This window comes from Oryx dammah, unplaced genomic scaffold (genome assembly GCF_014754425.2).
Source record: "Oryx dammah isolate SB20612 unplaced genomic scaffold, SCBI_Odam_1.1 HiC_scaffold_14, whole genome shotgun sequence".
Taxonomy (NCBI): Eukaryota; Metazoa; Chordata; class Mammalia; order Artiodactyla; family Bovidae; genus Oryx; species Oryx dammah.
Window position 1 is genome coordinate 13211659 of NW_024070198.1, and position 144179 is coordinate 13355837.

Below are 144179 nucleotides of genomic sequence, written 5' to 3' on the forward strand. Positions count from 1 at the left end.
CTGGTGATAGTCTGAGTCTAAGGTGGATGGTGATCCCTAATTCACAAGAAATGTATAAGGATTAAATAAGATATTTTATGTGAAAAGGGTAAGGCAAGTGCTTGACATGCAGGGTCCCCTGTATTTGTTAGCTGAATCTGTTTGGAGACGACATCAAAAATAATACAACACCCACAAGCTGGAGTACATGGATTATGACTGTGAACAAAGATGCCAAAAGAAACTTAATACAAATCCCATCCCTTTGATCAGGAAATTCTGTAATAGATATGTGATTAACAAAAATACTGCATAGGCTGTTTATCGGAACACAGGATTCTACCATTGATTACAATCACTTTAAATAACAATGTGGCAAAGAGTTGAATAGTTTACCCATAAAATCAAATGCAAACACATAAATAATGGATTCATGATCCAAAAATTGTCTCTCGGCCTTTCCCCACAATCTTTATTCATAAATCTCACTGGTCTTCACTATTTTTAATCCCCTGCATATCTAGTTTATATGTCTCTAGTCCAAAAGAGGAAAGGAAAATTTCCACAACAGATTGCAAAAGAGAGGTGCTTCTGAGCACATTCACTTCTTGTCCTTTTTAACTGCTGGCTATCTGAAACCTAAGAACTAGGTCTCCTGGACTTAGGGGGTTAGAATGTCAGATCACTAAAATGTTTCCTCTGAAGTATTTAAATCCTTAGCTAGTCCCAAAACTCTATCATATACCTAAGACAGAATGTCTTTTGCCCCTTACATCTCTGCTTTCTAATCTCACAATCTTCAAATGAATGACTAGATGAACAGGCCAACTATAATCTACTTCTCTGTCAACCTCTTAGACCAAAGAATTGTCACCTTAATATGTATTCTGATGCTCATTCTGGTCACTTCAAATATTTATAACTTGATTTGGGAAGACAGGAATAAAACAGATCACCATGACAGGGTCAGTTAACTCCAAAAGAACAAGCTGATTAATAGTGAAGAAGTAAAGAAAAATTTAGCTCACAGGATACAAGTTAATGTTACCCTCTATTGGTTGTCAAAATTTCTTACGTCGAAGCAAGACCCCTGCTTACTTCTTAGCATGCCAAGCTTACAAACAGAGTCACAGCCTAGAAACTATGTGAAGATATCCTTTATGACATTCTGTACATTTGCCTATGTTTTCATATTCTATGAACACCTTGTAGAGAAATGCTATAGTGGAGAAGTTGTCTTGAAAATGTTAAACATGCGGTCTTGTAGAAAGGACAGAACTGTAGCAACTTGTATTTAAATGTTTGTTCATTCATTTAGTGAGCACCTACTGTCAGATGCTCATGAACTTTTAGATGCTGGTTCAGTTGGTCACACTGGCCATTTAATTCACTGCACGGAATTTCTAAAGATAGGAGTTAAGTTTTTTGTCCTGTACCTGACCTTGCCTTTGAAATAAGTTTGAACACTTGAGGAATGAAGATATTTGGCTGTACAAGTCTTATCCAAACAATATCAGTACACAACATTTCTTTCCCTCTGTGTACATGTATTCTATGATCACTTCAAATGATATAAAGGCTCTTTGGTGCCCATTGCTGTTTCTCTAACTCTGAAGACTGCTAACAACGTTTCATATCATATAATCATTATTTCTGAGGATTATGTAATAGTGTTTCTGGAAAGAAAAGTGGTCTTGATTCTAATAATGCTAATTTATTGTATTATTGTAATTCACTAGTACTTCCCTACATCAAATTAGATCAAAACATTACAGTGGTTTCACATTAAGAAGAAGTTTACCTGCCCAGCACTTGTAATGAACACCGAAGCATATGAAAACTAAATGTAACAGGACTGAAGCATAACAGATGCCCGCAGAACAAGCCACCTATAAGGTATAAGAACCAACTGGGGAAAATTCCCTATGAAGCCGGCTACTACTGCAAGCACAGTGATCTCTCCAGGAAAGCACCTTTGAAGCTGTAGCTAGAATATAATCCTCAACTGTCAAGATCCAAACATGGGTATCTATACTGAATTCCCTTTCTCATAACTATCCTGTTCTCTACAGAGTCTGGCGTGGTCTTCAGAGTAGTGGTGGTAAGGAGCTTCAGATCAGAGCCTTTGGGGCTCTAGAACAACCAAAATCTCACATTTGCATTGGTGACTTAGCCACAGAAGAAGCAGGTAGTTATAAATACACACCATCCTTGTGACATAAGTCAGAGCACCTTCAGAGCACCATGACTGGCTTCTAGGAGAGGCAGTCAGCATAACACACACACAGCCTTTCGTTGCTCTTCTGTCACTGCTGGACACATCTTTCTAGGCCCTTTCTGCTTCCAGATGCCCACTAGCATTTCACCCTGGACTACTGGCTATCAACAAGCATGTCTTCTATTAAACTCGAACTGTCTTTAGTTACCAGTGGTTAGGCAGACATTTAAGAGCCATCAGTTCAGTTCAGTAGCTCAGTCATGTCCGACTCTTTGCGACCCCATGAATTGCAGCACGCCAGGCCTCCCTGTCCATCACCAACTCCTGGAGTTCACTCAAACTCATGTCCATCGAGTCGGTGATGCCATTCAGCCATCTCATCCTCGGTCGTCCCCTTCTCCTCCTGCCCCCAATCCCTCCCAGCATCAGAGTCTTTTCCAGTAAGCCAACTCTTCTCATGAGATGGCCAAAGTACTGGAGCTTCAGCTTTAGCATCATTCCCTCCAAAGAACACCCAGGGCTGATCTCCTTCAGAATGGACTGGTTCGATCTCCTTGCAGTCCAAGGGACTCTCAGGAGCCTTTTCCAACACCACAGTTCAAAAGCATCAATTCTTAGGCGCTCAGCTTTCTTCACAGTCCAACTCTCACATCCATACATGACCACTGGAAAAACCATAGCCTCGACTAGATGGACCTTTGTTGGCAAAGTAATATCTCTGCCATACCAGTATCTAATTTTCTGGACACCTGTATACATTCTCTCATAAAAGAAACCCAAAAGACAGGCTCTCTTTCCATTTTTGCAGACTTTTGGAAAAAGAAATCACTGGATAAATGACTTGATTCTAATCACCAGTGACAGAGCTGGGGCTTCAACCAGAGTTTTCCTCATTCCAAACTTCAAAGGCTGTCCACTACTCTATATTCCCCTCCATTCCCTTCCTCAGTAAAATCCACAAGGCTTCATCAAATTTTTTATATTGTAGTAAGCACATTCTTTTGACACTTGCAGATCAAAACACTACAAAAACTATCTAAGCAATGACATCCTCCAAGTGGATAAGCATTACCCCTTACGCAGCCTTTGGAAGACAGCAAAATAGGCCAACCAATGAAGAAGCTATTTAAGCAGAAAATTATGTCTTAGAGGATATCTAAACTCATTACAATTCTGAGAGCATATTTTTATATCAACTTGCTACAGGGTCATGAAGAGTTTAAAGCTAAGTCCTTTTCTACATGCAATTTTAAAGTATACAGTTTATATATTAATGTTTTCAGTAGTATAGAAAATCTTCCAATATTTTCTAACCAATGCCTCTTTTACATAGAATATAGATACTGCGGCTTTTCTGGCATACATATTAACCATACCATAATAAGTTCTGAAACAATTTGTGGAATTGGGTGGACTTTAAGTGGTTTTGCATTAGAGCAGTAGTTAAGAAACCAACTATAGAAAGGTCTCTAGCTTTAAACCTAGGCCATACATACTATCCTTTCTCAAAAGCAAGAATAAACTAGACAGTTTACCTCCTGAAAAGAGAGTTTCAAAAATAAAAGGAGAATAGGTAGGTTGAAAATATTGATGTTTCTTCAAAATTCATTATTCATAGGCATTTTTTTTTAATAATTTATATTCCCATGAATTCATGTAAGGAATTTCTTTCTCTGTTATAGACAACCCACCAGCACAATTAACACTAGTACTCCACAGGCTCTGGAGGCAGATCTCCTGGGTTCAAATCCCAACTGGCTATGTGACTGTGAGGAAATAATGTAAACGCACTAACCCTCAATTTCTTTGTCAGGATAATGAGGCTAATAATAATCCTCTACTTTAAAGGAGTTCCAAAAAGAAACTACATATGAAGTGCTTAGCAAAGGACCTCGCTCATAGGTAAGTGGGCGATCACCTCATTGTTACAGTAACCAGAGAGTACCTTCAGACAGATGAAAAAAAGACTAAATAACATTACACAGTAGTTTGGAGTTTTTCAGATTGCACAGAATGAAAAAGCAGTAATCCCCACTATGATAAGATCATACAAAGCCTCTGGTCACCATTAGAATTAGCAATAATCATAATTCAACATTTATAAGGTTGAGCCTTATATATGAGCCAAAAATTGTGCTAAGCACTTTATATGTAGCTTCTCACTGAATTCCTATGAAGCAAGTAATTATCATTATTCCCATTTTACAGATGATAAACTTGAGGATCAACATGTATACACAATTTTCTCAAGGTTACAAGGCTAGGAACTGGCAGAGTTAAGATGTGAACCTAGCAATCTGTCTCCAAAATCTGCTTCTGATAGAAACTACCCACCTGAACTTGAGGAAGCCATTTGAACTTTCATTTCCTCTTCTGGAAAATGAGCCGAGTAGTGGAACAGGTGCTCTCAAAAGTCCTTTCTAAATGTCTCTGGACAACAACGGTATCTAAGCCCAACTTCATTACATAGAGAAAATACCTCTGGTTCTAGTCCTTTTACAAACCTAGGCTTCTCTTTCTTACATAAATAAGAGAATGAAGCATAGTATAATACCCCATGGGGGGTAACTCACTGCTCTTGAGCTCGGATGGTGGGTAGTACAGCACTAAGAGCCAGATGGAGAATCTCATGAGATAGTTCCATAAGTAAGTCCCTTTGAATGGAGCCCAAAGAGAGCCTGATATTAAAATGAATTGTACCTGACAGGACTAGTGCTACAGGGAAGTTAAGAACACACATCAACAAAATTAGCCAAAGCGCTAGTACCTCAGTTATGCCACACTACCTCTCGGGACCTCAGTTTCCTTATTTATAGAAACAAGGTGGCTTCTAGATACAAGTAATCCCTAAGGAAGGAGCCACCCTAACACAGAGAAACCAGTCAACTTTGTTAGAATTAAGGGAAGGGCAGAGAAAGCATGTGTAGTTTGAAAAATCACATTCAAATACAGTGACTGCTTTCACAATATAAACCACAGAAGAAAAGTTCCAAAAACTATTTTATTAGTTGGCTAAAGAATGAACCAGCACTGTTGGGAATGGGCAGGAGATATGGATTTTTTTTTTAATATTAAGATACATTAGTGTAGATCACTATTGAAAGCCCCTTTTAGCTCAAACAGTCTGTGGAATAAAAACAAATTAAGTTGGTATTCTATGAAATAAACTCCTAGATTTAAAGAAAAAAGTCCTATTTATCAAAATAATTTTTTTAATGTCATTAAGAACTACTTAAGGCATGATCTTTTTGTAGAAAAATGATTCAAATACACACACAAACATGTAAATTTCTGCCCTCAAGACTCAAGGTATTTTTGTCTTTTTAAACTTGATATATTTATCAATAGAAACCTAGTATGATAATATTCCAAGCCAAAACACAGCCAGGTTACTCCTACTCTGGTTCTAATATTGCTTCAAAACCCTAAAGCTCCATTTTAAATAGTTTTTAAAAAGAGAGAGAGAGACATAAATTCCATGTAATTCTTCCTAAGGCCAAATTTATAAAGCTCAATTTTCAATCAAATCTCTCCTACAAATCTTTTGGCCATCTTTCCCTACTCAATACCACTACCAGGGATGAAAAAACAAGAATCCAAACTCAATCCAGTCCATCTGGCTCTTATTAGCATGGCTGGTAAACGCTTTGCTGAGAAACAACTGGCAATCCCCACATCACTTGTCAATATCAGTTTGGGGGAAATTTTATGGATTTAATCTCTCCCTAGTCCCCATTTCTGGAAATAATTAATCAAAACCTAGTTGTATTCAGATTCTACTCTAAGAAATAGCTAATGTCTACACTATCAGCTTCCAGGCCCGAAATCTCTGTTAGATTTTAGGTTATCTTCTAAAACTAGATTTGGGTAGACCGCATCAGAATAAAAAGAGAGACTGTTAGAAAAAGATGGGCTCTCCTATCAAAGGCAGCATGCCTGTCTAGCCCTCCAACACACACACACACAACACACACACAAATAAGCACATAGAGAAATTGGACTCTTCCATCCCTGAAGCGATCCTATAAAAATCTGGTAAGACTGGCTCATTAAAAATTCTCATACACATAATATATGGGTGTCAGGGACCCCCTTGAACTGACGAGGTTAAAAATTCTTGCTCTAGCTTACAGCATCATGTGCTTCTTAATATCCCTACCTCCTCCTTCATGGATGGGAGCCACACTAAACATCACATCTGAAAGGTAAAGAGCAATAAAATAAGGCTCCAACTGCACCTGATGCTTTAAACTAACTCTGTCGAATGTTGATTCTGCCATTTTTCAGCAATGCTCAAAGGATTTCTGTTTCATTTCCTTGGATCCAAAGATCTAAGCTGGGTCTTATCCAGAGCCGCCCTCACTCCTTCTTTCTTTTTTAACCGAGCCAGGAAGCCTATGGACAAATCAGTTTGTAAGTGAAGGATGAATGTTTTCCTGAGAACAAAGGCCTCCAGTGAGCCCTCACCCTCACCACCCTTTTCCAACTCAAGATGTCCAGCACACTACCAACTGATGTGGCCATGCACTGGATCAGAAAGCAAGTACAGAATAAGGACACTCCATTCAACCTTTTTGTCTGGGGCACTTCCTGAGTTTTTCACTGGCATTTAACACCAAGACACAAGGCTCATTTTTCATTAAAGTTGCAAGACTTTCACTTTGCCCAGTTTCAAATAGTGTAATTGATCTGCACTGTCTTCTTAAATAACCCAACTGAAGGACACTGCAGCTTTAAATATTTCAGTGCTAGCTAGCAAATAGACTCCATTGCAATATGGCTCTGAAGGTCGCGTCCTATTGTCTCTATCCTCTGGATTAAAAACAAAACAAAAAAATTTCTAAGTCCTAGATAACATGGGAAGGGTTACCCCTAGAATTTCCACTCTTCCATCTTGGTTCCTGATACAGTTCCAGTGTTTATTGGAATCTCACACTCTAATTTTCCCGGCAGGGGCAATATGCTGATTGCTATTAATGATGCCAGCACCTTAGCGAGACATAAACACATGTGTTCACATTAGTTTAATTGAGCATATGCAACTGTCTGAAATAGCACCACTCCAGGGCTGTTAACCCCTTGAAGAGTAGGGCCAGGGTGGTTTGGGAGTGGACGGCTTTCCGGAGACACCCTGAGCCCGGGATTGCATAACGTGAAACGTGCAGCCACTGAAAACGACAGGAATCTCACTCAGCCTACTCAGCCTGGAACTATGCCGGCACCTTGCCATACACTTGCAGCTTTTCCTGTCAAAGAAGGTTAAAAGAAGAGGCACAAGCACGACGAAGAGAAAAAATAGGCTAAAAGAAAAAGTCCCCTTTCTCTCTCGTCAGGGTGCATAAATAAGATTCCTCGAGCAGTCACAACGTTTTCCCCACCCTTGTCCCCGTAGTGGAACACCGGAAAAGGACAGGGGAGTTGGCAAACGCTGCCTTTTTTAAAGAACCACAATCAATGGCTGATTAAATGGCAGGGAAGACAAGGAAAAGGGAGAGGAGTGGAAGGAAAGCATATACAGGTGCACCGGAGCATTACCTGAAATGGCAACAGATTGTTACCATTATCGGTCCGGAAAGCGTTATCCTCCATCCAGGACTTGGAGGTGAGCGGGGCCGCGCGGGGGAACTTGGGCGGCGCGATCACGTTGCTGGAGAAGGGCTTTTTGAGAGGCGAGATGGGGTTGAGGGGCGAGGGCACCCCCACGCCCACGCCCACGCCCACGCCGACCGCCCGGCGAGGGTCCCTGCCCGCCTGCAGGCCGCCCCACGGGTTGGACGGCGCGCTCCAGGCGGCGTTCACGCTCTGGTGCGTGTTCCAGCTGGACGACGCGGACGAGGCGGCGGCGGCGGCGGCTGCAGCCGCGGCGGCCGAGGACGAGGACGGCTTGCTAGTCATGATGGGCTGGTGACCGTACGCCGCCGTGGCGCCCCTCTGCGCGTAGGGAGCCTGGCTGGGGCTGGCAGGCGAGCGGCGCTGCTGCGAGGGCTGCGCCTGCGGGGGCTGCGCGGGCTGCGCTGGCTGCGGCGCGGGCGGCGGCGGCTGCTGGTGGTGCTGGGTCTGCGCCAGGCCGATCTGCGGGGAGAAGGTGCCTCCGAAGACTGGGTTGACGTGGTGCGGGAAGTTCTGGAAGAGCATGGTCCCGTTGACTGGGGTGATCCCCTGGAAGAAGCTGTCCTCTACCGCGTTCGTGGTGCCCGTGGACCAGGTGCTGCCGAAGGACGGCGACAGAGACGCGCCCGGCGCCGCGGGCTCCTGCGGTGGCGGCGGCGGCTGCTGAGGGGGCTGGTGGAAACCCAAGCCCGGCAGGAGCGGCGATTCCATCTGCATCTTGTCGGGGCCGTTAGGGGCCGGCGGGGCCGCGGCGGGGCTGAGGGCCGGCACTGCGCTGCTGTCCTCCGGCTTGGGGGTCTCTGAGGACAGGGGCGTGGACGGGGCTTCGGCGGTGCTGGGCTCGGGCTGGGGCTGCTGCTGCTGCTGCTGCTGCTGCCGCTGCTGCTGGGGCTGGGGCTGGGTTTTGCTTTTGTCCATCAGTAAATCATCCTGCATGGTTTGCGCAGCTGAAATGGGAAAAAAAGAGAAATGCGTTATTGTCAGTGTGTTCGTTAATGCCGCTTGCTGGAGCGGGCGGGTGTTTTAGTTGCGAAAATCCAGTGCCACCGCTACTAGCCAATTGCAATGCAAATCCATAATCTCCCATTTAGAAGAACAGGTCGGGCTGGGGTGGGGGAGCTCGTGCAAGGTCTCTAAAAATACTGTGAGAGCGTCTTCACCCTTTCTGATGTCTAGGTTCCTTTTCTGTATTAGTAAGAGAGGTGCTTATAAGACAGAAAGACAGCAATTTCGCCACGTCTCTTTCCCCTTCACCGGAACTCAGAGCGTTCACCCTGCAATGAGAAACTGATTCTGGTTCCTGTTTTTTCCCAAGCACCACCCTCCCCCAGCTATTTGCATACGTCAATAAATACAGCTGCGTCCTTCAGCAAGGTTAAAAAGACACCACACACGACCCTTTCTTCCCCCTTCCCAGCTCGGGCACTTTAAAGAAACAGTAGTCTTATCCCCCTTGATTAGCAAACTGCCTTGCCTAGATAATTGTTTCATTTAGCCGCAGCGAACCACGAGGGAGGAAATCCTTGGCATTTGTTAGGAGGACTCAACTGCACAACCATTCTCTGGCCTCCCAGTAGCTGCAGCTACTCCATTTTGTTAGGAGACATTAAAAAAAAAAAAAAAAACCAACATCCTTTTAAAAGAGGTAAAAATCTACTGAAACATTTGCAAGTGCTTGCTTCTTGTTATTCTAAGGATTAGATGGGTGGGTTTTTTTGTTTTTTTTTTTGCTTATTCTCCAATGTTCTCGTTTCCAATTCTGCCTCTCAAGAGATTTCTTGGCATCTCAGTAGTTCAGGTCTCAACAGGAGCCTGAGAATTTCTCTGCAGAGTGAAGAAATGTTCTCGTTGGATTTGAGGTCAGAGAGAGGGAGGGAGAGAGACACGCCGAGGGAGGGAGGGAGGGAGGGAGGGAGGAAGAAGGAGAGAGAAAGGAGGGAGGGGGACGGGGGACTGTCTGAGATGAGGTGGGGGTGGGGCTTTAAAAAAAACCCTCAGATTTAAGTATGAAGTCAAGATAATACTGGGGTTGCCAGATTTTTCATTTTTTGAATCCTCCTGCTGCTGCCTTGGTCACAAGACTTTGGCAAATTTAGAACCTATTCTCTTATCACTAGTATTAACAGTGGAAGATTATGGTTTGAAAACCCTGAATTACCATATGCTAGCTAACGTGTTAAAAATAGCACAGTACAAAGTCGCAAATTCTCATACATTGTAATTATAGTGCATTGCCATCACTGCTTCATTTAGCCATATAAGGAGTGTATGGTATTTTCCATTTCGCATAGAAGGGCTATATTCACCTCTGCCATACAGCCTGTTTTATCATTCAAGGATGAAAATAGTAATCGCTCAAAACCAGGAGATTTCCATACCCATAGTTACCACTGAGTTCGCTTGTCCTTTAGAACACGTTAATTGCTTTAAATATATGAATATTACAGTGCCGAGACCCTGAAAACAAGTATTTTGAAATGTTCAAGGTGCACATGACCAAATACATAATTATTTTTAGACGGTGATTCAGTATACTTGCAACAAAGTTATTAATATATTTAATACAGTTAATTAACTCAGATACTCGGAGAAGCATCTTTCTCAGGACACTCCTAAAATGGCATTCAGATACACACAGAAGTTGTGCCTTTGGATATTCTCACGATAATAACTGCTGTAAAATAAATGTGCTGGGAAATGGATTTGCTACTGCTCTTAACTATTAAGCAAAATATGTCAGACTAAGAAATGGGATTAAAAGTAGGTCTACTATTTTGTTGAAGAATATCTTCAAAATGGTTAATATCTCATTCTAAAGTTTCATACATAGACAAAATAGTGGGCTCAAGGAAAAGCTTCACAGCCACCTTAACTCCTCCCTCCCCACCCCTCCAAAAGAACCCACCCAGTATAATACAAATCACAAATGGCCAACTACTACCAATAAAACCTATTTAAGATTGGTTTTGTGTTCCTTAATTCCCTTGGTCTAAAATAATGACTTTGATCAGTACTGTAAATATGACAGAGGCAAGGAGAGCTTGGATTCAAAGCAACACAAAGTTCTATTGTTGCCAAAGAAAATGGACATAGAAAGAGACATTTTTATACTTGGTTTAAGCAGTGCTGCAGTAAACCATTATAATCTGGAATTTGAGTCTCTCCCAGTGGGCTAGAATTGTCTTTACAATAGCCATATCATCATGGCTGAAATATGCATTTGATTATAATTTTAATATCACTCAGCTTTTCTGATGCTAGCACCAATGCCTTCTGTTAATCCCTTAAGTTTAAACTATATGTTTATAGTGGAAAAATTAATGTCCTATGGCAAAAAAAAGCCATAAAGTAAGCTAGACTCAGACTATTTTAAGGATATAAGTAATATTAATATATTAAATTCAAAAATTTTTATCATACTAGGAACACTCATTTCTCTTCTTAACATTTCTTAAAGACATTAATTTCACTTTCTGCATAAATTCACTCTGTCAAGGTCAAGACCCATCTTTAATAAATAAGACCCTTTTAAACAAAAGATAAGCAATAGATTAAAATAACATTTACAAAATTAATATGCAGTGTCAGTAATTGTTTGTACAGTCTATTCGTTTGGGTGGGTTTTTGTTAGTCTTTTTTTCTTTTTTCTTATTTACAGCAAAGTCCGGGAAATAGATACCTCCTGCCCCTCCCCCCACCCCACACACAATAGATCTTCCTTTACATGCAATCACCCAATCTCAAGTAACAAATTCTTAGCAGCAGTTACCTTTGAGGGTCCAGTTTTTAAGGATCGATAAAATTAAAAAGTGTACAGTATTTATTTTCTTCTTTCAGGTTGATTATGTGACCGCTCTGGCAAAAGCACTTTGACAACTGTAGAAAGAGAGGGCATGCGCACACAAGGAACTGTGGGGGCTGAAGTCCTTCACTGGGTACTCTGCCCGACTTAAGCACGCTCAGCCACGACAGGAGGAAGCCTTTCAAATACTGATTCCAGGGGAAAGAGGTTGTGCCGGATTATATTTTATCTTCCTAACCAATCTAAATCACGAGTTGTTAAGAGAAAAATAAACCGGTTTGGCAACTGATTTAGGAAGCCAGGTTAAAAGAGAAACTGGATTACAGGACTCAAATAAATAAACCCAGCGGAGCTACCTTAAATGGTATTAGAATGGTAATGACTGGGTAGCCAGCAGTAGGAACCCAACCACACCAAAAGAGGTGGGGTGGGGAAGAATAAAGAAGGGCGGAGGTGGACTACTAGGGAAAGATACTTAAAATCTGACCATACTTAAATACATGTAATATTATAAAATGAAAAGTACCTTAATATTAAATACGATATTAACCTTGGAGGTCAGGTTAAAGATAGGTTTCAGTCATAAATTTTGGACATGATCTATCCACCAAGATTTCTATTTGATTTTCAATGAAGGTACAAATCACTTATTTCAAGATTCTACTTGATATGCTCTAAATCATACACCTCCTTATTTTACTTGTCAAAATGAAAGTTTACTCTGCATTATTCATACAATGATCAATCAAATAAAATTCAACTCTTTAAAACTAAAAGTGTTTTAGTTAAATATTAAAAAATAATTTGACATGTTTATTGTTTCACTGCATAGGACAGTGACATCTTTATTCAAAGCAGAAAGTAGATACAGTTTCTTTTAAAACTTTTTTTCCCCTGATGTACAGTTTTCTTATCTTAACCTCATTACCCCAAGGCTGGAATCTCACAACATCTTAACATCAACTGGTGTTATCTATAGCTTCTGAAAGCAATACTTCAACTACCAGTTTGCTCACATAGGCAGAAGGTATTATCTCTTGTGGGATTTGGTTCAATGCTATTCATGCAAGGGGTTCAGAATAAAGTCACTTGATGACTGTGCTGATTGAACCAAGAATTAAAAATGTCAAACATCATTTAAAACTATCTAAATTCTCTATTTCCCCTCTTCACCAATTAGAACTAAAGTAGTATTATCAGAGACTACCAATTTGCAGTAGTCAGCAGTCTTTATTTCTACTTATTTCCAAGGGAAAAAACAAAACAATTTAAGAAGAAAAAATCATTTTGAATCAATCTACTACAAGCTCTTTTTAAAAGAACTAAATAAGTGGTCCTCTTATTCCTACTATGAACTTACTGTATATTCCCCATTTTTTTTCCTTCCTCTGTCTTTCTAAAGAAAAATTTTCTTCTGCCAATGTGTTATACTTACCATATTCATTCCAGAGTCTGTAAGGATGAACTCAGTTAATCTTATTTCTGAAGACTTCCCTATCTACCAAACTGCTACATTTTCAAGTACTTCAATAAAATTTAAAAAAACAAAAGTTCCCTCATAAAATCCATATAAAGACTTGTTCTAAGAAATAGATTTTTCAAGATTATTTAAAATTAATATGCTGAGATTTTATTGGTAAGGTAGAAAATCTTATTATTCAGGTGTACTTGAAAATGGTTTAATTGGGCATTTAGCAATCCACCTGACCCCAAGTACAGGTCTACTAATAATATACACAGTGAAGAAAAATAAACTTTGGTCTCTGACCCTTTGATAAATGACAAAAATAAATTAGCACTGCCTATACTTAACATAATTGTATTGTATTTGAAAATGAACTACCTCTGCTCTTCCGTTCCTAAAATGAACACTCAAATTTAAAAAGAAAATGACTCATATATCTATAAGCTGCTGCTGCTACTGCTAAGTTGCTTCAGTCGTGTCCGACTCTACGCGACCCCAGAGACAGAAGCCCACAGGGCTCCCTGGTCCCTGAGATTCTCCAAGCAAGAACACTGGAGTGGGTTGCCATTTCCTTCTCCAATGCATGAAAGTGAAAAGTGAAAGTGAAGTCGCTCAGTCGTGTCCGACTCTTTGCAATCCCATGGACTGCAGCCCACCAGGCTCCTCCATCCACGGGATTCTCCAGGCAAGAGTACTGGAGTGGGGTGCCACTGCCTTCTAGAGTTACACTATTACAATCATTGATCATGTATCAAACTATACATTTGATCAACTGCTTCAAGTCTAGTCATCATTTCCATTGAAGGCTCAGTCATATACTTGGTAATACAAGAAATAATAATCTTGTGAAACAAGCAAAATACAAATGGTATACTTAATAACATTAGTAGAATTAAAAGTAAATATTTTAGCCATGAGCCTCCCACACCAGGTTTTTTTTTTTAAAGATTGTCAAGACTAGGGAATGGGTCACTTAGAGCAGAAATCTGATTTTTCATGTGGTTCAAATGTGTTACATTAAAAGATTTATCAGGTACAAAAACACAGCATTCAGTTTGAATTATAATACAGATATCTCCCTGAGATCCTGTAAGGTGTCAAGGGTCTTGCAGTTGTGTAGTACTGCCTTTCTCATCATAGAGATCTCAGAATTCAATAGACTAATAGCCCGGTTACTATCATTTAAAGATTATTAAAGTTGTCGAGGCTTCAGTTCAGTTCAGTTCAATCGCTCAGTCATGTCTAACTCTTTGTGACCCCATGAATCGCAGCACGCCAGGCCTCCCTGTCCATCACCAACTCCCGGAGTTCACTCAGACTCATGTCCATCGAGTCGGTGATGCCATCCACCCATCTCATCCTTGGTCATCCCCTTCTCCTCCTGCCCCCAATCCCTCCCAGCATCAGAGTCTTTTCCAATGAGTCAACTCTTCACATGAGGTGGCCAAAGTACTCAAGTTTCAGCTTTAGCATCATTCCTTCCAAAGAAATCCCAGGGCTGATCTCCTTCAGAATGGACTGGTTGGATCTCCTTGCAGTCCAAGGGACTCTCAAGAGTCTTCTCCAACACCACAGTTCAAAAGCATCAATTCTTGGGCGCTCAGCTTTCTTCACAGTCCAACTCTCACATCCATACATGACCACAGGAAAAACCATAGCCTTGACTAGATGGACCTTTGTTGGCAAATTAATGTCTCTGCTTTTCAATATGCTATCTAGGTTGGTCATAGCTTTCCTTCCAAGGAGTAAGCGTCTTTTAATTTCATGGCTGCAGTCACCATCTGCAGTGATTTTGGAGCCCAAAAAAATAAAGTCTGACACTGTTTCCACTGTTTCCCCATCTATTTGCCATGAAGTGATGGGACCAGATGCCATGATCTTCATTTTCTGAATGTTGAGCTTTAAGCCAACTTTTTCACTCTCCTCTTTCACTTTCATCAAGAGGCTTTTGAGTTCCTCTTCACTTTCTGCCATAAGGGTGGTGTCATCTGCATATCTGAGGTTATTGAGATTTCTCCTGGCAATCTTGATTCCAGCTTGTGCTTCTTCCAGTCCAGCGTTTCTCATGATGTACTCTGCATAGAAGTTAAAGAAGCAGGGTGACAATATACAGCCTTGACGTACTCCTTTTCCTATTTGGAACGAGTCTGTTGTTCCATGTCCAGTTCTAACTGTTGCTTCCTGACCTGCATACATCCTCCAACCCCATTGAAGACACACACACACTGCTAAATGGTTATACCAGTAGAATACAGATCTTTGACCCATTGGGATCATACCAGTGGAGGACTGGCTGGGGTTACCTGTAATTTGTTAAAATGTATGACCTTAAATTCATGGGAATCCCAGGCTACACCTTCATATCATCCCTGTAGACGTCAAGGCCATAAATTAGTGCCACAAATCCACTGAGTTCTATACCAATCACTCTAAGGGTAATAACAGGCATAGTTCATAAAGCACCCAGCCTTGTCTCATAATTACCAGGTTGACCATTTTTAGTATGATTTAACCGTTCCCAACATAGAGGAGCCTTTAAACTTAAATGACCATAGCCTGGTGTTAACCATGTAGATCCTCCCCATAATTGTAGGAGTTTTCCTTTTAATAGATGAGAAGTTAATTTTTTATGAGACTTAGCTCATCACTCTGATTGAGTTTAAATGACCCTACTAGAAAACTTAAATCTATGGCCAGCCTCAGAGCAGGTATTTTTAATTGGCCAGGTGAGAGGATCCCATCTAGAATTATTATGAATAGATAGAACAGGACTGAACACTCATCTAAAACAAATTTCCTTGGGGGTATTCAATCAGAGCCCTAAAGAACAGAGCTGCTTTTTGGGGGATGGGGGTGGTGGCAAGAATACTGGAGTGGGTTGCAATTCCCTTCTCCAGGAGATCTTCCCAATCCAGGGATTGAACCCGGGTCTCCTGCATTGTAGGCAGATGCTTTACCGTCTGAGCCACAAGGGAAGTCCATATATTTATATACCAAGGTATAAATACATACCAAGCAAACAATAAATTATAGGAGGACTCACAAAAAATACCTTCCCTCCTGAACCCTTGTTTTTTATTTAACCAAAAAGGAAGCACTTTCTAAAATTTTGCCTTTAAGTCACAAAGCTTAACCACAGACTCCTTTTGAATAATCATGGAAAGCTCTAAAAAATAGAGATTTTTGCAATTACTGCAAAGTTAATTCATTGAGATATACCTGGGTCAATACATCTTTCCAGGCTTCCTTTTTTCCTTCCTTTCCCTACTTACATCTCCAATACAATTCTCATGAGTCCTGGGTAGTTGGTGGTTGCTCCATGTATACTTGCTGGATAAATGAATAAATGGATGAATGAATGGATGGATGAAGTATGGTTTTGGATTATCTAAAATAGCCAAGGTTTGAGTTAAGTATTAAATTATTCTCCATTTACAATAAAGAGCAATTAGTTTTTCATCAGCAGCAAGAATGGGAAGTGGTATAAAATAGATAACCATTTTGGCCCTTAGGATGCTCAGTAGTATATAGATCATTAGATGATCATCATGCAATAATATTTATTAAGCACTAATTAAATAAGGAACTTTGTTCCTACCAAAGAGTTTACAATCTAATAAAGATACACACCCTGCCCCCTACAGAAACTGCTTCATTATAGCAATGGACAATCAGAGCTAAGTCCAAAGGATGTTTTGTTAGTCTTATCTTGCTTGACCTTGCAGCAACATTAACCACACTTTCTAGATATACCTTCTTCCCTTGGCTTTCTTCAGGTTGTTCTTTGTTGGTTTTCTTACCTTTGGGGTATTATTCGCTTGCCCCCATATGCACACTCATGCTCTCTCTCAGTCTTCTTTGCTGACTTTAAGTATTGTGTTCCTCAGTACTCTATCCTAGGCCCTCTTCTCATCTCTATGTGAGTGGCTTCTCCAACTAAAGGAAGGACCACGCCTATCTTATTAACAGCTATATTCCCAACATATATCACTGTGCCTAGGACATAATAAATAGGTATTCAGTAAATACTTGTTGAATTAAATTTACAATTGTGTGCAAAGGGCAACAATGCCAACAATATCTAGGTGAAAAAAAAAAAAAACTTAGAGGGACTTATACTACTAGACATCAAGATTTATTATGAAGCAACAGTAATTAGATTGTATGGTTACTGGCACAAGGATAAGCAAATAGACAAATGGACCAAAAAGTCCAGAAACAGATCCACAAATGTATAGTTTTTAGGAAACTGTTGACCTAACCACTTGTCTTGGCCAGACACGATGATAACTGCTTGCCTGAGTTGTCCACAACAAGAGGTCCCAATAAGGAACATGGTCCTGCCTCCAAAACCTAACCAGAATTCAGGAGGAGCCAAAAGAGTGAGGAGACAACCAATATCCCAGAATCCTTTATGCTGGAACCCATCCTGGCTGAATGATCAATGTGCCACCAGGAAGGACCCTGAGTCTGACTATGGACAAGAGATGACTCGTCATAGACAACCCAGAAACTAATCATAAAACGTAAGACTACAAGCCACATGACAGAGTGAATTCTCCAGGGTTCCCTTATCCTCTTGCTCTCGACTCAGGCACCCTTTACCAATAAAGGCTCTTGTTTTGTCAGCACACATATTTCCTCGGGCAATTCATTTCCGAGTGTTACACAAGAGCCCACTCTAAGGCCCGGAAAGGGGTCCCCCTTCCTGTAACATGGTGACCAGATTTCTGAACACAGGAACTGCAGTGGTGAAAGGATGGTCTTTTCAATAACGAATATTGGAGTCAACTGAATGTCCATATGGCAAAAAAAAGACCTTCATCCTTACCACACCATACACAAAAATCAATTCCAGATGGATTGTAGGTCTAAATGTAAAAGGTAAACAAGAAAGTCTTTAAAAGAACATATGAGAATATTTTCATGACATTAGAGTAGGCAAAAATTTTTTCAACAGGTCACAAAAGCAATAAATATAAAGGAAAAATTTAATAAACTAAACTAATTAAGAACATCTGTTTACCAAAAGTCAGAGTGAAAAATCAAAGAAAGGGAGAAATATAGGCAATATTCAAAATAATTATAATTCAAATACATGAAGAACTCTTACAAATTAATAACAGTGAACATCCCAAAGAAAAATGGGCAAGAGACTTCAACAAAAGATACTCAAATGTTCAAAAAGCATATGAAAATGTTCTCTACGTCACTTATCACCAAAGAAATACAAAATACAACTGAAACGGCAAAAACTGGAAAAGACACAAATACCATATATTTGCAAGGATGTAAGGCAACTCCTTCTCAAACACTGCTGATGGAAGTATGACTGAATTCAACTATACAACTGCACTGCAAAACTATTTACTAGGATCCATTAAAGCAAATGTCCACACAACTTTCTTGTTCTTGTTCAGTCAACTCAGTCGTGTCCGACTCTGCGAGCCCATGGACTGCAGCACGCCAGGCTTCCCTGTCCTTCACCATCTCCTGGAGTTTGCTCAAACTCAAGTCCATTGAGTCAGTGACGCCATCCAACCACCTCATGCTCTGTCATCCCTTCTCCTCCTGCCCTCAGTCTTTCCCAGCATGAGGGTCTTTTCCAATGAATCGGCTCTTCCCATCAGGGGGCCAAAGTATTGGAGCTTCGGCTTCAGCATCAGTCCTTCCAGTGAATATTCAAGGTTTATTTCTTTTAGGACTGACTGATTTGGTTTCCTTGCAGTCTAAGGGACTCTTAAGAGTCTTCTCCAACACCACAGTTCGAAAGCATCAATTCTTCAGTCTTCGGCTTTTTTATTGTCCAGTTCTCACATCCATATATGATTACTGGAAAAACCATAGCTTTCACCATACGGCCCACTGCCAGCAAAGTAATGTCTCTGCTTTTTAATAATGTAACCTAACGTCTAGGTCTGTCATAGCTTTTCTTCCAAGGAGTAAGCATCTTTTAATTTCATGGCCGAAGTCACAGTCCGCAGTGATTTTGGAGCCCAAGAAAATACACTCTGTTACTATTTCCATTGTTTCCCCATCTATTTACAATGAAGTGAAGGGACCAGAAGCCATGATCTTCGTTTTTTGAAAGTTGAGATTTAAGCCACCTTTTTCACTTTCTTCTTTTACCTTCATCAAGAGGTTCTTTAGGTCCTCTTTGCTTTCTGCCGTAAGGGTGGTGTCATCTGCATACCTGAAGTTATTGATATTTCTCCTGGCAATCTTGATTCTAGCTTGTGCTTCATCCAGTCTGGCGTTTCTCATGATGTACTCTGTATACAAGTTAAATAAGCAGGGTGATAGTATACAGCCTTGACGTACTCCTTTTCCAATTTTGAACCAGTCCATTGTTCCATGTCTGGTTTTAACTGTTGCTTCTTGACCTGCATACAGTTTCTCAGGAGGCAAATAAGGTCGTCTGATATTCCCATCTGTTTAAGAATTTTCCAGTTTGTTGTGATCCACACAGTCAAAGGCTTTAGCATAGTCAATGAAGCAGAAATAGATGTTTTTCTGGAATTCTCTTGCTAGTCTATGATTCAACGGATGTTGGCAATTTGATCTCTGGTTTCTCTGCCTTTTCTAAATCCAGCTTCTATATCTAGAAGTTCTCGGTTCACATACTGTTGAAGTGCTTATAGCTTGAAAGATTTTGAGCATTACTTTGCTAGTATGTGAAATAAGTGTAATTGTGTGGCAGTTTGAACATTCTTTGGCATTGCCCTTCTTAGACAATGGAATGAAAACTGACCTTTTCCAGTCCTGTGGCCATTACTGAGTCTTCTAAATTTGCTGGCATATTGAACGCAGCACTTTGACAGCATCAACTTTTAGGATTTGAAATAGCTCACCTGGAATTCCATCACCTCCACTAGCTTTGTTCATAGTGATGCTTCCTACGGCCTCCTTGACTTCACACTCCAGGATGTCTGGCTCTAAGTGAGTGATCACACCATCATGGTTCTGTGTATTCTTGCCACCTCTTCTTAATATCTTCAGCTTCTGTTACATCCATACCATTTCTGTCCTTTATTATGCCCATCTCTGCATGAAATGTTCCCTTGGTATCTCTAATTTTCTTGAAGAGATCTCTAGTCTTTCCCATTCTGTTGTTTTCCTCTATTTCTTTTCATTGTTCACTTAAAAAGGCTTTCTTATCTCCTTGCTATTCTTTGGAACACTGAATTCAGATGGGTATATCTTTCCTTTTCTCCTTTGCCTTTGCTATTCTTTTCTCAGCTATTTGTAAGGCCTCCTCAGACAACCATTTTTCCATTTTGCATTTTTTTTGTTGGGGATGGTTTTGATCATCACCTCCTATACAATGTTACGAACCTCCATCCACAGTTCTTCAGGTACTCTATCACATCTAATCCCTTGAATCTGTTTGTCACATCCACTGTATAATCATAAAGGATTTGATTGAGGTCATATCTGAATGGCTGAGTGGTTTTCCCTACTTTCTTCAATTTCAGTCTGAATTTGGCAATAAGGAGTTCATGATCTGAGCCACAGTCAGCTCCCTGTCTTGTTTTTGCTGACTATACAGCTTCTCCATTTTTGGCTACAAAGAATAAAATCAGTCTGATTTCGGTATTGACCATCTGGTGATGTCCATGTGTAGAATTGTCTCCTGTGTTAGAAGATGGTGCTTTGCTATGACCAGTGCATTCTCTTGGCAAAACTGTTAGCCTTTGTCCTGTTTCTTTTTGTATTCTAAGGCCAAACTTCTGTTACTCCAGGTATCTCTTGACTTCCTACTTCTGCATTCCAGTCTCCTATGATGAAAAGGGCATCCTTCTTTGGTGTTAGTTCTAGAAATCTTGTATGTCTTCATAGAACTGTTCAGCTTCTTCAGCATTAGTGGTTGGGGCATAGACTTAGATTACTGTGATACTAAATGACTTGCCTTGGAAACGAACCAAGATCATTCTGTCGTTTTTGAGACTGCACCCAAGTACTACATTTCAGACTCATTTGCTGACTCAGAGAGCTACTCCATTTCTTCTAAGGGATTCTTGTCCACAGTAGTAGATATAATGGTCATCTGAATTAAATTTGCCCACTTCACACACCTTATGATCCAGCAATTCTGCATCTAGATATATACACAATAAACATGGCAACAGATGGTCACCAAAAGACATGCTCAAAACAACATTATTCATAACAGCCCAAACCTGGAAACAACCCAAATATCCATTTACAGCAGACTGAATAAGTAAATCATGATAGAGTCATATAATGGAATATCATAAGGCAAAGATAATGAATAGACTCCAACTTTATAGAACAACCTAGATGAACTGCATGAATGCAATGTGGAGTGAAAGAAGTCTACCATGTAAGAATATATATGATTCCACTTACATAAAGTTCTAATAAAACTAATTTATGGGTCCAAAAGATAGTATGCTGATAACTTTTGCAGGGATACTGGTGACACATCCTGTTACACATGTGTATTTACTTTAAAAATTCAGAAAACAGGACACATGATTTTTGTACTTTTCTGTCTTTCTGTTATGAAAGTGAAAGTGTTAGTTGTTTAATTATGTCCCATTCTTTGCAACCCTATGGACTGTAGCCCATCAGGCTCCTCTGTCCATAGGATTCTCTAGGCAAAAATACTGGAGTGGATAGCCATTCCCTTCTCCAAGGGATCGAACTGGCGATCGAACCTGGGTCTCCTGCATTGCAGGCACATTCTTTACTGTCTGAGCCACCAGGGAAGCCCATTTTTTGTTCTACTTTCTTTAAATGTATAAAACATATACATGTATTTGCAAAGGTTAACTATCTTCTCTAAGGTAGAGGCAAAAAGAGCAAAATCTGGCCAAGTAGGAAGGAGAGCCTTAAATCTGGGTCATTGAAGCTAGAGAAATAAACTGGGGGGCCAGTGGAGGGAGGCAGGATTCCTATGTGCCAGACCAGTATTAGAGGCACACACACACACACACACACACACACACACACACACACACACACAAGCACAAATCCCTTGACTTCAAAGGCCTCACAGTCTAAGGAAGGAAAAATCATTCTGGTCAACTATGATAAATAAGATATCCCCTAATTTAGTTCAGTTCAGTTCAGTTCAGTCTCTCAGTCGTGTCCAACTCTTTGCGACCCCATGAATTGCAGCACGCCAGGCCTCCCTGTCCATCACCAACTGCTGGAGTTCACTCAGACTCACGTCCATCGAGTCAGTGATGCTACTCCTTGGAAGAAAAGATATCCCCTAAGTCATCTAGAAAACTTCTAAGATTGTTACAGCCTAAGGCAATTTACATGGAGGACGTCCAAAGCAACTGAGGAAGGACTTGTTAAGCAATTCTAGATCAGAGTAAGTTTGAGAATGGAACAAGAGAAAGGGAGCAAAACGAAGCCAGGTGACTCAGGTGTGGTTTGGTGGGCACTCTGAAGAGCACCTGGGGTTCTTTATACTTCTTGCTTCTCTGTCCATTAGGTTTAAGTTTGTTCACTCATTCATTCAACAATTTTATGAAAAACCTAGCTGCAAAGTAGCAATTCCAAAACTTCACCTGCTTTTTATTGACCCTGTCTCTAACCTCTACGGAAAAACTGAGGATATTACACAGTAATTTCCTCAATTTCTCAGCTGCCTCCCTCCCTCTTTACAAACTTACCCATGTCCCCACTCATACTTGCTTTCCTCCTACCTCAAAAGAAACTGAGTTCCCCTACAAGTCTACATTAATCCCTCCAGCTGTAGTCTAGAGTTCATTCTATCTTGTTTCCTTGAGATCCATTTCATAAGTTAATTATGTCCAGGCTTCTCCTTCCCATTCCAGAGAAGCTACTTAAAAGAAACCTCTAAATCCCAGCTTTACTTCCTTTGACTTCCAGTTGACTCCCTAAATTTACTGCATCTAGCTTCTGCCCTACCATCCTACAAAAATTGCTCTGGCTACTGATCTTACTCATCAATGACCAACTGACAACTTTTCCATTTTTATTTTATTTTCCATTTATCCTTCATAACACTCTTGTAGTAGGCAGAATTCTAAGGTGGCCCCCCAAAGATTCCAAGCTAGAAGGAAAATAGGAACCCTAGTCCTGCAAAGGCAATTCAGCCAAAAAGAATGAACCTTAAAGTGATCTGACACCCAGACAGAGAACCCCAGTCATAAAGAACTATAAATTAATAAATGAATGGAGTTTCTTTAAGCTTACCACCATTAAGCTTGTGGTAATTTGTTACAGAGAAGTAGCCAACTAATACAATATTCCATTGTCTTTGAAGATACTGCTCTCCTGGTTCTTCACTTCTGAAGCTTATTCTCAGTTCTCTTGGCCTCTAAATACAGTTTCCCCCAGAGTTCTCCTAATTCTGCTCTCTCCAAAAGAAAGTGTTACATTCATGAACTGGAAAACTGAGTTCACCAGTATCTAGGTTTCCAGAATAAATCTTTTTACTAAGCTCCAAACCACTACTTAAACAACAACTTCTCTTAGGATCCTATAGCACTTCTCTTATCTAAATGCTGTTAAATGGTACCACCATCCATGTAGTCAATCAAGTTAAAAATCTGGACATGATTTCGTCCTTTCTCTTCCACCTCACTGATGGACAAGTCCAACTGGTCACTAGTGAAAGTCGCTCAGTTCAGTTCAGTTGAATCGCTCAGTCATGTCTGACTCTTTGCGACCCCATGAATCGCAGCACGCCAGGCCTCTCTGTCCATCACCAACTCCCGGAGTTTACTCAAATTCATGTCCATCGAGTCAGTGATGCCATCCAGCCATCTCATCCTCTGTCGTCCCCTTCTCCTCCTGCCCCCAATCCCTCCCAGCATCAGGGTCTTTTCCAATGAGTCAACTCTTCATCAGGTGGCCAAAGTACTGGAGTTTAGGCTTCAGCATCAGTCCTTCCAATGAATACCCAGGACTGATCTCCTTTAGGATGGACTGGTTGGACCTCCTTGCAGTCCAAGGGACCCTCAAGAGTCTTCTCCAACACCACAGTTCAAAAGCATCAATTCTTCGGCGCTCAGCATTCTTCACAGTCCAACTCTCACATCCATACATGACCAATGGAAAAACCACAGCCTTGACTAGACAGACCTTTGTTGGCAAAGTAATGTCTCTGCTTTTTAATATGCTATCTATGTTGGTCATAACTTTCCTTCCAAGGAGTAAGCGTCTTTTAATTTCATGGCTGCAATTGTGTCCAACTCTTTGAGACCCCATGGACTGTGTAGTGAATGAAATTTTCCCAGGCCAGAATACTGGAGTAGGTAGCCTTTCCCTTCTTCAGGGGATCTTTCCAACCCAGGGATCGAACCCAGGTCTCCCGCCTTGCAGGTAGATTCTATAGCAGCTGAGTGAGCCACAAGGGAAGCCCAAGAATACTGGACTGGATTCAGTTCAGTTCAGTTCAGTCACTCAGTCATGTCCAACTCTTTGGGACCTCATGGACTTCAGCACGCCAGGCTTCCCTGTCCATCACCAACTCCCAGAGCTTGCTTAAACTCATGTCCATAGAGTTAGTGATGTCATCCAACCATCTCATCCTCTGTCATCCCTTTCTCCTCCTGCCTTCAATCTTTCCCAGCATCAAGGTCTCTTCCAATGAGTCAGTTCTTAGTATCAGGTGGCCAAAGTATTGGAGTTTCAGCTTTAGCATCAGGTCCTTCCAATGAATATTCAGGACTAATTCCACAAGGGAAGCCCAAGAATACTGGAATGGGTAGCCTATCTCTTCTCCAGGCGATCTTCCCGACCCAGGAATCAAACCAGGGTCTCCTGCATTGCAGGCAGATTCTTTACCAACTGAGCTATCAGGGATTGGTCACTAAAACTTGTTAATTTTGCCTTCTAAATTTCTGCTTCCCTTGTGGCTCAGGTAGTAAAGAATCCGCCTGCAATGCAGGAGACCTGGGTTCAATCCCTGGGTTGGGAAGATCTCTTGAAGGTGGAAAAGGCTACCCACTCCAGTATTGTGGCCTGGAGAATTCCATGGACTGTATAGTCCACGGGGTTGCAAAGAGTCAGACACGACTGAGCAACTTTCACTTTCACTTTCAAATTTCTGCTTAACATTTCCCCCTCTGCATTCACAGGCAGCACTTTGTTTCACCTAAACTATGGCAGTAACGTCCTAATGTCTCTCATTGCTGTGCTCAGCCGCTCAGTCCTGTCCGACTCTGTGACCCCACAGACTGTAGCCTGCCAGGCTCCTCTGTCCGTGGGATTTTCCAGGCAAGAATACTGGAGTGGGTTGCCATTTCCTTCTCTAGGGAATGTCTCTCATAAGTACTCTTCCAAATGTGGCCTCCACACTAAAGCCTGAGTAATCATTCACAGTTTTACCATTTTATGCCCCTTTCTAAAACTCTAATTATTTTTCCCTTGCCAAGAGGATACAATACAACCTGAACCTTCTACTCTTCTTCCCAGCCATACCAAACTACTGCTACAGGTCCCTGGATGGATTGTGCCATGTAGTATAATGCCTATGCACATATTCCTTCTGCCTGAAATACCTTTGTACCTCTTGATAACCTGCTCCTACTCACCTAAGAGAGCTGACCCTCACCATGTAAGCAAAACTGCCTATTCCTTTCTTTATATACACCTCTGTCCCACACACATATCTCTATTATAATATTCTTCATATTTGTGTACTATCTGTTTACACATCTGTCTTTCCTCCAAAAGCTCCAGGATCAGGACCATATTCATCTTTGGAATTCAGGCTCCAGGCCTGTAATGTAAAGATAAATCAAAGGAGAAAATATATTGTATTTACAATTTAGAAACTGAAAGTACTTCCTTAACTTTAGATGAAGCCAAATTCTCTTGCCATTAAAGGTATTTCAAAAACACTAGTTTAAAGATATGCTATTTAATGTTTAATGAAGATATTCCATACTAAAATTTGGTGGAATTAATTTACCCTTTCTCCTGTTGTAGGACATTTGTTTCTAAATTTTCATTATTTTCCAAACTTTTGTTTCCTTAAAGCTATATTTCTAAAGAAAACAGGAACTCATGTACACCCATGGCGGATTCATGTCAATGTATGGCAAAACCAATATAGTATTGTAAAGTAAAATAAAGTAAAAATAAAAATTTAATTAAAAACAAAATAAAATAAAAAAAATAAAGAAAACAGGACTTGATGAAAGGCATAACATTAAAGCATCTGATACATATTAGCAAAATTTTTAAGCTTCAGCAGTTTGTATTTCCTGAAGAATTAAGCTTCTATTATGAAAACAGTGTATGAATAGTGTAGGCAGTCCATGGGGTCTCAAAGAGTCCGACACATGACTGAGCTGAGAGACTGAACTGAACTGAACTGATAGATAAAAGAACAATATAGTTACTGTTCTGATAAAACCTAATGTAGAAAGATGTCTCTACTCTTTTGATTTACCAAATAAGATTAAGTCTCTTTCAGCATCCTAATACATTTACGACTTTGTCATTCTTCTTTATCATAATTTCATGTGATGATAAAACAGTAAAGATATGGTTATGTACTTACATCCTATGTTTGTTGGAGATTTCACTTCAAAGAGATATGTAAATGTGTACGTGTGTGTGTTTCCAGATGGCTCAGTGGTAAAGAATCCGCCTGCCAATGCAAGAGAAGCAGGAGGTGTGGGTTTGATCCCTGGGTCATCAAGATCCCCTGGAGGAGGAAACGGCAACCCACTCCAGCATTCTTGCCTGGAAAATCCCATAGACAGAGGAGCCTGGTGGGCTACAGTCCACGGGGTCACCAAGAATCAGAGACGACTTAGAAACTGAGCATGTGTATTCTGTTAGAGAAAAAAAGATGAGCAGACTTCATCTATGTTCCCTATGTTTCTAGACTTCAACCGTACTAAATCTAAAACCTAATATTCATGGAGGTTGCCAAAAGGTACAAACCTCTAGTTATAAAATAAATCAGTCACACAAATGTAATATACAGCACAGGGATTATAGTTAATAAACACTGTATTGTATATTTGAAAGTAGCTAAGAGAATAGATCTTTAAAGTTCCCATCACAAGAAAAAAAAAATTGTAACTATTAGTGATGATGAATGTTAACTAGATTTTTTGTAGTGATAATTTTGCAATGATCAAATATCAAACCATTATGTTATACACATTAAAGTAATATAATGTTATATGTAATTATATTTCAATTAAAAAAAAACCTACGATTCACAAATATTTCAAGTACCCATGTTCACCTTGGGTCTGAATAATGTTCAGTAGACCAAGATATTTTACATAAAAAGTTTTATGCATCAAAAATTTGTAAACATAAATAGGAACTAAATTTGTTTTCTTAAAAATACCAACCCAAACTATTTTTAGATTTTATCCAATGGCAAATTGAGCCTCCTAACCACAAGGTATTCTCCTCTACAAACTGTTTTTGATACAGCATACCTTCCTTCATCCCATGGATAGAGGAGCCTGGCCAGCTATAGTCCATAGGGCAAAGAGATGGACACGAGCGACGGAGCATGCACACACCTTCCTTCAATCAACTACAGCCTGATCATTTTCCTCCTTTTGTCATGGTAACTCACTTACAAGAACCTTCTGGAGACTGCAAAAATTGCAGAATGATTTCAGAAAATATAATTAATCTTTATATGAGTTATTTCTTCTCCCCCTAAAATAACTGCCATTTTATTTTAAAATTTTTCATTTTAAAATATTATTGTGAAAGGCCATGAGCTCTTTCAGAAGACTTCAAAAAAGCAAACACTACCTAATCTTTTAAGTTGTTCTTCAAATCTCCTGACAGCTTCACCATTTCATTTTAAATGCTGTTCACAAGTTGCCCGCATTAGACTGGAGTCAACAGACACTTCTCAAGGAGCTGCTGCAGAAGTATCACCAGATTCCACAATTTCAACCTCCATCCCCAAAGGTTTAGCTACAGCTTTAAGCATTTTCCCAAGAGCATTCCAACTGCCTGCTGGACAATTTCATGTTCAAGTTTCACCACATCACTCGTAGTTATCTATTGGGCAAGAGCAAACATCTACCTTAGTATTTAGAACTCTCCCCTTCTAATCCCAACCTATGTTATTAGATACCATTGGCCCTGCTTCTCCAGGTAATATGTCTACTGAACCCTACTGATGCTACTGGTCCCATATGGTGTACCCTTCTCATCCTCTCTACTTTGCCTTTCTTTGGGGCTGAGTTCAAACACCAGTTCCTAAAAAGAGCATTTATCTGTACCACACATTTATAGCTATGCATTTCTATTTACCTTTTCTGGTATAATTATGTTAACTCCTCAACCGGATATCTTAAGTTTTTTAAGGGAAGGCATTAGAACTCATGCCTCTGTTCTCCCTCAAAGACAGGTAGAGTCTATCGCAGACAGCCTTGGAATAAGAGGTAACATTTATGGCACATACATAGTGTGCCAAATGCTTTCTACTTATTAGTTCATTTAACCCATGTAATAAATCTATGCAGTAAGTACTGTTTTTATCCCTAATTTGAGACAAGAAAATGGAAACTTAGAAAGGTAATTTACCTGTCTGAGGTAACAAAATTAGTTTGAACTAGCACTTAATTTCAGGTTTGTCTGACTCTAAATTGTCTTCTGATTAGTGACTCATACAAGCAGAGTTTCTTGTCCTCAATTCAGTTCAGTCGAGTTGCTCAGTCGAGTCCAACTCTTGGCGACCCCGTGGACTGCAGGACGCAGGGCCTCCCTGTCCATCACCAACTCCCGGAGTCCACCCAAACCCATGTCCATTGAGTCTGTGATGCCATCCAACCATCTCATCCTCTGTCATCCCCTTCTCCTCCTGCCTTCAATCTTTCCCAGCAGCAGGGTCTTTTCAAATGAGTTAGTTCTTAGCATCAGGTGACCAAATTATTGGAGTTTCAGCTTCAACATCAGTTTTCCCAATGAATATTCAGGACTGAATTCCTTTAGGATGGGCTGGTTGGATCTCCTTGCAGTCCAAGGGACTCTCAAGAGTCTTCTCCAACACCACAGTTCAAAAGCATCAATTCTTCAGCGCTCAGCTTTCTTTATAGTCCGTCTCCATACACCCACACATGACCACTGGAAAAACCATAGCCTTGACTAGACGGACCTTTGTTGGCAAAGTAATGTCTCTGCTTTTCAATATGCTATCTAGGTTGGTCATCACTTTTCTTCCAAGGAGCAAGCGTCTTTTAATTTCATGGCTGCAGTCACCATCTGCAGTGATTTTGAAGGCCCCCAAAATAAAGTCTCTCACTGTTTCCATTGCTTCCCCATCTATTTGTCATGAAGTGATGGGACCAGATACCATGATCTTCATTTTTTGAATGTTGAGTTTTAAGCCAGCTTTTTCACTCTCCTTTCACTTTCATCAGGAGGCTCTTCAGTTCCTCTTCGCTTTCTGCCATAAGGGTGGTGTTATCTGCATATCTGAGGTTATTGACATTTCTCCTAGAAATCTTGATTCCAGCTTGTGCTTATCCAGCCCAGCATTTCTCATGATATACTCTACATATAAGTTAAATAAGCAGGGTGACAATATACAGCCTTGACATACTCCTTTCCCTACTTGGAACCAGTCTGTTGTTCCATGTCCAGTTCTAACTGCTGCTTCCTGACCTGCATACATATTTCTCAGGAGGCAGGCCAGATAGTCTGGTATTCCCATCTCTTTAAGAATTTTCCAGTTTGTTGTGACCCACACAGTCAATGGCTTTGGCATAGTCACTAAAGCAGAAGTAGATTTCTTCTGGAACTCTCTTGCTTTTTTGATAATCCAATGGATGTTGGCAATTTGATCCCTGGTTCCTCTGCCTTTTCTAAATCCAGCTTCAACATTTGGAAGTTCATGGTTCATGTACTGGTGAAGCCTGGCTTGGAGAATTTTGAGCATTATTTGCTGGCATGTAAGATGAGTGCAATTGTGCAGTAGTTTGAGCATTCTTTGGCATTGCCTTTCCTTGGTATTGGAGTAAAAACGGAACTTTTCCAGTCCTGTGGCTATTACTGAGTTTTCCAAATTTGTTGGTATATTGAGTGCAGCACTTTCACAGCATCCATCTTTTAGGATTTGAACTGGAATTCCATCGTCTCCACTAGCTTTGTTCACAGTGATGCTTCCTAAGGCCCATTTGACTTTCAGGATGTCTGGTTCTAGGTGAGTGATCACACTGTCATGATTATCTGGGTCGTGAAGATCTTTTTTGTACAGTTCTTCTGTGTATTCTTGCCACCTCTTAATATTTTCTGTTTCTGTTATGTCCATACCATTTCCGTCCTTTATTGTGCCCATCTCAGCATGAAATATTCCCCTGGTATCTCTAATTTTCTTGAATGATCTCTAGTCTTTCCCATTCTATCGTTTTTCTTTATTTCTTTGCATTAATCGCGGAGGAAGGCTTTCTAATCTCTCCTTGCTATTCTTTGGAACTCTGCATTCAAATGGGTATATCTTTCCTTTTCTCCTTTGCCTTTCACTTCTTTTCTTTTCACAGCTATTTGTAAGGCCTCTTCAGACAACCAATTTGCCTTTTTGCATTTATTTTTCCTGGGAATGGTCTTGATCCCTGCCTCCGTACGATGTCAGGAACCTCCGTCCATAGTTCTTCAGGCACTCTGTCTGTTAGATCTAATCCCTTGAATCTGTTTGTCACTTCGACTATGTAATCATAAGGGATTTGATTTAGGTCATACCTGAATGGTCTAGTGGTTTTTCCTACTTTCTTCAATTTAAGTCTGAACTTGTCAATAAGGAGTTCATAATCTGAGCCACAGTCAGCTCCCGGTCTTATTTGTGCTGACTTTACAGAGGTTCTCCATTTTTGGCTGCAAAGAATATGATCAATTTGATTTTGGTATTGACCATCTGGTGATGTCCATGTGTAAAGTCTTCTCTCGTATTGTTGCAAAAGGGTGTTTGCTATAACCAGTGCGTTCTCTTGACAAAACTCTACTAACCTTCGCCCTGCTTCATTCTGTACCCCAAGGGCAAATTTGCCTGTTACTCCAGGTATTTCTTGACTTCTTACTTTTGCATTCCAGTCCCCTATAATAAAAAGGACATCTTTTTTGGGTGTTAGTTCTAGAAGGTCTTGTAGGTCTTCATAGAACTGTTCAGCTCTTCAGCATTACTGGTAGGGGCATAGAAGTGGATTACTGTGATACTGAATAGTTTGCCTTGGAAACGATCAGCGATTATTCTGTCGGTTTTGAGACTGCATCCAAGTACTGCATTTTGGACTCTTTTGTTGACTATGATGGCTACTCCATTTCTTCTTCGGGATTCTTGCCCACAGTAGTAGATATAATGGTTACCTGTGTTAAATTCATCCATTCCAGTCCATTTTCGTTTGCTGATTCCTAAAATGTCGATGTTCATGCTTGCCATCTCCTGTTTGACCACTTCCAAGTTGCCTTGATTCATGGACCTGACATTCCAGGTTCCTATGCAATATTGCTCTTTACAGCATTGGACCTTGCTTCCATCACCAGTCACATCCACAGCTGGGTGGTATTGTTACTTTGGCTCCATCTCTTCATTCTTTCTGTAGTTATTTCTCCAGTAGCATACTGGGCATCTACTGACCTGGGGAGTTTATCTTTCAGTGTCCTATCTTTTTGCCTTTTCATACTGTTCATGGGGTTCTCAAGGCAAGAATACTGAAGTGGTTTGCCATTCCCTTCAGCAGACCACTTTTTGTCTCTGTCCTACTTGATATAAACAGCCAAGCAGATAGTTTGGGCTTCAGAGGTGTGAAGAGAAAGTAAATTATGATTCAGCAACTTTCCTTTCTCCCTTTAACACAAAGTTTTTATTCAATGACCCTCTTCCAACAACACAAGAGACGAATCTACACGTGGACATCACCAGATGAACAATACTGAAATCAGATTGAGTATATTTCTTACAGCCGAAGATGGAGAAGCTCTAGATAGTCCAGCAAAAACAAGACAGGGAGTTGACTGTGGGTCAGATCATGAACTCATTGCAAAATTCAGCCTTAAACTGAAACAAGTAGGGAAAACCACTTGGCCATTCAGATATGACCTAAATCAAATTTCTTAAGATTATACAGTGGAAGCGACAAATAGATTCAAGGGATTAGCTCTAATAGACAAAGTACCTGAAGAACTATGGACAGAGGTTCATGACATTGTACAGGAGGCAGTGATCAAAACCATCCCCAAGAAAAAAAAATGTAAAAAGGCAAAATGGTTGTCTGAGGAGACCTTCCAAATAACTGAGAAAGAGAAGCAAAACGCAAAGGAAAAACAGGAAGGATATACCCATCTAAATGCAGAGTTCCAAAGAATAACAAGGAGAGATAAGAAACCCTTCATAAGTGAACAATGCAAAAAAAATAGAGGAAAACAACAGAATGGGAAAGACTAGACACTTTCTCAAGAAAGCTAGAGCTACCAAGGGAACATTTCATGCAAAGATGGCACAATAAAGGACAGCAACGGTACAGACCTAACAGAAGCAGAAGATATTAAGAACTGGCAAGAATACACAGGAAAAGCTGTACAAAAAAGATCTTAATGACCCAGATAACCACGATGGTGTGATCACTCACCTAGAGTCAAGCATCCTATCATGTGAAGTCAAGCGGGCCTTAGGAAGCATCACTATAAACAAAGCTAGTGGAGGTGATGGAATTCCAGCTGAGTTGTTTAAAATCCTAAAAGATGATGCTGTGAAAGTGCTGCACTCAACATGCCAGCAAATCTGGAAAACTCAGCAGTGGCCACCGGACTGGAAAAGATCAATTTTCATTCCAATCCCAAAGAAAGGCAATGCCAAAGAATGTTCGAACTACCACATAATTGCATTCATTTCATATGCGAACAAGGTAATGCTCAAAATGTTTCAAGCCAGTATGTGAACTAAGAACTTCTAGACATAGAAGCTGGATTTAGAAAAGGTAGAAGAACCAGAGATCAAATTGCCAACATCCGTTGGATCATGGAAAAAGCAAGGGAGTTCCAGAAAAACATCTACTCCTGCTTCATTGAGTGTGATAAAAACCTTTGACTGTGTGGATCACAATAACTGTGGAAAATTCTTAAACAGATGGGAATACCAGATGAAATTCCTTGCCTCCTAAGCAACCTGTATGCAGGTCAAGAAGCAATAGTTAGAACCGGACATGGAACAATGGACTGGTTCAAAATTGGAAAAAGAGTATGTCAAGGCTGTATATAGTCACCCTGTTTATTTAACTTGTATGCAGAGTACATCATGTGAAATGCCAGGCAAGATGAAGCTCAAGCTGTAATCAAGACTGCTGGGAGAAATATCAATAACCTCAGATATACAGATGACTCCACCCTTTTGGCAGAAAGCAAAGAGGAACTGAAGAGCCTCTTGATGAAGTTGAAAGAGGACAATGAAAAAGCTGTCTTAAAACTCAACATTCAAAAAACTAAGATCATGGCATCCAGTCCCATCACTTCATGGCAAACAGATGGGGAAACAATGAAAACAATAACAGAGTGTATTTTCTTGGGCTCCAAAATCACTGCAGATGGTGTCTGCATCCATGAAATCTAAAAATGCTTGCTCCTTGGAAGAAAAGCTACAACAAACCTAGACAGCGTATTAAAACACAGAGACACCCCCTTAATGATAAAGGTCCATATAGTCAAAGCTATGGTTTTTCCAGTAGTCATGTGAGATTTGCACTGACTATAAAGAGGCCTGCGTGTTGAAAAATTGATGCTTTTGAACTGTGGTATTGGAGAAGACTCTTGAGAGTCCCTTGGACTGCAATGAAGTCAATCCTAAACGAAACCAATCCTTAGTATTCATTGGAAGGACTGAAGCTGAAGGTGAACCTCCCATACTTGGGCCACTTAATGCGAAGAGCTGACTTATTAGAAAAGATCCTGATGCTAGGAAAGATTGAGGGAAGGAGAAGCAGGAGAAAGAGAATGAGAATGCTTGGATGGCATTATTGACTCAATGCGCATGAGTTCAAGCAAGCTCTGGGAGATGGTGAAGGACAGGGAAGCCTGGCATCCCGCAGTCAATGGGTTCACAAAGAGTTACACACAACTGAGCGACTGAACAACTTTCCTTTCTCCCCTTGAGACAAAGCTTTTATTCAGTGACCTTTGCCTGAAGACCAAAGATAAATTCTAACCAAAAGATTGCAGGTTCCATTTATGGGCAGGACCCAGTCCCACTCCAGAATGTTCTAAAAACAACATGATTGCTTCCAAGAGGATGAATCATCAAAAGAACTGATTTCAGTCTTAGATCTAGAGAACAAGGCTAGTCCAGGCCTGAAAAACATGGACAAAATCTTTCTTGGCCATAGTCTCTATACAGGTATGCAGTAGGTGTTGTACAAGTTAATGAGTCACCAGGATCACCAGAACCAAAGGGAAGGGCAATGGTCAATGTTTCTACCCACGTCACCCCTAGATCCTGGTATCTGAAACTGTGATATTAGTGCCTTACATTCACAGAGGGTATTAGACTTTACCAGACTCCAACTTATTATCTCACTTGCTGTGGAGAAATAGCATTAACAGGGCCCTCATGTTTGCTTTTGCATGCACCGGAAAGCTGGCCAAGGAGGCTAGTGGAGACTGAAATCTCCCACAGGCTCTGCTCACCAGGCTCATGACTCATAGTGGCAGACCTTTATCTGCCTAGAGGAAAAGGCACCTTTTCTTCATGTCCACAAAGAAACTGTATGAACAGGTGACAGCACCAAAGGCGACTACTGGGATCCCTATGTTAAATATGTGGGTGTCAATTATACCTCAATAAAACTAGAAAAATAAAAAATAAAGAAAGAAGTGGAAACCCAGGCTCAAAGATGTTACAAGATACAGTTATAAGTGATGGATCCAAGATTGGAATTCGAGTCTTCCAACTCACTAGTTACCATGCTTTTTCAACTATCCTACAAATCTCCCATTGTTTCAGTTTAATGTAGGCTGTCTCTGACTTCTCCTGTGGCAGACTGGTATCCTTAGCACTTTGCTCCAACAAAGTCCCAAGCTTTTTGGTGTATCTCTGTCCTGAAGCCACAGCTGTCCTGTTATTGAGGAGGCTGAGAAACAGATATGTGTGCCAACTGTACCAAAAGGGATACTTTAAATGGATCTCCTACCACTTTTGGAAAAACAAATTAGACCACCTGTCCTAATGTTATGCATCATACATCATCACAGTGGCAGAGAGTCAACGTTATTAATATTATGGGAGGTGGTGTGTAGAAAAGTCATGCAGTATGAAATCCAATTATCTAAATTTAGAGACTAGCATTGCCATTTATTAGCTGCCTGGCCCTGGGAGATAACAATTACAAATATTCACTGAGCGCTTAGTATTTCCCTGTACTTTGTTTACATAATGACTAACTTCATACAATCCTAAGAGGTATATATCTTCATTACTTCCATTTCACAGGCAAAGATACTGAGGCTCTGGGAAATTCAGGTAACTCACCCTAGGTTACACTGTTGGGAAGTGGAAGAACCAGGAATAAAACCCTAGCAATATGACTCTAAAATCCATGTTCTTAATTTCTCAGTCTTTGATTCCTCTAGAATAAAACAGAGATAATAACAGCTGCCCTACCTAACTAATCAGAATTATATTAGCAAGTACAAGGGCATTTTTAATAAACTGTAAAGTAGCAGAGGTCAATGTATGAAATCCAAAGCTAACACTGACAAGCAGATGGGTTTATCTGGAAGGTCTACACACATACAGATTTCCTTGTCTCCTTTCCACTTAATACTGAGAGTCAAACAAGTTGTGTTAAGCCCATGCTTCTTCTAACAACAATGATCTTGCTATCCAAACATTTCTTACGTTACCTCTTTCCTTATCTTGAGTTCCTATTTATGGAAGCAGAAATCAATGTTATATATCCTTAAACTGCCAGAGAGTACAGATTTTTTATTATTATTAGTTTCAACACCTATAGTTTCACAGAATTTCTTCACCGTCTGGTGATGATGATGTTTATACTATCTGATCACTTATTTACATGATGTGCTTAGTCACTCAGTCATGTCCGACTCTTTGCGACCCCACAAACTGTAGCCAGCCAGGTTCCTCTGTCCATGGGATTCTCCAGGCAAGAATACTGGAGTGGATTGCCTTTTCCTTCTCCAGGAGATCTTCCCAACCCACGGATCAAACCCACATCTCCTCTGTCTCCTGCATTGGCAGGCAGATTCTTTACCACTAAGCCAACTGGGAAGCCTAGTGGATAAATAAGCTCAGGTCTATTTTGACTCTAGACCTAAAGTTCTAAAGCTTAACTTTTATCCCTCCCATCTTGACATGCCCAGAGGACAATGCCCACATTTTCTTTACAATTACCGCCTCCCATTGCTTTAGTGACCATATTTTTTCAACCAAAAGTCAAAACAGGTGGCCTGATCATCTGAAATAATTAAACTCCAGAAAAATGCAGGACCTGTGCTTATTGGGCCTTTATCTTCCTGCATTGTATCTGATCACTTAGAACGAGCCCTATTCATGTTGTTCTCAGCTTCTCTTGAGCGCAGGCCTGGCTCCTCTTTGTGTTAAATCCATTTCTCAAGCAGGGGCCCTATCTAAACCCTTCACCCAAAGGCCTCAGAGATTCCTAGAGAATGTGACCTTGACTAGTCTTACCATTCTAAAAAATTCTTCTCAAAATTTAAAACATTGAAAGAAGAAACTTTTTCCCTCTTTTTTTTTTCTTCTTAAAATAAGATATCCTTGAGACACCCCTTTGGGGAGAATCTCCCACTCTTCTATCAATGGGCTCTCCTAGGGAAAGCAAGGAAAAGGAAAACAGAAGTTTATCTGTTCTGTTAAGGGAGAGACATTGTTTGGCCTCTCCTGTCTAAAGTGGCTGTTCATTGCAGTTTGACTTGTAGGTCCTCCCAGAGAGGACAAAAAAGAAAGCATAAGCTCTAAACTTCATATTCAGAAATAATCTGGAAGTTCATTCATTCAACACATTTTCTGAGCACCAACTATGCAATAGGCTCCCAGTATTACTATCCCTCTCTTTCATCTAAAATACAAGGTCAGGAATACACAAAAGTAGTAAACAAGATAGAAAAGATATTTCTACATGGGAGAAATGGTTATTGAGAAAATAAAAATTAATAAGAAATACCAGATAAGTGCTTAAAGAACAAAAAAGGTGATGTGATTAAGGGACTCTGGTAAGGTATTTATGTTAGGTAGTCAACAAAAGCCTCAAATTGGAAAATTTGATTCCAAATTGGGAAAGAAGTATGTCAAGACTGTATATTGTCACCCTGATTATTTAACTTGTATGCAGAGTATACCATGTGAAATGCTGGGCTGGATGAAGCTCAAGCTGGAATCAAAATTTCCCAGAGAAATATCAATAACCTTAGATATGCAGATGACTGCACCCTTTTGGGAGAAAGCAAAGAGGAACTAAAGAGCCTCTTGATGAAGTGGGAAGAGGAGAGTGAAAAAGCTGTCTTAAAACTCAACTTTCAAAAAACTGAGATCATGGCATCCAGTCCATGATCACTTCATGGCAAATAGATGGGGAAACAGTGAAAACAGAAACAGAGTGTATTTTCTTGGGCTCCAAAATCACTGCAGATGGTGACTCCATCCATGAAATTTAAAAATGCTTGCTCCTTGGAAGAAAAGCTACAACAAACCTAGACAGCATATTAAAGAGCAGAGATTATCACTTTACTGAAAAAGGTCCGTCTAGTCAAAGCTATGGTTTTTCCAGTAGTCATGTATGGATGTAAGAGTTGGACCATAAAGAAAGCTGAGTGATGAAGAATTACTGCTTTCGAACTGTGGTGTTGGAGAAGACTCTTGAGTGTCCCTTGGACTGCAAGGAGATCCAACCAGTCCATCCTAAAGGAAATCACTCCTGAATATTCATTGGAAGGACTGATGCTGAAGCTGAAACTCCAATACTTTGGCCACCTGATGCGAAGAGCTGACTCATCGAAAAAGACCCTGATGCTGGGAAAGGCTGAAGGCAGGAGGAGAAGGGGACAACAGAGGATGAGATGGTTGGATGGCATCACGGACTCGATGGACATGAGTTTGAGCAAGCTCTGGGAGTTGGTGATGGATAAGGAAGCCTGGCGTCCTGCAGTCCATGCAGTCGCAAAGAGTCAGACACAACTGAGCGACTGAACTGACCGAAAACCCTCAAATGTCAGGTGCCACCTGAATTAAGTTCACATCTGAATTAAAACGACTTCTTGGTAGCTCAGTCAAGAATCTGCCTGCAATGTGGAAGATCTGGATTTGATCCCTAGGTCAGGAAGATCCCCTGGAGGAGAGAATGGCTACCCATTTCAATATTACCTGCAGAATCCCATGGACAAAAGACCCTGGCAGGCTACAGTCCATGGGGTTGCAAAGAGTTGGATACAACTGAGCAATACTTTCTCTTTCAGGCACGTGAAGACTGGTAGTGGAGGACACAAAGAAACCAGCTAATGTGAAGATCTTAATGCAGGAGGAATAAGCCTTTAAAGCAGAAGTTGGCAAACCTTTTCTGTGGGCCACATAGCAAATATTTTAGGCTTTGCAAGTCACATAAGGTCTCATGTTACATATTCTTCTTTGTTTTTGTTCCTGTTGTTGTAAGTTGTTTTACAATCCTTTAAAAATGTAAAACTCCTTCTTAGTTCCTTCCCAGTATAAAAATAGGCTTCCAACAAAATTTGGCCCCTCTTAAGTTTTCTGACCCCTACTTTAGAGGAACATCTAATCTATTGTCACTAGAGAACAAGTAAACAAGGAGCAAGTGGTACAAAATGAGGTCTGAGAGGCAGTCAGGAGCCATATGGTGCAGTGCCTTTTAGGCTAAATTAAGATTTTGGGATTTTTTTTTTCCCCAAGTGTGATGAGAATCCTCTGGAGAGTTTTAAGCAGGGCAGTGGCATAATCTGATTTATACTTTTAAAAGGCCATCGTCGTTGTGTGTGAAAACAGACTCTGGTGGGACTAAGAGTCGAAACAGAGAGAGTTGATTAGGAGGCCAGCTATTGTATCACTCAGGCAGGAGAGAACAAGGGTGGTGATGTGAAGAGACAGAAACAACTGAACAGAAGGGGAACTGAACACTCTCGATGAAAGCTCTATTTATTATGGATAAACAAAAACATGGAAGAATTCTTGAAATTTTACTTTAAAATCAAAACTATTATAAACAGCTTGATTAACAGAAAAATCTTGGTTACTCAAAGTTTTAGCAATATTTTGCCATGTTTGATTTATAGATATTTGACTTTCAGGAAGATTATCATTTCCCCTCTCTCTCTGAATCATTTCCTCTGGTGAAATGATTCCATTTCTCCTCTGGTCCCTGATACTCATTATTTTCCTCGTTTCACTTAAATGAAGCATACTGAGAACGTTCCTCTCATTTCAGAGTGCACTGCAGTCAACCAAAACAGCAAAATTGTTTGCTTTTTTAAAATCCAAGAAACTTCCAACTTCCCATTACCATGAAGAAGCTGTAAATGTAGGTGGTTCTCACTTTATCCAAACTCATTTTCTTATTCTTTCTCTGATAAAAATGAAGCTGAGTTCTTGAAAATTTGAGGGAGAAGACTAATTAGATAGGGTCATAGGTTAGGTTCCTTGGAGATAGATTCTGAGACCAAGTTTTTCAAGGAAGTGATTTATTGAGGCAGGATGCAACTGGCAAATACATCTGCATTGAAATGAGGATGATCAGGAGAGTCAGAGAGAGTCACTGACTGCAAAGTGGTTGTAACTCAGCCAATACCTGTGGTAGCTGGGACGGGTCCCTCAGACTTGTCCTCAAACGAGGCAAGGAGGCTGGGTCTTTGCATCTTAAATCAGCCAATCACTGGCCGTGGGCCTCTAAGAGGATAACCTAAAGAGAGGCAGTTCTCTGCAACCTAAGGCAACATCCAGCAAAAACAAAGCTTTTCACCATCAGGAGCTAAAATTCCCAGCAGCTGAGGGATGAAGAGAGGCTCTGGGTTGGAACACCACAGTACCTACTGCAAAGGGACACTCCAGTATTCTCATATGGTCATTTCTATCATTTAATATTTATCAAGGCATATAGTATTTTACCATGACTATGTATGGATGTGAGAGTTGGACTATAAAGAAAGCTGAGCGCCGAAGAATTGATGCTTTTGAACTGTGGTGTTGGAGAGACTCTTGAGAGCCCCTTGGACTGCAAGGAGATCTAATCAGTCCATCCTAAAAGAGATCAGTCCTGGGTGTTCACTGGAAGGACTGATGTGGAAGCTGAAACTCCAATGCTTTGGCCACCTGATGTGAAGAGCTGACTCATTTGAGAAGACCCTGATGCTGGGAAAGATTGAGGGCAGGAAGAGAAGGGGACGATAGAAGATGATATGGTTGGATAGCATCACCGACTCAATGGACATGGGTTTGGGTGGACTCCAGCAGTTGGTGGTGGACAGGGAGGCCTGGCGTGCTGTGGTTCATGGGGTCACAAAGAGTCAGACATGACTGAGCGACTGAACTGAACTGATATAGTACTTTTATTAGCACTTTTAATATACTAAATACACTAATTAGCATGCCAATTGGTATTTATCACATAAAACAACATTTTACCACATAAAGTATTTTTATTAAATAAGAGACTTCATGTTCAAGTGTTTAGGAATACATTTTCAAAAAATACTGCTGGAAAAGTGACTCTTGTCATTTCAACTGTGTACCTTTATGAGCTTATGATTAAACCAGTCATTTTTGACTCTTGCTCCTCCCTTATCAAGTTCTATGGCACCTCCCATGGTAAGACACCTCCATCTCTACTTTTTTGTCACTGCCAACAATTCTGGTCCCCACCTTCATTTCCTCAAACTTAAAACATCTCCTCTGCCCAATTTCATCCAAGATGTGTTTTTTAGGGGTGGGGGAGGGGTGATGTTCCATTGCATGACTTGCATTAATTACTCAAATAGCCACTGTGTAAGGCACCAGGAAAATAACATTGAGTAAAAAGACAATTCTGCCATCTCTCATGAATGTGAATTTCTAGTGAATGAGAAGGACTTTAAATATTAAATTCCATGATAAACAATTTCATGGCACCTGTGATAAAAATGCAATGAAAAAGTAACTGATGTTATGAAACCACATAATGTTGGGACCTGAACTAGGGGGTCAGAGATGGGTTTTCTAGAGTAAATAAGATGAACCTTAAAGGACAACGTTCACAAGAAGCATGCTTCATGCAAAGAGAATACTATGCTTCTTACCTTTAGGATCTGAAGAGGAGGAAGCATGGTGTGTTCAAGGAACTAAAGAAGAAAGCCAGTAGCCAGTATGCTAGAGCTCAGGGTTCATTTGTGAAGCAGAGGAAGGTGTTGGGAAGCAGAGTTAAGCAAGAGAAAGTAAGCAAGGGCAATATGAAACCATTAGAAACAGGGTTTTCTTTTACTTTTAAAGTTTCATTTTAATTTCAGAATCACAAAAATGTTACCAAAAAAAAAATTCCCTACACTTTTCACCCACATTCTCCAAATGCTCACATCTTAAATTATCTCAGTATAATTATCAAAATCAGAAAATTAACACTGATTCAGTACTATTATCTAATTTACAGTCTGGGCAGGGGGGTTGAGGATGGGGGGGCCATGGGACATATTTATACCTGTGGCCAATTCATGTTGATATGTGCCAACCGTCATAATATTGTAATTATTCTCCAATTAAAATTAATTAATTTTAAAAAAGTCACTGTGTCTGACATTAACCAATAATAATTGTTTAAATTTCATGTATGTTTTTCCAGAACTATTCATTTTTTTTGCTTAATTGATATAAACTACTGGATTTCCTTTTAGTATAATTCCTAAACTTCCCCTATTTATTTACTTTTGGAAAAATATCTTTCAGACATCAAACCAATGACAAGAAATAATATATAATATCACTAGCTTCTATTGGTTTTACAAGAAAACAACCTGTGTTTACTAAAAAATAAAGTCTAAAAATAATAATAATATTATTATTATTTCCAGTCTGTATTTTACCAGCTAACCAACTAATGCTAATCACATACTGCATTTAGTTATGTCTCCTTAAATATGGAACAGTTCCTCAGTCTTTCTTTCATAACCCTGACACTTGTTTTGTTTTTTTTTTACTACAAGGCACAGCATGTGGGGTCTTAGCTTCCCAACCAGGGATCGAACCTGTGCCCCCTGCAGTGGAAGCATGGAGTCTTAACCACTGGTATGCCAGGAAACTCCTGACCTTGACACTTTTGAAAAGCACTAGCCAGTTACTCGGAGAAGGCAATGGCACCCCACTCCAGTACTCTTGCCTGGAAAATCCCATGGGCGGAGGAGCCTGGTAGGCTGCAGTCCATGAGGTCGCTAAGAGTCGGACACGACTAAGCGACTTCACTTTCACTTTTCACTTTCATGCATTGGAGAAGGAAATGGCAACCCACTCCAGTGTTCTTGCCTGGGGAATCCCAGGGATGGGGGAGCCTGGTGGGCTGCTGTCTATGGGGTCGCACAGAGTTGGACACAACTGAAGCGACTTAGCAGCAGCAGCAGCCAGTTACTTGGTAGAATGATCCTCAACTTTGGTATATCTGATGTTACCTCATGAACAAATTCATATCATGGATTTTGGGCAATAATATCACAGAAATCACATGCATCCTTTCAAAAGAAAGGTTATGTGGACATGACCCATGGTGGTGATGATAACTTCGATCACTTGGTTAAGGTACTGTCTGCCAGATTTCTCCACTATAAACCTACTGTTTTTTCCTTTTTCTTAAATATCTTTGGGAAGACTTTCTGACTATGTGAACATCCTGTTTATCAACATATTTTTACCCACTGATTTTAGCATCCATCAATGATTCTTGCCTGTATCCATTATTCCTGTAGTGTTTGCAAGTGGTGAGTTGCTATTTTCATCAACCCTTTTAATTAGCCGGAATGCCACTAGAAGGAATAATTTTTCCTTCTCCCCTGATTTATTCATTTATTTTTATCAGCATAGACTCATAGATTTGTATTGTAGTCTATAGGTCCTAATTCATTATCATTATGTATAAGGTTATTCAAAATGTCCCTGACTTGGCCATTGGGGCCCCATCAAGCTGACCCCTAGGCCCCTGTTGACATGGCCCCATCATCTTCTGAACACATCCCTCCTTTCTGGCACTGTAGATGTTCCCAGGTGATGTACTTTTCCTGCCACTCTAGAATTAGCCATTTCCCCAAAGAACACTTGTTGCCTGTATGAGAGACAGTACTAGATATATTCATTGGTTTGGGGAGGTAAATGCCTTAGGCCCTACCAGCAGATACAGCCAAAAGAGTATGTATGCACACATCTGTGTGTGTTTATCTATGTATCTGTATCTATAAAATCAAGAGTTTGTACTGATACTTCGGCATCCAAACATCTCGGTGTTCATTCTAGCCTTAGAAGTGTCTCTCCCTTTTAAAAATTCACTAAATATTTACTGAACATCTGCCAAGGGCCAGGCTCTGTGCAAGGAACTGGGGGTACAAGAGTGAACAAAACAGGTAGGGTCCTGTCCTGCCCTCATGAAGCTTAAAAGGCATAATTTATGGATTACTCCCCTTTTCTCCAAATCGCTAAATTTATGCTTTCTACTGGCTCCTTCCCTCCAGGATTTAAACAGGCCAGGGAAGGATTTCAAGCAGGTAACACGATCAGTTCTACATTTCTAAACAAGTCATTCTGCTCGGAAATCAAAGGAAGAAAAAGTAAACTGGAGAGGTCAATTTTCAAATCAATTGAAGTGGGATGAAAGCATAGGTGGGGAGATCGATAATGAGACTAGTAAATAGTCCAAGGTAAGAGATGACAGGCAACTGGACTGGGGTGAAGGGAGGGACAATGGAAACAAATAAATGGATTCGAGAAGTATTTAGGAGATAAACGGAGCATACCTGATGACTGACTGAAGGGTAGGGGGATGAGGTGAGGGAGAAGGATGACTGAAAGAGATTTCCATGTATTGTAAACAGATGACCATATGTCTCTTCATTAAATCGTGACAACCTGATGACACGAATACACAAGTATCTTTCACATCTTTGTATCGCCAACATTTTCTACAGTGCCTGGTACACAGTTGGAGCTCAAGAAATGATGCTGAATAAAACGAATAGGTGAACTTTCTCAAACTTATCAAGTTGAGATTTCAGATGTAGGCTATCCAATTAGTTATAATACATTCATAAAAGCTTTAACAGAAGAAAACTACTTATGCTGAATATCTATTCTCCCCAAAGAGTATATCCTGGTCTTTTAGTATATTATGTACACTTTCTCTTCCATCATTAGTTCATCTTACTCAAGAGGTAAAACCCAGAAGCTATCAAATAGAAGTAAACACTTGACTATAACAATGAAATTTCACTTCACACCCATCAAACTGCCAAAAATTAATGCCTATTAATTGCCTATTGCTTGCAGGGGAGTGAGGCTAAGGGGAGGCCTCTGTTTCCTCACCTCGCAAATGGAACCATGGGGATTAGGTGAAATGTTTCTAGACTCAAGCAGGCATTTAGTAAGAACTCACACACTGCCTTTTTACACATCCATATACTCCTCCTTCAAGACCCAGTTCAAACCACTCCTCCACTAGGAAGCTTGCCCAGACCACTCCAACATGCAGCTACTTCTTTTCCCTTCTCTGAGCTTCTGGGATACCTATCTGTGAATTTTTTCAAAGATTAATCATAGGTGGATCTGTGATTGCTCTTGAAAATCAGTCACTTTCTTCTTTACTGTTATTTCACTATTTGTATACTCATACTCTGTTCTCCAGTGGAGTCAGATGTCTCTGGATTCAAAAGTCACCTATTTGAACTGTGGTGTTGGAGAAGACTATTGAGAGTCTCTTGGACTGCAAGGAGATCTAACCAGTCCATCCTAAAGGAGATCAGTCCTGGTTGTTCATTGGAAGGACTGATGTTGAGGCTGAAACTCCAATACTTTGGCCACCTGATGCGAAGAGCAGACTAATTGGAAAAGACCCTGATGCTGGGAAAGACTGAGGGCAGGAGGAGAAGGGGACGACAGAGGATGAGATGGCTGGATGGCATCATCAACTCGATGGACATCGGTTTGAGTGAACTCCGGGAGTTGGTGATGGACAGGGAGGCCTGGCGTGCCGCAGTTCATGGGGTCCCAAAGAGTCGGACACAACTGAGCGACTGAACTGAACTGAACTGATACTCATACACTGTTCTCCAGTGAAGTCAGATGTCTCTGGATTCAAAAGTCAGCTATGCCACTTATTTGCTATGAGTTCATCTTCCCAATGTTCACGCTCTTCTGTGTGATACAGGAGAGACAGCCATCTATCTGTTAAGGTCATTGTTAGGATTTGGGATAGCGTGTGTAAAGGGTCCACATATTAGGTGTTCCATAAGTAAATGCCAACAAGCACTCACTGAGAGCATCTCTCAGATCTTTTTCAAATCCAATACCCTCCTAGATGCAGCACCTCACAGAGTGCCTCACACGTGGCTGCTGTTTGATGGTTTATTTACTTACACTATACCTTATCCAAAAAGGACCTAAAGCAGGTAGGTGTTTGACAAATATTTGCTGAGTGATTACAGGCTACACTTTCTTGTCAGATTTTCTCTTTCTTTCTGTTTTTCCATAATAAACAGAACCATCGGAATATTGTGACATTTTTTGACCACACAGCTTGAGGCATCTCAGCTCTTGACCGGGGACTGAACCCAGGCCATGACAGTGAAAGCCCAGAATCCTAACCACTAGATCACCAGGGAACCCCCCATATTATGACTTTTTAAAAGTCTTTACTCATCTTTCACCTGTACCAAGTATTTTTTTAATTTAATTTCAAAAAATTTAACTATAAAATACAGGCTCCTGGCAAAAATGAAAACATCAAAAGGGAATAAAATGAAAAGTAGGTTCCTCTCCCAATATTCAGTTTCACTATCCAGAGGTAATACTTAAAAAAAAAGTCCTATGTGTCTTTTTATTGGCCTTAGTGTTTGGCAAATACTCAACCTTCTTTACGCTATTACTTAAAGATTTTCCCTGATTTAGAATCCTAAGAACATAAGCTCCATAAGAGCATTTTTGTCTCTTTTGTTCTCCTGTTCCCAGCACCTAGACAGTACATGAATCATAACCATATGTTCAATAAGTGCTTGCTAATGCATGGACTTCCTTTTGAGGAATTGCCGCCACTCAAGGTACACTGCCTTCCTTTAGCCAAATGGCAAGGAAGACTGATTAGATGTTCCCTCCTCAGATTTTGATCTGTGAGCAGAATACAAACAGTTGGAGGGAGCTGAACCCATATGAGAGCATGGAATGTTCCTGCAAGAAGGTGGTCGGTGCTGGCTGCTACCTGACTGCTTCCAGCCTGGTTCTCCTGCCTTACTTTCAATCCTGTGAGCTCACCCAATTCCTTCCAATAGATTGCCTTTTGCTTAAGTTAGCTCAGCACTTCTTACCCTCAGCACTGTTGACATCTTGAGCTACATTATCTTTGCTCTGAGGGGTTGTTCTGTGCCTTACAATATGTTCAGCAGAATCCCTGGTCTCAACTTGTTGGATGCCAAGAGCATCCTTAGTGTAACTATCAAAGAAGTCTCCGGACATTAACAAATGTCCCCAAGGGGGACTGAGTTAGCTAGAGGTGATTTCTGTGGAACAAAAAAGTCCTAACTGCTGAATACTATATCTCTGCCAACTTTTCATTATGGCCTATATAGAAATAGCTCAGCTATATAATATTATGTTCTATTGATAGGTCCTAAGTTATTAAATCAGTCAACTAACAATGGATTTTAGAGTGTTCACCTGTTGCTATGTTAAACAGCCTGGTGGCTGCACACTGAGCACTGTGGCCCATCATAATTCATCTGGGCAGCAGATCAGGCCCAGGGCAGCCAGGTGAGACCAGGGAGCTCTCCACTCCTGGGCATCCTCCAACATCGACTGGCTCCAGCCTTCCCCAGACCCCCCTTGTCAGCAACTCCAACAGGGCCTTTGTCCAGGCCGCTGGGCAGTACATTAATCAACACCCAGCATCCAGTGAAGGTTTACACACTCAAGAGGACCAGCAGTGAGACAAACAAGGTGCCAGGCATGTCCTCCAGCTACGTGGAGCAACAAAAGGATGCCCCTGTGAAGTTAAGTGGGCCTTAGGAAGCATCACTATGAACAAAACTAGTGGAGGTGGTGGAATTCAGGTGAACTATTTCAAATGCTAAAAGATAATGCTGTTAAAGTGCTGCACTCAATATGCCAGCAAATCTGGAAAACAACCATGGCCACAGGACTGGAAAAGGTTTGTTTTCATTCCAATCCCAAAGAACGGCAATGCCAAAAAATGTTCAAATTACCACACAATTGCACTCATTTCACATGCCAGTAAGATTATTCTCAAGATGCTTCAAACTAGGCTTCAGTGGTACATGAACCAAGAACTTCCACATGTACAAGCTGGATTTAGAAAAGGCTGAGGAACCAGAGACCAAATGGCTAACATCCACTGGACCATAGAAAAAGCAAGGAAATTAAAAAAAAAAAAATCTGCTTCTGCTTCATTGACTACACTAAAGTCTTTGACTATGTGGATCACAACAGAATGTAGCAAAGTCTTAAAGACATTCTTAAAGAATCTTAAAATTCTTAAAAATTCTTAAGGAAAATTCTTAAATTCGACCACTTTACCTGCCTCCTGAGAAAGCTGTATGTAGGTCAGGAAGCAACAGTTAGAATGTTGAAACAATGTTCCAAATGAACATGGAACAACAGACTGGTTCCAAATTGGGAAAGGAGTACATCAAGGCTGCACACTGTCACCCTGATTATTTAACTTCAATGTAAAGTGCATCATGTGAAATGCCAGGCTGGATGGAGCACAAGCTGGAATCAAGATTGCTGGGAGAAATATCAGTAACCTCAGATATGCAGATGACACCACCCTTATGGCAGAAAGTGAAGAGGAACTGAAGAGCCTCTTGATGAAAGTGAAAGAGGAGAAGGATAAAACTGGCTTAAAACTCAACATTCAAAAAATGAAGATCATGGCATCTGGTCCCATCACTTCATGGCAAATACATGAGGAAAAAGTGGAAACAGTGACAGATTTTATTTCTTGGGCTCCAAAATCACTGCAGATGGTGACTGAAGTTAAAGCCATGAAATTAAAGATGTTTGCTCCTGGAAGAAAAGCTATGACAAATCTAGGTAGTGCATTAAAAAGCAGAGACATCACCTTACCAACAAAGGTCCATATGGTTAAAGCTGTGGTTTTTCTAGTAGTCATGTATGGATATGAGAGTTGGACCACAAAGAAGGCTAGCACCAAAGAATTAATGCTTTCAAACTGTGGTGTTGGAGAAGACTCTTGAGAGTCTGCTGGACTGCAAGGAAATCAAGCCAGTCAATCCTAAAGGATAACAAGCCTGAATATTCATTGGAAGGACTGATGTTGAAGCTGAAGCTCCAATACTTTGGCCACCTGATGCGAAGAGCTGACTCATTTGAAAAGACCCTGATGCTGGGAAAGAATGAGGGCAAGAGAAGGAGGTGACAGAGGATGAGGTGGTTGGATGACATCATTGACTCAACGGACATGAATCTGAGCAACCTCAACGGAGACAGTGAAGGACAGGGAAGCCTGGCATGCTGCAGCCCATGGGGTCACAAAGAGTCAGATACGACTTGGTAACTGAACAACAACATTAAGCAACAGCTTTAGGGAGATACAAGTCAAACACCAAATAATTCACTCAGTTAAAGTGTATATTCACAGAGTTGTGCAATCATCATTACAATCAATTTTAGAATATCTTCACCTCAAAAATAGGTGTAAATCCCTGCACACTTTAGTTGTCACTCCTCAAAACTCCAGCTCCCTCGACTGTCAGCAACCATTTAATCTACTTTCTGCCACTACAGACTTACCTATTCTGAACACTTCATATAAATGGGATCATAGAATATGTTTTCTTTTGGACTGGCTTATTTCACTTAGCACAGTATTTTCCAGGTTTGTCCATGCTATAGCATGTAACAGTAATTCATCCCTTACTGTTGAATAATATTTCACTGTATGGACACATTTTCCCTATCCATAAATGATAAGCATTGAGGTTGCTACACTTTGTGGCTAGGATGAATAAGGCTGCTATGAGCATTTGTGTGCAAGTCTTAGTGTTGACATAGGTTTTCATTTCTCTTAGGCATATACCTGGGGGTTAAATGGAAACATTATGTTTAACTTTTTGAGGAAATCCCAGACTGTTTTCCAAAATGGCTACACCATTTTACCTTCCAATCAGCAGTGTACGAGAGCTTCTTTCCTTACTTCTCAGCGACACTTACCACTAATCATTTATCATTCATCTTTTTTTTATAGTCATCCTGGGGAGAGTGATGTAGTATTTCATTGTGGTTTTGATTTCCATTTCCCTAATGACCAATGTCTGTGAGCATCTCCTTCACGTGCTTACTGGTCATTTGTATATCTTGAAGAAATATCTACTCAGATCCTTTGTCCATTTTCTAATTGAGTTATTTGCCTTTCTATTGTTGAGTTACAAGAAATCTTTATACGTTCTAGATATAAGTCATTTTTCAGATATATGATTTCCAAAATTTTTTTCCCATTCTTAAATGAATGAAAGTCTTCTCTTTTTCTTAATAGCACAAAAGTTTAAAATGTTTATTGTTAGTCTTTCAGGTAAAAAATGAATGGCTGGTTCACCTTGCAGCTCAATCATGTAACGTATTTTTCTCTAAGACAACTATCAGCAGAACTGCTGCTCTATGACATCCATGTTTATTTTAAAAAAGAATATAATTCTTTATATATATATTTGCTCATAAAATTGATTCTCCTGGAACAAGATACAAGAAGGAAGATGTGGTGTGTCATCCTGTGACTTTTACCTATTCTTGACACACCCCTGACTTATCCAAGGGACACGTGACCCGGAGAGAGGAGTATAAGCAAGGACAATGAAGAGTAATGGTTCTTCCACAGTATTTACGAGGAGGAAGAAAAGACTAATTAATGGATGATGATTTTTTTGTAAAATCAATCACCTTTTGTAAATATCTTTTTCACTAGAGTTGATATAAGATGTTAAAATTCTATTCTATGCATAGCAAATGAAGATAGACAGGTTTTAGATTGTCCTAAGTGGCCAGTGAAGCCTCTGTCCAGAATTAAGAAAAGGTCAATTCAAACAAATCCTATAGATGCTCAGTAAAATATATTCTAGAGATCAAGGTGTCCCTATACAAGTCCTTTAAGAGGCCCAGGAACATTATCTATTTGAAAACTACTTAGCCTATATAAGGCTCTTCAAGAACTTATAGCTGTGTTAAAGCAAACTTCTGAAATAGTTACAGACCATGGCTAAGTTACTGAAATCTAGGCCAGTCCTAACTTGCCTTTGTTCCCAAACCACTCTGCATACCACTGCAAAATTAATCCCCCTAAATCACTGTTACCTTGACTTGAGAATTTTTAGTAATAATTAAAAGCTAATATCAAGGGAGTTCTTAACTATGTGCCCAGCATTGTCCTGAACAATTTAAATGGATTTTCTCACTTAATCCTCCCCGTAACCCAGTGAGGTAGTTACTGTAATTCTCCCGAAGATGAGGAAACTGTGGCTTATTCAGAAACCCACCCAAAACTGAGCCCCTGAGTGGCAATGCTAAGATTCAAATGTAGGTTTGAGCTGAGGCTCTCAACCACTGTGGTATTTCTGCAGAGACACCACTGGTCTAGTAATCACTTAGGGGGACAACTACAAGGCACATGCGTCAGAATTTCCAGGGTAAATTCACTGATTCACAGCAGGTTTGGGAACCACTACAAATTAACTCTCCATTTCCTACAGAATGTCTAAACTCCTCTTCCCAGAGGCTTCTAGGATAAAGGCAAAATTCCTTAAATTGGCTTATAAAGCTCTTCAGAGTCTGTCACTTGACTGACCTTTCTGGTCCCATTTTGCCCCAAGCCCCCTTTTTGTTTCCATTTCTATTCTTTATCACAAGACTCTTCCTTCTTAGGGTATTTGCACAAGCTGTTCTTTGGTTTGGGATGCTCTTCCCTCCTCCCTTTGTCCGATTAACTCTTGCTCTTCCTCAGGCTTTAGCATGATGAGCACTTTGAGAAAATATTTTCTGATTGCCCTGTTTAGGTCAAAATCCTAGCTATTATCTCTAATAACATCATGTACTACATTTGCAAACTAAAAACTGTCTTTACATGATTCTCTCTCTTGCCCTCGATAAGGAGTAAACTCTACAAAGGTAGGAACTGTGCTTGTTTTTCTCAGGATTGTACCTCCAGTGCCTGGCTTAGTTGTTGTTTAGTTGCTAAGTCGTGTCTGACTCTTTGTGACCCCGTTGACTATAGTCCGCCAGGCTCCTCTGTCCAGGGGATCAGGCAAGAATACTGGAGTGGGTTGCTATGTCTTTGTCCAGTAGTATCTTCAGTGCCTGGCTTAGTGCCTGTCACATAAATATTGCTTGTTCAATAAATACTTGTCAAAAGAATTAATGGCTTCGAGGCCTTTTAACTATTCCGTACTTAACCAACCAACCATATTTTTCACTCTTGCTCAAAAGAGAGGTACTGTGCCATTTACACAGGTTAATTCCTCTCCACATGTTTTCATCTTTAGCTAAAACCCAAAATCCTTTCCCACCTCTTTACCTACCTAATTCCTTCTATTGCTACAAGGTAGAGCCTAAATTTCCCTTGTTTCACAAAGCTCTCTAACTCACCAACCCACAACAGTCTCTTCTAAACTGCTGCCTCACTTTGTATTTCTAGGCCACTCACTTGGCACTTCACCATACACTGCCATGTATCCTCATGCAGTATTTCGCATGTAAGCGGTCTGGTTACTTTTTTAAATCTAAGTATCGTTAGGTAGTTTGTACGTTCTCTGTTGTTGTTCAGTCACCTAGTTGTGTTCAACTCTTTGTGACCCCATGGACTGAAGCACACCAGGCCTCCCTGTCCCTCACCATCTCCTGAAGTTTGCCCAAATTCATGTCCATTGCATCAATGATGACATCAGGCCATCTCATTCTCTGATGCCCTCTTTTCCTTCTGCCCTCAATCTTTCCCAGCACCAGGGTCTTTCCCAATGAGTGGGCTCTTTGCATCAGGTAGCCAAAATCCTGGAGCCTCAGCCTCAGCGTCAGTCCTTCCAATGAGTATTCAGGGTTGACTTTCCATAAGATTGACTGGTTTGGTCTCCTTGTTGTCCAAGGGACTCTCAGAAGTCTTCTCTAGCACCACAGTGTGAAGGCATCAATTCTTTGGTGCTTTGCCTTCTTTACAGTCCAGCTCTCACAACTGCACATGACCACTTGGAAGACCACAGCCTTGACTATATGGACCTCTGTCAGCAAAGTAATGTCTCTGATTTTCAACACGCTGTCTAGGTTTGTCATAGCTTTCCTTTGTTCTTAAAGGGTAGTCATTGGTTAATTTGTGACTAGAGTACCCAAGCACATCATAAATACTCTGTAAATGTCTACTAAATAAATTAATGAAGAATATTCTGTAACCTGCAATGTGGACTCAACCAGCAGTTTATCAGCAAATTTAGCAATTGACAATTCTCCTTGGAGGACACCTGGATGTTTTATATTATTTCTTTGGAATATCTCTAGGATCCCTTGGCAGACAGTTCAAAACAAGTGTCAGGGGAGAACATTAAAGTAATATACTACTTCAAATTTCCTATAGTTCTATACTCAGGTATTTCTAAATCTATTATAAAATTATTAATACATTTCATAACTCTTTAGGATAACTCTACATTATCGATCCTAATCCTCCAAGGTTGGGAGAATCTTTAAATATCTTCAGTAGATTAATTTATATTTCAAAACATAACATTGAGGAAAATATTTTTGTGGTCATGCTGTTTTTGTGGTCATGCTATTAATCTCTTGGTTAAATATCATTTACCATAAATCTTTAACTCTATGTAAAATAGGTAGGTGCATTTCAACTTTTTATTTGGAGGGGGTCAAACTGAGATCTAAGCAATTAAGAACTTTTTACTTCAAAATCAGACTAAATTATGATTCCAGTTATTCTAATTTGAAAATCCTAAAGCCAAGGAAAATCAAGTTGACAAACAGTGGGGCTAGTGGTAAAGAATCTGCCTGCCAGCGCAGGAGATGCACAAGACCCAAGAGACGGAGGTTCGATCCCTGTGATGGGAAGATACCCTGGAGTAGGAAATGGCAACCCACCCCAGTATTCTTGCCTGGAAAATTCCAAGGACCGAAGAGCCTGGTGGGCCATAGTCCATGGGATCGTAAAAGAGTTGGACATAACTTAGCAACCAAACAACAACAATTTACATACTATAAAATTAACTCATATTAAATTTTTTAAGTCTGTTTACAGATTTGTGTCACCATCACCAGAATCTAAATCTGTTTTATATTATTTTTGCAATATAATTTACAAAGCTGTGTAGTCATCACCACTCTAACCCTGGAACATTTTCATCAGCCCCAAAAGAAACATCATGCCCTTTAGCAATCTCTCTCCGTTTCTCTCCAGCCCCTCCAGCTTTTGGCAACCACTAATCTACTTTGTCTCTATGAACTTATTCTTAACATTTAATATAAATGGAATCATACAATATGTGTTTTGTGACTAGCTCCTTTCACTTAACATGTTTTCAAGATTTATCCATATTGTCACATGTATTAGAACTTCACTCCTTGTTGTCAGCTAATAACATTTTGGGTGTGCACGTGTACATGCTCAGTCACTTCAGTCACGTCCGACTGTTTGCAACCCTTCAGATTGTAGCTCCCCCCAGGTTCCTCTGTCCATGGGATTCTCCTGGCAAGAATAATGAAATAGGTTGCCATTTCTCCTTCTCCAGGGAATCGTCTGGACTCAGGTATCAAAACTGTGTCTCCTGCACTGCAGGCAGATTTACTGGTTTATCCATTCATCAGTTGATGGATACTTGGGTTGTTTCCACTTTTTGGCTACTAGGAATAATGCTGCTTTGAATGTTGGCATACAAGTCTTGGTGTAGATATCTATCTTTATTCCTCTTGGGTAGATACCGAGGAGTGGGATTACTAGGTCAGGTGCTAATTGCTTCATTTTCCCCTAATCAGTCTTAAGGTGAGTAACAAAGTTTTTTCCCTATTTCAAAGGATTTTTGACACAGCCAGGAAGCAGAATTTTCATGAAAATGCTAATATAATTTTTTTTAAAAAAAGGATAATCTGCATACCACTTTGCTAGCAATAGAACTGTACCACATTACTTTCCAGTTTGAAGTTCAAACAGAAATTCTAAGATGAGGTGAAAATTCCTTTTAAGGTAAGTCATAAAATTAAATGGAGTCTGCTCTAACCTATGCAATCAATATGCTAGAATAAAATTCTGTTTTTTGAGCAGAATGTGTGTATCCATCTCCTTCTGGCTGACAATTGCTTTAACAGATAAACACACAGTAAGAGAAGACTTACCCAGTAGGAGTAGTAATAAATAGGAATTTAAAATCTCAAATGCCTTAATAAATTACTTATTTCCCTCCCCTGTCATGGGCCTGCTTCTCATTTCATGAGAAAAGGGTAAAGCATTAATTATAATTAGTCATGTAAATTCCCAAAGTCTTTCATAAAAGCATCTTTCAGAAATCAGAGGCCAAATAACTTCTGGTCACATGTTATTTTTATTTTTCTTCCTGGCGATGTACACTCTAGTTCAAATATATTCAGGAAGCAGACTGTAAGCAAGAAATTAAGAGCTGATTGCAAAATTCTGGGTAAAAATTAAAAGAACTTTAAAAACACATTTTAATGTAAAGAAAAACCAAACATCTTGCGGCAGAAATTAGGCATAATCAGGGGAAAACTACTAAACGTTCTATCAATCACAGCACTAGAGAACGCCACAGGTCGTCCAAAAGACTCCTTCCTTTTAGCCAACAGTTCTTTTCCTCCCGCCAAAGCTGTCCCTAGAGCGTCAGAGAATAACTTCAACGAGCGATTTATGATTTTTTCCTTTTGATCTCTCCTCCACACACATCCACCTGCTTGGAGGTGTCAAGGCGACTAGAAATGGTTAACACTGACCAGCAGCAGCCAGAGAAACAAACACCCCTGACAACCCACAGCTGAGTAAGCAAGAGCTGTTTATTCACGACCATGTTCCATTTGGAGACTATCGGCAAGCCCTTGAAAGCCCAGGCACATTTTAGAAGGTTCCTAGAGAGGGAGGGAATAATCTCCCCCCGACACACACACACACGCACACGTACACACACACGCACACGTACACACACACACACACACACACACCCCACCCCTCTCCCCCCGCCCCGAGAAACATACACTGAGAGGTTCGGGTGGGAACCATCTGGTCAAGGCAGCCCCTGCCCTTCCGACCCCTCAGGAATAACCTCACGCACTAGAGCATCCGACCCCTTGCGGGGGTTGTGTAACTCCCCAAAACGGGCTCAGACGCCGCAGAGGCTGGCCCCAGCGCTGAGGGCTTCCGAAGACGCTTTCTGCCATCCCCACCCCCGCCACGGCCCACCCCGACGCCGCGGCCGGGGCTGGAGACCCTGCCGAGAAATGGCCCTTTAGATCCCACCCCTCACCTGGCTCGGTCCCACCTGAGCACCAGAGCTGAGAGAAAACAGGCAGGGAGAGCTGACCTTGATGCTACTGACAGTGGAGCGGCACATCCTGCTGCTTCCTGGAAAGCGGCCCGCAGGACATTTTTCCCCCTGGAGGAAGGAAACGGGAGGGCGCCGGCCGAGCGGCGGCGGGCGCGGCGGCGGTGGTCCGGGCGGGCTGTGCAGCCTCTAGCGGGGACGGTCCGAGGACTACATCTCCCAGGCTGCTCTGGGCCGCCTTGCGTCGTGACCCCAGCGCGCACGGAGGCGGTGACTCTTACCTCACAGAGGTAGCTCCTCCGCCGGCAGCAACTCGGCGCCCGCGGTCCATGGACCGGAACCCCGGGCCGACGGGCAGGAACCCCGGCCGCGATTGCCGTCTCCCCGCCCTAGGCTCCTCCTCCTCGCTCCCCACTGCCTCCTCCGGACGCCCGCGGGCCGCGCACCGCCACCGCCGGGCTCGCGGAGCCGCCCCGGGAGGCTGGGTGGCGGGTTCGCGGCTGCCGCAGGACTGAGGCCTACTCCGCCGCCTCTCAGTGCTATTGTCCTGGGCCCGGCCCTGACCGGGCTCACCGGAGAGGCGAGTGCGCCGGCTCCGCCGAAGATGCCGGACCAAGCCCTACAGCAGATGCTGGACAGGTACGGGCAGCCTTTGGGGAGGACGCGAGCGGACCCTCTTTCCGGCCCTGCCGCGCCCGGCCTCGGGGCTCTTCGGAGCGGAGCCCAGCGTGCCGGGAGGAGTTCTACGGCCTGGGGGCCGGGCGAGGGGCCGAAAGTTCGGAGTCCCTACTTGCGGGAGGACGGAGCGGGCGGCCTGGATGCGTAGACTTAAAGCGAAACTTAGTTAAGGAGTGGCGTCTAGCTTCGTCGGAACGCCTTTGCGAAGTGAGACGGCCTTCTATGAACCCAGAGAATTAGTTTCTTTTTCTCACTCTTCTCCTCCCCTCCCCCCCAAACTGTGTTGTAACGTGTTTGTCCGAGATGTCACTGGCAAGAAGAGCCAAACTAATTTTATGAGGAATGATCCTCCTCCAATTTTAACTCTTTCCAAAAGCCGAGGAAAAATAAGCATTCGTTTGGAAAGCTTCATAGGCAAACTTCATTCTTCCTTCCTCCGCATCCCCAACCCCAAACTATAAGGTCAAGAGTATCCGCAAGGGACTTGAACGGTCAGACCAGAGTAGAGGTTATGGGAAACACATAAATCCAACCCTGAACATTTCGCGTATTTTACCATGCGTTGAGTTCCCTGAGAAAGTTTCATCTTGTCATGGGGCAAGTTCCTGTGGGGGGCTCCGGTCGGTAAAATTTTATGTGAAATCGGCTGCAGAGCCCTCTGCTGTTGAAATTCTAGTCTCTGGGTTCTACCACGAGTTTCTGTAGACCCTTACTCCACATTTTCCACTAAAGACATAACTTCCTGGCAACGCCAATGCTATTGGGTAATGTATGTTTTCGTTGCCTACAACTCTCAGTAGACCACTCGCTACCCACTTCAGCATGTGATATAGCTCTATACTGAGAACAAATCCAACTGGAGAGTGTTAAATGAAGAGGCTCCCTTAAATGAAATTATACCCAATGAAATTATGCTTGGAACACACCCAGAACACAAATCACTCAAGAGTACCTCTTCTTCCAGAGTGACAGACATTTCCTTTGGAGCTTAGAATTTTGGGACGGCTGCTGCTGCTGCTGCTGCTAAGTCGCTTCAGTCGTGTATGACTCTGTGCGACCCCATAGACGGCAGCCCACCAGGCTCCCCCGTCCCTGGGATTCTCCAGGCAAGAATACTGGAGTGGGTTGCCATTTCCTTCTCCAGTGCATGAAAGTGAAAAGTGAAAGTGAAGTCGCTCAGTCGTGTCCGACTTTGCGACCCCCTGGACTGTAGCCTACCAGGCTCCCCCGTCTAGAAATCATGGTACTGACTTTTTTCAGTTGGGGTGACCCAGTGATTAATCCAACCCTTGTTCTAGGAGAGCATTCAGATCAAGTTGTATTGACTACTCCCTTTTTATATAAGTAGTTTACAAGCTCCTGGAAGGCAGAAGTCATTATTTCAAATTCTACAACCCCCTGTACAAAGCAAGTCATCAGTAAATACTTTTATGAACAAATGGATGAACTTTTTGTTATTCTCTCCAGTTCTGTAGTGTTCTAATAATTTACTATACTGGCAAGTTACATAGGACAACTGAAATATGCCCAGAGGATACCATTTTCTGCCACTGCCAATTCTAATCAAAGACCCTATTTTGGTGCTGGGTATTTTGTAATTAATTTTTACCCCCTCAGAGGGCCTGCTGCTTTCCACTTATATGTAGTTGACTTTTGTGTCCAAAAGCTGATCTGGCTTTGGAGATTTCCATAAAAGTAAAAAACCCAGGGAGTGCCAGCAAGACATTTACAATTGTCTCGACAGAAACTTGGAAATTCTGGCTGCATATACTGAAACAGGTGACTATAATACTGGCCTCCCTCATCTTCTCTACCTTTTTGACATATCTCTTAAGATGATATTCAAAAATCATTTTGCAACCTGGCCCCCTGTTGGAATCACCTGAGGAGTATTTTAACATATGGATAGATGCCTGATTCTGCCCACGACCAATTAGTTCACAGATTTCTGGAGAATAGGGCCTGAGCATGGGTATTTTCAAAAGCTTTTCAGATGTCTGTTGTGGTTGAAAATCACTTTTAAAGGGTTTTTTTTTTTTTTTGGTAGTGCCACACGGCTTGAGGGATCTTAGTTCCCCAACTAGGGATTGAATCTGGGCCTCCTGCAGTGGAAGCAGAGTTCTAACCACTGGACCACCAGGGAATTCCCACTACCCTAAACCCTAAGTGATTATTTCATGATAAGGGATAGTACTTGTTAGTGAGGTAAGCTTGGACAGAAATCTTGAAATTCTCTTTTTGCCACTTACTGGCTATATGACTTTGGATTTAAATTCTGAGGTTCTACATCATCTTTAAAAAATGGTAATGTCCTACTTCACGGACTATATAAATGAGAACAAGTATAAGTACTTTGTTGTTGTTCTTGTACAGGCTCTCTGTTGTATTTTATACAACAATAAAATGCCATTCGTATGTTAGGCACACAGAAGGTACTTAAGATCCTGGTATAACCGGGATTTCCCTGGTGGTGCAGTGATTGGGAGTTTGCCTTCCAGCGCAGGGGACGTGTGTTTGATCTCTGTTGGGGAAACTTAAGATCCCACATGCCACAGGGCAAGGAAGCCTGAGTGCCGGAACTAGAGAGAAGCCTGTGTGCATTGGGCTAAGACCCAATCCAGCCAAATAAATTAATATTTTTTAAAAAAAATTCTAATAAAAAAAAAAATTCTAATGTAACCAATCAATTAGCAATTTACACACACACACACACACCCCTCCCCCATCTCCTTTCTATTTACTATCATCTTAATCTGGGCTAGCCCCCTGCAAGTTGAACACAAAGATACTTGATGGGTTCATTTGAGGAATACTGACAAGTTCAAGAGACTAAAATATGTCAACCTGTTAGGACCCAGAATTCTTGCTTGAATTTGGCTTCCCCCTAGCTTGGTCTTTGGGTGGCAATTTTTGAGCTACAGAATTTACTTCAGAAACTTGCCTTTATGTTTATTTCTTCAGTACAAGTTCTATCCTTGAGAAGATTAAGGAAATGTATATAACATATATTGTTTCTCTTCTGGGTTAAGATTAGGTATATTTTAATAGTTTATTAAATTTGTATTCATTGAATTGATTTGATAAGTATTGATCTATTTGCCCAGTACCATTCTAAGCCCTCAGTATATGGTGGTAGCGAACATAAGCAGAAATACTTTTGTGAAGCTTTAATTCTAGTGAGGTTTGTGTTCCACAAATGTCAAATAAAATAAAGATAATATTTACAAATATGATGGTATGTTCAGTTTATACATTGTCTTCCATGATTTTTTAATTAATAGCAGCTTACTAAGACCTGAAGTTCAATTGCTTGTCCTTTGTGAATAAGTCTAGTTTAGCAATTGTTTACTTAATAAATTTTATTCTTGCCATATTTGCAGCTGGAAAGAGTATATATAGATACATATTTTGATTGCCTTTCATTTTTATAAACAGTAAGCAGCTGTTTTATGTAAATTTATCATTTGAACCTTTTAAATTGAGAGTGGTGGAAAGGGGGTGGTTTTCTAAAATCATGAATGATTGGGGGTCACAAATCATTGCCCTGAAATTATAACCATTCATAAATTCAAACCCTTTACATCAGGCTCTCTGAATCTTATTTTCTCTTCTTTCTTTCATTGCCATACTTTTTTAAGAAGTCTGTTATGTCTACTCTGTCACCATTATACTTCTCATTTTCTCTTTTACTTCTCAAAATGAGGGTTAAATGTATAGAGAATACAAAGAATACTATAAACAAACCTCAGGAATGGACCTCAGGTTTAAAGCCTGGTGAGAGATGCTTCTGGAAACTTGAATTTTGTATACCCCTTTCATATTGAACACTTAGGAATTTGTTGAGGTTGTTTTGCATCACTTAATAGCACATGGTGAGTAGGCAAGGAACGGAGTCATTCTCCCCAGAACAGTCAGATGGGAAGAACAATGGAAGAATAATCTGCTCCCCAGAGTCCTCCTGCAGTAGCAAGTGAGTTAGAACCCCATCTCACAGGATGTTACCGACCACACGGACATCTCTTTAGAGGTTGTAGATGTCCTCATAGGACTGAGCTGTATTACCTTCTGAGTTATAAACCGTCTCTAGCTTCCACTAAAGCAGCTTTTCACTCTCTTTGGCATCTTTCCTCAATCATATTACAATCCCATTTTGACATTTACAGAACAATATCTGGAGTTAAGAACCATTAGCAATTAGTTGTATTTGCTTCCCTCTCTATATAAAAAGCAGAAACAGTACAGATAAAGTCCCCTTTGGCCATTATCCCCCAGTCCCATATCTTCTCCCATACCCAGTTCACTATCCTATAAGTGGGTTTATGTTCTTCCAGTCTCTGTTTAATGCTTTTATATATACTATATGTAATTCACAGTTCTGTTTTTGTTTCCAAAATTTAAATATATCAGTCTAGAGTTTACTTTTTAAAATACTGAGTTCTGTGATATTCAGCAATTAAAAAGTATACATATATAATCTATTGTATTAACATACTACTTGTACTATGAGTATGGATACTCGTAGTATGGATCATCGAAAAAGCAAGAGAGTTCCAGGAAAGCATCTATTTCTGCTTTATTGACTATGCCAAAGCCTTTGACAGTGTGGATCACAATAAACTGTGTAAAATTCTGATAGAAATGGGAATACCAGACCACCTGACCTGGCTCTTGAGAAACCTATATGCAGGTCAGGAAGCAACAGTTAGAACTGGACATGGAACAACAGACTCGTTCCAAATAGCAAAAGGAGTACATCAAGGCTATATATTGTTACCCTGCTTATTTAATTTCTGTGCAGAGTACATCATGAGAAACGCTGGGCTGGATGAAGCACAAGCTGGAATCAAGATTGCCGGGAGAAATAACAATAACCTCAGATATGCAGATGACACCACCCTTATGGCAGAAAGTGAAGAGGAACTAAAGAGCCTCTTGATGAAAGTGAAAGAGGAGAGTGAAAAAGTTGACTTAAAGCTCAGCATTCAGAAAACTAAGATCATGGCATAGGGTCCCATCACTTCATGGCAAATAGATGAGGAAACAGTGAGAGACTTTATTTTTTGGGGTTCCAAAATCACTGCAAATGGTGACTGCAGCCATGAGATAAAAAGACGCTTACTCCTTGAAAGAAAAGTTATGACCAACCTAGACAGCATATTGAAAAGCAGAGCTATTGCTTTGTCAGCAAAGGTCCGTCAGTTCACGGCTATGGTTTTTCCAGTGGTCATGTATGGATGTACATGAGTTGGACTGTGAAGAAAGCTGAGCACCGAAGAATTGATGCTTTTGAACTGTGGTGTTGGAGAATACTCTTAAGAGTCCCTTGGACTGCAAGGAGATCCAACCAGTCCAACCTAAAGGAGATCAGTCCTGAATGTTCATTGGAAGGACTGATGTTGAAGCTGAAATTCCAATACTTTGGCCACCTGATGCAAGGAACTGACTCCTTTGAAAAGACCCTGATGCTGGGAAAGATTGAAGGTGGGAGGGAAAGGGGACGACAGGATGAGATGGTTGGATGGCATCACCGACTCAGTGGACATGAGTTTGAGTAAACTCCAGGAGTTGAGGATGGACAGGGAGGTCTGGCATGCTGCAGTCCATTGGGTTTCAAAGTGTCAGACATGACTGAGCAACTGAACTGAACTACTCTAGTGATATTTAGATTCTTATTACCTTGTTACAATTTGATTTTCATCCACCTTTCTTATCCGTAGCTCTACTAAAAGTATATTAAATGCTACTAATAATTTCTTAATCGGTAAACCTAATGACTTTTTTCTTTGTCCTCATGTCCTTGACATGTATGTAATGAAGCTGAAACTGGTGACCTCCACTCCCTAACTTGAAACTGTGTTCTAGTCTACTACATTATTTGTCTGTCTTACTTTTTACCCCTCTTACATATCACCTTATCCTTACTCTCTTCAATCACCTAAGTATGGTTCAATTCTCAGCACTTATTCTTCAAAAAGTAGACACTTTCATCACTTACCATCTCACTTTCACCTTTGAATGACTCCCAAATGTCTGTTTTTATTCTTGGCCTCTTTCCTGCATTTTAGTGCCTGCTCTCCGGCTGCCCAGTAGACAGTTCCATTTGTGTATACACGGTATTACTAGTGTCTTCACCTGTCTAAAGCTAAACAACTGCCATTTCCCTGGCTTTTACTTATCTTGGCTTCCCAATTTCTGGCCCATTCTTCTAATCCACCAGCCATAAAACCTACATCTTTTTTTTTTTTTGCTTTTTGCTTTTTTCCCCCTCTAAATCCACCTGCTTATCAAATACTATGGATTCTTCTTTATCTGACTCCAGTTTTTCTCTTCCAGTTTGACTTACAGAGTGGTACCAGAATTGACTAGAGCACAATTATAATCATGTCATTCCCATGCTTTAAAACATGCCAGTCTCTACATTGCCAATAGGATAAATTCTATCAAGACTTTGTGAAGAGACTTAGCTCTATTAATCCAGCCCTAACCTACTTTAACCATACTCTTCTGTACTGCACTTCATTGTCCTCTGAATATATCCTGCTCTGCATCTTATTTTTTGCTTTAGAGTCCTTCCTCCCTTTTGACACCTGGCTGACTCTGAACCATCTTTAGAATTCAGTTCAAACATCACTTTAAAGCTTTGTACATCTCCTTCAGGCAGTGAGTTACTTCTTCCAAAATTTCCAAAGAATCTCTATTTCAATAGAACTCATTATAGTACATCGCTCTTAATTGTAATTTTTTTTCAATGCATCAATCCCGTGTCTCAGAGCCTTTACCACCACCACCATGCACATTCAAGTGGGAGTTCACTGAGAGCAGAAACTGTTCCATTTCTTGAGAAGGGGAATGTACATTGGCAACGCTGTTGAACCACGCCGTCTTTTCACTATTTATGACATAGCAGTGCTTACAATAATCTTGCTGAAGCACCATTTTACAAATATCTCATTTGTTCAAAACCTGTATTTTTTTATTGCTTACTAAGCTTAAGTTCAAAATTTTTTAACTTGGCCTTCAAGACCCTCCATCAGTTCAGTTCAGTTCAGTCGCTCAGTCGTGTCCAACTCTTTGCGACCCCATGAATTGCAGCACGCCAGGCCTCCCTGTCCATCACCAACTCCCGGAGTTCACTCAGACTCACGTCCATCGAGTCCGTGATGCCATCCAGCCATCTCATCCTCTGTCGTCCCCTTCTCCTCCTGCCCACAATCTCTCCCAGCATCAGGGTCTTTTCCAATGAGTCAACTCTTTGCATGAGGTGGCCAGAGTACTGGAGTTTCAGCTTTAGCATCATTCCTTCCAAAGAACACCCAGGATCAATCTCCTTTAGAATGGACTGGTTGGATCTCCTTGCAGTCCAAGGGACTCTCAAGAGTCTTCTCCAACACCACAGTTCAAAAGCATCAATTCTTCGGCACTCAGCTTTCTTTACAGTCCAAGTCTTACGTCCATACATGCATGACCACTGGAAAAACCATAGCCTTGACTAGACGGACCTTTGTTGGCAAAGTAATGTCTCCGCTTTTCAATATGCTATCTAGGTTGGTCATAACCTTTCTTCCAAGGAGTAAGCGTCTTTTAATTTCATGGCTGCAATCACCATCTGCAGTGATTTTGGAGCCCCCAGAAATAAAGTCTGACATTGTTTCCACTGTTTCCCCTTCTATTTGCCATGAAGTGATGGGACGGGATGCCATGATCTTCATTTTGTGAATGTTGAGCTTTAAGTCAACTTTTTCGCTCTCCTCTTTCACTTTCATCAAGAGGCTCTTTAGTTCCTCTTCACTTTCTGCCATAAGGGTGGTGTCATCTGCATATCTGACGTTATTGATATTTCTCCCGGCAATCTTGATTCCAGCTTGTGCTTCTTCCAGCCCAGTGTTTCTTATGATGTACTCTGCATAGAAGTTAAATAAGCAGGGTGACAATATACAGCCTTGACGTACTCCTTTTCCTATTTGGAACGAGTCTGTTGTTCCATGTCCAGTTCTAACTGTTGCTTCCTGACCTGCATATAGATTTCTCAAGAGGCAGATCAGGTGGTCTGGTATTCCCATCTCTTTCAGAATTTTCCACAGTTTATTGTGATCCATACTGTCAAAGGCTTTGGCATAGTCAATAAAGCAGAAATAGATGTTTTTCTGGAACTCTTGCTTTTTCAATGATCCAGCGGATATTGGCAATTTGATCTCTGGTTCCTCTGCCATTTCTAAAACCAGGTTGAATATCTGGAAGTTCACGGTTCACGTATTGCTGAAGCCTGGCTTGGAGAATTTTGAGCATTACTTTACTTGCCTGTGAGATGAGTGCAATTGTGCGGTAGTTTGAGCATTCTTTGTCATTGCCTTTCTTTGGGATTAGACAGAAAACTGACCTTTTCCAGTCAGACCCTCCATAGTCATATTTATTATGCTCTCTATTATGTTTAAGATACAGAATACATGGCTGGCACTAGCTACCTTCTTAAAGCTCTGCTTCTGTTTAAAAATGAGTACGTGAGTATACATCTTTTGTCCAGGCCAGCTTGATATGCACACTGTCCTGTATTCTTTTCAGCATCTTGTCTTTCAAAATTCTACTCACTCTTCAAGATCCAGTTTACTTTCTGCCTCATTTATAAAGCCTTTCTGACTATTTCAGCCAGAAATATTTCCCACTCTTCTCCAGACTCCTATAGCAGTTGTTTACATTACCGTATATACATACATGTCTCCCAGTTCCTTATATGCCATAGTTATAAGATGAGAGGTGGTAACATTTATATGGCACGTTAGGGTACACTGGAAGAGGTTTAGATTTCTAGTGAAAGCTCCTTATGGCTGCTTAAAGGTACCCTAGCAAAAATGAAACACATAATGACTTGCACTAACCATAATTTCCTTAAAAATGAGAAATGGAAAATTTTCTCAGAATACACTATCCATAAGGCAGCATGGTGCAGTGAAAAAAGCTGATTTTATTTTTTTATGGCATATAATTTACAAAAATCTGATGTTTTAGAGTTGAGGCCTAGGTTGCATTCATGCCTTTCTATTTAACCATGAAGCCTTGGGCAGACTGTTTAACCTTTCTGGGCTTTTGTTTCCTTATTTAAGGGGGGAAATAATTATGTTTGCAGACTTTATGAAGAGCCAAGATAAAGAGCATGGCATGAATATATGCTCAATAAATGATTGCTTTCACTGTGGTATATTTCTCTTCCCCTCTTTCATAATGTATTAATAATTGTGGTAGCTCTTTGATAAATTCAGATACTTTTTAACTTCTATTCCACTTGGGTGGACAGACATATAAAGAGGTTTTTAGTCTTGATGGTATAGTTTTTGTTTAAGAATACATAGGATGTGATACTTTTAATCCTGAGACAAAGCAAGCAATTTGCAGTTTTTTTCCATTGTTAAATTTAGGCATTCCTCACATTAACCAGAGCATGGTTTGCTAAACATGTTTTGAATTAAGGACATGTTCTCTTTCCTTAAAACATTCATGCAAATACATTGGTAAGACACCAAATATAATAGCAACAATAACAATTTAAAGCCTGTTTCATTCCTCTCACTCCTGTATTCTAGAACTCTTCTCTTCTGCTACCCTCCATTTTTCATCAAAGTAATCTCTAGGGCAGAGTTTCCAGATCTTTCTGATAATCCAAGATAAACACCTGCAGTCTAAATCTGCAAAGACAGACTTTACTGTCAGCTGTTTTATTAGATAACCATACTGGTTAATTTATGTGCCAGTGAAAAAGTATTCTATTGATAAGTAAAGTTTGCTCCCCTTTTTTCCCCATGTACTTTTTAAATAATTAACTTAACCATATAAACTGGTTTAGTCACATATGAACCCTATGAAGTAGGTTACCTTTGTCATCCATCCTTTCCCAACTGGTTTGTAATATCTAGCTTTATTTTAAAACTTTTCTGCTCCAACTACATTGGTTTTCTCATGGTCCATGCTCATTTCTGTCTCTAAGCTTGGTTATGCTGCTTTCTTACTTCAGATACCCTTGTTCTTTTCATTAGCTAATTGTCATCTCAATTGTAGTTCTGCCTTTTCATGAAACCTTCTCAGCTGTTTCATCCTGTGTTTCTTATGGTCATCATCACATTTCTGTATTAGCTGGACACTTAATGCTCTGTATGGTTGTTTTTATGTGATTCTTCTATGCATATATTTGTTCCTTAACTAGACTGTAAGTTCCTTAAATGTATTTCTTCTGACATCAAATAGTGAACATACTTAGTACGTTCAAGTTAATCTTGGAGAAATCTTGAATACACTTAGATTTAAGACAAACTAGATATGTATTCCTCAAACTGTTTATAAGTTTTGCTATCAGGAAGGACTTATAATTGGAAAATGTTTGAATTTAAATTTAAAACCACATAGAATTAACTTTTTTTAAATAAAGAGAGGCATGTTATGCATATAGATCAGTGATATTACCAGTACCAATAAGGCCATACATTTATTTTAAGGAATAAGTAATAGACTTTAGAGTTGTCTACTTTAGTTCTTTCTCATGTCTTCATAGTATAATAGTGATTTGTTCTTTGATCTCTGAACCAGTTGTGATAATTCCTAGACCTCCTTTTAATCTGTAAACCAATGAGCCTCAGCTTGGCTGGCAGAAAGGTGTGGAAGTATTATAAATTGTGAGTGTGAATTGCTGATATCAGCAAGCAAGCAGCATTTACAAAACCTAGTGGAAGGAAAAAAAAAAAGGATGGAAGAAAGTGAAATGTGGATTTGAATGAATATCTTATGCAATGGTGCTGGCCTACTGAAAAACTAAAGAATGGTTAGGAATCCAGGACTTTTCCCACTGAATACCAGGGTGCCAGGCAAAACTACTTTATGAGCTAATTTAGGTAAGAAAATGCATCCATAAAATCTAGGCATAGCTATAAAGTTGATAGCATCTTTCTTGTCTATCCATGCCATTATTGCTACTGTTCATTTGGTGGTTATATATATGCCAGGCAATTGAGCTGTTTCAAAATCACTTGTTTAATCCTTTACAATAGAGAATCTTTTTTTAATTTACTTTACTGAAGTATAGTTAATTTACAATGTTGTGTTAATTTCTGATGTTCAGCAGAGTGGCTGAGCCACACACCTACATAGTCTCCTTTTTCTTCTCTGCTGTGGCCTGTCACAGATTACTGAACATAGTTCCCCGTACTGTACAGTAGGGTCTTATTGTTTATCCACTCTGAATATATATCAGTTTGCATCTGCTAGTCCCAGACTCCTAATGCATCCCTCCCCCTTGGCAACCACAAGTCTGTTCTCTATGTCTGAGTCTGTTTCTACTTTTTTTATAGGTAAATTCATTTGTGTCATTTTAGATTCCACATGTAAGTGATGTTATTATGGTATTTGTCTTTCTCTTTCTGACTTACTTAGTATGATAATCTCAGTCCATCCATGTTGCTGCAAATGGCATTGTTTCATTTTTTATGGCTGAATAGTATTCATAGGTAACCATACTAGTCAATTTATGTGCCAGTGAGAAACTATCTATTGATGTGTATGTGTGTGTCCATGTACATGTGTACACCTATCACATCTTTATCCATTCATCTGTCAGTAGACATTTAGGTTATTTCCATGTCTTGGCTATTGTAAATAGTGCTGCAATGAACATAAGGGTACATGTATCTTTTTTAAATTATGGTTTTGTCAGGAAACATACCCAGGAGTGGGATTGCTGGATCATAAGTCAACTCTGTTTTTAGTATTTTGAGGACCCTCTATACCGTTTTCCATAGTGGCTGCACCAATTTAATTCCTACCAACAGAGTAGGGGAGGTTCAACAATAGGGAATTTTAACATAAAACCTTTTTTTATCCTGAGGACTACTTTGGAAGTTTAGTTATGCATATGAGTTCCTTCTCAGAATGTTTTGAAAGAATAAAACAAAATAGGTAGGTCAGAAATGAACCAATTATGTAGAAATACACCTGACAAAATATTAAAAATCTGATGTAGTAATAGGAGCTTTAACACAAATGCAAGATCTATTATTGGTGACTCTTGATAATTAATTTCAGATTAGTGATGGGTTAAATGTTATTTGGGGATCTGGACAGCTATAATATGAAAATTACTGATCACTGTTCTAATTTCTAATTGCTGTACTGCTGATATTACTATGATTTACTTAGATTCATAATTGAAAGAAAATTGAATATCATTCAGTGATTAGTGAAAATTTTAAAAATGTTATTTTTTTCCCCATCCAAACTTACTAACCCCATAAATTTTTTGTGGACCCCAGATTAAGAACCCCCTGACTTAAAGAAGTCCTGAAAGAGACTGTCATTAAACCTAAAATAAGCAGTAAGTAGGGAATTTGAACTCAAACAATCTGGCTCCAAAGCCCAAATTCTTTAACCAGTTAGAATATCCTGAACTCACAAAATCTTTTTCCCAAATTTAGCTAGCTTTTTTCCTTTAGAATAAAGAAAGATCTGAAACATTTTGTTTACTTTTTAAATTAAAAACCATTCACATTGAATATAAAATCAGATTTCGTTTTTATATTATGGTGAGTTGAGAAAATTTACAAAGGGAAGAAATATGGAAAAAGGAAGAATGACCAAAGCAGAGGTTCTCAAACTTTAGGTCTCACAATCAATCACATGAAGGGTTTGTTAAAATACAACATTGATGACTCCTCAAAAAGTTAAAAATAGAAATACTATATGATTTAGCAATTTCACTTCTGGGTATATATCCAAAAAAAATTAAAAACTGGATCACAAAGAAATACTTGTACACCCAGGTTCATAACAGCATTATTCACAATAACTAAAACCTGGGAGCAGCCCTACTATCTATGACTGAGATAAGCAAATATGGTATGTATACATACAGTAGAATAGTATTCAGCCTCAAAAAGGAAAGATAATCTGCAAATTAGCTGCTACAATATGGATGAACCTGGAAGACATAAAAAGACGAATACTGGTTGATTCCACTTGTGTGAGGTTCTTAGAGTAGTCGAAGTTATAAAGACAGAAAATATAAGGGTAACTGTCAGGGGCTTGGGGAGTTTAATAAGAACAGAATTTGTTTTACCAGATGAAAAGAGTTATATGGGAATGGGTGGCGGTAGTGGTAGCACAACCTGTAAATGTGTTTAATGCCACTGAATTGTGCACTTAAAGATAGTTAAGATGGAAATTTTATATGTTCTACCAATCAAAAAAGAAAAATAATTTTTGAAGAAATTTAAAATAAATAATTTTTTTAATGTAATGTGGGGTCCCATCAAAGTTTCTGATTCTGCAGGTCTTGGGTGGGACCTGAAAATCTGCGTTTCTAGCAAGTTCTCAGATGATGCTTGTACATCACACTGATCGCTGCTTTCTGAGAGATGGAGGATTGAAGAGAACAAGGGTAGGAAATGACTCAAAGAGAAGCTCTTAATTAGAGTTTTGTCAGAAATTACAACCTCTCCTTGGGTGTGGACTTGAAAAGTTTTTGGCTTTTTCTTTTGAAATGGCAAATAGCCAATTGTTCTCACTTTTTTTAAAATTATTAAAATCCAATGCTCAAATTTATTAAGATAATAATGGGGGAGGGGGGTGGAGAGGAGGTGTGCCTCAGAGCAGTTGTTCTTAGTTTTAAGGGTATTAAAATTGCCATCCCATAAATTATAACATTAAAATATAACTTAAAGTAGAATTATAGTTAATTGATCCTGCAATGGAAATATTATAGCACTGTCAGTAAGAATTTTTAATTTCAAAGTGTTTGGTTTTATCTTTGTTGGCTGTTTCTAAGAAATGACCTGATCTAATAGCCAGAATCAGGAGTGTATTTTTGCTCTGTGTGAGAAACAGACAAACTTGCACAACTCAGAGTACTTGGCAGTGGAAATCAGATTTATTTAAGTCTTTCCTGCTCAAGTCTGGTCAGTAGGAAATAAAGCCATTGACAAAAATACCTGTGTGTTATTATAAAAGCTGTTTAGGAGTTCACATCATATAATTGTTCAGGGCTATCTCTTTATTTCTAATTTCTCACACTCTATAACAAGATTGTTTGGGTTACACCTGAAAGATCTGCCCCAAACAGGTTAAACCAGGAAAAAAAAAACAACTATGGGTTTATGTAAGTGAACAGTGCAAGGGTATATTTAGCTTTAAGCACAGCTTGATCCATGTCTCAGACAAAGTCATCAGTTTCTATCTTTTAGCTTCCTCTGGGTTCTTTAGGCTCCACGTTGTGGCTTTCCTGGCAGCAAAGCCTCAGACTCTCATTTAGCTCCTCATTTTTCCTGCCTTCAAGCCCAGTGGAAAAGAAAGTCTGTGTACCAACTTTCCCAGCAAAAATTCTGAAGTACACTCTAATAAAACCAGCTTTATGGGCCCAGACTCGTCACTGTAATCTAGGACGTGGGATACTCCCCTTAAACCAATCTAAGGATTACTCTTCCTGGAGCTGGGGATGTGGGAGTAACTGCCTAAAGAAACCACACACATGGCTGATGCTGGAGGGAAGAGTGATTTTCCTTAAAAAGTGCGGGATACTTTTTGCTCCTAAAAAAGAGAAATCATGCTGTACATTAAACCACAAATTTCTATTTTCCTAAGATCTTGAGAAACTATAAACCCATCATTTTCAAACAACCTCTTTTCTCCTTAAATGGAAGAAGGAAAGGAATTGGGGAATATATAACTGAAATAGATTGCATCAAGGAGGGAGTAGGGTATGGGGAAGCCAAGAGTGAAAGCATAATTATAAGACCTTCTTAGGTGATATTCCTGGTCAGACTATTATAAGTTTGTTGTTTTTTTTTTTAATGAGGGAAGAAAAGATTTCTATACAGACATTGTTCCCTCCCCTGATTTCCAGCCCTAAAGACTAATAACTGTCTTATAGGCTGTCTGCCCATGTGACCATTTTTATACTCTTTAAGTTAATTTCCCACATACCTGGCCCTTATTTCACAGACTAATGTTCTTTCCATATCATGTAGGTTAAACTCATAAACCTATTAAGGTGGTGTATCAGTTAATAAATTCTTTAGAACTTAACATTTTCTGTACTGTTATTTGTATTAAAAATATGTACTCATCAGAAGCTATTATTTCGTAAGTCCAATAATTATCCCTTTCACACAGTTTGCTTTCTGCAGTCTCTTTGCTTTTTTTTTAACCTGCCATTTTTCTGTACTAGTTGTTCCCAAACTTTATTTAATATCATGTCACCTTGAGGGTTTGTTAAAACACAGATTTCTAGGCCCTCTTCCTCTTGAGTTTCTTATTTACTAGGTCTGGAGTAGAGCCAGAGAATTTGCAGGTTTCCTAGTGATTCTGAACTGCTCATCTCAGAGAACTGTGTTTTGAGAATCCCTATGATAAAATCACTTGCTCCTGCAAACTTCTACTGTCAGGCCTTCCTGAAGCCGCCTCTGATCTATCCAGATTGATCCTTCTTAAAATAGGGAAGGATATACCTGTGGTAATTTCACTGGAACTTTAAATATCTTATATCTACTAGATGTAGTCCGAATTAATTTACAGAGTTTTCCAGATGGGTACAATCTTCCATTTATTTTGTTTATGCAGCTTCATGGAACCAGTGAAACTACATGGAATCAGTGATGCACAGTGTATGTTACTGGCAATTTCTTTAGTTTTCAGTTGCTTGCTTGTTTTGTACTATAAAGACTATAAGTCTTGATTTCATGCTTATTTACATCTAAATTATAATTTTTAGATGCAGTAATTTGGTGGTGTTAGAAATTTACATATTGTGGGCAATACTATTTGATCTCAGATGACCATCAACAGATGTAATGTTAAGTGATTAGACTAAATGGAAAATGTATGTGGTAAGTTGGTAGATGTTGAAAATCAGCAAACCTTTTGGGCATATTGTTATCAATAAGGGTTCTTTTCTAAGTATCCACTCTATAGAATAATTTCAGTTAATCTCTAACAAGCATTAGCTTAAAAATCCAAATTTTTAAGCTGTATACTATCACTATGAATTAAACAATGTACCTAATAAGTTCACTGTAAATCGTGGTTCAACTATCTTATCTACCACAGCTGTAAAATTAGAAAAAAATCCAGAAGTGCCTCTGACCCGAGTACCTTCTAAAAAGTAAAACCGTAAATGTGTTAGGGGTGAAGTGCACTAATGTCTGAAATTTTGAAATGCATCAAAAAATAAGATTGGTGAAAGAATATGTAGCAAAATGATAGAATCTGGGTGTTAGGAATAAAGTTCAAAATTTTTCATATTAATTGAGGGGGTGGTGGTGGTGCAGAAATAGGCTTATTCTTATCTAGAATTTGTAGGGATTATAGCTATACAAATATTCCCATTAGACTGATATATGAAACTTCCATTTAAATTAAAGTTAAACACATAAATATAGGCAGTTTCATTTGGTTCAACCTAATTAATACTTTTACATTTTGTTTTTTCCTGATGACTGGAAATTGGCCTAATTTAAGATTCATTTAATTTAGCTACATATATGTTCCATTGTTGATATGAAAAACTTAAAAGAACTTAGAAGTCTAGTTTCTAGATATTTCTGCCTATATTTTGTTACCAAAATAATACATTTCATTCTGTCAGCGGTATACAAATATATTTACAAAATTACCTTGGTTATGGGGAAATATATATACTACTGCTGCTAAGTCATGTCAGTCGTGTCTGACTCTGTGCGACCCCATAGACGGCAGCCCACCAGGCTCCCCCGTCCCTGGGATTCTCCAGGCAAGAACACTGGAGTGGGTTGCCATTTCCTTCTCCAATGCATGAAAGTGAAAAGTGAAAGTGAAGTCACTCAGTTGTGTCCAAACCTCAGCAACCCCGTGGACTGCAGCCCACCAGGCTCCTCCCTCCATGGGATTTTCCAGGCAAGAGTACTGGAGTGGGGTGCCATTGCCTTCTCCAATATATATACTAATTCCACAAATAACTGGGATATTTGCTCTATACTTGTCAACTGAAATTTTATGGAAAAAACTGGTTTATACCCAGTCAAATCACAGGTAGTAGTGATGGTTGGACAGCAGTGTGAACGACTCAGTGCTACTGAATTGTAGTCTTAAAAACGGTTGAAGTATTCAGTTCTATGTTATGTATATTTTACCACAATAAAGTTAAACAAAATAAAGTGGAGGAGGAGACATTTCTGTTTAACCATAAGATAGCACGAGGGCCCAGACAGCTTGGCTGAGGTGAATCAGAGAGTCAAGCATGCTTAAACAAATGCTACCTCCCTCCAGTTTTACCTAGCTAGGTCATATGAAATCTGACTGATTTTGAAAGCTAAGTAAAATTTTGGATATTGTTACCATGTATTCAGTTCAGTTTTTCCCCCTATTCTAAGAAGTTTTAATTGGTGCATGCAATTAAAATTCATGTTGATCTACAAAGACTGGAGACTTATCTACAGTACCTGACTATATAAGTCTTTCCCACTAAGCATAGTTAAGCTAGTTATTGTAACAGAAGCCAACTTATCTAATTAAAAATGTACAGTAGGTGACAAGCTTTAATTAGCAGTTGTTTTCCTCTTGTGCAGTGGTAGTAGAAGGGAGTGAATGGTGTCATTGAGTTAAATTGTAATATTTGCCCTAATGGAAATAGATGTCAAAACTTGTGTCAATAGGGAGGAAAAAATAAGGAATTGCAACCTAATTCCACAAGAACAAATTAGAGTTCATGAAGCACCCTTCAGAGCAAAATAGGAAGAAGTTTAAAAATTAACCATCTCAATAAAGATTCTTTTTATAATATAGGCATCCCAGACTTGAGACTTCTAGGTTTCAAATATAATAAATATAATTTAATTCCCAGAAAAAAGGAAAGCCACTCATACCTATAATATCTCACTATCCAAAACCAATTTATCCTGATGTCTTCATCTATTCTTTCCTTTGTGCTTTTAAATTTAATCATCTTTCTCTCTTATAGTCATACTTTACCAAAAAGAGAAATGACTGGATTTTTTCTCTCTCTCAGGTGAAAACTGAATGAGACCATATGTGAAATCATTTGTGTAATACTTTTGTTCTCCAAGTTCAAGAGGTTAAGAGATTAATGTTGTTGAAATGGGAGATACGCTGAATTTCACATATTCCTGTACTTACCACTCCTCAAGTATTATTAGGTCTTATAAAAGCAGCTTGAGGATTGTCTCTTTGCATTCTGGTTCATTAGAGAAGGTGAAAAATTACTAGAAAGATTGAGGAAGTTATGTAAAAACAAAATTCAGAAAACACAACACTGCAGAACACAAGGAAAAAACAGAAAAAAGGAGAAGCTACTCTACTGGAAATGTGTTGGTTATTTTCCCCTCGGTCTTTTAAGATAGAATTAAAGGTTCTATAATATAACATGGTAGGCTCATCCCATTAAGTGGAGCTGCAGTGAAGAGGAGGCTGGAGTGTTAACATCATTGTTTTCTCTCTTAATGTACAGAAGTTGCTGGGTGTGTTTTGCCACTGATGAAGATGATAGAACAGCTGAATGGGTGAGACCATGCAGATGCAGAGGATCTACGAAGTGGGTTCACCAGGCTTGTCTACAGCGCTGGGTGGATGAAAAACAAAGAGGAAACAGTACAGCCAGAGTGGCGTGTCCTCAGTGCAATGCTGAATACTTAATAGTTTTTCCAAAGTTGGGTAAGAAGACCCCTGAAACCAACACAGATATATATATACCATGTTCTTACATTGTATGTGACTCTAAGACCCTAGGTTTGTCTTTAAGTGAGTCATCTCTTTGCTTTTTTGTGAGTTTCTCTATTCCATTTCTGTTTTATATCTAAATGTCAGATATTTATTTGTTTTGCTAACAGTTTACCTTATCCTTAATATATTCCCACCTCTATCCATTTGTGTATTAAATGTTTTCTTTTGGTTGACAGATAAAGAACTTGGATATCTAATTATGTAGATAAAATCAAGTAACACAACTATAATAAAAAGCTAAAGGAGCCTCATTCTCTAGAAACCATTGGTGTGGGAGAAAGAAAACAGGCGTTCTAATACTTATTCTTCTTAATTTTTGTATTAAGGAATAAAAGTAAGGACATTAAATATTTAATAAAATGCAGTGTTAAATTAATCTTTGGAATCCAATTTATATGGCTGTCTTTCGTGAAAACTACTTTCCTTTCTCTGTGAACTGGCTGGCAAGAAATAACCAATAGTCTTTGAGAATGAGGCTGGAGTTGAAATAAGTGTAGCAGAATGTTTAAAGGAAGCTGTAACTAACACTGATATTTAGTTAGCATGTTTCAGTACAGCCATGTGATTATGAACTGGTGTCATTCTCTGGTGGTTATGCCATGCCATTAATAAAAATGTTATTAAAAAATTTTAATATCATCCTTGACTACAATCAAGAAGTGTTTGAAAGCAGTTTGGTTTTTCGGAAGGTCCGAAGGAAAAAATGACTTTGTGGAGGAATGTTTCAAGGAGAAATTGAAAATTATTAGATATGTTATTTTTTTCTAGGTGCTATACATATTGAAATCAGACCTTTTTTTTTAAAAAATAAAGCTACATAAATGCAGATGATGAAGTGCTTTTCTAATGTGAGAAGATTAATAATAAGAGCAATCAAAATTTCCGTAGTTGTTTATATTTCTCTAATATAATGCATAGGAAGAAGTGATAGTTTTCTATGAAAGAAAAATAGTGTAGTAGAGAAAGTACCTTTTTTTTTTTTTTGGACATTTAGCATTTGTGGATCTCATTGATGGGTCTTTTAAACATCATGAAAAGCAATTACTGCTGCAATCTTTCACCACATTGATACCTGGCTCACTGAAGTCAAAGCTACAGTTTCTTGTCTTATTAGTTCTGCTAAATCAGATAATCGCACTTTTCAACTATAGATTGTTGAATATTTCCAGCAACCAAGTATAGGAAGATTCAGCAGCAAGTATAGGATGATTCTTCTAGATGTTTTAGATATTCAGATGGATGAATACCAAAATTATTGCAAGAATTCTCACTGAAAACTACCTACAATATCTGAGTTGACAAATGTATGGCACTCAGCAATGAAGTTGAATATTTCATTTTGGAAAGTGGCACTGGGTAAATCTGTCCTGGTGTAGTTCAGTGCTATGAAATACATTTGTTTAGGTCTAGTGTGGTAACTGAATAAATTTTTCTAAGGATACTAATAATAAGACACCCATTTCATTCTACAAGGATAGAGCATGGCTAGATGTTGGAAAAGTCAAACTATGATTAAGCTGTGCGTATCATGATTTGGTCTTTGTATTTTATCCTGAAGAATTTCAGCTATGATGGGTTCAAGCTATTCACTATACTATATGTCTCACAAAGATCTGCCACTTGAGAAAGCCACAGATAATCACAGAAATTTTTTACTGACCTTATCGGTGTCATGGGGTGGAAATGTATATACTTCATTTGAACAGCTTTTGGTAGCATCTTTCCTCCTGACAAGATAAAAAATCAGAGTGTTGTGCTTACTTCTTTTTTCCTGACATAACATGCTGAGGATATCTGCTCAGGGGCTGCAGTTGAATATATATTCACAATTTTCTATGCAATCTTTAATAGACTCAATGGAAAATTTAACTGTCAAACTCCAGCTGTTGCCTGTGAATGGAGCCTTGTGTGAATTGACTTTTAGGTGCCATAATGTTCCTGGGTACACACGACTAGTGCTTTTGGCTATGTTGATCCTAGTGTATATTTTCAAGTTAAGGTTCAAAGATAATTGTTGGTTAAAGAAAATCCCTTCTCTAAAGCATGTTTTCATTGATAATCAGAATTAAAGTTTTATTTACAGTTTATGTATATGCCAAGGGTTGGTTCATACTTTGAATACTAGTGGTTTCTTATAGTCATAAAACAAAATATTTAAGAGCATACACCTGTGATACTAACTGTTCTTACTCACTGAATATGACACCTGTTAAATAATGTCCAGCAGTGTCATCTGATACAGAAATATACCAGTAGATTGTTTTCTTTCTGAGCATATTTGTCATTAATTTTCCAGCTGACTGTAGTTACACTTGATTTTGTTAAAATAAGTTAAAGTTCCTTTACAGTTTTTAATCTTTGCTGTCAGTGACAAAATTTGTAATGCAGGTGTCAGTTGGTTTACTAGAGTGGTTGAAAATTATATGAAGACTTCAGTGGCTTCTTATTACTGTTTTATAATGATATAGACCCTGTTTTAAAATGTGTTGTGCTGTGATGGGAATAAGGAGTTCCCCTAGTACAGACTAATAACTTGAAATTCACTGGTCACAGCCCACTCTAAGATCCTACTGTTTTCACTCTGTAAGGTCATACTATTTATCATTTCGAGTCAAGTATATTTTCATCATTTCTACTCTTCAGTGAATGCTTTTGAGGCATTTATTACTTAGATTAGAGACTTAACACGCTGATAAGAACAACAATAAAATAATATATTTAGCCAATGTAAACAACTCATGATGTCAAAGTTTGTTAGCTGAGTCAGTCTCTTCTTAACCTTGTAAAGCATATGTGACCCTTGGAACATAACAGTTAAGAACCTAAAAGAATTTACTTGAAAGTCATAATTAATCTTCAATTTATGAAGTGTTTGTGATCAAAGGTTTTATCACTTTTCATTTAAACCAAATTGTCTATCGTAAACCAGATGATTGCCAGGGACCACCATTGGTCCCCCAAAGACACTTAGGAGACCCTGGCCAAAAGAAGGAATAAGAGAAAAGATGCAGAGGAGGAACTGATGGTTACCAGTCTGTGAAACGGCCTTTGTATAGCGGGTATTAAGAGAGTTTTCATATGGATCTAGCTGCAGTCTGTTTGACTAGCTGGCCAAAGTCTGCGTCTTCTCTGGTACTTAGTGGTGGCCATGGGGAAGGATGGTGGCAAATGTCTGTTCTTAATTGTCAGTAGGGAATGTATCGTACCTGGGTATGGAAAACTTAGAGACAGTCCATCAGACTTTCACTCCTCTCATTATTCACTTTTTTCTAGTGAATTAGGACAGTTGTATGTAACTACAGGCACTTAAAAACTACTCAAAATATGATCTCAGAACCAGCAACATTAAAGTCATCTGAGAGCTGTTAAGGATGAAAAACCTGGTGAATTCCTTGGTGATACAGTGCCTAAGACTCCGTACTCCCAATGCAGGGGGCCGGGGTTCAATCCCTGGTCAGGGAACTAGATTCCACATGCCACAACTAAGATCCCACATGCCTTATCAAAGATTCCATGTGCCACAACTAAGGCTGGTTACAGCTAAATGAGTTAATTAACTAAAAGAAAGAAGAATGTTAACTCCACCCCTCGTTGTAATTAATGATCTGCGTTTTCATTGAATCATTAGTTTATGTGCATGTTAAAGTTAAGAAGCATAGATTTAAAACAGGAAAAGAACACCAGCTGAGAAAAGTTTGTCTTCTATTAAAAATAAAATATTTCAAAAAAATAATAAAATATTTATATGCAGCTTAAGACCAGATAGTTATTTTGTTTAGCTAAACAAAAGGATCCAGGGACAGTATGTTTGTGGTGTACAGGTCTCTTCATGTGTTAAATTTATTCATAAGTATTTCATTCATTCCTTTTTTTTTTAAGTATTTTGGGTTTTTTTTTTTTAATTGACGTATAGTTGCTACACTACATTGTATAAGTTACAGATACACAGTATAGTGATTCATGACTTTTAAAGGTTATTCTCTATTTATAGTTATTATAAAATACTGGCTGTATTCCATGTTGTATCCTTATAGGTTATTTTATACCTAGTAGTCTATACCTTACTCCCCAAAATTTGTTTTGTTAAATTTATTTCTATCATTCTTTTTGATGGTATTTTCAATGCAGTGTTTTCTTAATTTTATTTTCAGATTGCTTATTGCAAGTGTTAGTATACAGTTGATTTTTATATTTTTATCTCATATCCTACAACCATGCTGTTCTCATTTAATAGTTCTAATAGTATTTTAGTGCATTGCTTAGGATTTCCTATATATAATATCATGTCATCTGGAATAGAAACAGTTTTGCTTCATCTTTTCCAGTCTAGCTGCTTTTATTTCATTCCCTTGCCTAGCTGCCCTGAGCTTCCCTGGTGGCTCAGACGGTAAAGAATCCACCTGCAATGCGGGAGACCTGGGTTCGATCCCTGGGTTGGGAAGAGTCCCTGGAGGAGGACATGGCAACCCACTCCAGTATTCTTGCCTGGTGAATCCCCATGGACAGAGGAGCCTGATGGGCTACAGTCCATGGGGTCACAAAGAGTGGGACATGACTGAGCAACTAAGCATAGCACAACACAGTTGCCCTGGCTGCAAACTCCAGAACAATGTTAAATGGCAGTGGTAAGGACATCTTTATCTCATTTTTGATCTTAGAGCAAAAACAGTCTTTCACCGTGAAGTTATGTTATCTCTGGGTTTTTCATAGATAATTTCTATCAAATTGAAGATTTTCCCTTCTAGTTTGTTGAGTGTTTTTTTTTAACCATGATAGGGTGTTATATTTTGTCAGATGTCTTTTCTGAGTCTGTCGCAGTGATCATGTGGTTTTTGTCCTTTATGCTACTGATATATGGTATATTGCATTAATCAGTGTTGCCTTTCTGGAATAAATTCTACTTGATATTGATGTATAATCCATTTTAGATATTGCTGAATTTGGTTTGCTAGTATTTTGAGAATTTTTCTGTCTGTAGATATTGGTCTTTAATTTTTTTTTGATGTTTCTCAGTGGTTCGAGAACTAGGTGATACTGGTCTCATAAAATGAGTTGGGAAGTGATCTTTCCTTTCCCATTTTTGGGAAGGAGATTGTGAAGGATTGGTGTTAATTCTTTAAATGTTTGGTGATAGTGAATCCATCTGGTCCTGACTTTTCATTTTTTAATTTCTGTAAGGTTAACATTAATGTCCCCTCTTTCATTGCTGACTTTATTTTAGTAATATGACTCTTACCTCTTTTTTCTTGGCCAGTCTAGCTAAAGATTTGTTAATTTTGTTGATCTTTTCAAAGAATGAACTTACAGTTTGTTTGTTTCTCTCTTTCTATTTCATTTATTTCCACTTTAGTCTTTGTTATTTCTTTCTACTTGGTTTGGGTTTAATTTGATTTTCTAGTCTCTTAAAGTATAAGGATGATTAAGGGTTTGAGATCTTTTTTAAAACAGATGTTGCATTTGAGAACAGTTCACAGGAAAATTGAGAGGAAGGTACAGAAACACCCCCTATACTCCCTGCCTCCTTACGTGTGTGTGTGCTCAGCCACTTCCTGTCCCAGTTCTTCTGCGACCCTTTGGACTGTAACCCACCAGGCTTCTCTGTCCATGGGTTTTAGCCTCCTGCATTAATTAATGTGTTTCACCAGGGTGATACATTTCTACAACTGATGAACCTATATTGACACATTACTACCCAAAGTCCAAAGTTTACATTAGGGTTCACTCTTGGTATTGTACATTCTATGGGTGTGGACAAATATATAATGATGTGTATCTGCTATTATAGTATAATACATAGTATTTCACTGCACTGAAAATCCATCTGTTATTCATCCCATCCTCTTCCCTAAACCGTGATAACCACTGATCTTTTCACTGTTTTCATATGCCTTTTTCAGGATGCCATGTAGTTGGAATCATACGGTATGTAGCCTTAGTTTCTATATTCCTTTTACAATTAGATAATTCATTTCTTGTGAGCACTGAATAATATCCCAGTATCTGGACATATTACAGCTTATTTTTCCATTCACCTACTGAAGGACATTTTGTTGCTTCCAGGTTTTGGCAATTATAGATAAAGCTATAGTACACAGCTATGTGCAAGTTTTTGTGTGGACATATATTTTCAGCTTATTTACGTAAATAACAGGGAGCATAATTGCTGGATCATATAGTAAGAGTATTTTTAATTTTGTGAGAAACTACCAAATTATATTTCAGAATGGCTGTACATTTTGCATTCTGACCAGCAATAAGTTCCTGTTTCTCTATATCCTTGTCGGCACTTATTGTTTTCCATTTTGGGGATTTTAGCCATTTATATTGTATTGTTTGAATTTGCAGTTCCCTAATGATGTAGATATTAAATGTCTTTTCATATGCTTATTAGCAGTCATATCTTCTTTGCTAAGATGTCATAATTGGTAATGTCTTTTGATCATTTTTTTCCCTATTGTTGAGTTTTAAATGTTCTTTCTATCTTTTGGATAACAGTTCTTTATCAGGAATATCTTTTGTAAATATTTTTACCCCAGTCTGTAGCTTGGCTTTTCATTCTCTTGACCTTTCTTGTTTTTCATTGTAGTCATTTACATCTATAAATTTCTCTAAGCAATATTTGGATTTCTTCTTTGACCTGTTGATTATTTCGGAGGGTGTGGTTTAATTTTAACATATTTATAAATTTCCCAAATGCCGTTCTTTTATTGATTCTAATTTCATTCCATTGTGATCAAAGAACATACTTTGATATCTGTTCTTTTAAATGATTAAGGCTTGTTTTATGTTCTAGCAAGCTTTATCCTGGCAAATATTCCATGTATACTTAAGAAGATGTGTATTCTGTTTAGTGGTTGTGGTAGAGTGTGATATAAATATCTAGTTGACTCATAAATTTTTGAAGTCTTCTGTTTCTTTGTTGATCTTTTACCTATTCATCGTTAAAAGTGAGCTATTAAAGTCTAAGCTATTGTTGAATTGTCTGTTTCTCCAGTTCTGTCCATTTTTGTTTTATTTTACACTCTATTGTTAGGTGCATAAATGTTCCTAATTTGTTATGTTTTTCTGATGGACTGTCCCTTTTACCATTATAAAATGTCCTTCTTTGTTTCTAGTAACAATTTGTGCCTTAAAGTTGATTTCAACTGATATCAGTGTTGCCACTTTCACTCTTTTATGTAAATTCTTAGATTACTTTCAATTTAATTTTTATTACAGCTTTGTTTTCTATTTCTGTATTTTATTGTTCTCAACTAAGCATTAATTCAAACTTCTATGTAAAGTTGAAGATAACTAATAATACCTTCAAAAACTGATTGTCAAATGTTAGGTGGCCTGTAACGCTTAAAAGGAAAAGATATTCTCTAGGGATGATAGGAATGATTCCTGGGAGAAAACTTTCCTAGAGAAACTAGCAAATAAAATTAATAGTTATTACTATTTTATAATGTTTTCTTTTAATAATATTAACAGTGATATCAGTAGCTATCACTTGCTAACAGACCCTGACTATTTGCCAGGCACTATATTGATTGTATTAGCTCTCACAGTAGATACTGTCCTTACTCTACAGTTAAGGAAGCAGACTCAGCGTATTTTCTTTAATGGAAGTGCATGGGTTTCTAGCAAGTAAGGAGCCAGGATTTTAAATTGCTGAATTTATATGAGTCACCAAGAATATGGGAATAAAAATAAATAAATAAAAAATAAATTGCTGAATTTTATGTTACTTGCAGCCAGTGAGTCAGTTATCAGGCCTTATATAGATAAGTAGTAGTTTCATGTACCATAACAATAGAGAGACTGGGAATTTGCATTAATTTGAGATAATGTTAATAAATTACATTTTTTATATGTAAACAAAGATTTTCTGTGATTTGATGCTATTGGAATCAAAGCATGTATTTTCCTTCTAGATAATACATTTACATGGACCAAGATTCAAAGTAGGGTATTTAATGAAAAGTCTTTTTACCATGTCCACCAATCACAATGCCACGTAAATGTCCTTCCTTGGCGGCAACCACTGTTATAGGTCTCTGGTGTTCCATTCCAAAGTGCTTCTCTTTTTCTTTCTTATCCTTTCTTCCCCTTCCTTCTCATTTCTCTTTCTCTCCCTGTCTCTCTCTCTCCCCCCATCCCATGCCTGCCTTCTCTTCCCCTTCCTCCCTAAACATACACACACGCGTGCACACAGTCTATAAACATTAGGGTAGAGTTAGAGGAACAAAAGGGGTAGAGGAATACTCAGCAACTGGCAGCCATGAAAACCATTCACATTCCTAGGTCTGAAGGCATAAGGCAGGGGATCTGTTAACAGAACTTGCCAAGAGCTTTGGCTGCTCAACAGGACCTGTGCTCTTAGAGAAAGGCAGGCTGCATACAACCAAGGTGCCAGGGTGGGGAAGTTTCCTTAACGCTTTTACCACACTCTGATTTCCTAGCCATTCCACTCATTGTTTGAACACATGAGAAGGAAACGGGCAAGGTTACCTGGAGGATGCAGTTTGTTTGGTCAGCTTCCCAATACACAAAGCAGGGTGGAGAAAGAGGAGGAGGAGACTTGGAGAGGCAAACAGAACATGGAGCGCATGGTGACATGCAGCACAGCAGGTAGTAGACTATACATCGTGTTCTCTGCTTGCCTTTCTTTCTTAGCAACATATGGTAGATACTAGTGTATTAAGAGCTTTCATATTAGTGTGCAGAGAGCTTTCTTTCTCTTTGTAGCTGTATAGTATTGTGACATAGATGTATGATTATATCACCAGGCTCCTAACAATGGACATATAGACTTTGTTATATAATCTTTTACTACTACAAAGAGTGCTGTTATAAACAGCTATGTAAAATAATTTTACATGTGCAAATATGTCTGTAAGATAAGTGACTAGAGTGGAATAGCTGTAAGTCAGCGTATGTGCAGTTATAACATTAATACATACCATCAAACTGGCTTTTGTAGAGATTATGTCTGTTTAATCTTCCCAACAGTGTATTGGAGTGCCTGCTTTTTCATTGCCTTTGGCAACTTGCTGCTATCAATACAGAACTAATTATATCTGCTGCCTTAGCATTTATCAAAACTCAGCAGAATGTTCACTCAGGTACTTTTTTAATGATGAAATTTTATTTGCTGAGAAAGAATATATCATAAATACATATGAGGGATAATGACTAATAAACTGTCATTCATTTACCTATCCCTCAGGTTTAGAAATAAAATACCCTGGTGATCTCAACTTTTTATCATTACGGACTGTTTTGTCTATAAGAATTTTTTTGTCTTATACATAATATAGATATGATAATACAGTTGCCCCTTGGTATCCATAGGAGGTTGGTTCCAGGACCCCTGCAGAAACCAAAATCCATGGATGCTCAAGTCCCTTTTTAAAAAATGGCATAGTAGTTACATATAATTGATGTACATTGTACTATATTCTTTAAATCATCTCTAGATTACTCAAAATGTCTAATACAAAGTAAATGGTAAGTAATTAGTTGCCATTGTGCAGCAAATTTGAGTTCTGATTTGGGGAACTCTGGAATTTTTTGCCCCAGATATTTTCCATGTGCAGATGGTTGAATACACAGATGCAGAATCCTTGGATATGGAGGACCAACTCTAGAATGAAAATACAGTTACACCAGCTTTTTAAAAAAATTGATTTGTTGTTAATTTAGGACAATTTTTGATTTACAGAAAAGTTGCAAAGGTAGTATGGAGAGCTTGCATATATACCATATGTAGTTTTCCTCTGTTATTAACACTGTGTATTATGGTACATTTGTTATTCAGTTCAGTTCAGTCTCTCAGTTGTGTCCAACTCTTTGTGACGCCATGAATCGCAGCACGCCAGGCCTCCCTGTCCATCACCAACTCCTGGAGTCTACTCAAACTCATGTTCATAGAGTCAGTGATGCCATCCAGCCATCTCATCCTCTGTCATCCCCTTCTCCTCCTGCCCCCAACGCCTCCCAGCATCAGGGTCTTTTCCAGTGAGTCAACTCTTCATCAGGTGGCCAAAGTACTGGAGTTTCAGCTTCAGCATCAGTCCTTCCAGTGAACACCCAGGACTGATCTCCTTTAGGATGGACTGGTTGGACCTTGCAGTCCAAGGGACTCTCAACACCACAGTTCAAAAGCATCGATTGTTCGGCGCTCAGCTTTCTTCACAGTCCAACTCTCACATCCATACATGACCACTGGAAAAACCATAGCCTTGACTAGACGGACGTTTGTTGGCAAAGTAATGTCTCTGCTTTTTAATATGCTATCTAATTGGTCATAACTTTCCTTCCAAGGAGTAAGCATCTTTTAATTTCATGGCTGCAATCACCATCTGCAGTGATTTTATTAGGTTGGTGCAAACGTAATTTTGGTTTAAAACTGTGAATTTTAAATCATTATAACTAGATTCAAACACATCTTTATTAATCAGAATAGGAGCCATTACAATCAACACATTTTTGCCAGTAAGAAACATTTATTTCTGTAGTGTCCAACCACTGAGCTGGTTGTCACTGGCTATCGTTATGTAAAATCCACTTTTCATCACATGTTACAACCTAATTGAGAAAAGGCTTGTTGTTGTTGCATAGAATATGAGAAGATGACTCTTCAAAACAGTTTTTTTTTTAAATTTTCAGTCAGCTCATGAGGCACCCATTTACTGAGCTTTTTCACCTTTCCAGTTTGCTTCAAATACCAAATGACTGTAGAATGGTCAACATTGAGTTCTTCAGCAACTTCTCATGTAGTTTTCAGAGGCTCAGCTTCAGTGATGCTCTCAGTTGGTCATTGTCAGCTTCTGATGGCTGGCCACTATACTCTTCATCTTCAAGGCTCTCGATCTCTCTTTGTGAACCACCACTGCACTGTACATTCATTAGCAGTTCCTGGGCCAAATGTATTGATGTTGTGAGTGGTCTCTGCTGCTTTACAACCCATTTTGAACTCAAATAAGAAAATCGCTTGAATTTGCTTTTTGTCTAACATTATTTCCATAGTCCAAAATAAATATACACAGCAAGTAATAAGTCATTAGCAAGAAAAACAAAGTGAGATATGCACATTAAAGTGATGTATAATATAACCACATTTATATAAGAATGGATTCTAATATCAAATGGCAAAGTTCTACAGTGCAAAACTGCAATTACTTTTGCACCAACCTAATATAATTAATGCACCAATACTGCTATTATTATTAACTGAAGCCCATACTTTATTCAGGTTTTCTTAATTTTTCCCTAATGTCTGTATTCTGTTCCAGGATCCTGTTCAGGATATTACATTACATTTAATCATGTCTCCTTAATGCTCCTCTTGACTGTAACAGTTTCTCTGACTTTCCTTGTTTTTGGTGACCTTGATAGTTTTGAGGAATACTGATTACATGTTTTATATAACATCTCAGTCAGGATCTATCTCATGTTTTTTCCATCATCTACTGGGGTTATGAGTTTTAGGGTACAAGACCACAGAGATGAAGTACCATTTTCATCATGTTGCCGGCTATCAGTTACCTATCACCTGTGATAGTGACCTTGATCATCTCAATAAGGTTGGGTTTGTCAGGTGTATTCACTGAAAAGTTACTCTTTTTCTCCCCTCTCATACCACGTTTTTTTTTTTTTTAATGTTGTTGCATTTGCTTATCTTTTTTCATCCTTTTATTTTCAACTCTTCTGAATTCTTTTTTACACTTACTGTGATATTCATATAGTTGGATTTTTACTACCAAATTTAATGCATTCTATTTCTCCTTTTCCCCTTTAGTTGATCATCATCTGGATTGAAATGGCTTTTCCTCTCATACTAAATTTTCCCCTGTACTTGTTACTAAGTTTTATATCTTACTTCCCTTTTAAGTGACTGTCTTTGAAAAGTCTTAGCTTTGTCTCTTCAAATATTGCTTCTCCCCCATTCTCTCTGTTCTCATATTCTAGAACTCTGATGAGAGTTCTGTTAGACATTTTATTTTTCATGTCTCTTCTGTGTTTTTCATCTTTTCGTCTCTGCTGTAGCATTATAATTTCTTCGTAACAGTTACCCTTTTCTCAGATTCTTTCTTGAGCAGTGTCTGATCAGGCGGAGGTGAGGTTCCCACCATAAGTTCTAATTGTTTCTTAAATGTGCCTGATCATTTTTTTAATAGTCTCTCGCTTCTTGTTCATTTAGAATTATTTGTTGTTTTTTTTTTAATGATCAGATTGATAGTTCCATTATTTAGCCTTTGGTAGCTTGATTTGTTTTCTTCTGGCTCTTGCCCATGATACTTTATTTCTCTTAAGAGGGAACTGTATTTATATTTGTAGGCTATGCATATCCTGAAGGTGAAGGAACTCTAGACTGATTGCATTTGCTGTTGGTAGATGCCGAGGGATGTTGCTAATATGGGATCACTTTAATACGAGTTTGGGTTTTCTCCCATAGCACAGACAGATTTCTAACCTGAAATCAGCATGCTAATTGACTATGTTTACAGATTCTTAGAAGAAACTCTCCTCTTTATTGTACTTTCCACCTTTTGAAAATAAGACAAAGTTTTCTTTGTTGGCTCATTTTATTGTCCTGTGGATTTTTTTCTAGCTTATTACCCTTTCATCCAGGGTTCATATAACCCTTTTGAGGGTTTGAGGGTAAACTCTGGCTTTGTATGGACCCAAGGCCTAGTGTGACTTGTAAAACTTGAGTATTTTACTTTTCCTTATAATTTTTCCATTGAATAAAAAGATCATCTGTTATCAAGAATTTCCCATTTGGGGGTTTTGTTATTACCCATACCAAGAATATGTCAGTAATATATGTTATCAAGAATTTCCCATTTGGGGGTTTTGTTATTACCCATACCAAGAATATGTCAGTAATATATTGCTTTATTCTTTGCATTTCTTATATACTGGTTAGATCTTATTGATGGGGTTGCTGTGATTATTTTTTTCAAGAATATTTCACAGATGTTTCTGTGTACTTATTTTACATCACAACATGAGGTACGTATGTGTACTTGTCTTTCAAAGAGGAAACGTTATAACTGACACTTCCAAAATCAAAGGATCTTAACACATTATTAACCGGGGGATTTTTATAGAACCTAATGCCTGTGGCCAACAATTTGTTATGTAAGTAAATATAGAAACGTCTCTGGTCAATAACCTTCAGGTAACAAGACATAATACATCTCTGGTCAATAATGTGTTAAGAAAGTACTGTGAGCAGCTGTATGCCAACAAATTGGATAAGCTAAAAGTAAAAATAAATTCCTAGAACCACAAACGTACAAAAAGTGAATCATGAAAAATAAAAAATGTGAACAGATGAATAAAAAGAAAGGAGATTATAAAGCTCCCAACAAAGAAAAGACCAGGACTAGATGGTTTCACTGGTGAATTCTGGCAAACACATAAAGAAGAATTAGTGCCAATCCTTCTCAAACTCTTTAAATAGGAGGGATTCCCAGACTCATTTTATGAAGCCAGCATTATCCTGATACCAAAGCCAGATACAGACACTGTAAGAAAACTACAAGCCAATATCCTTGATGAATACAGATGTAAAAATTCACAACAAAACATTAACAAACCAAATTCAACAGCATATTGAAAGATCCTACACCATGACCAAGTGGGATTTATCCCTGAGGTGTAAGGATGTTTCAGTATCTGCATATCAATCATTGTGGGTATACCACATTAATAGAATGAAAGATAAAATCTTAGTATCTCAATGAATGCAGAAAAGTATTTGACAGAATCCAACATCCTTTCATGATAAAAACTCCCAACAAATTGGGTATAGAAGGGTGTACCTCAACATAATAAAAGCTGTATTTGACAAACCCACAGCTAATATCATACGCAACATACCCACTAAGGTAAGGAGCAAGACAGGGGTGTCTGTTCTTACCACTCCTGTGTAACATAATACTAGAAGTTCTACCCAGAACAGTTAGTCAAGAAAAAGAAATAAAAGACATCTGAATTGAAAAGCCGACTTGTCGCAGCTGCCGAAGCCCGTGCACCACAAGAGCAGCCACTGCAGTGGGAGGCCTGTGTGCTGCCGCGGGAGAGCAGCCCCCACTCGCCGCAGCTAGAGGAACACCCGCAGCAGTGAAGACCCAGCACAGCCAAAGAGAGTTTAAATTAAAAAAAAAAAATCTCCATCTCAAAAAATAAGACACAAGTGAGTGGAAAGCTATCTCTTGTTCATGGATTGGAACAATTAACACTGTTAGAATGTCCATGCTACCCAAAGCCATCTATATTGTCAGTGTAATCCCTTCAGGTTCAAGGGCATTTTTCACAAAAGTAGAGAAATTAATCCTAAAACTGTATGGAAATACAAAAGATCCTAAATAGCCAAAGCAGTCCTGAGAAAGAAGAACAGAGCAGGTGGCATCATATTTACTGATTTAAACTTTATTACAAAGCTATTGTAAAGCAACATGGTACCTCAAAATGGATTAGAGATTCAGTTTCTTTTTTTTGTCTTCACTGCCTCTTCACTGTGGCATGTGGGCTTATTTGCTCCATGGCATGTAGGATCTTAGTTCCCCAACCAGGGATCAAACCCATGTCCCCTGCATTGGAAGATGGATTCTTAACCTCTGGACCACCAGGGAAGTCCCTAGAGGTTTAAATTTAAGACCCAAAAGTGTGAAAGTTTGAGAATAAAACATCAGAAAGTTTCCTTGACATTGGTCTTGGCAATTATTTTTTTGAATAATTCGATATCCATTATAATTATTTTTTGGATAATTATTTTTTGGATTTTTTTCTTCATAAGCAACAGAAACAAAAATAAACAGATTGGACTATATCAAACTAACATATTTCTCCACAGCAAAAAGAAACAGCAAAATAAAAAGATAAACCATGGAATGAGAAAATATTTGTAAATCATCCTAAAGCCTCTATCTGATAGGGGATTACTATCCAAAATATATAAGAAATTCATAGAACTCAATGTATGTATGTGTGCATGGGTAGTCATGTCTGACTCTTTGCAACCCTTTGGACTATAGTCCACCAGGTTCCTCTGTCCATGAGGTTTTTCAGGCAAGAATGCTGGATTGGATTGCTGCTTCCTCCTTCAGGGGATATTCCCAACCCAGGGACTGAACCCGCATTTCATACATTACAGGCAGATTCTTTACCCTCTGAGCCATCAGGGAAGCCCCCATACAACTCAACATCCAAAAACAAAGCCCACACACAATCTGATGTAAAAATGGATGAAGATCTTGAAAATTTTCCATATAAGACGTACAAATTGTCAGCTGATGTATGAAAAGATACTCAGCATCACTCAGGGAAATGAAATGAAAAAAACCCAGTGAGATGTTGCTTCATGCCTGTGAGAATGACTGTTGACAAAAAGACAACAAATGTTAACAAGGTTGTGGAGAAAAGGATAGTGTGTGCACTGTTTGTGGGAATATAAATTGGGACAGCCAGTATGGAAAGCTATGGAGATTACTAAAAACATATATTCTTTTAACTATCGTGTGATCCAGCAGTCCCACTTCTGAGTATGTATCTGAAGGAATGAAATCACTGTCTGGGAAGATAACCTACACCCGCGCCCCACCCCCACCCCCGTTCACTGCAGCGTTCTTCACAATAGCCAAGATACGGAAACAGCCTAAAGGTCCATCGACAGATGATGAAGAAAACGTGTATGTATATGCAGTAGAATATTCAGCCATTTGGAAAAAAAGGAAATGCTGCTTTTGCAACAACATGGCTGGATCTTAAGGTCATTGTGTTAAGCAAAATAAGTCAGAGAAAGAAAATACTATATGTTCTCACTCAGATGTGGACTCTAAAATACCCAAATTCAAATAGAATCGTTGGGACTGGTGGTTGGGAAATAATGGGAGATATGGTCAAGGGGTACAAACTTCCATTTAAAAGCTGAATCAGTTCTAAGGATCAGTGTATGGTATGGTGACATAATTAACACTGTATTATATAAATGAAGGTTAAGAGAGTAGATCATAAGTGTTACCACCACAAAAATGTTAATTATGGAAGAGGATTGAAGTTTTAACTAACATTATTGTGGTAATCATTTCTCAGTATATATTATCAAACTATTGCATTCTAAACCTTCAACTTGTATATGTTATGTTTCAGTAATATCTCAATAAAGCTGGAAAAAATGTGTAGTTGTCTTTTTTTTTTTATGATAAGACTGATCAGTGGACACAGGTGTTATCACCTGATCCATCCAATAGTGTTCCCTGTCAGCTTCCACCTACTGGTTTTAGCATTGACTGATAATTTTTTCACTCACTATTCCAGATCTATTATTTCATTAGATGGTACAGAAGGATGATATTGTAATTCTCCATTTTTGTGTGTTTGTTAGCTTAGAATACTTATTAAAGATGAACTGAGAAAGGGTTGCTAAGTCAGAGTGTGAGCTGCACATATACTTTTGCTGGATATTACCAAATTCCCCTCCATAGGTACTATACCATTTTACATGTACCAGCAATGTATGAGTCTACCTGTTCGCCTGTAGCTTTGCCAATAGGTTGGCTAATGTTTTAGTTTGTCAGTATAATCTATTCGATAAGAAAAGCTTTTATTTCAGTTTTAACTTAACATTTCTTTATGAATGAGGTGGCTAAACCATTGGAAAGCCAAAAAGAATGTTGTTTGAAACAGGGTACTAAATATGCATTAAATATATTTTCCCCAAATTTAAAGAAGTTTTTCATGGCTTCAATTTAATGAGAATTTTACATTTTTAATGTTTTTCTAAGCTATCAGTTACTCTCTAAGAATAGTCTGTACTGTTTCCTCTAATTCCACAGCCCTCTATTAATAAATCCAAGCCATTTACACCTGACTGCTCTCATAAAATATATTGTTGTCTTATTTCATTACTTGAAAAGCAGTTTAGACTTAAGAATTCAAGTACTTTCTTAATATAATTAAGAGTTTCTAGTAATATTTACACTTGGCCACTAGAGAAGTGCTTATTTTTACTTTGCTTTATATCTAAACTCCTATCAAAATGACAGAATTTAAAAACCGAAATCCTACTCCATAATGATTCAGGCTTTGAGTACCTTCTGGTGTTAAAGTTTGTAGTTCGCTATCTCATTATATCTTCTTTGGCCCTCATTCATATACCCTCTTATGAAGCAGATGACTAGTCTACCTTCAAAGTAAGGATTTCTTGTATTTATTGCTGGATCACTTCTAGTCTTGTTCCCTAAGATTTAAATATAAATTTATTTTAATAAGTATCTTCCAACAGGCTAAACCTTTTTGGGTGTACACTATGTATAAATACAGGTAACTGAATTATAGGTCCAAAACACAATTATAGAATCTTAAAATTTTTTTGACATAATTACTAATTACAGCGTAGTGTCTTCTCTTTCTCCATTCCCAGATTTCTTGGCTCCATGAATTTGCCTCTTCCTCCTTGTCCTAGACCTTTAGGCAAAAAAGATCTGTCCTTTATTTCTTACCTAAGATTTTCCTGAAACAGTCTATTTTTATACCAGAACCTTATTCCATAAATTTTTCCTCAAACATCCATCTTGGATTATACCTCTATTTCCAGAGTTCTATTATACTTAGTATGCCATTTTTGAAAGAACCTAATACCTGACATTATTACAGTGTAACATTATGTCCTGTATTGAGTTTTATATGCATTAATTTTTCAGAAAAACTCTGAAGTAGATATTATTTTCATTATCATTACATATGTAGACATTGAGGTCCAGAGATAGCATTTTGTCATAATTCACACTGTAGGCCCTACTGAATCCTCACATACCTTGTTATTTTGCCTCCTAAGGAGCCTACTGTGAGTTTCTCATATAAAGGGGAAAAGAAAACAGTAATGTCAGGTTGACTTTCCTTGGGGTATGGTTACCTGAATTTTATGATAACCTTTTGTTATTCTCTAGAAGTTTTTCTTATTAATAAAACTATATTCCCATCATGGAAAAATTTTTAAATATAGGTGTGTTTAAAGAAGAAAAAAGAATATGTAATAACAGTTCCTTGGCATATATGTAGTGTGTGCATAATTAATATGCCATCTGTTTTTATGTATTAATGATAATTGGTAGTGGTCTTTCTTTTATCATGACTTAACTTTTTCACTTTTAAGTTTGAAATTCAAAGAATAATCCTTCAGGCATGGTTTCTCCTAAAAGCAGACAAAACATTTTTTCTCTAATAAGGTTTAATATTTCTTTATCATTTTTAACTCATCTCTCTTTTATATTAAGCTGATTTAATATAGAGAGAAAGATTGATGCTTTCTCTCTTTTTTTATACTTACTTTGGATATAAAATCTTGTGGATTCTAGTCTGGCTTATTCTGACTTTAAATATTCTTAGTTTTCCTAAAAGATCATGTTCATTTTAGCATGTCTCTCACCAGAGACTCCCACCTACTGTGTCATGTTTTCGAAGATCCAACCAACTTTCTATCAGTAACTCTTGATAGCAACTAGCTGTTTAAAAAATATATAAGCCCTTTGAATAAAATCTTTTATCTCTAGTTAGAAGGTCTTTTAGCATAGACTTTTCAGATCAAAGACTTCAAGGTCAAGATGCACTTCTGTTGATTAGTACATACATACATACATACAAAACTCCTTGTATCCTTACTCTCTCTATAATCTTAAAATTTTGTTGACATGTATCTGTATAGTTTGTATGATACTATCTTAAATTTGTCAGTTTTCTATAAAGTTTTCCAGTTGTTTAATGAGTATTTATTGTTTGTCCCTAACTAGATTGTAGCTCCTTGGAGGCAGAGGCTAGTGTATTAAATTTTGTTTACATTTTAATGCATAGTGAAATTCTTTGTGTACAATAGGTGCTTAATAAGTACTTAGTAGTTGACTTTATAGCCCTCATATATTCTATGGGCTATTCTATTCTAATGAGGAAGAATTTAAGCTTTCCCTTGGCACAAACTATGTACTCCGAACTACTTCGATGGTCTTTAGTTACTTTTCTTAGTCATACACTATATATATTCACACACACATATATATATACACACACACACTGAGACCATGGTACTCATCTCCTTTGACTCTGAATCTTTTATTCAGTGTTGCTTATTTTGAGGGATTTGGGGTCAATTATTATTAGTTAAAAAAAAAATTATTATTAGTTTGGTTCAATAAATAATTGTCCAAAACATACCCTTCTGTTTATAATCTAATGACTAACTTTTTGTTATTAGGCAAAGTAACGTACAGCCTGAGTTTGCAGGATGTTTGTTTTTACATTAAAAAAATAGTAACATCTCACCCTACAAGCAGAGCAATTAAAGATGAAACTTACATAAGCTTGTCTGAGGCTCAGATCTAGCCTCTGGCGTGTTAGTGTTGGAAACAGATGAACGCTAGAGAAAGAGTTAAAGCTCTTTACTATTCCATCAAAATTCCCACGTATTTTTAACTCTTAGTTGAATTGGTGGTTGTGATGCTGTTTCTTAACAATGGATAGAGTCAAACCCTTGCCACAGAGTGCTGCAGCTAGCTCCTGTGCCGCTACATTCTAAGGCCCTGTAGAACCGGCCACACAGTGCCCCGATGTACTGCCAAGTACCATGTGCTGAAGATAGCTGGCGCTTAGAGAGTCCCTGAGAGTAGTACCAGTCATCATTAAAGAGCATTTTTTAAGCACCTATCTGTACATGGTTCTATCCTAGGCACTGTACAAAACGAGTTAAACAGACATGGCCCCTGCCCCCTGGGAGTTTTCAATCTAAGATGATGCTGACATGGACAGACATAAAGGATACTGAGACAACTGAACAAACACTGAACAAGAACATAAAGTACTAACATTATGCACAAGCAAAGGGGTAAGTGCATTTTGTGGGATAGTGTGTAAAGGAAGCTTTGTGAAACATGAACAGGGTGGGGTAGAGCAGTTAGTCCACTTATTTCAGGTTAGGGTAGTTTCCATTGGGAAGTTGGATTTTCATACGGATTTAATCAGAGTACGGGCAGTACATTCCAGAAATAGTGTGCAAGGAAAGAAGTTTAGAACTATATTATTAAGACTCTTGGTGGCCTCCAAAATCTGCAATTCTGGATACTTCTGAACCTGAAAGTGGGGTTGATCATTTGGCTTAGCGCTGGCATTTGAGTTGGATCTGAATCAACTCTAATTCTCTGCAATCTCTCTTATAAATTTGGCTACTTAATAGAAACCTTGGAGTTCATGGAAGCTGTTACCTTCTCAGGAGCTTATAAAAGGTTACCTTGTGAAGTGTTAAATTATGTTTTGTGTTAGGAACTTTAGCACTCTGGCAGCATTTAGAAATTATTTTTCAAGAATTGGTCAGAGATGTTTTTGAGGATACCTTTCTTCCTCAAGAAAGGGCCTGGGAATTCTGGGTATGACTATAAACAGTGCCGGGAGATTTTGAACACTAAGTATTACCTGTCCTTCAGTCATTAATTCATAAATTTAATAACCTTGCATACATAGACTTGAATTTAAATCACAACACAACAATTACAATATATCTACTTTTGCAGTGTCTGCCAGATAAAACTGATTACTTCTTTTCAGTAGACTTAGACTTAGGAGTTTCCCCAATAGTTTTCAGCTCACTGTTTGATGTCACTCAAATCTGAAATGTGAAAATCTGAACTTACCCAAAACATTAGGTATAGTTATTTTCTTTACAAAAGCTTTATAGAAAAGAATTTCCAATAGATTTTCTTTTAATTCCATGTTTCCCTAGCGACCTTTTATTCAACAATTAAATTGCTGAATTTTCAAAACTTATATTTATACATAGCTTCTCCAATTGCCATTCATTGTATAAATACAGCACTGTTGGGAACATAAGTGATGAAGCCAACTGAGGTATTAAAAATTCATTAATGCCTTCTTAAAATACTAAAACTTTTTTATGCCCTTACATATTTAACTTGTGATTTACATTTAATCATCCTTCTTCCTCTCCATTAGAATTAAGGTTTTCAAGGGCAAGAGTCGGCTTTCCTCATTTCCTGCAACTGTTTGCACTGTAATCTTAACAATGAGAAGAATCTAGTGACTGTTACAGTTTTCCTTTTATGACCTGAAGTCATGGCATAGTAACACATGATAAGCTTCCTAATAAGAAAAGTATTATTGAGGGACTGCATCCGGAGGATTTTGGTGATTATTCTTATGCATCAAATAAGATATTCCTAGATAATCTTTAGCTGTCAGAAAGACCTCACAGTTTATATTTCTTTGGTAATGTTTACCACTAGGCGTTTTTATTCTCCTTTAAAATACTAAACTAATCTTGGACTAGTCTGTCTGGAAGAGACTTGAGAGGTTTAGGCAAAAAAAAACTTAAGACAAAAGCCTAGACAGAATTTTGTCAGAAAAACTGGAAATAGGAATTATAAAATGCAGCTAGTGTCTTCATTTAATCCAGCATATCTATTGCATATGACACAAGGGATGAGTAAAGAATTTCCAGAGGTATGAGTGTTTGTTTAGTTTGTACAGAAAGAATTCATATCTAATGATTTAGAAGAAAATTGAAAACCGAGCTTATTGTGTTGAAACCTTCTGAGATATTTAAAGGAAAGAATTCAAACATCTCTATATTGTCCATGTTCGTAGCAGATAAAATTGGTAGTGGTGGATTACTTTTTAGGAACTATGTTTTCATCTAAATGACCTAATACTTTGCTCCATCAGTAGATCTTTCCAAGCACCCTTTTTGAAAAGATAGGGTGTGGGAGGAGGTCAGTTGGAAGCAGGTAAAATACCTTCTCTTCTAATACATTCTGATTCTATGTAGAAAATAGTCTCATTACTTGGGCTTCATACAAAATAATGAAAAAGGAAGACCTAGAGATTTTTGTACCATAGTTTAAAATAAGTACCTCAGTAGAAAGTTAAGCAAATTTTTGAGAATCATAGGAATTTGGGATTCATCAATAAGCAAAATAAAAAGGTTACTTTCACTTTGGATCTAGTGTTCTAGTTCAGGAGCCAGAACACTTTTTCTGTTTAAAAAAAAAAAGTAAATACCACTGACCCTTGAACAGTATACGGGGAAGGGTTGCCAACCCTCTGTGTGGTTGAACGTCCACATATATATAAACTTATAGTCCTCTATCTACAGCTCCTCCATATCCCTCCGAATCCATGGAGTCAACCAATAGAGGGTTATACAGAACTGTTTGCTGTTGAAAAAAATCTTAGTATCAGTGGATCCATGCAGTTCAAACTCGTGTTGTTCAAGAGTCAACTAACTGTATTGTAGGCTTTGCATGTCACCATGTTGCAATAAAACATTATTTACAAAAACAGCAAGGCGGATTCAGCCCATGGGCCATAGTTCCTCAACCCCTATTCTAGTAGGTAGAAACAATTAATAAGGAAATTAGAGTATGTTAAGTGATAGATGCTTTGGGAGAAAGAAAAGTAGAGCTGAGTAATCGAATATGGAGTATGAAGAAGTAGAAGTTGATGGGATGGGCCTCACTGAGGTCAAGAAAAAAACAGGAACCAGGAAAGGAGACTGAAAAGTTAGTGACTGGTAAAACAGAAAGTAAACCAAGAGATGGTGATGTCCTGGAGATGCCATGAAGAACCATATATGGGGAAAAGGGAACATCTGCCGGATGTTGGTGGTAGGCCAAATAAGAGGAAGGCTGAGATTAGACCACTGGATTTAGCTGTGCGTAGCTTGTCCGTAACCTTGAGGAGCAGTTTGGATGGAGTGAGTTCAAGAGAGAATTGAAGGAGAAAAAATGGGAACTGAAAAGTCTTTTGAGTAACTTGTTGTAAAGGGAGCAAATAAATGGAGCAATGGGAAGAAAGGATCAAGAAAAGAGGTGTGTGTTTGTTTTTTAAGTAAAAGAAATAATGACATGTTTGATGACAATAATCCAATAAAGGGTAGGGGAGAAATGCTGTAGGAAGGGAGGAGTGAATTGCTGGAGCCATGTCTTTGAGTTGGTGAGGGGATGGGATCTAGAGTGAAGGGACTGACTTCAGAAAGGATAGTTGTGATGGTGGTAGGTGGAAATGTGCTGTAAAGAGACTGTAGTTGTTCTCTTGTGGTTTCAATTTTCTGATTAAAGAATTATCAGTAGAGAATATGAAAGCTGAAGTTTTGAAGTTTTATGTATACCCATTGGCTTTAACTTTTGGTACTAGCATTTCAGGGATCTTTGAAGACTCACTAAAATTTTTTTTATTGTGCCTCTGAGTGACGAACTTAACCCAGCAAATTTGTGTGTTTTAAGGGTTAAACCCTACATTATGAGACTGATTAATGATACATGTAATATGTCACACAGTGCCTGCTGTCATGTAGAATGTAGAGTCAATATGCACTGCCCTAGGCTTACTTTTTCTCTTTGGTCCCAAAAGATAACTTGTCATGATTTTAAATGTTATGTAAGTTAGACTTTGACAATAGTAAGTTTACATGCTGAGTTTAAATCATAGATCCCTTTGACATCTCTCCTAGTGTCCTTTCTTCTTTACAGTATGGTCTCTCTGTATACAGTGATGAGTGATATTACTGGCTCCAGAAATCAGGAACTATAAATTAGAGCTCCATAGATGGATACTTGTTCTTGTAGTGATTTTATCATCATATTGCTATGTGAATTTCTTTGTACACTGAAAAATATATTGGCTTTGTATACAGCATTCTCTTAGAGATTGCAAGCCCTCAGGGGTAGATACAGCTCTTAAACATTTCTGAGAAAATGTCTTAAGTACATTGTACATAGAGAGCATTCAACAAATATGATGATTACTAAGTCAAGATTTTTATGATATCTTAGTTAAACTTAGATATTCAGTTCTTTAGGCCTTGCTCTAAATCAGTTCTGAGGCTTTTCTGCTATTCTAGGAGTTCTGGAGCTAAATTACATCAGGCTTAATGGCAGTTATTAGACTTCCTCCAAGTGTAGTTATTCCAGATAACTACCAGAGGAGGTAGTAACCAAAGTTCGCTTAGTAAACACATAATAATAGAAGTATAATTGGCACATCCAGCTGTTAGAATGCCACAAAAACTGCTGGCATGATCATTAAAAGTTGTTTGTTAGAGAATAACACTCAACTAAATTGGATATCAAAGTAAGATAGACTTGTGTAACTACAGGAAAATAGCCTTGGTTACCTTCACACACTATCAAGGAAGTAGTAAGTGAAGTCAAAAAAGTGACCCTCTGACCAAGTGCTGTAGAATCTAACTGTGCCCAGGAACTGTTTATGGAGAGCAGGTAGAAATGCTATGTCATTCTATAGTCTTCAGTGTCACTAAGAGAAACAAGAGAACTCTTCCTTTATAAAAAGCAGCTGTGTTTGAGGCTTTAATCTTAGGGTTACTAGGTTTACTATTAAAGATAAAAATTTGAAGAGGTATTTCCTAGGGTTTAGGAAGTGAAACAGCTATTCATGCAAATGACTGAGAAATTCCAAATCTATTAAATCTAGGTTATAACTGTTATAATAAAAGTTTTTTCTAAAGCATCGGTGCATTCAACTTCATAAAAATATTTTGTATCTGAGGACACTGAACAGGACTTTTAAAAATCTGTCTTATGTTGAAACTCTGTTTTCTTTATATTATAGGTCCAGTTGTTTACGTCTTGGATCTTGCAGATAGACTGATCTCAAAAGCCTGTCCATTTGCTGCAGCAGGAATCATGGTTGGCTCCATCTATTGGACAGCTGTGACTTACGGAGCGGTGACAGTGATGCAGGTCCTCTTTTATTCTATCAGATGATGTTACTTTTGATATGAAGATCTATTAAATAGATTTCTGTTAGGAGTTTTAAAAATTATTATTTTGACCAAGTAATAATATTCTTATTGGTTAAAAATAAGAAAATATATAAAAAGCTCTCTAGGGGAAAGTCTTCTTACTCCTGTCCTTCACTTGCCCAGGTTCCCCTCTCCCCAGGTAGCCACTGCCTAACCCAACCCTTCTTCCAGACTTTATTTGTGCATATGTAAGAAAAAATATGTTCTCCCACACACACTATTCTTTTCCTCGCAAAAGAAAACATTAGAGCTGAATCCCAGTGAATTTTACAGATCTTTTCACAAAGTATGGAGAAATCTGAATAGCATTGTTTGTATAGAATTTCAGCAGTTCAACAGCCAGTCTCTTGTTGATCAGTCACTTAGTTACTTCTTGTTTTTTGCTATTACAAAACAAAGCTACAGTCATTGTTGATAGAAATTATAGACTTAAATTTCAAGATTTACTTAGTCCCAAGCCCTTGACTCTTCTCTCTTTATACCTTTTCCTTAAAGATTTCTACCTATCTGAACCATGAGTTTTGTGTTCAGATTTGTCTTTCATCTTAATATTTTCATAAAATCAGTCCTATAACAGCAGCATGGCCTTTCTCCTTAAATGACTTCTTGTGACTTCACACTTACTATTGAAATCAAACTTGTCTTTTCCTCAGTTTGAAGTCTAAATTTATTCCCTGTTATATTTCCTATGTCTTTGATTCCTACAGTTATTTTCCCATCTGCTCAATAAATAGCCTACATTCTTAGGATTACCTTTATTTTTAACTCTTTCTGTTTCATAGCCCTATATTCAGTCCACTGACCAAGTCCAGGCAATTTCCATTTTGATATGTCTTAACATCTATGGCTTTCTTTCCACTGTCTTTAATGCCTGACTTACTGTCAGTTCCCCCACCCCACCCCCATCATACCTGGATGGCTAACGGAGCCTCTTGATTGTTTTAACTTCATTCTTTTTGTCAATCCAACCTTCTAAATGAATCTTCCTAAAATAATACCTTTCAATATCTTTCCTCAAACTTAATATCACCTCTAACTTAAGTGATCAAATGATTGTTTCATAACTAATTCCGTAAGATATAACTTGCCTTTCTTTAATATAAATTAAAGAGTATGTGAAAGAAAAAGGGATCAAGGGATTATCTGTAGTATTCTAGAAACTGCACGTAACCTATCTTTGCCTGGTCAAGAGTGAGCAGCCCTTCTGGTTGCTCCATTAATAATCATGATGAGATGGGATTTGCAATGCTTCTTTACAAAATGTTGATGACACCTCAGAAATCTGGATATAGTCACTGGAATGAATCACAAATCATTTGTCACAGGATAGTGGATAAAGATTGAGACTCACTGACTTGAAAAAGATTTCATTTCTTTAACGTGATTTGTTATGCAGTGTTCTCCACAATCTTAACTTTGTTCTACTTTGAGGCCTATTGGGCCGCCTCCTCCAAGGCATTCTAAGTTATTTAATTTTTGCTGTATTCAGGCCTTACTCTTCCTATTAACAGTTAGTTTTCTTGAGAAAGTAGAGACTATCTGATATCTAGGTATTCCCTATATAGTATATATGCAGATATTAACTTTAAAAGCTTTCATAAATAATTATTTTTTTAATATGACCAGTTCTGCCAGGTAATAACAGCTTTGTCTGACTGATACTTGCTCTGCAATAATTTATTAAACTCCAGTAATGAGAATTAGTATATCAGTAGATCAGGGAAGTTGAGGACCATTCACTCGGACTGACAAAGGCCTGAAAACTTAGGAGATTATACATTGTTTAATGTGCAAATACATTATATAGACATATGCAGATGAGGAAGTTAAGGCCCTTTTAGACTGAGTGATTTCTCTTTAAGGCCTAACTGACTATAAGTAGGATGGCTCTCTTTTTTTGAGGAAAAATTTTTAGGCTAGCATAGTCTTAAAAAAATTATAGTAATTGACGAGACACTTCAACAACAGGAGCCAATTAAAGGATACAGTTTGTATCCCCAACAAAGGGCTATCAGCTATATTTTGGCATTTTGAAGCATATTGGTATGATTCATTCAACAAATAACACTGAGATCCATAAAATACCGAACAAATTGAAAGACTGAACAAATTGAAAGCCTTGATCCGCAGCCTCAAGGAATACAGCCTAAAGCAAAGTGTACCTAAGTGAGCAGCTGGCAAACAGTAATAAGGTTAAATAAACAAATGGGAAGAATACAAAAGACTCATTAACAATATTTTAATTTTGTAAAGGTGAAAGTTCGTTTGAAGTTATGAAAAAAGTCTTGAGCTAACTCTTGAAGAATAATTTGGACTGGTATAAGAGGAAATGATGTGAGCAAGGAGACAAAAATGAACATGTTAATGGTGACAGAAAAGAGCTAAAATGATGATAATACACAACGTATACGTGTGTGCTTGTAAAACGTGTTATACCATTCAGAAGTAACCTTCACGTGTACTGTACTTGAAAAGATTTTTTTTTAGCCCAGAGAGAGATCAGCTATGATAGTAGGTAGATACTGTTGTGCAATTTAAGAGTATTTTTAAGGCTTTTTATCTTTCATCAGAGTATTTGGTAGCAATCATGCCCCCTACTCCATCAGCAGAATTTGAGATTTTCTTTTTAACACTTAATTATTTTTTTTCTTTTGTTCTCTGACTGCTCTGAAGTTCAAATAAATCAGATCAAGGAATCAGATCATTATTTTTCCCCCCATTCATTTGCATTTATTTCTTCATGAACCAGAACCAATCCTAGGTTCAATCCCTATTCATCATAAAGACCTTGAATAGCCCCTTCAACTTAAATTTCTGTCAAAAAGAGAACATGATAGTTAACTTCCCCCCGCTCCCCGCACCTGGCTGAGCACCTTTCAAGCACTGATGCACATAATTCTTGCAATAGTCTTGTGATAAAGATACTATCAGTTATTCCTGATTTACAAATTCAGAGACCCTATATATGTCCAATACCACACAACAGGGTAGAAGCATTAGGACCGCTGTCCCTAATCTAGGGCTCCTTAAGGGAAACTTGGTTCCAAAAGCACAAACATTTTTCCTGAAACAATGGAACCTTAATATCTACCCTAGGTCCACAATGACTTCTTGTGACTTCACACTCATTATTATTGAAATCAAACTTTCTTTTCCTCAGTTTGAAGCCTAAATTTATTCCCTGTTATAATTTCCTATGTCTTTGATTCCTACAGTTATTTTCCCATCTACTCAATAAATAAGCCTACATTCTTAGGATTACCTTTATTTTTAACTCTTTCTTTTGGACTTGCTGACCAAGTGCAAGCAATTTCTATTTTGATATGTTTTAACATCTCTGGCTTCCTTTCCCACTGTCTTTAATGCCTGACCTACTGTCATTCCCCGCCCCCAGCCCCATCATGCCTGGACGGCTAGCGGAGCCTCTTGATTGTTTTAACTTCATTCTCTTTGTCAGTCCAACCAATCTGCCTCTAGTGTAGAACCCCCACAGGATTGACTGTTCTTAATTATGTTACATTTAATTATCCTTAATGCTAAGAAGACCTTTTAGTTCATCACTGTTCCATCCTACTGTTTAAAAGTAGGGTTCTATAGGAGATGCTTTAAAGAATCAGACCTTAATTAAAACTCTTAGCTTTTCACCTTTGATTAACTGCAGGCCTGGCTGACTATGGAGACTAGCCTACAGTTTCTCTAAACCTACAATTCCATAGGCCTTGATTTTATATATGGATAAGAAATTCTTAGCAAAGGCATTCTATCATTCCTGAATCTAACCTCAAAATTTAAGTCTTGAAAATAATCTCTTTTTCTATCTTAGGGCATAAAACCAGAATGTACATGATTCTACACAAGGTTTGCTGGTTTCGTTTTGACCAAAGTTAAATCAGCCCCATTGCTTAATTCAACTTTGATTTATTACCCTTGACTCTGACCTGTGGGAGCAGGTAGTATGACACTGCAGATGTTATACTATCCTAGTTCCTTAACATTTACGTTTGTACACTTGTTTGATTTGATTGTCTGTCACCTCCAAAAGATGTCTCTTTAGCTCACTTTTTATTTCCCAGCACCGAGTTCTGTGTCTGGCACGTAATCAACATTCAGTTGAATGAATGCATGCGAGTATGCATGTAATGGTCAGCCTCGATTTGATGCATAAAGCATGCCTCTTGAGCACACAGGGGAAAATGGACTTTTGCTCACTATTTGCCCTGTTTCCTTTTTTATTTCCTCATCCTTAGACACCTGTTTAGAAGATTTTTACTGATAACCCCCCATGAGTAATAAATTTTCCTTTACTATATATAGTCCATACCTGAATACACACTCTGCTTTATATTTTTAAAACCTAAATTCTAAAAAGAAAACATAACCCAACAAAGGAATTTTTCAGTTTTCTGAATTTATTTGCTAACACTGCAGAAGTATTTAATCACATTTAGTTATAAAGTGATCATAATGTTGAAAATAATAAAATGATATAAAAAATGGTGTCATGGAGCAAGCATTATAGGTAAGGACAGTCTGGGCTAATCCACTTTTGCCCTCAATGTGTGTGTTTATGAAATATTGTGAACCAGACTAATTCAATTTAGGTCAGCTTTACCTGGAGACACAGAAGAATATTAGATACTGACACCATGGGTTTTGAGCATGTGGAAGAGGCTGGTCCCTACTCTTCAGTGTTACATCTTGGTTAGATAAATCAGTCATGTACAGAAGTCTGGGCTGAAGCTTTAATAATGCCCACTTTGGTCTGCTCCACATGGTTTCATAAACTATTTCTACCTGAATCAGGTCTGTTGCCTAGAATTTCAGTTTGCCCTGATCATTGTCAGCTTCCTTATTTCACATCTTGAAGTCTACCTTTAAAAAAAATCTGCTATAATAGCTGACATAAAGGACATTAAAAAAAAAAAAAAAGATCCCATTTACTTTTTCATGAGTTTGTTTTCCCAAGTAAATGTTGTCTATATGGCTTTTAGTCTTCCCTGCCTTCTTTCTTCCCTTCTCTCCTTGCATTTCCTTCCTTTTCCCTCATCCTTCTCAGAGATATAGACAGATAAAGATATAGATTGTCTGTATCAACAGTTCTTCACCATTTAATCCTCAAGTGTATACAGAAAAACTATATAGAATCCTTCATAATACTGTCCTCATATCAATCTATGATATTCGGATGGCCTCAAACTCTGAAATTCTGAAATAGTCTCCCCTGTCATAACTGCCAAGAATAATCCTTCAGAGAAATATATTTAATTTGTGAGCAGTTGGGACTTTTGGCTAAAGGAAGGTCATTTGAGACCTGTGAAAGAGAATCCAGGGACATACTCTAGTTAAAAGTAAGACACTCACCAGCAGAATGGCCATGTTGAGAGACATGTAAAAGCCGAGACTGGTGAGCAAGTGAAAAGAATTCTGCCAGGAGGGCAAATGTGGAGATTCACAGATGAGAATTCATTCATGTCCTTGCCTTCTCAGATCTTAAACAACTGAGAAATAACCCCAAGACCCAGATGAGAGGAAAAGAATTGTTTTAGCTTTACAACCTGATAGAAAAGCACCCTTGGGTTCCTGGATTAGAAAAAGTGACTGGAACCTATAGCCAAAACTGAACCTCCTATTGCATTCCCCCAAATCTAGACCTTGGAATTGCATTTTTGAGTTTGGTCTGCATTTTTGAGCCATCATTTAGCCAGTCAGAGAAATTACACTCAATCTCAATGAGCAGGGAGAAAGTCTAAGAGAAATGAGGTTTCAGGCCATCTCCTGAAGACTAGTCCCACCCCTTGGCTGGCTGTGCTTACCTCCTGGTAGGAAGAGCAGGAAAACAGATGCTCTTGGGAAGATACATGAGAACCTAAAATTATAACCCAAGCTAACCAATAAGTAAGAGGAACATAAGCAAGCAGCAGAAATCCCCTTCCCTCCATTGAAATGTAATCAATGTGGGTTTTAAAGCTTTTATTCCAATTTAATATGAAACAGCTTTGGTTTATTTTTTTAAACTTTTTGTTTCTAAATTTAGTAGTTTTCTCTAAAATGAATTGCACTCAAGCATGCAACCCTTCATTAGACAACGCAATGATTGGAGCAAATGCTGTCTGTTTCACAGGTTGTAGGCCATAAAGAAGGTCTGGATGTTATGGAGAGAGCTGATCCTTTATTCCTTTTAATTGGACTTCCTACTATTCCTGTCATGCTGATATTAGGCAAGATGATTCGCTGGGAGGATTATGTGCTTAGACTCTGGCGCAAATACTCAAATAAACTACAAATTTTGAATAGTATATTCCCAGGTAAGGCCCTAAATTATGGTGGTAATGAACATACCAAATCTATCTTGTGGACGAATCCTACCATGCAAAGATATTTTAGCTTCTGATTTATTAGCACTAATACCCTCCATCTTTTTCTCTAGGGATTGGTTGTCCTGTTCCTCGAATTCCAGCTGAGGCTAATCCTTTAGCAGATCATGTCTCTGCCACCCGAATTTTGTGTGGAGCCCTTGTTTTTCCTACTATTGCGACAATAGTTGGTAAACTAATGTTCAGTAGTGTTAACTCTAATTTACAAAGGACAATCTTGGTAAGATGGCTTTATTGCTACTTTTTTCAAGTGACTATACAAAGAGAATGCACTATATATTTGTTTCAAAAAAAAAAAAAGAATGGGACTATATAAATATTTATACTATTGCTCCTGTGCCTTAAGCCTCTATTTGATCCCCACTGTCATCCAACAGCAACAAAAAGAGGAGGATCCACTATAGTAGCTCTGCTCTTCTGGAACTATGCTGTGGGTGATTTCTCTCCTCGATTAGGCACAAATCATCACTCCCAAAAGATACTGGTGAAGAGCTTCTGCTCTAGGGTCAGACTGCCCAGTTCAAATCTTATCAGAGACATTGCCTTGCTGAGAAACCTAAATAAAATTGCTTGACTTATCTGTGCTTGTAGAATGGAAATCGTCGTGGTAGCTACCTCAGAATTATTATAAGGGTTAAATGAGATCATACATTTGAAATGTTAGCACAGAGTAATAAGCCTTTATGTTGTTTGATGTCATTATTATTATTCCTACTTCTTTCTGGAGGTAGCCTGCATATAATGCCTGAGCATTAGAACTAAGTAGAAGGAAGATTACTCAGAGATGATAGAGGCATCTCTGACCTTGTTGGGCTTCCCGGTGGTTCAGATGGTAAAGAATCTGCCTTTAGAATCTCTGCAGTGCAGGAGACCTGAGTTTGATCCCTGGGTCAGGAAGATCCCCTGGAGAAGAAAATGGCAACCCACTCCAATATTCTTGTCTGGACAATTCCATGGACAGAGGTCCACGGGGTCGCGAAGAGTCAAACTTATCTGAGCAACTGACACTCACTTTTTTCACTGACATATTACCTGCAGTGTCTGTCTGTCTCCATATCTCACTCTCTGATTAAAAAAAAGAAAAAGAGTACTGTTTCATTTGCAGCCATCTGAATTAGCAACAGTGACGATGTCTTTTGTGATATAAGTAAAATGATTTTTATTTTCTATAAATTGCATTATAAAAAGCTAATATTTCTTTTTATTTTAGGGTGGAATTGCTTTTGTTGCCATTAAAGGAGCATTCAAGGTTTACTTCAAACAGCAGCAATATTTACGTCAGGCACACCGCAAAATTCTAAATTACCCAGAGCAAGAAGAAGCATAAAACTGTGGCTTCCCGTTGTTCTGCAGCCCTCTCATTCTTATGAACCTCTTGTGTTGTTCTGACTCCATCATTGATGCACAGTAGTGGAGGCTTGTAATAAGCTGCTGCTCTCATATTTTTAAGAAATATAATAAAGCACTTAGGGCAGGGGAAACCCTCTCAGTAATCACGGAACCTGAGGATGTGATTTGTTTTCATTGTTTTGTATGTACTTCTTCCCGGTCATCTGAACCATTATCTTAGCATGGTGAACCTGAGTTTTGTTCATATTTTCCTCAAGACAGAAATGTAAAGATCAAACTGTGCAAATATTTAAAAATACACATGCTGTTTTATTCAAATGCCTCTTTTGTACATGTTCATGTTCAGTGTTTTCTTAGAATTAGCAACTCAATGAAGGTACTGTGAGGATTTTTCTCACTGGCATAATTTGATTACAAGCTAAGCAGAAGTATATGTTAATATGAGGAAATGTAAATTAGTTATAAATAATTAACAAACCAAAAATGTATGTAAACATTCAAATGATTATCTGAACAAATGCAATTTTGTTGTGTTTTTCTTAACCCATGTGATGTCCTCCAAAATGTGTAGGGTAAAAATTCACAGGGCTTCCAGATCACTTTTTCACTATTAAATTTTATTTATATAATGTTGACATCTCATACTTCATGATGTAATTTTGACTCATGCAGTCTTAATTACTGTGTGCGTGCATGTGTATGTGTGTGAGAGAGAGAGAGACAAACTGACACAGAGACACAGACATCAGGTCCTTCCATCACTGGAGAAAGTTTTTTAATTCATATTTCTAGAAAAATAGAACTGACAGTTTATAGTAGTTTGAGCACAGAGAACGATTTGCAGAAAATCAATAGTTATTTCATTCTCCTCTCATCGATTGAGTTATTCAGGTATTTTTGATCACCTCCTGCTTGCCCAGGCGCTGTGCAGAGTGCTGTGTGGGATACAGTGGTGAGCACAACAGACTTGGGTCCTGCTTTTAGGTAGTTTACAGTCTAATTTCAACAGACAGAAAACCAGCAGTGAGTAAACCAAGGTGAGGCCTTGAGCTCTTTGTTTTTATACCAGTCAGTGAGGAATAATTATGAAAACAAGAAGTCTTGAGCAAATATTAAGGTCATTGTTTTTGTGAGATTATTATGAGGAAAAAAAAATACTAATGTTTTTAAATTTAAATTGCTTGTCATATTGAGGAGGCTAGCACCTTAATCACTGTAGAACTAGTTTTATATTCATTTTTCAAAAGCAGTTATTTATTTTAAGCTGTTCAGTAGTGGCCCTTTTAATGTTCAGCAATCTGAATGGTCTTGGAGTTATTTTCAGGAATTAATATTAAATTTTTAAAGATAGTTCCAAAACCCTATTTATTTTCTAATTCACAGTATCTAATGCATGACAATATGAATGTTCCCCTTACCGATTAAGTGGCCACTTTTCTTTAGGATTGTAGCAACTATAGATTGAGCTTTGTTAGATTGCAATGATGTATGCTAATTTAGTAATTTAAGACTGGTACCTTTCTGTAGTATGAATGTCTTAATTTTGAGTAATAACACGAAATTTATGTGAATGACTATTGAACGTTCAAAGTTGTATTTACTTAGGAAAGGAATATTTGACTGACAGCCTTATTAAGAACCCTGCTACACTTCTGAAGGGGAAATATAAAAATCTATGATTATATATAAAAATAGCAGATTATTAGCTATAATTATAAAATATATTGGCTTTTCTTTAATTTTCAATATGAAAAGACTGGATATTTCCTGCATAATTTTGTTATATAGAACAGCTTCTAGCAGCCTTTACTAAAGTTACATAGGCACACAGTTCTCCATTTAATACTTTATGCCCAAAATGGGTTTGTTTGGCATCAGGGCTTGTGAGGCCAGAGGAGCAACTCTAATCCTTTGGAGGCAGGGAGAAAAAGTTTCTAGGGCTCAGGGGGGAATTGCAAGTGCCTGGGGACCAGAGGAGCCTTAGCCTCAGGATGGAACATTTGGAAATCTAAAGAGCCTTAGCTCAAGAAGTACCATGTACCAGCCTCTTCAGAAAGTGGCCCACACCCTGAAGCAACAAAATCATAGGCTAACTAAAGTTGGGTGGACCTGGGTTGAAATCCTAATTCTGCTCTTAATACTTATAGGTATGACTTTGATCAAGCAACTTACCTCTTAGCCACGGTTTTCTTCATCTCTGAAATATGAGTAATACTTTATTTCAGAAGACTGTTTCTAGGATTAACTGAGAAATTAAAGGAATAGAGGCACTTTAACTAAGCTCAAAATACCCCCTACAGAGTAGCAGTGTCTCAATTGCTGAACTCTAGAAGAGGGAATGAGGTAGTAAGAGAAACACCAGGGGACAGATTAAAGTAATGCTCTAGACTTTAGGGATGGGTGGGTATATTTGTGTTTTCCAATTTATTTTCACATTGCTTTACTGTGTTATTTCTATAAATGTTAATGTTTTAAACCTCTTTTATAAAGTTCAGTGATAACTAGTAGAATTCTCTTGTTTGCAGAAATTAACATCTCAAAAGTGGCAGAAAATATTGTTCATCATTACATGATTATCAAATGACTGTGAAGAATATAAAATTAAACTGAGTGACTTAATTAGTCACTGCCTTGCTAACTGTGCTGTAATTTTTTTAAATGTCTTGTTTTTAACATAGACTATCTCAACACTGGCTGGATTAGGTTAAATAAAGAATTTTTATGTTCTCTAGGTGTACTTTGTCTGTTGAACAACTTCCATAACATAATTTGTTTATTCCATACCTACATAATTCTTTTTAAATCATAGTAATTGAGATAGTAGTGACATTTGCTCTTAATACAAGTAATCTGTATTTTTTGAGAACTATAGAGAAATTTATCTTAATTTTATAAGCAAGCCAGCCTAAATTCCAAGTATGCCCTAATGTTTAAAATGAAACCCCCCTCACCCCAACTCAGAGCCACTTGGACTATGATTAGATGAGATCTGTGGGTGGTCTTATGCCATTGAAAACTAGAATCTTCTAGAATGAGTACATCAAATACTCCCCTTCATAGGAATTGTGTCTAAATCATTTCACTGCCACCATCTGAGAGACAGGCTAGCCAAGAAACTTCTGTCCTGGATGCATATTCTAGTTGATGTTTAATTAATTGTAGGGTAAATTATCTTTCAGATGACCCTCAACTTCCTCATCAATAAGTGAAGATTATAAAACCTATCTCCTGGCTTATTTGAGAATTAAGTGAGAACACTTTGATACACAGAGAAGCTAAATGTATGCCAATTTGTTGTTCAGTCACTCAGTAGTGTCCGACTCTGCAACCCCATGGACTGTAGCAAGCCAGGCTTCCCTGTCCTTCACTGTCTCCTGGAGTTTGCTCAAATTCATATTCATTGAGTCAGTGATGCCATCCAACCATCTCGTCCTCTGTCGTCCCCTTTTCCTCCTGCCTTCAATCTTTCCCAGCATCAGGGTGTTTTCCAATGAGTCTACTTTTCCCATCAGATGGCCAAAATATTAGGACTGATTTCCTTCAGGGTTGACTGGCTTGTTCTCCTTGCCATTTGTGCCAATTTAGGGATTCTTTTGCCCATAACCTTTCTTTGGTTCCCTGGGATCTCAAGGTTGCCTCTTCTCTGCAACCTGCCACCCACATACCTATTAGAAATGGTGGAGTGATGAAATGTCTTGTTTAATTGCCTTCCTGGAACGAAGAGCAAAGGGAAGAGATGTGTTTGCAGCTGAATGTAAAACACTCTGGCAGAGGCTTGACTGGTCAGCCCCATGTGGATTTATCTTCCTGCTAACAGCCTACCAAGGTTACTGTATGTCAACAACATATCCTGCTTCACCAGATGTTTGTTGAGCACCTGTATGAACCAGGTACTATCTTGGAGTAAATGAGAAATAAACCTGCTTTGAGATGTTTAGAATCTATATACTACAGATTTTACTTAGTCTTATGATACCACCTCCACAAGAATGAGAGATCAGTATTGGGGGCGGGGGGCGGTGTTTGTTTTTAGTTTTGTTTATTCCACAATTAACAGCATTCATGAGCCACTGTTGAATACTTTGAAACCTTAGAAGATGTACTGTCCTTAAATATACATCAGTCAGGGTCCAGTCAGGAAGTAGACATCAAACCAGTTATTTGAGCAGGGAAAATGTAATAGGGTGAATTGTTAACAAGTGGGAAGTAAATGACTTCCTTTCTATTTCAGATGGTAAAGAATCTGCCACCAATGCAGGAGACCAGGGTTTGATCCCTGGGTCAGGAAGATCCCCTGGAAAAGGTAATGGCAACCTACTCTAGTATTCTTGCCTGGTAAATCCCATGGACAGAGGAGCCTGGTGGTCACAAAATACTCAAAAAGGGAAAAAGGGTTTAAAAGTAGCAGGGCAGTAAAAACCCCAGAAAAAAAAGCCACTGCCTCTAGGCTGAATAAGAATGGACAGTAAGGTAATTAACACCCCTCCCCACTCCTGCACAGCTGAGACTCAGGCCTCTTTGAAGAGGGCATTGGTGGGGAGGGCTGGGACTGGATCAGGAGCAGTGGAGGAGCTTGCCCAGAGGGCACGCTGGAGTTGGTTGGTGGGGCAGGTGAGGCCTGAAGGTCACAACCTGACTTCTGCACAGGCTGCTGTGCTCAGCCATGTCTGACTCTGACCCATGCACTGTAACCCACCAAGCTCCTCTGTCCATGGGATTCTCCAGGCAAGAATACTGGAGTGGGTTGTGACTTTCTCCTCCAGAGGATTCTTCCCTATCCAGGGATCAAACCCGCATCTCCTGCATTGACAGGTGGATTCTTTACCACTGAACCACCTGAAAGCCCAAACTCATATAGAACTAATTTCATTTACATATAAAATATTGAATCAATAAAACTCAATTTTTTAAAGAATCACAATATGTCATCAGATTACAAAATATATATATAAAGTATATTGAAATATATAAAAAGGTATTCAGCTTAATTCATAGTATTGTTTCCTTGGTGGCTCAGACTAAAGAATCTGCCTGAAATGCAGGAGACCTGGGTTGGGAAGATCACCTGTGAAGGGAATAGCAACCCACTCCAGTATTCTTGCCTGGAGAATTCCATGGACAGAGGATTCTGGTGGGCTACAGTCTATGGGGGTCACAAAGAATCAGATACGACTGAGCGACTAACAGACACGTAATGTAATAAGTATCCAAATTAAAACGATAATGATTAATATCTCATTACATATGATACAAGTACAGTGTATATAAACAGCTCATACAACTCAATATCAAAAAACAAGCAACCAAATAAAACATGGACAGAAGACCTAAATAGATACTTCTTCAAAAAAGACAACACACATATGATCAACAGGCAGATGAAAAAAATGCTCAGTATCCTTAATTATTAGAGAAACACAAATCCACAATGAGGTATCACCTCACACCGGTCAGAATGGCTATCATCAGAAAGTCTACAAATAATACATGCTGGGGAGGGTACAGAGAAAAGGGAACTTTCCTACACTGTTGGTGGGAATGTCAATTGGTACCGGCACTGTGGCAAACTGGAGGTTCCTTAAAAAGCTAAAACTAGAGTTACCATATAATCCAGCAATGCCACTCCTGAGCAAATATCCAAAAAAAGACAAAAACTCTAATTCAAAAAAACACATGCACCCTAGTGTTCATAGCAGTGCTATTTACAATAGCCATGACATGGAAAAAATCCAAATGCCCCAAAATAGATGACTGGTTCAAGAAGATGTGGGAAAGCCTAGACATTATCATACTAAGTGAAGTTAAGTCCAAGAAAAATATATCATTTATATGTAGAATCTTAAAAAATAACACAAACTTCATTACAAAATAGAAATATGCTCACAGACACAGAAAATGTGCTCGTTTCAGCAGCACATATACCAAAAAACAAACTAATAGTTATCAAAGAAGAAAGACGGAAGGATGAATTAGCAATTTGGGATTAACAGATGCACAATATATAAATTACTAGGTAGATAACAATAAGGACCTACTATAAGCACAGGGAATGATATTGAATATCTTGTAATAATCTATTATAAAAAAGAATCTGGAAAAGAATATATATATATGGATGTATAACTGAATCACTTTGCTATACTCCTGAAACATTGTAAATCATCTATACTTCAATTTTTAAAAAAGATGTAGTACATTTCAGTACTTCACTCCTTTTTATGGCTAAATAGTAATCCATTGTACAGATAAAATCACATATGGCTTATCCATTCTCCCACTGATAGACATTTGGGCCCTTTCTCTTTTGAACCTATCCAATTGTTTTTACCCATGACATCCCACACTTCACCAAAACTACTCTAACCAAGGTCACCAATTATCTCATTGCTAAATCCAGTGATCAATCCAATGGTCACTTCATTTAATTTATATAAAGTATTTGACAGTCTTAGCTTCATTCTTAAAACAGTTTTTTTTTTATTTTGGCCACATCTCACAGCATGTGGGATCTTAGTCCCCCAACCAGGGATTAGACCCACACCCCCAGCAATGTGAGCACAGAGCTTTAACCACTGGACTGTCAGGGAAGTCACAAAAACAATTTTTTTTCCATTTGGCTTTGGGGTACCACAATCCTGATTCTCTTCCTACCTCACTGACTGCTCATTTCCAGTCTGTTTCATTAAATCCAATTTATCTCTCCAACATTTGAAGAGCCCCAGGGCTCAGTCTTGAACTTTTTTCATTTACATTCCCTAAGTGAACTCATCCAGACTTCTGACCATCCATCACATCATCTACCAATACCAATATGGTAATAATTCCCAAATTTGTATCTCCAGCCCAAATTACCCATAAATTTCCAACAGGCATTTCCTATTCAATATCTTCAAATAGATGGAGATATTGAATATATATAATATATGTATGAATATATTATGTATATACAACATATGGGGCTTCCCATGTCTAGTGGTAAAGAACCCATGGGACAGTGCAGGAGACGTAAGAGATGCAGGTTCAACCCCTGGGTCAGGAAGATCCCCTGAAGGAGCAGATGGCAACTGACTCCAGAATTCTTGCCTGGAGAATCCAATGGATAGAGGAGCCTGGCAGGCTACAGTCCATAGGATTGCAAAGAGTCAGACACAACTGAAGCGCCTGAGCACGCAGGCATAGAATATATATGAATATATACATAATTTGAGATGGTATCACGGAGAGAGGAGGGTGAGGAAGACGTGAGAGGAGCCAACTTAAAAATGAATCCTCCAACCCCAGCCTGCCCCAGCCCTGCCCAAGTTAACGCCATGTGGATCAGAGACAAATTACTTGGCTAAACACTTCCTGCCTGAATTCCTGACCCATGGAATTGCCAGTAAAGCTAAATGAAGTGATTTGTTATGCAACAATAAATAACTGAGACACACAGTAACAACCATTAGATACTGGTGTGAGGCATCTTAGAGGGTGGACCTCAAGTATTTCTGGCTCAACCGTTAAGGACATCCCTATGGTGAAGGAGGCATAAAGGTCCCTCACCCTGAAGCCAACACACTTTGGAGCTATTCAGCTCCTCTTGCCCTAATGCCATGTCCCCCAGACAAGTCTCTGTTGCCCACAGAGACCAGACTAAAGGAGATGCTCCCTGCATCTTTGGAGTCCTATCCTGGCCTTGATGGCACCCATGGTGAATTAATAAAATGATCCCTTCATCTTTCCCTGCTGCTTAGTCACTAGGTGAGAATGTGCTGATTATGAGGTCACAGGTATACTAGTTTATCCACATAAGAACTGTAATTCTCACCATAACTTAATAAATGGGCATTCTACTATCTGCCTACTTATGAAAACTTTTCAGTTAACTGGTCTTCGAGGACAGAGGAGACCAAGGGCTTGAGTCTTCAGGGCAGCAGAGGGACAATTTCAACTGTTTTTTGTTTAGATGACTCATCTGTGAGCCAGTTCCAGTTATACTTGTTTTCTATTTATCTGCACTCTTTATTCTACCCATTTAGCAGATGAGAACATGGAGGGTAAGTGCCCTAAATGGTCTCCCTTCTCTCTGCCTACTCTGTTCATTCTTCAAGCCTGTGACATCTCCCACATGTCAGTGATTTTATGTGAGGTTTTTTGGTTTTAATTTTATATAGTAAAATAAACTATTTTAAAGGTAACAGCACAGTGGGCCTTTATACACATAACTTATTGAAAAGAAATCTACATTAAATCAACCCACAAAGTTCAAGCCCATGTTGTTGAAGGATCAACTGTATTCCCCTCTGTGACCACATCAACTCCATACAGAACATTTATGTCTCCTGAGAAAATGCCCTCTTCCCAGTTAAGACATCCTTCACAAGAGATAAATGTATTCTGACATCTGTCAATAGTCTTTCTAATTTTAGCCATTCTGGTGGGTATACAGTAATAGTATCTCCTCACCGTGATGTAGTTCTTAACAAAGGTTGTTGAGGTTCAACCAAATGTGCTACCTCAGCCCTCAGGCTGCTATAAAAGAGTGCTAGTAACTGGCAAGAATTTGATGGTTTGGGCTAAATAATCAAGCAACCCCAACTTTTAGTTATTTGGATAGTGATAACTCAAATCATAATTCTATTTCCTCACATATATATAGAAATTTATTGCTATACATATAATTAAAGTCCTATAGTTATATTACAAAATCAGAAAAGATAAGCATTCATAGCAAACAGTGCATTTCATTTATTCCGCCAGATAACTGCTGTATGACTACCCTGCATGCAGCAGCAAAGACTGAAATAAACCAGGAGTTCTCCCCTCAGGGAGCTCGCAGTCTAGTTTATAAGAAAGCTCCTACTTCTAGTTCATACAGCCACTCACTTAATTTACCCAGTTCCTAAGAGGCTTTGAAGGCTTTGCTGTACCCTGTTCTTCAGCAGCAGCTGCTTGTCATCATTTGGCTGTGTAATTCCATGTCAATTAATGGTTCTTTTTCTTCTTACCGTAATTAATCAAGACCATAAACTTTCCACAAAATTTTAACCGATTTGACATCCCTCTTTTTCTGAGGTATTAATGATGGTTATTTCTTTTCAAAGCTTCTCACCAAAGTACTCTCTATAGCTCCAAAAAGTGCTTTTTTTAAATTGTGGTTAGAAATAACACAATTTAGCCTCCCTGGTGGCTCAGAGGGTAAAGAATCTGCCTGAAATTTAGGAGACCAGGGTTTAATCCCTGGATCAGGAAGATCTGCTGGAGAAGGGGATGGTTACGCATTAGTATTCTTGCCTGGAAAGTCCCACGGACAGAGGAGCCTGGTGGGCTACAGTCCATGGGGGTCTCAAAGAGTCGGATATGACAGAGTGACTCACTTTCTTCAACCTCAAAATGAGTTCTTAATATCCTAAGCTGACATATTTATAAAAGTTTTTCTCTTTTCATACATTACACACTAGTGCTATGTTTATTATTTTCACCAAATGCAATTTAAACAATTTTACAATTCCTCTGAGAAATCTCTAGGATGATTTTTCATCCAATAGTAGATAATGAGCTCCAGTGATCTTATGGGCTTCCGCAAGGCTCAACAGTTGATAAAAGAAATAGGAATAGACCCTGGTCAGTGCATCTTTTTTGTAGCTTCTACAGATATGGGATTCTAGGTGGGGTTGGGGGGGTGACATTTAGACACCCCATGGTCCACAGGAGTCTTCTCTACAGTTCCAGGAATTACTGAGCTGTCAAAAAGTAGAAGGCATGAAGTGCTGATGCCAAGGACCAACTTCTATTAACATATTATTTGTCTAAAGCCTTGGTGAGAACAACTGCATTGAATTTGACCTGACAATTCTAGGTCCTTTGATTAAAAATTAAAATTTCTGGGACTTTCCTGGGGGTCCAGTGGCTAAATGGACACTGCACTCCCAATGCCGGGGGGTTTGTTCCTTGGTCAGGAACCAGATCCTACATGCTGCAACAAAGAGTTCACTTGTGCAACCAAAGATCCTACGTGCAGCAACATCTCAACTAAGACCTGTGCAGCCAAATAAACAAATAATTTTTTTAATTAAAATTTTCAAGTACTGCTATTCATATGCAGTTATTTCATACCTGGGCCTGAAAATTCATCTACCTACCTACCTATCTAGCAGCACTGTGAGCCTTGCAGGATGTTAGCTCCCCAACAAGAAAGCAAACTCGAGCCATGGCGGTGAAAGCACCCAAGTCCTAATCCCTGGACCTCCAAGGAACTCCCATGAAAATCTATTAAATTTCACTTTTATTTTCATCAAAGTAACACCAAAAGTAAACACTAAATCTCCAAATTTCACTCCTTAAGATATAGCCTCAACAATTTCAGGTACTTCCCCGAGCATCTATCTATATATTTGCAAATAATACATTTCCACAGTCATTTCTTGTTTTATCCTTTTTTTCCCCACCATTATCTATTGATTTCTCACTCTACTGTGTAGGAATTAGCTCTCTCAAAACGCCAACAAACTTATTTTCCCATCTCCCCATTTCTCCAACATACAGTTATGTCACAGTATTAGGACTATGTAAATTGCTTAATGTTGAAGCCACACCTTTTTTCCTATTATCTCTTTATTTTTCCCTGTAAGTCATAATTAGCTTTTTTTTTTTTTTAATCTGACTAACCCTGTATGTTATTAAAAAATTTTCCCCAATCCAATACTATCGACCACATAACTATCAATAGTATTTTGCATTCTAATATATTAGTTCCATTTTTTTCTAGATACTTTTCTCCTAGAGCCTTTGTCTTCCTGCTCAAAACTGTAAGACTTGCTGACTAGGTTTGTCATGACTGAAATCACAGGACTTCAGTTCTCCTCCTTGTTGACAGAGCTGCTGCAGTTTATGCCTGGCTGATGGGGCAAATCGGGAAACCAGTTCCAGATTGGGAAAGGACGTCTATTGTCACCCTGCTTATTGAACTTCTATGCAGAGTACATCCTGAGAAACGCTGGGCTGGAGGAAGCACAAGCTGGAATCAAGATTGCCGGGAGAAATATTAATAACCTCAAATATGCAGATGACACCACCCTTACGGCAGAAAGCAAAAAACTAGAGAGCCTCTTGATGAAAGTGAAAGAGGAGAGTGAAAAAGTTGGCTTAAAACTCAACATTCAGAAAATGAAGATCATGGCATCCGGTCCCATCATTTCATGGCAAATAGATGAGGAAACAATGGAAACAGTACACTTTATTTGCTTGGACTCCAAAATCACTGCAGATGGTGACTGCAGCCATGAAATTGAAAGATGCTTGCTCCTTGGAAGAATAGCTATGAACATCCTAGACAGCACGTGAAAAAGCAGAGACATTACTTTGCCAACAAATGTCTGTCTAGTCAAGGCTATGGTTTTTCTAGTCATCATGTATGGATGTGAGTTGGACTATAAAGAAAGCTGAGCACTGAAGAATTGATGCTTTTGAACTGTGGTGTTGGAGAAGACTCTTGAGAGTCCCTTGGACTGCAAGGAGATCCAACCAATCCATCCTAAAGGAAATCAATCCTGAATATTCACTGGAAGGACTGATGCTGAAGCTGAAACTCCAATACTTTGGCCACCTGATGTGAAGAACTGACTCATCTGAAAAGACCTTGATGCTAGAGAAGACTGAAGGCGAGAGGAGAAAGGGATGGATAAGATGGTTGGATTGCATCACCAACTCAATGGACATGAGTTTGAGTAAATTCTGGGACTTGGGGATGGACATGGAGGCCTGACGTGCTGCAGTCCATGGGGTCACAAAGAGTTGTACACGACAGAGCGGCTGAACTGAACTGAACTGATGGGGTGAAGAGTAGAGATCTAGTCTACCCTTGGCTTAACAAGCTGGGTATTCTGGCAGCTGCAACTGCCCAGAGGGGATCTTTTTTTCCTAATTTATCCTTACAAAAGGGGGATTGTTCTCTAGTTCACATGAAATCTCCATTGAGGCAGTCCTGGTACTGGATTCCTTTTTCCTTTTCTGATCTTGTTTCTTTTGTCTTTTGTTTCGGTCTTTCTTTCTCTCCCTCTCTCTGAATACATACTCTTGCACAAAGAAAGTTTTTTTGAAACTTTGTAGGTTTTATTTTTTTAATATTTACTTATCTGTGGCTGCATCGAGTCTTATGTAGGTACGTGGGATCTTTCACTGTGGCGTGTGGGCTCCAGAAAGTGCAGGCTTAGTAGCTGTGGGGCTCGGATTCAGTAGCCCCGCAACATGTGGGATCTTAGCTCCCCTGACCAGGGATGGAACTTGCATCTCCTGCATTGGAAGGTGGATTCTTAACCCCTGGACTACTATGGAAGTTTCAAAACTTTGTATGTTTTAAAATATATTCTGCTCTTACACTTGACTGAAAGAATTCTGGCTCAGAAATGATTTTCCCACAGAATTTTAAAGCATTACTTCATTGTGTTTGGCTTCTAATGCTGCCGTTCAGAAGGCCAATGCCATTTAATCCTGATCCTTCAACCATGACCTGCATTTCTCTAAATGTTTTTAGGAACTTCTCTTTATCTCTGGTATTCTGAAACTGTGTGACCATGTGATGGATACTTAGTGGGCTCTTTCAATCATAAGATTCACTCTCTTTGCTTATTGGGAATTCCTTAAATTGTTTCTTGATAATTTTCTCCCCTTCATTTGATCTCTTTTCTTGCCTTTTGGTTTTTTTTTTTTTGGCTATTTCTATTAGTCAGATATTTAATTTCCTGAATCAATAATTTTCTTATGCTCTCCCTTTGATGATCCAACACTTTTTCAAGAGTTACTTGACTTTAACTTTCAACCTTTCTGTTGCAATTTTCATTCTGACTATCCTGTTTTGAATTTCTAAGAGCTCTTAATTATTCTCTAAAATTTCCATCTAGCAATAGCATCCTGTCCTTGACCTTGGCTTGTGGATGTAATATCTTCTCAGAATATTATTAGTTTTATTTTTTTTAATGTTTTCTTTTACTCTGCGCATTGCCTCGTTTCCTCTGAGTTCTTTTCCTTGAGAGCCTGGTGATCCTTGGTTATCCTTTCATATTTAAAAATGCTGCACTAAACAGCTGACCGGGAGCTCTGGAGGGATGAGGAATGCTTGTCAATTGGTGCACTTCACTGTGTAGTGAAAAGATAGAGAGCCAGCTTTTCCTGGGGGGGATGACCTCTGTCCCTGGGATTCTCCAGGCAAGAATACTGGAGTGGGTTGCCATGCCCTCCTCCAGGGGATCTTCCCAACCCAGGGATAAACCCAAGTGCATTGCAGGTGGATTCTTTACCATCTGAGCCACCAGGGACAAATAACCCAATCTAATATTCCAGGCGGTGTTCTCAAGCCACTCAGCGTTCTCCCCAAACAGCCCTGCCACCTACTGTCAGGGGTGAACAGGCAAGCCGCAGGTGTTCTCGGCAGGGGGATGAGGCTCTCCCTGACCAGCAACAGCAGGCGGTCCTCAGCTGCTCTCATTTTCAGTCTAGCCCGCAACTGCTGCCGTCCCCGCGCTTACTGTTCTGAACTTCTCAGGTTCAATTTCTCCAAAGAATACACCTCTGGTATCCTGTGGGAGCGAAGGAGTCTTGCTTGATTGTTGGAGGTGGTTTTGTCTAAATGCTCTTTGAGAAAAGACTAACTTGCTTTCACCCCGCCTCCTGAGGTGTTATGACTCCTAGTCTCAGCAGTTCTCTCTTCTCTGGGGACTTGTGTTTTCACCTTGCCTCTACTTGGTTAGTTCCCACTCTATTATTTGCTTTTTGACAGGAGTAGCTGGGATTTACAATTTCATCAAAGATACAGTTTGTTTTTATCCCTCATTGGTTTGCCTTTGTTTGGTTCTGGAGTGATTTCCAAGAGTGGAAAGGCTAAAAAGGTCTTCTATTCTCATCCTTAAACTAGAAGTCTAGGGAATTCCCTGGTGGTGCAGTGGTTAGGATGCTGTGCTTCCACTGTGGGGGGAGATACAGGTTCAATCCCTAGTCAGGGAACTAAGACCCTGCAACCTATTCAGTGTGGCCAAAAAAATTTTTTTTCTTTTAATGAAACAAAACTTGGAAGTCTAAAGGAGAAAAACAATTTTAAAGCTACCATCTATTGTTTGCTAACCATGTGCAAGGCACTCCACTAAGCAATTTACACACATTACCTCATTAAATCTTTACAAAGTCCTGAGAACTAAGTATAATTATGATTATGCCCATTTTATAGGGCAGGAAATGGGGGCTGAGTCAAGTGAAGTAACTCAGCCAAGACCAACAAACTAAAAAACAGTTGCATCAAGATGAGAAGTCAAGTCTGTCTGCGAGTCTGCACAGTGGGTAGATTTTGTATGTGATACCTATTTACCCTTCATTCTTTGTGAAGGACAAGCTCCAGACCAGATGACTGGGGCTACACAGATCAATACAGCGGGCCCTGCTCTCAGAGAACTGACTTTTCCTGGGACCCCAGTTCAAAGCGCTTATCCAGTCCTTTATGTGGTTACAATTCTGCCAAAACTGTCACTTGGAGAATGTACTCCTTAACATGCCATATTTACCAGGCACTAGTGTGTAGGTTTCCTCAGTTCTGAACATAGGAGTGCCAGGAGGAAATTCTTTCACATTCTACTCTCTCCACCATTGTTTGGCTGTCTTTGGAAATTCACAAATCTGACACATCCTGTGGAAGGTAATCACTGTCTAAAAATGTGAAGGATTGTAGAAATGGCCAAATTCCATTTTTTTTCAATCAGAAAACACTTCGTTATGTCAACTTAGAAATGGTCTAAGAAAATTCCCCCAATACTACATATTCAAGAAACACCACATGAACAATATATCATTTTTTAAATAAAGTCTTATAACAGTATTGTGTGCTATGATTTATAAAAAGTCAAACATAAAAGGACAAAATAAGAAGTTAAAGTCTGCCCTGTCCTGTTTCTTTACTAATTTTCTAAATATCGTGTGTTTGTTGTAAACACTTCAATCAAATCTGTAAAAAATAATAATAATAATAATAATAACCAGAAACCTTAAACAAAATAGAGTAAGGAGACCAGAATGGTGAGCTCTCATGGTCTGGATGATAGCGGGGATCAATAGGAAGAAGGAATCTCGTCCCTTGTTTCCCGGCAACAATTCAGCCAGTGAGAGGCCGTGGGCTCTTTACACAGCCCTCCTACTCACTCCTCTGGAAAAGCTTCTCTTTCTGCTGTGGTGGGGGCACTTGCACTTGGTTGCTGACCCCAAATTACAATTCTTTTCTGACCTCAAATAAACCCATTTTTGCTGTAGAAATAACCTGTGGTCCATTTGTTTTAGGTCAACAAAGCATACTCTCAACCCCGTTTCCCACTTGTAACTAGCATCTCTCCATTTTTTATCTTTCCATCATCTCTTTAAAAAATAACTCAGAGGAGTCTTTAAGACTGATAACTATGTTTTGCTGAGCATTCCTCAGGTACCATCAACTATGTGTAAACCAGGAAAAACCATATCTCAGTCTTAGGGGATTTTGTTTCTCTTTGTTTTGATTGTTGAAAGATTCCAGTGAAAGATTCCAATTGAAAAAGCAGCCAGTCCCTAAACACCCAGCACAGTTCATCTCAACTCTAGTGTGGTTTTTAGGAAATGAAGTACTACCTTCTGAATAACTCTAATACTCGGAGTAAGGAATTGCGTTACAGGGGAAAACTGCAACTAGGATTCTAATGACAAGATGCTATGGATTTCTCCATTACCTTACCAAGGGAAAATCCTTTTGTAAAATGTATATTTTTTGTGTGTTTTTCACCTTATAAAATTAATCCATTCCTTTGGTAAAAGTGTTAACAGGGTTTTTTTCTGTAGAGCAATTTTTTTTCTGTTTTCTTAATGTCCTAAATATTATGTGCTTGCTGTAAAAATCTTCAGTTGATAAAGATGCATGTCAAAATTTAAAGTGAAAATTTTCTCCCTTCCACATTCTAATTTTTAGAATTAGTTTGGTGTATATCTTCCTTTATAGATATACTTTATACATCTTCCTGTTTTTCTCCATAGATATTAAGACATCAGGCTGCCCAGGTGGCACAGTGGTCAAGAATCTGCCTGTTAATCCCTGGGTCAGGAAGATCCCCTGGAGGAAGAAATGGCAACTTACTCCAGTGTTCTTGCTGGAAAGTCCCATGGGCAGGAGAGCTCCAGTTCAGGGGGTCACAAAGAGTTGGACATGACTGAGCGACTGAGCATGCACACAGTAAGACATCTACTTGACTTTTTTTTTAATAAGCCTATTCTGTAACATACCATCTTTCACAAACAATATATCTTGGGCTTTTCCCCATGTCTATTCATGTAACTCTGTCTTGGCTATTTACAATTTGCATAGTGTTCAACAGTATTGGATATACCAGTCCTATGTACCCAATCCATTTTGGTTGTTTCCTTTTTACACATTTGTGCAAGCATTTCTCAAGTCTGGTACAGTGGTTACCAGGATAAATTCTGCCTGGATTGATACCAGTTCCAATTCCACCACTCTGTATCTTGAGCAAGTTACCAAACTCCTTTGTACCTCAATTTCCTCAGCTCTAAAGTGAGAATTATAACACTCTGTAATATCATAGGGGGTTCCCAGGTGGCTTAGTGGTAAATCCACCTGCCAATGCAGGAGACGAGCGAGACTCAGATTCCATCCCTGAGTCAGGAAGATCCCCTGGAAAAGGAAGTGTCATCTGTTCCAGTATTCTTATCTGGACAATCCCATGATCAGAGGAGCCTGGCGGGCTACAGTCCATGGGGTCTCAAAGAGTCAGCCATGATTTAGTGACTGAGTTCACACATACAATGCTTATCTTATTGCTTGGCACACCTAAGTACTCATTAAATATTGGTTCTTAATTTTTATCATCGATAAGATTAATAAATAGTCACTATCATTTTAATTATCATCATTCTCAAGAAAGCAAAAAACAGAGTAAATTGAGAAAACAGTATTTAGTTAGTAATTAGTGGTTAAGAAAAATTATATCATTACCACTTAATGATACTTACTCTACCTGACAGGTCAGTTAATTAAAGTGTATTTTAGGCTGTGAAGACTTTTATATTAAGCTAGTTACATGAGACAATCTTGCATTTTAAATAAGAATAAACAGGCCTTCTGAGGCCCAGAAGGGATGACATTAACTGGTAATTAGAAAAATCAATCTCTTAGCTGAAAGTTTTAATAGCTTCCTTTGTTCTTGCATCCTAAATGCCACTGGACCTAAGCAGTGGCTGGTGTGAGGGAAGAGCCCTGAGGGTCCCTGGCGGGGCTTCTGCTCAGGGCTCTGGGGGACTAGCAGCATCTCACTCAGGGTGAGGCCTGAATCTTGGTCACTTTAATACCATGAATACCTTCCCACTAGAGATTAGTGTCCCTCTTCTATAGCTTAGAAAACTGGGGCTCGAAGACCACATTGCTTAGGGTTTCTGGTTGGCATCTCTCAGAAACCAAGGCTGCCAGAAGTAAAGAGGATTTGGAGGCAGGGATGTTGGGAGCTCACAGGGTGGGAGGGGTGGCTAGAGAGCCTGGACCAGAAACAGGCAGGATTTTGCAGGTAACATGAGGCAGGGGCAGGAAGCAAGTCCAAGTTCTTCAGTACTCAGGTTCTGGTTCCGGCATCTGGAACATTCGATGGCCGAGTGCTTGAGAATAGGCCAATGCGCCAGCAGCTTCAACATCTGGGAACTTGCAAGAAATGCAGTGTTTCAGGCCTCATTCTGGACCTTCCAAATCTGGATCTGCTTTTCAAGAGACTCTCTGTATCTGTGCATGCTACAGTCCCGGAAGCAGTGGGCAGACCACCTAAAGAACACCTCATCTCTGATCAACTTTCCCTTGGGGAAGAGGTGATTCTTCCAAAGGAACTCTGGGGTGTTGCTCAGAGAAGGAAGAAGAATGGACTCTAGGAGAGCCATAAAAGGCATCCCCCGGGCTCCAGCTCAGGAAGCTCGCCATCAGTCTGCCTCCTCCCATCCATCCTCAAGAGACATGGGGACAGGCAGACAGTCCTGTTGGCAGCAGGACACGGTTTATCACTCTAAAACAGACTTCTTGGAGCTGATGACATCTGTAACAGCATTGATCTTTTAAAGCCAATGAATGTTAAAAAGAAAACCTTTTCCCCCTCTTATACAACTTTATGGACAAAGATGGAATGTTAAGACAGCAACTGCATTCCAATTCTCAGTGGTGCCCCTTTCACAGGAAACTGCTATAGATTTGCTGCCATACAAAAGGAATAATAAGGGCCTTGGATGCAGGTGTCAAAGGCCAAGGGAGCACCTGGCTTTGCCAGCACAAAGGCTCTGGGACAGAAAAAGCAGGATGCAAGCACTGGAACGGCAAAGAAGGGCAGCTTCACATTCCTTCATCTGGGATTGCCTTGACGAGGCACTTATACAGGAGAGGCCTCTTTGGAGACTCCCCCACCCCTCCTTTCTGGAGCCCTGTCCCTCTTTCTACCCAGGTGTCCCTTGCAAGAGTAGAGCAAGCCCACGCTGATCCTGGTAACAGAAAGACACATGGGCCGCTATCCTTGGTCCTGAAGCACAGTTACATGTTGCAGCAGTAATTCTCAGCCTAGCTACAAATCTGTCAAGGGGGAAGGTAGATAAATGTACTGATTGCAAAACCCCACACCCAGATATTCTGTGGGTCTCTGCATCTAAAACACACACACACACACACACACACACACACACCAGAGACCAGATGAATCTGATAGTCAGATTATCCTGTTTGGAAATCACTCTGCTAGGATATGCTTATTGCTCCTAAGCCTATGCAGCAGGCACCTATGGCTTTTTTTCCCTCCCTCCATGAAGATTTATTCCCCAGTCTTCTAGAAATACCCCCTGGTTCTTATAATGGAGCAAACCCAAAGGCTGGTAGAGCTGAGAGGTACAGACTGCCCAAATCATCTTGTTGGAACCTCTAAATCAAGTGGCCCTGGATTCTGAAATTCCCCTGGACTTTTCAGGGCTAATATATTCCTGTTATTGCTTAAGCCAGTTTGGATTGGGCTTCTGTCACTTGTAACCAAATCTGTCTAACATTTCTCAGAACTCTGATGGTGACTCTTAAACATCCTGTCCAGAGAATTCTCTCCCATGAATTCTGAACCAAATGAGAGAAGACGCAGTATGGGAGAGAAAAGCTGGGGCCAGAGCGAGAATAAGGAAAAGATGCTGAAAAGTTGCCAGGAATAAGAATGACTCCGATTTGGACAATGTTTCCAAATAATCAGTTACTAAGGATAGACCCTCAACCAACCATAGTCTAAAGATCACTTGACTGAAGGAGAGTCAGAAGCATGGATGGACTCAGGGAACCAGAGGGGACCAATGTCAGTACACCTCCAGTAGAGACATCCTAGATTGTGTAGCTGAAGCATTCACAGATTTTGTTTTTACTTCCTATCTCTAAAACCTCGTTAGTTTCACCCTGTCCCTCATACCTTTGATCTATGCTATATGGTTGTCGCAGTTATCTCACTCAGCTTTTTCTCTGACATTTACTATGCGTGTCCCCTCTGAGGAGCTGGGGCAACAGGAACCCCTCTATCAGCACACCAGGCTCAGTGTTTGCTCCCTCTAACAGCACTGAAGGGTGGGGGACATGTATGGTGCTTACACTCCCAGGAGTTTTAAAGCCATAACCAAATGCACTGAAAGATCAAAAGGTTTTCAGGAAGGAATAACACCTAGCGGTTTTCAGACCAGAGCCTCATTTTTCCAAGTAGGAGGTAAATACAGGAGTAGGGAAGCATGACAAAGATGCCTGAAATCCCCTCCACATGACTTTGAGAGTATTCCTATCCGGCTGGGGCAGGAAAAAAAAAAGCTTAATTAGTGGATGCTGAAGTGGGTTAATGTCTACATTACCAAAGAAGGGAGAACTGCCTGACAGAGACTCCAGGACAGAGGTAATTAGACATGAGGAGATGGTCCGGAAGAAAGAGCACTGGGGAGATCTGAAAAGTCAGGGTAAAACATGAAAGGAAACCATTTACAGGGACAGGGATGCTAGATCAGAATGCAGGACAAGCAGATGGAGGCATCTGGCAACGATCATTAGAAATGGCTTGAAAGCCAGTAACTCTGAGCAAGAGTATTAGGGCAAAGTTGTGGTGTTTAAATTATGGCAAAGGAGGCGATGGCACCCCACTCCAGTACTCTTGCCTGGAAAATCCCATGGGTGGAGGAGCCTGGTGGGCTGCAGTCCATGGCGTTGCTAAGAGTCGGACACGACTGAGCGACTTCACTTTCACTTTTCACTTTCATGGATTGAAGAAGGAAATGGCAACCCACTCCAGTGTTCTTGCCTGGAGAATTCCAGGGATGGGGGAGCCTGGTGGGCTGCCATCTATGGGGTAGCATAGAGTCTGACATGACTGAAGCGACTTAGCAGCAGCAGCAACGTAGCAGCAGAAAGAAATGTGCAATTCTCCACAAATTCTGGAGAGTCAGATGCCTCTGAGCTATATGCAAAGGCTAAGAAAAGGAGATGTCCCTTTTTGAACAAAGGTTGCTCCTCTAATTTGGTGCAAAGTCCTTAGACCATGAACAACATTATTTCACTGACCTTTAACAGTATTGTAGCTGAACATCTGGAGGAAGGAGGGAGCACACAAGGGGTTCTGGGGACTGGCTTTCATCTGATTCTTGGCCTGGGAAGTAGTCATAAGAGAGCTCACCTTGGATTATTTGTGAAACCATTCATTAGTGTTATTTGAACTTTTCTATATATTGATATTTCAGAATAAAACAGTGGGGAAAAACTATCCAAGTGCTAACAGAGGAACATTCTGAGTCACTGAGAGAAGAGGGAATCAAGGAGGAAAGCACAACCTCTAGGGGGGTGTGGCCGTTAGAAAGAGCATTTATGAAAAGTTTTGATGTGAGAAAATGTTAATGATGTGGTGTTAGGTGAACAAGCAGGCTACAATATGTGTGTGTACACAAATATGTACAAAAACTGTGAAATCATTATAGGTAAAGGAAAAGGATTGACGAGAAAGGTCCTATCACCACCCAGCTCACCTAAAATGAAGGCAGGTAGCTTTGATAGCACCCTGACTGGTTCCTGGACGATAGATACAGGGTGATAGTTTAAGATTTAAAGATCCAAACCCAGAGCCCCCTCTTACTAGTTGGGCCCCTGTGTTTTTGGGGAAATAGTAATGTTAGGGAATAATAATGTTGGGGAAACAACAAATAATAATATTGTTGGGGAAATAGGTCCTGGACAAAACCTGCCAGCACGGTTTAGGGAGGCCTGATTTATTAAGCACACTCCAGCCCAATATCAAAGAGACTTTCATAGTCTGTACTTTTCCCTTAGTATGGATGGGGCTGGTGGTGATTATTAAGGGTTCAGAACCTCTTTGGGCCCATGACTTGCTACTGTCATCTCTTTTTGTCTGTTTTGTTGTGTAATGGTGCTCCTTGATCCTATGTGGGAAGATGGAAGAGGTGAACTGCAGCTCACGCCATGCCCTAGGACATGAAGATACACCTCACTGCAGCCTGCCCCTGACTCACAAGCAACAGGGCTGGCTGGCAGGAACCAGGTTCCATTGACTTTGATCCTATTTAGGGAGACAAACTTTGGAAATACTAAAAGTCAAAACATTTCTCTGGCCAGATCACCAATATCGAATTAGTTTGGACCTATCAAATCTCTAAAACCAAATTTCTTTCTTTGACCTTTGATAATCAATGTGACCCCTGGTTGCCCTTTGGGAGAGAAGAACATTTATACTGAGATTTAGTTGAGGGAAACTCCTCAGGCGAGTGTGGGCCACCATCCCTTTCTTGCTTCCTTATTCTGTTCTGGGCTAGAGAAACATAATCAGAACTTTAAAAGTATCCTCTGAAATACGTCCCTGGAAAGTCATTTTGGAGATCTGGTGAGAATGGAGCAGCAGATAGGGACTCAGTTTCTAGTTCTGTAGCCAGTCAGCTGCAGGAATCAGGGCAAGATGCTTCACATCTCGACCCTGGCTTTCCACTTTCTAATGGGGATTATTCTACCCATGGTCTTCTGGGTACAAAATATCGAAGCTGATTCAGGGCCACCCAGGTAAAAAGCGTCTGTGCTGATACTGGGTGGAAAGGGGGAGAGATGACACAGAAGCCAAGCACAGGACAAGAGGTGCTGCAGGGCTTCACGGGAGCCTCTGCCCGTCTCTCTCGGGGCAGCATGGCTGTGTCTCTTGGACAGCTTCTGCAAGTTCTCACTGTGTCCTCCACTCTTCTTTCCTGTCTGCATGCCCAACAACTGACTCCGACTTTCCAATCTCTTAAATCAACTCCGAGAGAAGACATTGGGTTGATCAGTTCATATCTGTCATGGCAAGGATATAATAAGTAACAAGCTATTAGCTGGCCTTTGAGTTGGCTGTTTGAGTAAGATATCCACCCCTGGTCTAGGACTGTGGTTGGGGGTAGGTATATGCAGATCTGTCCTTGACGAGGCTTGGTTGGGCAAACAATGAATTCCATTTTTTGCAGAAATAATAAAAAGCCTCATCATAAAGATCATATGACAATAAAAATGAAATTGCTTTAGAAAGAATGAGTGTAAATTTAAGTTATTCTAATTATCATTCAAGATTATTAGGGGACTTAGAACAAAGAATCAGTCAGGAGGCAACATGAAAGAGCTCCTAATGGCCCAGTCTGTTATAGTTTGAGTATCAAAATAATGACAATGATGAATTATTGACCACAGTAAAATGAATAAGCCCTTGATAATATAAATAGTTGAATAAGCTTTAAAATATAGGAAAAGGGAAAACTCTTCCTTAGAGTAGAATTTCAATTAAATTCAAGTACAAGGAAGACTGAAATATAGAAAATCACCACTTGGCAAATAACATAGTAATAACTGTTACAAACAAGGATCGCTGATGAATGCCCAAATGATGGGCAAGTGTATGACAAAAACAGCATGTTTACACTGCCTCAAAGTAGCTCTCCTAAGATACATATTAACTGCAAAAGGCAAAACACAAACTTTGCAGTGGAGAAATAAGGCAGACATCTCAACTAACTGTTCAAAGTCAGCATCACTGGTAATGTCGTACAGCATCATATGCCTCCCAATACGGTGCAAAAACAAGAACACATCGCTTTCGTGGCAGTCTGTTAAACGCAGAACCTGAATTTAGCCGTAACGAAACATCTTATAAACCCCAATCGAGAAATACTCTCTATATTACTGGACAGTGCTCTTCAAAGGTGTCAAGGTCATGAAAGACAAAACCAGAAAACAAAACTGAGAAACTCTCCAAGACCAGAAAAATACAAGGAAACATGAAAACTAAATACAGTATCCTAGATTTGATCCTGGGCCAGAAAAAGATCATTAGTGAGATAATCAGAGAGATGTGAATAAGGTCAGGAGAGTACTAGTAGTATTACAACAATACTCATTTCCTGCCTGGTTTTGATCATTGTCTTGTAGTTATAGATTATGCTAACTAACATTCAGGGAAGCTGTAGAAAGGTTATGTAGGAATTCTTGTACTATATACAGTTTTATTTTTAAATCTGAAATTGTTTCAAAATTCAAAATTAACAAACCTAAAAAAATAAAATGAGAGCTCAATAATACTTGATATGGAATAATCTCCAAAATATATTACTGAGCAAAAAAAGTTACCTTTTGTGTAAAAGGGGATCTCTGACTCTCTTTCACATACTCTTTCTTTTGAATCTACATAGAATATGTCTTGAAGAAAATGCTAACAACTGCTAATAGTGACTGCCACTACGGTGGGGAATTGGGAATTGGGCAGAGTTGAGAGAAAGACTTTTTAGCATATGCACTTTTTTATACTGTTTGAGAATTTTCTTAAAAAAAATCATACATGTTTTATCTTTAAAATATCATTAAACTACCAAGATCTATTTGTCTTGTGAAATCTGAATTCATTTCACCAAAGCTTACTAGGGCCAGATATGCCATTTTTAAGACCCTGACTCTTCCACCTGCCACTTCTCTCTAAGCTAACAGCATAAGGCAATCTGATTAGATTTCTTCCCAAACCCATATTCCCATGGAAACTGAAGAGCAACAGATCAAGAAAGAGAAGCAAAGAAAGACACAAAGGATATTCATTTATTTACGATTACTTGAAACTCTTTAGGTCACACCTCCTGATTTCTGCTTATGTACCATGCTTTGAAACACACCAAATGCCTAACAATTCTGCCATTAAAGAGCATGAGTTTTACTACTAAAACCAGCAAAGGCGCCCTCTTTAGTGTTAGGCAATGTTTGGATAACTAGGACCAATATAAAAGGTACAAGTCTGTCTCCTTGTGCTTTTGAATCTAACTGGTACAAGTGGGGCTTCTCAGGTGGCACTAGTAGTAAAGAACCTGCCTTTCAACGCAGAAGACATAAGAGATGTGGGTTCAGTCCCTGGGCCAGGAAGATCCCCTGGAGGAGGGCATGGCAACTCACTCCAGTATTCTTGCTTAGAGAATCCCATGGACAGAGGAGCCTGGCAGGCTATAGTACACGGGGTCACAAAGAATTGGACATGACTGAAGGAACTTAGCACGCACCCATGGTGCAAGAGAAGCCTCTTGGAGAGAAATTTGACCACAGATATTAAAACCTTTAAAATGTGCAGAAATGAGACTTTCGGTTATGATAGTATGAAGAGGTAGGCAAATATTTTCTCACCAAACACAAGAAAAAAAAATGGAGAAAATTATCAAAATCAAACCATTTCAAGGCTCTGGATGGAGATCAACCAAATGCAAAGAACAGAGAGATGGTTGAAAGTGAAGTCATTCAGTCACGTCCGACTCTTTGGGACCCCATGAACTATAGCCTACCAGGCTCCTCCCTCCATGGGATTCTCCAGGCAAGAGTACTGGAGTGGGTTGCCATTTCCTTCTCCAGGGGATCTTCCTGACCCAGGGATCGAACCCAGGTCTCCCACATTGTAGGCAGACGCTTTTACTGTCTGAGCCACAAGGGAAGTCCTGAGGAATTTGCTGCAACTTTGTGTAAGAACAATAGGAGCCTGCACCCTCCTTGCCCAGGATGGCTTCCATTCCACACCCAGCGTGGTAGGTTAAGTGCAGCTGGTTTACGGGGGCAGGACAGGAATGGGAAACCACAGGTTGGCTGCAAGGAGGAGCAAGCTTGCCTTGAATGGAGAGTGAAGAGTCTGTGCCTGAGGACTTCCCTGGTGGCACAGTAGATAAGCATCCACCTGCCAATGCAGAGGACACAGGCTTGACCTTGGTCAGGGAAGATTCCATAAGCTGTGGGGCAACTAAGTCTGTGTGCCCCAGCTACTGAGCCTGAGCACTGCGACTACTGAAGCCCACAAGCCTATACTCTGCTCCACAAGAGAAGCCACAGCAACGAGAAACCTGTGCACCTCAACAGAGTAGCCCCCACTCGCTGCAACTAGAGAAAGCCCACACAAAACAACAAAGACCCAGTGTAGCCAAAAACAAACGTCCGTGCTTGGTAGCGTTGTCAGAAAGCACCACGCCCAGGAGGAAAGTGAAGTGAAGTCACTCAGTCGTGCCCGACTCTTTGCGACTCCATGGATAGTAGCCTGCACCAAGCTCCTCCGTCCATGGGATTTTCAAGGCAAGAGTACTGGAGTGGGGTGCCATTTCCTTCTCCAGGGAATCAGGGAACACACAAAGCCTGTGGCTTGCTGGCCTGGGGCTGTGGTCCCAGGTAGGGTGACCAGTGGATCAGCCAGAGGTTCAAGAGGAAGACTCTGGAAGAGACAGGGCAATAGAAGGCCTAAATAAGCTCACCACATATCTCCGGCTGACTGGAAAGCTTACACACATGTTCAGGGAGACACAGGAGGGCCCAGGGAAATGTAAAACCCACGGCCAATTTACTGCCGACTTGAGAACTGCCTGAACTTTGAATGCCCTCCTCACCCCACACCCAGACCCATCAGAGAAGGGTAAAAATGTTTTGGGCCCAAGCTATTTAAACACAATCTCTGCCAGAATCATTGGCTGACTACTTAGCTATGTTGACACAGAGTTTCCCTTAGGAAGTCAGGCTAGAAATAAAAATAAGAATAAAAATACTGAGCAGACATCAACTGCTATACACTGAAAGGAAGACAGATTGTGCAGGTTAAGTCAAACCAAAAAAGAACAAACAAAGAAACAAACTAAAAGAAGCCCTCAGGAAAAGAAATCAGAATCTCTAGGTGCTATAGAATATATAATACTGAATTTTCTTTAGCTTTCGACAAAAATCTATGACACACACAAAGAAACAGGAAAGTATGGTCCACACAAAGGAAAAAAACCTCTCTATTGAAACAGACTCTGAATGAGCCCAAACACTGATTTTAGCAGATAAAGGTTTCAAAGCAACTGTTTTGGGAGTTTTTTTGTTTTGTTTTGTTTGGAAGAAAGAAATGGAAATTTTGATTTGAGCCAACCTGAAGATTATAACTCAGGAGACAATCTTTCAGAAAGCTCTGAAGGGTGCTCCGTTAAAGCAACTATTTTCAGTTCAGTTCAGTCGCTCAGTTGTGTCCGACTCTCTGCGACCCCACGAATTGCAGCACGCCAGGCCTCCCTGTCCATCACCAACTCCTGGAGTTCACCCAAACTCATGTGCATCGAGTCGGTGATGCCATCCAACCAACTCATTCTCTGTCGTCCCCTTCTCCTCCTGCCCCCAATTTCTTCCAGCATCAGAGTCTTTTCCAATGAGTCAACTCTTTGCATGAGATGGCCAAAGTACTGGAGTTTCAGCCTCAGCATCAGTCCTTCCAATTGAACACCCAGGACTGGTCTCCTTTAGGATGGATTGTTGGATTTCCTTGCAGTCCAAGGGACTCACAAGAGTCTTCTCCAACACCACTTTAAATATGCCCAAATAACTCATGGAAATCATTAAAGAACTAAATGAAAATGTGACAATAATTCAGTAAATCAAGACTCTCAGAGAAAATATCAACTAGACTACAACAAAACAAGTAGAAATTCTAGAGTAGAAAAGTAGAAAAGAAAAACAATCAAAATGAAAAATTTCATTCACTGGATAGGCTCAACAATGGATTTGAAAGGACAGAAGGCAGAATCAGAATCAGTCAGCCTAAAGGATAGACAGTTCAGTAGAAATTAGCCAATCTGATGAATAAAGAAGGAAAAATAAAAAGAATGAAGAAAAATGAATGCCGCCTCAAAGACCTGTGGAAGAATATCAAGCAAGCTAACTAACATGTAAAGAGAGTTTCAGAAGTAGAGAGAGAGAGACATTGCAAATATTTGAACAAATAATAGCCAAAAACGTTTCAGATTTCATGAAAAGCTCAACAAACCTCAAATAACAGACACAAAGAATCCATGCCTAGACACATCATGCCTACACACATGCGTAAAAGCCAAAACAAAGAGAAAATGGTGAAAATAGCAACAGAAAAGTTACTGTATACAGAGGAACCACAATACAAAAATATATTAATAATTCACGGACAGAAAGAAGTCCAAAAGGCAGTGAAATGGCATAGAGAACTAAAAAAAAGTCAACAAATAATTATAGAATCAGCAACATCCTTTAAAAATGAAGAAAAAAAAAGATGTTTCCATATAGACAAAATCTGAGAGAACTTGTTGCTAGCAGACCAACCTTTTAAGAAATACTAGGGACTTCTTGGTGTTCCAACAGTTAAGAAGCCACCTTCCAATGCAAGGGAGGCATCGAACCCTAGTCGGGACCTGAAGATTCAACATCCCACGGAGAAAGTAAGCCGCCGGAGGCAAGCACTGGGACCTCGCTCTCTAGAGCCCGGGGGTGGAGGTGGGGCACAGTTACTGAGCGAGCACGCCACAACTGGTGCAAAGCCCGCATGCGCAACAAAGAGCCGATGCGCTACCACGGAAGATCCTAAGTGCTGGGGTGAAAGTTGTGTCTTGCAACCAAGTCAGCCCAATAGATAAATATCAATAAAGGAAGAAAGACTAAAGTCCATCAGGGGGACAGAAAATGACACGGATAGAACTTTGAATTCACAAGATTAAATGAAGTGCCCGGAAAATGTTAAACATACAGGCAAATTAAAAAGAGAAGATTCCCTGGGGAAGGAAATGGCAACCCACTCCAGTATTCTTGCCTGGAGAATCCCATGGACGGAGGAGCCTGGTGGGCCAAAGTCCACGGGGTCGCAAAGAGTCGGACACGACTGAGCAACTTCACTTTCACTTTTCTTTTAAATATGAATACTTCTCAGTTCTGTTAATTTCTTATAAAATGTGTTGCATAATAGAAACCATTGACTTGTGCACTTTGAACTTATGGATTTTATGGGACATAAATTATATCTCAAAACTATTCAAGAAATGCAAAAATGCATAAAAATGCTAACACTGTATTGTTGGATTCCTAACATATAAATATGACCTTAGCACAAAGGAGGGGAAGGAAATGTTGCTTTATTGGAACAAAGTTTATGTATTTTACCTGAATCAAGTCAGTATTAATCTCGAATACTTGTGATACATTAAGATGTGTACGTAATCTTGGCACTACTGACATTTTGGGTCAGATAATTGTTGTGGTGGGCTGTCCTTTGCATTGTAGGAGTTTAGCAGCATGTGCCTCATCCCAGCAAAATAACCCTACTCTCACTTGTGGCAAATAAAAATGTCTAAATAAATTCTATTCAGATGGCTGGACGTGGGAAATCACCTTAGGCAAGAACCACTACCCTAGAGCAACCATTGAGAAATTAATCCAAAGAAATATAGCTTAAAATCAATAGAAAAAAAAAATCAGCAAAAGAATTAGAATGATACAGTATTTGTTTAATACAAAAGAAGTCAGTAAATAAGCAAGGCGTAATACATATAGGAAAAAGTAGTAAAGTGGTTGACTTTTAATTTAAAAAAAAAAATTTCATGTCAGGGGAAACTCTGCTTTCCATAGAAACTAAGGTTTCCCCACCACTTCCTGCTCCCCCGAAAGAGAAAGCTGGGGACTATGGAAAAGAATGTTATGTCACATTTAATGGAATGTTCCAATTCACAAGTAATAATATTATTCCATTAGAGTCTATCATTCAAAATGTCTCATACCAGAGAATGAATTATTATTTAACTAGGTGTTCAAACCGTACTTCGGAAGGACCCATTCATAATACATCACAATGTTCTCAAGCTGAGAATGTGGGTCATCTTGGCACTTCCTGTGTCCTGCTTTCATTTGCAGCCAAATCTCAAAACCAGGGCACTGAGTGTCAGCATTAAATGTCCCCAGTCAGACAGGGAGAGAGACATTTACAGAATCCGGCAGGATTCAGAAGGCAGCTTCGGGTCTGCTGGCAAGCACGGGCTTTGGAGCTAGGCTGGGTTTGAGTCTTGGCTTTTTTACTCTGTGCCCCTGGGCAGCAAATCACTTAGCCCCTCAGAGCCCAGTTCATGTCATCTGCAAAAGAGGAGTGATGAAATCTACCTTACAGGCTGCTGTGAGGGGAATGAGGTGATGTGTGTCAAGAGCTTCAGACGGGGCCTGGTATCTACACAAGTGGTCAGTAAGAGCTGTGATTAGCGCAGCAGAACTCATGTCACAACTTTGACTACTGGGTTTTCAATCCAGCATCCTGAGCTCTTTACCTTCCTGTCCCCTCATCCCAACCTCTGTTAATTTCTGCATTTCCAGTTGCTCAGCCCCTAACTCTTAAAGTCTTTTTTAAAAATATGTTTTTAAATTTTATTTATCTTTTGACTACATCTCTCTGCATGCAGGAGGAATCTTAGCTCCCAAAACATGGATCAAAGCCACACCCCCTGTAGTGGAAGCAAGGAATCTTAACTACCTAACCACAGTCCCTTGAAGCCTTTCTTTTTGATTGAAGTACAGTTGACTTACAACATTATATTGGTTTCAGGTGGTACAACATAGTGATTCAATATTTTTATGGATTAAACACCATACAAAGTTATTATAAAATATTGACTAAATATCCTGTGCTGTACATTATATCCCTGGGACTTATTTATTTTATAACTCGAAGTCTGTAACTCTTATTGCCTTTCTCCTGTTTCGCTCCTGTCCCCGACTCCTTCCCCTCGGGTGATCGATCACGTTTGTTCTCTGTATCTCTGAATCTATTTCTGTTCTATTAGTTTGTTTTCTTTTTTAAAAAAATTCCAGTCCTGGATATTTACCCAAAGAAAATGAAAACACTATTTTGAAAAGATACATCCCAATACTTGTTGCAGCATTATTTACAATACCCAATATGGAAGAAAACTTCAGTTCAGTGGCTCAGCCATGTCTGACTCTTTGCAACCCCATGGACTGCAAACTTAGTGCCCAGCAATAGACTAATGGGTAACGATGAAGTGTGTGTATTCAATAGAATATTACTCAGCTATATATATATATTTTTTTTTTTTTTTTTTTTGCCATTTGAGACAACATGGAGGTTGTTATGCTTAGGGGAAGACTTTTTCTTTTACTCCCCACATCTAACCCATCAGCAAATCCTGCTGTCTCTACCTTTTAAATACCATCCAGAATCCAACCACATCTCACCACTCTGCTGGCACCGGCTGACCCAAGTCCCAGTCCAAACTCCCAACATCTTTCACCTCTTGACTGGTGTCACTGCTTCTGTTTTTCTCCCTGGCAGACCAGCCACCAGAGGGATCCTATTAAAATGTCAGATACTTTCTTCTCCTTCTCAATGCCCTCTCAAGAAAACAGTTTGGCAATTCTTGAGCCTGAGTCAGGGGTGTACCCTGAGGCAATGGTGATTCCTCGACCCAGGAAGGGTGGGAGAGACAGGAAGTACAGGGAGGAAGTGCTTTTGGGAAATGAGTTTCCTGAAGTCTAGGCCGCCAGCTACTTTTAGGGCCCTCAGAGCAGCACTTACCTCTAGCAGACTTCCAGAGGCAGGATGTGGAACCAGAGCACAGGCTCAGAGGCTGGAGTGAGAGTGGGGCTTCCTTTCATTCCTAAGCCTCTACTCCCTGAACTCCAGGATCCTCTCCAGCAGCCTCCCTTGTCCCCCCAACGCTACAGAAATCGAAACTGGCTCACGGGTTTCCTATGAACCAACAGGCCAATTTAATCAAAGCCCACAGCATACTGCTGTGCTGAAAAGGAGTGACTCCACCTGTACCATGAACTACTGACTTAAAAAACAAACAAACAAACAAATTTTACTGAGGTATACTTGATATGTATAAAAGTCACAATTATGTAATGCATACAATTTAATGAATTTGAACATATGTGTATACCTGCAAAACCATCACCAAAATTAAGGTAACAGATATAGCCAGCAACCTAAAAGTTTCCTTATGTCCCTTTTGTTTTGTTTGTTTTTTTGTGAGATTATATGAGATTACCCTCTTAAATTTAAAATGTATAATACGGTATGTTGACTATAGGTTCTATGCTGTACAGCAGATCTCCAGAACCAATTCATTTTGCATAACTGAAACTTTTACCAGTTAAAAAACTCCCATATCCCCTTCCTCCCCCCAGCCCCTGGTAACCACTGTTCCAGTCTCTGCTTCTAGGAGCTTGACTATTTTAGGTCCCTCATGCAAGTGGCCACAGGACTGGAAAAGGTCAGTTTTCATTCCAATCCCGAAGAAAGGCAATGCCAAAGAATGCTCAAACTACTGCATAATTGCACTCATCTCACACACTAGCAAAGTAATACTCAAAATTCTCCAAGCCAGGGTTCAACAGTACGTGAACTATGAAGTTCCAGATGTTTAAGCTGGATTTAGAAAAGGCAGAGGAACCAGAGATCACATTGCCAAAATCCATTGGATCATCGAAAAAGCAAGAGAGTTCCAGAAAAACATCTACTTCTACTTTATTGACTATGCCTAAGTCTTTGACTGTGTAGATCACAACAGACTGTGGAAAATTCTTAAAGAGATGGGAATACCAGACCACCTGACCTGCCTCCTGAGAAATCTGTATGCAGGTCAGGAAGCAACAGTTAGAACTGGACATGGAACAACAGACTGTTTCCAAATCAAGAAAGGAACATGTCAAGGCTGTATATTGTCACCCTGCTTATTTAACTTATATGCAGAGTACATCATGAGAAACGCTGGGCTGGAAGAAGCACAAGCTGGAATCAAAATTGCTGGGAGAAATCTCAATAACCTGAGATATGCAGATGACACCACCCTTATGGCAGAAAGTGAAGAGGAACTAAAAAGCCTCTTGATGAAAGTGAAAGAGGAGAGTGAAAAAGTTGGCTTAAAGAAAACGAAGATCATGGCATCTGGTCCCATCACTTCATGGCAAATAGATGGGGAAACAATGGAAACAGTGACCGATTTTATTTTGGGGGGCTCCAAAATCATTGCAGATGGTGACTGCAGCCATGAAATAAAAAGACGCTTACTCCTTGGAAGAAAAGTTATGACCAACCTAGACAGCATATTAAAAAGCAGAGAAAAAAAAAAGCAGAGACATTACTTTGCCAACAAAGGTCCATCTAGTCAAAGCTATGGTTTTTCCAGTAGTCATGTATGGATGTGAGAGCTGGACTATAAAGAAAGCTGAGTGCTGAAGAATTGATGCTTTTGAAGAGAGTCCCTTGGACTGCAAGGAGATCCAACCAGTCCATCCTAAAGGAAATCAGTCCTGAATATTCACTGGAAGGACTGATGTTGAAGATGAAACTCCAATACTTTGGCCACCTGATGGGAAGAACTGACTCATTTGAAAACACCCTGCTGCTGGGAAAGATTGAAGGCAGGAGGAGAAGGGGATGACAGAGGATGAGATGGTTGGATGGCATCACCACCTCAAGGGACATGAGTTTGAGTAAACTCTTGGAGTTGGTGATGGACAGGGAGGCCTGGTGTGTTGCAGTCCATGGGATCACAAAGAGTTGGACACGACTGAGCAACTGAACTGAACATGCAGGTAGAATCATTCATTAGCTGTCCTTCTGTGACTGCCTTATTTCACTTAGCATGATGTCCACAGGTTCATCTGTGGAATCTTAAAGAGATTTCTGCCCTCCTGTGTTCACTGCAGCACTCCTCACAATGGCCAAGGTATGGAGACAACCTAAATACCCACTGACAGATGAATGAAGATGACGTGGTACATATATACGGTGGCATATTATTCAGCCTTTAAAAGAAGGAAAACATATGAGCTTCTGGGAGGAGCTGCCTGTGGAGCAGGAAGGACATGCACTGAGAAGTAGTAGACAGAAGTCTAGAACATTCTTCGCAAAGGCCAGTGGGGACTGGGTTACTTTGGAGTTGAGGGAGAGGTAACATCAACACAGCAAAGGAGAATATTAAGGACCCAGAAATCAGAGGAAGTAAGGACTTTTAGAAGTTCTTTCTAATTGCTGCAAGGAATTGATGAACATTGTGACCAGGTTTTCCTCATGTCTCATTTATTGCAGCATAACAAATCACCCCCAAACCTGATTTTAAACAATGAGAATTTATCACTGCCTACAAGTCCTCAGGAGATTTTGGTGGTTCCCTGGGTCTTGACTGGGCTCATTCACGCAGTTTCTGTCAGCTCTGGGGTCTTTTAGCCATGGCTGTGCCCTCTATCTCCCACGTTTGGGTAGGTCCACAGGCTGCTCCAGGGTGGTGCAGAATGAGAGTCCCGGGCTGCCTCCCATGGGCTCTGGTCAATGGAATGTGGCATGCAGGATGTTAGTTCCCCGGCCAGGGATCGAACCCTCACCCGCTGCAGTGGTGGCACAGAACCTTAATCACTGGACCGCCAGGAGAGTCCCGGAAAAGGGTCTTTTGTCACTTTCACCCAACATGACGAGGCTGTGACCCCTCATTTGACTGACTTCTGCATGTATCCGTTTGTGTCTGCGTGTGAGGAACAGGCAGAAACAAATGCTCGCTTGGAAGAAAAGAACCTCATTTAATAATAAGGCTACGGACAGGGAGGCCTGGCGTGCCGCGATTCATGGGGTCGCAGAGTCGGACACGACTGAGCGACTGAACTCAACTGATGGGAGCCAAGACACCTTTTGGTTTATCCCTGATTCAGATGAGCGAACTGAGGCAGGGAGGCCAGGCAGTTCTTGCCAGTTCACACAGCCAGCCAGCTACTGAGCCTGGACCAGAACCCAGGGGTCCTGCTTCCCTTGATACCAACTGCAAGTCCCAGGTTTCCAAAACCGCCCTTGGGTTGAGTAATTTGCTGCAAGGAATCACAGAACTCACTGAAAGATGTTATACTCACAGTTACAGTTTATTTCTGGGAAAGGATAGAGATTAAAATTAGCCAGAAGAATAGACACAGAGCTAAGAGTATGGGAGGGTTCCCAATGCAAAGCTTCTATTGTCCCCAGAATATCTGACACTCCTGGTGTTGATATTCATGTACAGAATATGCATGGAGTGTGGTCAACCAGGGAAACTCAGTCAAGCTTCAGTGACTTGAGGTTTCATTAGGGCTTCATCCCATAAGCGTGGGTCATTTATTGTCCGTGGGATGAACTTAGATTCCAGCCCCACCCCACTCCCTGGAGGTCAGACTGATATCACTTGGCCTGAGTCATCTCATTCGCATAAACTATCAGGCAAGAGCTAAGGGGCCCACCAAGAATAACAAAGATACTCCCATCACTTGGGACATGCCAGGGGTTTAAATGTTTCCTCCCAGGAACCAGGGACAAAGGCCAGACCAGTCTGGGTAAGGCCAAGTTCTTCACTACACACCTTACCTCTGTTACATCTCGGGAGCCATAAAAAAGGCTGAGCACGGAAGAACTGATGCTTTCCAACTGCGGTGCTGGAGAAGACTCTTGAGAGTCCCTTGGACAGTTAGGAGATCCAACCAGTCAAATGTAAAGAAAATCAACCTTGAATATTCATTGGAAGGACAGATGTTGAAGCTAAAGCTCCAGTATTTTGGTGACCTGTTGTGACGAGCTGACTCACTGGAAAAGACTCTGATGCTGGGAAAGATTGAGGGCTTGGGAGAAGGGGACGACAGAGGATGAGATGGTTGGATGGCATCACTGACTCAATGGGCATGAGTTTGAGCGAACTCCAGGCGACAGTGAAGGACAGGGAAGCCTGGCATGCTGCAGTCCATAGGGTCACATAGGGTCCATAGGGTTGGACAAGACAGACTGAAAAACAACAAAAGGGAGTTGCAATAAAAAATAAAAATAGCTATGCTGAGTGTGGCCTAGGTGCCAAACACTGTACACATATTTTGTCACATTCTCACAACAACCCTGCAAAGCTGACGTGGGGTCCTTTTTAACTGATAAGAAAATTGAAGCTCAGAAAGTTGCCTAAAGTTTTAGAGCTGGAAAACAAACAGATCTGACTATGCTGACAAACTCCTTGGGCCCTTAGATTCATGTTGCCAACTTCATTCATTCATTCAACAAACATTTATTCAAGCCCAACTATGTGCCAATACAGTTTTAGGTGTTGAAGATGCAGCAAAGAACTGACAAAAATCTCACTCATATAGAGTTGCTATTCCAATGGGAGAGATAGATAATAAGCACTAAATGTGTAAAATGAATATTTTGAATAATTTAAAGCAATGCATGTAGTTTGTATCTGTGCATTTTATTCAAACTTAACTGTAACAATTGTGAAATTTGAATGTGGACTGCTATTATATACTATTAGTTTTGTTACATTCAATGATGGCACAGTAATTATGTTTTCCCAAAATAAAGGTACTTATCTATTAAAGATGCAGGCTAAAGTATTTATGGATAAAATAAAATTATAAAATGTTGCTATTATTGATGTTGGATGATAAGATACACAAAGAAAGACCTTTATATTGTTCTAATTCAGTGTGTATTTGAACACTTTGTTAGTACAAAGTACGGTTTTTTGCCTTTTTTTTTTTTTTTTTTTTTGGTTGGTTGGTTGGTTGTTCTTTAAGTGGATAGGGCTAACAGATAGGATGTGTAAGAGGTATTGCAAGACCAAAAAGCAAATCAAGGACGACTTCACTACGATTACAGTGGAGCAAAGACTTGAAGGAGACAGGGAAGAGATTTATGTGCTTCTCTAGGAAAGAACATTCCAAGCAGAAATGGGAGCCCTGAGGTGGGAGAGTGCCCTGTACGGCATGTTCAAAGCATAAAAAGCCAACTGCTGGAAAGCGGTGATCAATGAGTAAAATAGTAGGAGGTAGCATCAGAGAGTTCAGAGAGGGATGAGGAGGAGAGGAAATGCATACAGAGCCCTATTCAACAGGGAATCCACACCCAAATTATGTAAGAAAACACACAAAACACTAAGGGATAGTGCGGTCAGCTTCATAGGAAAACTGGCAAAAGACTTTAGCTGGCACTTTACAGAGAAAGTTATGGCCAATCAGCCCACAATGCTACACTTTCACATACCCACAGATAAAAGGCAGGCAATGCTAGGTATTAGGAAACAGAACTCTCATACGCTGCTGGTGGGTATGTAAACTGGCACACATGGTGTCT

At 39.3% G+C, this 144179-nt stretch overlaps 2 protein-coding genes across 6 annotated transcripts in view; one reads left to right on the top strand and one right to left on the bottom strand.

The window, feature by feature from the left end:
• Positions 1-11993, bottom strand: part of CPEB3 (cytoplasmic polyadenylation element binding protein 3) — a 157959-nt gene extending 145966 nt beyond the window's left edge. The window contains exons 1-2 of one of the 5 annotated variants that reach the window (XM_040254520.1): positions 11577-11993; positions 7733-8754 (exon numbers count right to left, since the gene is read on the bottom strand). In XM_040254520.1, coding sequence (XP_040110454.1) covers positions 7733-8743 — 1011 coding nt within the window. In that variant the 5' untranslated portion in view covers positions 8744-8754; positions 11577-11993. Of the gene's footprint in view, positions 1-7732; positions 8755-8967 lie in introns of those variants that run through there. The other 4 variants (XM_040254519.1, XM_040254522.1, XM_040254521.1 and 1 more) reach the window with 4 other exon arrangements.
• A 44050-nt stretch (positions 11994-56043) lies between these two features.
• On the top strand, positions 56044-110449 carry MARCHF5 (membrane associated ring-CH-type finger 5). Its single transcript, XM_040254524.1, has 6 exons — positions 56044-56397; positions 74906-75108; positions 99802-99932; positions 106116-106299; positions 106422-106588; positions 107579-110449. The coding sequence occupies exons 1-6, from the start codon at positions 56363-56365 to the stop codon at positions 107693-107695; spliced, it is 837 nt and encodes a 278-aa protein (XP_040110458.1). The 5' UTR covers positions 56044-56362; the 3' UTR covers positions 107696-110449.
• The last annotated feature ends 33730 nt before the right edge of the window (positions 110450-144179 follow it).

Bases quoted from the DNA above. Each gene is read 5' to 3' on its own strand.
- MARCHF5 (XM_040254524.1), top strand. From the start codon at position 56,363: ATGCCGGACCAAGCCCTACAGCAGATGCTGGACAG. The intron at 75,109-99,801 runs GTAAGAAGACCC...TTTATATTATAG, and splicing joins AATAGTTTTTCCAAAGTTGG to GTCCAGTTGTTTACGTCTTG. The intron at 106,300-106,421 runs GTAAGGCCCTAA...CTTTTTCTCTAG, and splicing joins TTTGAATAGTATATTCCCAG to GGATTGGTTGTCCTGTTCCT.